The 143,682-nt window shown below is 42.2% G+C and overlaps 3 protein-coding genes across 19 annotated transcripts; 1 reads left to right on the forward strand and 2 right to left on the reverse strand.

Annotated features, from left to right (window-relative positions):
• Nucleotides 1–6,172: 6,172 nt before the first annotated feature.
• On the reverse strand, nucleotides 6,173–47,221 carry TGFBRAP1 (transforming growth factor beta receptor associated protein 1). 8 transcript variants are annotated; one of them, XR_008575387.1, is made up of 13 exons: nucleotides 45,336–45,442; nucleotides 43,407–44,108; nucleotides 33,582–33,776; nucleotides 32,452–32,606; nucleotides 26,706–26,788; nucleotides 19,757–20,098; nucleotides 18,471–18,528; nucleotides 16,965–17,108; nucleotides 15,765–15,911; nucleotides 14,318–14,477; nucleotides 12,284–12,717; nucleotides 11,121–11,393; nucleotides 6,173–8,799 (listed from the first exon to the last, which is right to left on the reverse strand). XR_008575387.1 is itself a non-coding variant. In XM_054812588.1 (13 exons), the coding sequence occupies exons 1-13, from the start codon at nucleotides 45,346–45,348 to the stop codon at nucleotides 8,785–8,787; spliced, it is 2,490 nt and encodes an 829-aa protein (XP_054668563.1). In that variant the 5' UTR covers nucleotides 45,349–45,442; the 3' UTR covers nucleotides 6,173–8,784. The 8 variants fall into 8 exon arrangements, 7 of the variants coding, with proteins under 7 accessions (XP_054668563.1, XP_054668556.1, XP_054668558.1 ...); XM_054812588.1 differs by having other exon boundaries at nucleotides 11,352–11,393; XM_054812581.1 differs by lacking the exon at nucleotides 6,173–8,799 and adding an exon at nucleotides 46,921–47,120 and having other exon boundaries at nucleotides 10,346–11,393; nucleotides 45,336–45,436.
• A 1,113-nt stretch (nucleotides 47,222–48,334) lies between these two features.
• C1H2orf49 (chromosome 1 C2orf49 homolog) lies at nucleotides 48,335–57,824 on the forward strand. 4 transcript variants are annotated; one of them, XM_054812598.1, is made up of 5 exons: nucleotides 48,922–49,584; nucleotides 50,142–50,401; nucleotides 50,723–50,889; nucleotides 52,979–53,351; nucleotides 56,281–57,824. In XM_054812598.1, exons 2-5 carry the CDS (start codon nucleotides 50,303–50,305, stop codon nucleotides 56,335–56,337), a joined length of 696 nt encoding a protein of 231 aa, XP_054668573.1. In that variant the 5' UTR covers nucleotides 48,922–49,584; nucleotides 50,142–50,302; the 3' UTR covers nucleotides 56,338–57,824. The 4 variants fall into 4 exon arrangements, with proteins under 4 accessions (XP_054668571.1, XP_054668573.1, XP_054668575.1 ...); XM_054812596.1 differs by lacking the exons at nucleotides 48,922–49,584; nucleotides 50,142–50,401 and adding an exon at nucleotides 48,335–48,869; XM_054812600.1 differs by lacking the exon at nucleotides 50,142–50,401.
• A 1,617-nt stretch (nucleotides 57,825–59,441) lies between these two features.
• On the reverse strand, nucleotides 59,442–102,097 carry FHL2 (four and a half LIM domains 2). Of its 7 annotated transcripts, XM_054812592.1 has the most exons (8): nucleotides 94,406–94,507; nucleotides 93,459–93,672; nucleotides 92,057–92,158; nucleotides 74,401–74,580; nucleotides 66,996–67,170; nucleotides 63,717–63,886; nucleotides 61,881–62,067; nucleotides 59,442–60,316 (listed from the first exon to the last, which is right to left on the reverse strand). In XM_054812592.1, the coding sequence occupies exons 4-8, from the start codon at nucleotides 74,554–74,556 to the stop codon at nucleotides 60,165–60,167; spliced, it is 840 nt and encodes a 279-aa protein (XP_054668567.1). In that variant the 5' UTR covers nucleotides 74,557–74,580; nucleotides 92,057–92,158; nucleotides 93,459–93,672; nucleotides 94,406–94,507; the 3' UTR covers nucleotides 59,442–60,164. The 7 variants fall into 7 exon arrangements, with proteins under 7 accessions (XP_054668567.1, XP_054668569.1, XP_054668568.1 ...); XM_054812594.1 differs by lacking the exons at nucleotides 92,057–92,158; nucleotides 93,459–93,672; nucleotides 94,406–94,507 and adding an exon at nucleotides 101,942–102,097 and having other exon boundaries at nucleotides 59,442–59,855; nucleotides 60,254–60,316; nucleotides 74,401–74,575; XM_054812593.1 differs by lacking the exons at nucleotides 92,057–92,158; nucleotides 93,459–93,672; nucleotides 94,406–94,507 and adding an exon at nucleotides 101,942–102,083 and having other exon boundaries at nucleotides 59,442–59,855; nucleotides 60,254–60,316.
• Nucleotides 102,098–143,682: the final 41,585 nt, after the last annotated feature.

Consider the following 143,682-nt stretch of genomic DNA (forward strand, 5'->3'; position numbering starts at 1 on the left):
GGGCGCACACAACACTTAGGTGCCATGTTATACTAGAACTAAAGTATCTAGACAAGACATGATGACATGATGAAAAAACACAGGTAAAGCTTAGTTTTTTCCTCCACCTCCCTCAGTCTACCTCTGCCACAGATGGAGGTCAGCCTGAATGGGCCAAGAAACACACCGCCCACAAAACTGTTGCCCGAAACGGGCATGAATTTCACCCTCAAAATATTAGGCTAAAAAAAATAATTTTTCTTTATTAAGAAAATGCTATAAAATGAAGAGAACCACCCAAACAGGCTGGGTAGCTTTAGCGTTTTGATGTTATGTTGGTGGCATGACAGAAATGAGAAAGTTCAGATGTAGTTTGTCACCTCTGTTACCAAATGTTACTGGGTACTCTGTCACCCCGCTGCCAGGGGCTCAGGCTAGATCCAGAGGGTCTTGGCCAGAAGAAATGAGGAGGAGCCCAGCTCCCTGCGCATCTGCCAAATATCATCGTGCTCTGGTGGGGAGGAGTCATTGGTTTTGGCGTTTGGAGCTGAAGAACTAAAATGAAGTTGAAGGTATCTCACAAACTATCCCTGTAAAAATAGTTCAGCAATTAAGCACTGTCAGTCCTCACCCCGTTCCTCTCAGCCCAAATCTCGCTACTAGGGAGTAAAATGAAGCCAAACTTACGGCAGGGTCAACTCCATTTCCTTCAGCTCAGAAGAGAAGGAAGTCTTCAGGATTCCTGTGTTCAAGATTCACAATTTTCGATTCAGGAGATCTTGTCTGAGACTTTTATTTCACGTGAAATCAGCACTTACTATTTATTGTATGACGCAAGCCCACATGCAGCAGGGCTGTCCCCTTGGCTTCCTCAGACTTCTGCAGACACAGCTGGACAGAATTTGGCAGAACTGCTTACAAATGCTTTCAGACTCTTTTCGGTATTAAAACAGTAAGTTGACTTAATGGCCATTGTTTCCCTAGCGAAATCATTAAAGTCGACATTTCACCATAGATACTTCATTAAAATGGTGTATGAAAACATTTCAACACAAAAAGATACTGCTGCCAAGTTAAGAGACCTTGAATTCTTGTGTTAGGGCACAGCTTTGCTCTTTATTTCATGCAGTGCTGTTTAATAAAGTCAGGGACCTCTGTTCATTTTTACTTTATTTTTACTATCTAGCACTTTACTAAAGCTTAATATCAAACTGCACAAGATTTTGATACAAGTCTGGAGGGGAAAGTTGTCAAACCCAAAGCAAGCTCTGTATTTTGCTCTTTTCACTTGTTCTCAGCTGTGCAAGTTTTTAACAAATTAACCCTCTCCCAACAGCAAAGGGGATTCTGAAAAAAATAACAAAATCATGCATCTTTTGTTAGTTCTGCACTCTCCCTCACAGAGTCCCTTCAAAGCCTGTGCGCACCCCAAGGCTTCACAAGAAGACACCGATGTATTTATTGAAGAGCTGGACAGGTGAGAATTTTTTTTTTCTTTTTGAAAGGCACAGCAAAAAGAAAGGAAAACTCTTATAATACCAAGTAAAAAAGGCAGACATGTGAGAGGGAAAACAACTAGTTCACAACAGACCATGCTGGGAAAATGATGATGGGAACTTGTGTTGGGTTTGCGTGGCAGGGTTTTGGTAGTGGGGGGGCTACAGGGGTGGCTTCTGTGAGAAGCTGCTAGAAGCTTCCCCTGTGTCTGACAGAGCCAATGCCAGCCGGCTCTAAGACGGGCCCGCCGCTGGCCAAGGCCGAGCCCATCAGCGCCTCTGTGATAACATATTTAAGAAGAAGAAAAACACTTAGGGAGAGAGAGCTTTTGCAGCCGGAGAGAGGAGTGAGAAGATGTAAGAAACTCTGCAGACACCAAGGTCAGTGCAGATGGAGGGGGAGGAGGAGCTCCAGGCGCCGGAGCAGAGATCCCCCTGCAGCCCGTGGTGAAGACCATGGTGAAGCAGGCTGTCCCTCTGCAGCCCATGGAGGAAGGATGAGGGGGTGTAGAGATTCCACCTGCAGCCCGTGGAGGACCCCACGCTGGAGCAGGTGGAGGCACCTGAAGGAGGCTGTGGCCCGTGGGAAGCCCACGCTGGAGCAAGTTCCAGGCCGGACCGGTGGACCCGTGAAGAGGGGAGCCCACGCCAGGGCAGGTTTGCTGGCAGGACTTGTGACCCCGTGGGGGACCCCACGCTGGAGCAGTCTGCTCCTGAAGGTCTGCACCCCATGAGAGGGACTCCATGCTGGAGCAGGGGAACAATGAGAGGAGTCCTCCCCCTGAGGATGAAGAAGCGGCAGAAACACCGTGTGATGAACTGACCATAACCCCCACTCCCCGTCCCCCTGTGCCGCTGAGGGGGGAAGGTTGAAGCCGGGAGTGAAGTTGAGCCCGGGAAGATGGGAGGGGTGGGGGGAAGTGTTTTAAGATTTGGTTTTATTTTCTCATTCCTCTCCTCTGTTTTGCCTAGTAATAAATTAGATGAATTCCCTCTCTAAGTTCGGTCTGTTTTGCTTGTGACAATAATTAGTGAGAGATCTCTCCCTGTCCTTATCTCGACCTACAAGCATTTCGTTATACCTTTTCTCCCCTGTCTAGTGAATGAGGGGAGTGAGAGAGCGGCTCTGGTGGGCACCTGGCCCCCAGCCAGGGTCAACCCACCACAGAACTACTGTTTTTGGCCTTTCCTCGTTCCCTACTCCGGTGCTGCTCCCCCAAAGGCTGTGGGCCATCACAGAGGATGCAGCTGCCCAGCCCCGCTGCATCCCCTGGGCAGGGGGAGCCGCCCCAGGCAGGGCACAGCCCGCACTGCCCCAAAAGCCACACAGCTCTTTGGCCAGGGAAGATGCCTGGAGAACAAGGTGCAGCCAAGCAAGGGAAGCAAGCGAGCAAGCTGGCCAGGAACCGACGGGAGCCTGCGGGCTCGGTGGAGGCTGGCAGCCCCTGAGAGCAGCAGCAGAGGGGTTTATCCCCAAAGGAACAAGAAGGGGCTGAGTGGAGGGGGCTTTGCAATTTAGGAAGCCACCGGAGTCTGTTCTGAAGCCTAACACAAAGTTAAAACCTGACCTGGGAAGACGCAAGGTGGGAGGCCGGGGGAAAAAATTGCTCACGAACCTTTAAAGCTTCCTCCCTACCCAACTCATGAGCTTTTTCCATTTTCAAAAGTTCATTGCTCTAGCTCGTGATTTCCTGAAGCCCGGCTTGACATTCAGAGCTCTCTTGGTGCTTTTGGGAGTATCATGTTGAACAAAGGCCCTGGCGGATCTTTCTGGCTGCCTTCAAATCCTGTCATGGCATTTCTTCAGTCAAGTGACTTGTATCAGGCTGGTGGGAAAACCAACAGCGTAGGGTATCGAGGTATCAATAATTAATTGCAGTATAACAAGAGACTTCCTTCCTCCTCTGGGACTGAGATTCCTTTAGTTTGTAGCTTTTAGTTTTGACCATCACATTTCTATGGCCATTTAGCGTTACAGAATGAGCAACCGCTGTCAGAAATATTTCTACCCCTGCCATGATGACTGGAGTATCTAGGGGGGATGTACTGAGTGGCTGATCTCCAGAAGAAGAGTTTTCAGGAAGGTTTTGAAGGAGGAACACTAAACTTTCTGCTTGACAAACGAGTGTGTCACGACAGGCCAGGGGTGCTTTGAAAAAAGCTATGACAAGTTAAAACCTAAAGATGGATCATACAAGTACAGAAATGAAAACTGTCTTTCCACTTCGCAAATATAAATCCCCAATGCATAACTTTTTTTTTTTTTTTTTTTAAAAAAGCAGATACAAATCCATCCTGTGGTCCTCTCTCCCCATCTTCAGCTGCTTGAAGTTCAAGTAGAAACCCCCATACTTCTGTCAAACTCTGGCAGCTTTCTGGCATGAGACTGCAGAGTAACCTTACACATTACAGAGACTAAGAGGATTGAATCATCTCTGCATGCAGTCTGTGACTTGTAAGCAGACATAAAGAACTTGCATTTTACTTGAATATACTGCTCCAGGTCAGAGAAGCACCAAGCAGACACTCTTGAAGCTATCATCAGTAGCTTGTTATTTTCTAGAAATTCCCTGTTTATTCAGTCCTTCTGTAATATCTGAAGAAAAACCAAACCAACCCCCAAACAATTCCTCTAAGACAGATGCATCTTTTAGTCATTTACTCACCACAGTGTCTTGCGGATGCTTAAGCAGTACTTTCCTCTGGCAAAGAGCTGATCAGAAGACACTTGGACCCTTCCCAGTCTGTTTTCAAGCTTGTCAGCACTGGTCTAAACCAACACAACCAACCTGACACCAACTGACCCTGCTTCAAGTTGGGCTTGGACATCATGGTCTCCAGAAAACCCAGCCAGCCCAAATTTTTGTAGGATTTTCACACACATTGGGATGGTCAGGTCCCACTCCAATGCAGGTACCATGCTGATGAGGCAGTATCTTCAGGGGGCAATTATAGGCAGCAGTAATGTTGTCCATGACTGCTATTGCATTTTTAGGCACTGTTTTATCAGCCTCATTACCTACTGAAAACCTGCTGTGTGTTCAGCCATCAGCTTTTCTGTTGGCAACCCTGGCCTCTTTGACCCTATGCTGTCCTGCAGCTTTGGTTGCTGCAGTGAACCGGACCTTTGGGGCTCGTTTCTGCCAAAACTCAGCTATGCTCTATTGATTATTTGTCTTGGAAGGAGTTGCCATCTGGATGATTAGCATGGACCATTTTCTAACCGCTGTCTAGAGGCAAAACTAGCTAACTCCCGCTGTGCCAAAGCCACAACTGCTTTTTTTTGGTGATGCTTTCTGCATTGCCTTTCCTCCACTGACTGGATGGATGGTTGGGGAAATGCAAATGAGGGCTCTCCAGGGTGTATTTCCTGCTGGCTGAGCTAACGAAGCAATGCACATTGCAGTAACATTTTTTATTCCTTTTAGCATCATGCTGCACTCCAACCTTTGCATCCCAATCACCCTCCTGCAGGAGCGTCCTGAGCAGCCACCAATGCTCCCACAGCCTTTGCTTCAGCCAAAGGAACAATCTTGACCTGATTGGGCTGTACAAACCTTGCCAGGTGAACACAGACCTGAACTTCAAAACAACAGCCCTTCACTACAGCTCCCACTTGTTGGATTTTTACTCTGTCGGCTCACCAGCCATAGTGAGTCCATAGATGCCTGCCTAACGCCTACAGTGCCTGGCTGAGGGCTTACCCTGTCCTCTACTGCCTGAGCACCGAGACGCTTCAAGACGTCTGAGCTGAGCTGAGGCATAAGACATCCAAGATTCTCCCCCAAGTGTCTGAATGAGGACAAAACCCACAACCTATGCTTCTGATGAGAGCCGCCCAACTGTCTAAGCAGTGGTTTCAGAGAAGTAGCTGAAAATCAGGGAAGAGCTAGTCAAAGTGCACAAATTTTGCCTCTCCATCTTACTTTCTGACCACCCCGTGAGTTTTTAATGCACAAATGAAACTGGAGAAGGAGCACGTTCCCATTTGTTATTTGGCTTTGAGACATCAAATAAAACCACAACAGTGCAATACCGTCAAACCCATGCTTGCAACTCAAACCAAGTTGACTAAATGGCACGTAGCTACTGCTCAACAGTCTTTATGATATTATTTCTTTATATAAACTTACTTTCGGCTAAAAAGTGCAGCAATAAAGAGACAGGTGAAAATATTACAAGTTGCCCAGGAGAGGCTGTGGCAGTCACATCCCTGGAAGTGTTCAAGGCCAGGTTGGATGAGGCTTTGGACGACCTGGTCTAGCAGAGGGTGTCCCTGCCCATGGCAGGGGGGTTGGAAAGAGATGATCTGTAAGGTCCCTTCCAACACAAACCATTCTGTCCACACACATGTCACTGTCCAGACTCCCCGTGTAACCACCTGCTTTAATCATGGAAGGAATTGCTTTGGCTGCACAGAAGCAGATCAAGATCTTCCAAATCTGTAATGGCAGTAGCTACTTTCACCTTAATCTGTAAAAACCCAGATCCAATCAAGGAAGAGGTAAAAACAAAGCAAAACTTCCTCCCAAAAGAAAAATTCACTAGTTTAAGAACATCTGTTTAACTCCATTAACACCCTGCACTTGCTTAATTCAGCTTTTTCATCTGACCACCTGTCAGTCACCCAGATGAATCCTCTATTTACCACTGAAGAACAGGAATGAATGACAGAAACTTAATTAAAAGGTTTTTTTATTAAAAATCAACATATTTGTACATCTGTACATTACACATACTGCTGTGTATGTTCACCAACATAACCATTAAGTCAGAAAGCATTAACAGTACAGATTTCCATCTGACCAAATTTACCGCAGGGGAACTTCAGTTTTGTAATCGGACATTACAGAATGTCATTAACTTCTTGTCTTCTCTTCCCTTTAAAAGTAGCAGCGCATTTAATTATCAGTGTTCACGAGGCATAAGCCCCGAAGTGTTGTACAGCAAGAGAAAAATTAATTAGTAAGTATAGGCAATAGAAGAGTTCACAATGAAAATGTATTAGTTGGTGCCTATTATAAACAGCAGAACGTTAATAAAACACTTACAGCTATGCTGAATAGAGACTGCAGCAAATTGGGAAGAACAATGAAAGCAAAAAGTTACTTCTTGATACAACTGTGTAAAACAAAATATTTTTTAATGCCATTCAGGACAGGAGTCCTGCAAAGAACAGACATTGTTATAAAGATTCAGCAGAGTCAGGATAATGCTTGTTTGTTCAAACATGTAAAAAGGGTCTTGGAAAACATGGACACTCCATCCCTACCATGACCTTCCCACAGCTGACATTATGTCCTGGTTTTGGCAGGGATAGAGTTAATTTTCTTTCTGGTAGCTGTGTTTAGGATTTAGGATGAGAATGTTTGTAACACACTGATGTTTTTAGTTATTGCCGTAGTTGTGTCTACACCAAGTCAAGGACTTTTCGGCCTTTCACACCCTGCCAGCTGCACAAGGAGCTGGGAGAGCACAGCCAGGACAGCTGGCCCAGGCTGGCCACAGGGATGTTCCCTGCCATATGATGTCATGCTCCAGATAGAACTGGGGAAGCTGCTGGGAAGTGGGATCGCTGCTCGGAAACAAACTGGGCATTGGTTTGGTTTCCCTTCTGCATGTGGTGAGGAATTGCATTTTTGCATCACTTGTTTTATATATATTATTATTCTCTTCCTTTGCTATCCTATTAAATTGTCTTTATCTCAACCCACAACTTTTTTTACCGATTCTCCTCCCCATCCCATTGCGGGACGGGGAGCAGGGGTGAGTGAGCAGCTGCACGGTGCTTGGTTATGGGCTGGGGTTAAACCACAACACAATATTAGGCTTTCATGTGGTCAATGTAATAAAGTGACATTTTATTGAACAAAGACAGATGTGCTCAGGAGCCCAGTCAAAACTCTCAAGATTTACACCTATGTCAATTAAGTGCTAGAAGAGTGACATTAAATCAGGTAACAAAGGTTGGAAAGTTTTTGGAGATGGGGAGTGAGGGGAACAGAGAGAGAAGTTCTCATTGTAACCCGGACTCCTGTGCGTGCCTGAGCCACCACAGTATGAAGTCAGTTCATAGGTACCTGTGGTGCAACAAAAGCCAATTGCTTATTTTCTCCAGACTTTGAGACCAGCATTCTTGTAATATTATCAATGTGATAACATCCCTTTAAAGCATAGAAATGAACACCTAATGGAAATTCTCTCTCATAAATACACAGCCGTCCATCTTATTTCAAGCAGAGTAACAGAGTCTGGGCAATCTTTTCTCATTAGTATTTTTCATCTCTGACTTAGGAGAAAAACTGCACATGATGATGTATACACATAATTTTTATGTGAGGAAGTATGGAGATATAAAGAAGTAGAAAAGGGTTTAATGAGTGCTTTTTGTATGTATCAGTGACTGTAACAGAGGATGGCTTAAGAAGAGTCAGAGCTGCAATATTTCTGTAATTAGAAGCTACATGTTAAGCAAATGTGCCTCAATATCTGCAAAAGCATCTGTGTGAGAGACTAATCTCACTTGTTATGTGCTGAATCACAGACACACTGTCACATTTAAAAAAACCCAAAAAGCTGCACTACTGTTTTTGTTTCCACACATACAAAGTTGGAGGAGACTCACTGGAAAAAACAAACAAACAAACGAACCAACAACCAGTCAGAGAGATGAATTACAAACACAAATAACTGAAGAAATATTCTGACAGAACCTCCTCTCTCCAAGGGCAGGTCTAAGACACCACATTCCCTAACTGGGGAGAAAAAGATTGCATCAAGCTTAAACTCCCAGAGCCCATTTAATTTCCAAACTAAAAGGATGATCAAAGAAATATTCCCCTTCCCTGCCTCTCCTCCTTCATGTATCCAGTGAGCAATTAATAACCAGATTACCACTCATTCCCTCCTTGCTGCCACAGCCATACCAGAAGAACTCACCACAGTAGCAATGCTGTCCCAGGACTTCAGGTGCAGAAAACAAGAACCAGCAGACTGACAGTGCCAAAATAAAAGAAGGAACAAAGTCAGGTTCTCCGATGTGAAGTTCTTACCCAAGGGGAGTTGTAGTTGTCCTACCTAAGGGAATTTCATAAATTTCCTGCTGATAAAATACAGAATATCACGCACCACTGTGATGTAGGCTGTCATCTCCTCTGGTCGAGTATTATCCCCACTGCTCAAGTGCTGCACAGAGACTGGAAGAGCATCCTCCAACCTGCCACCTCCTTGCTGAGCTCTTGCTCTACCTCAGCCTCACATTGGTTGTTTTTGCTTTGTCTTTTTGTTACCGTGGGATTTCCATATTAATTCATCCAAATGAGTTCTAGTATAAAATTTAACAAAGAAACAGGTAATAATGTACGAATCAAATGCAAGTATTTTTTCCAGTCCACATTTCTGGGGGGCTAAAAAAAATTAGATCCCCCACTTCAATACTAATCACCCTTTCGGTCACCTATGATTGCAAATATGCTGCCTTGCATGACTCTGATTTCTGTATTTGTTCTGTACGTACAATTATTGTTACTGCTGCATTTTAGCCAAAGTACAAATCTGAAAAAATATCAAATATTAATGAAGAACTGTTTACTCTTTTACAGCCATATCTTTTCATGCAGTAACAATTCAGAACTTTCTTGTGGTCTGGAATGATATGATCTCTATTCCATTGCAACACTAGTTGACAAGATTAAGTTCATCACTACCTAGTAGCTAGAATTAGTCTTAATCATGGAGAGTGGTATTTGTTTTAGTACCTCCTTATTAAATAGGAACAAAGAACACTGAGGATGCTTGCAGCAAAAGAAAGTATTTCTTATGAATCACATGCTACCGTCTGCAAAAGGCTTATCGGATCTTTGTAAAATCACTTCCTCTCTATCAGCAAGTATACTGAGGACAGGGGACTACAAATCTGTCTACCGCATCATTGCCAGTTGCATACACAGTGTTTGAAAACCATGAATACAAGATACAGAAAAATTTGCTCATATCAGTGCAACACAGAAGAATCACTCGTGTCAGAATTAAGTCAGAAATGCTCACATTTGTCTTTTTTGCAGGTGCCGTTCACTAAAAATGGCTTACATGTCTTAGCAGAAAGCACTACAAAATTACTTGATTTTATTTTTTTAAAACCCAAGACAACAGCTATACTTTTCTAATTTCAAACTCAGGAAAGAGAAAGATCCAAAGGTCTTTTGCTTCAAAAACAAAGAAATTGGTGTTTTGTTTTGTTTTTTCTCCCCTTGGTTGCCCCTTCTGGGAGGCAGTGCTACACTTACAACGCTGTTTCTTTAGCCAACCTTTCTGTCTTGGGAGACCTCTGCTGAGATTGCACCTAGAAGATACCATGCAGATACTCCATTTTGCTGAAAGTCTCCACTCTGATTTGGAACGCTGGAACAGTAAGCAGCCGTACTAATACAACTGCATGCTGGTCAGTACGCTTGGTATTTATTAGAGCTTTACAGAATTAAAAGAAATGCTTAACTTTTAAAGTCCTAATTTTTGAACCTCTCTTGTGGGAAGCTGCTTCTTTTAAACTGGTTACTTTAAAATAGTTAAATAGCAATGCGAATACTTATCAGGGCAGTTAAGTAAGGGGGTTTTGTTGTTATTTGAAAAATCATGGTTTACAGAATGTTTTGTAGAATATAACAAATCCAGTACCCCTGTAGTGCACCTTTGTAGATTTCTTCCCAATTACACCTTCTTTCCATGATTTTGATTGCACAAAGTCACCCACAAGTACTCAAACCTATTCTTGTGGAGTTCCAATCTGCCTAAGTTATGTTATAGCAAACATTTAGCACATAACCTGTACACTTGTGTCAGCTACATATTTATCCTCCAAAGAAACTCTAGAATGATATAATATCAATTTATTCAACTGTATGTACAATATATTTGCATATTAATAAATAAATCAATATTAAAGTTAAGGTCTCTTCCCCCATATAAAATGGACTACAGTTTGACCAGACAATCTGACACTTTTTTTTTCTTCCAATCACAGCTGTGTGGCTGAGGCTATCAGTTTCCACTCAGTTTACTACAGTAACTGTAGGAGTAGAAATCTAACAGACCAGTGCTTATATTTAAATTCTGTACAGCGGGGGGGGGGGGGGGGGGGGCAGGGCAGGGAGGGGAAGTACTAAAAAGTGCATCAAAAGCCAACAATTTGTAGAGCAAAAACCAAGTTCATAATGTGATCCTGGGGAAGAGAATCCAGCCCAAAAGAGGACATGCTGCAGCAAACATTATAACCAATGCACATTTTTGTCCTGATAATAAGCTGCGTGATGCCAGTCTTGTCACGTAATGTTCCAAGAATTCCAACTCCAATAGATACCATCTTCACCTCTACAAATTTATCAACACCACATTCAGTGCAAAATGACGTTTCTTAAAGTAACTGTTTGCCTTGTCTCCCTAACATTCATCCTTACTGTGAAGAAAAGGCTCATTTTCTTGAACTGTTTACTGCAATATACAGAAGAGCCTATATTTGCACCTCTCCATTTCTAGTAGTGAATTTTCTATCTACATTCATTAGAAATCAAAAAGATAAGTGGACATATTTCATATTTACTGGAAGTCTTCCCATTAACCCAAAGACTAGCTGTTCATCTTGATTTATACCTAAAGTAGCTGCACTTTGTTCTTTTTTCCAGCCCACTTTCAATGGGGTATAAGTCATGGGAACCTGTGGGACCGGAACATATTTCAAGTCTGATTGCTGGAGCTGGAAGAGTGATGAGTCACGTTTGAATTCAGATGTCTGTTTGCAGCACAGTGTGTGTGGACAATACCCCCATTTGGGTATCTGACAAATACCGGCTCGGAGAAAGGATTTTGGCACAACTGACAGACCTTTTTGTCCGAAAGAAGAATTGGGGTTCCTTTTTGTTTAACCTAAAGAGAAGGAAAAAATCCAAACGTCAATCTAGCAAGAAAGGAAGGGAAATTGAGACATACAATTTCAACTGTGTCAAATGAACAAACCTGGTCAATGACAGAGGTAGTAGGAAAAAACAGCTTGGAAAAAACCCCAAAAAACACTTAACTTGAATTCAATTTCCACATTCATACTCACGCTTCCTCGTAAGTACTGCTTTTTTATTATTTTTTAAATTTTTCTTTGTTTAATAAAGAAAAGCACTCACACATTTAATGCAACTGAAACCCCAATGTAAGGTCACAGGACAACTCCGCAGCACACTGAGCACTGATGCATTCTTATTCCAGACAGATTTTGCTGGATATACTGTCATTAGAACTAAACAGATTTAAGAATCTGCAGGAAGCTTTAAGCAACACAGCTCTAGTTAGGAAGAGAAGAAAGCTTCACAAGTGAATTTACCACTAACGAGCTTCAATTAATACTAAGTGCTGGGTAAACTTTTTTGCAAATTCTGACAGGTCTTAATCCTAGTGAAAAAAAAAACATTAATTCACATTTGTTAATGTTTCTGCAAGAACTTTGTTAATCTGCAAATCCCAGATTCACTTTCATTCAGCCCAGAAGTTCACCAAAGTTCTTCCTATTTCAAGGCCCCCATGTTCCCTTTTGTTTTACAGGGAAAGCATAAAATTAAGTTTGCATCTAGCAGTCATGGCAAAAAACCTAATAAATGCAGCAGGTAAAATTGCCAAGGACAGGAAGACATCTTTGTCCTAATTCTTCGAACTTCTTTTGATCTATCTATATATATATCTATCTATATATCTATCTCAAAGAACTTAATTGTAAACCTTCAAAAAACCTTATATTTAAAAAAGTACCCAACAAAACACACACCCACCTTCTCGTATTTGTAGATTAAGTTTTCAGCTTGTGCTAACCCAAGCGCAGCCTGAGTCATTCTTCTTGTATGAACGCTTTGCCTCACTGCTCCAGCCAGGAATGGGGAGAGGAGCTGCACTGACCAGCTGTCAGGCACCAGCTGCAAAACTAGAGCCGCATCAAATTCAGCAGCATGGCTATTCAGGAGATCCACAGCAGCCATGACTAGCGCACAATCCGAAGTGCCTGGATTTAGGTACACTGACAGCAGCATATGGAAAAGCCTTCGTCTGTACTGCACATCTCTGTTCTCAGAGTTCCATATACAGTATTCTTCAGCAGCATGGAAGTCCTTTAACTTGTGGACAAGGATATGCAAAGCCTTCTCGTGTTCTTCTAGTTTTCCATATAAAATTGCACTTTCCATATGAAGGTCTGTGCCTTGGATTTTGTCTGTTAAATGAGAAATGAGGTAATATTTGCTCAGTGGAGAAGATGACTACTCCTTCTCCCAGAGTCAATACAAACAAGCTCAAAGAACTCAACTCCTGCTATTTCTGCAGAGGTCCTGGCAGCTATGAAGAGGACAGATGCTTGTAAGTACAAGAAAACCTAGATGTCTGGAAACACATAACAAAAGAGCACCACAAAACACAGGAAGAAGCAATTACTAAATAACAGATGATAAAAGCAGTGTCACTGACATCTTTTAAACGCTAGCGTGTCAGCCTTGCACATTTCTGCGCACATTGCTACCACGCATGATAAACTGTAAGATGAAGCCACAATATTTTTAACCTCTGCTTCTACCAGTATTATAGAAAATTAGAGAATAGTTTAAAGTCCATAGAAGACAATAAAGATCAAATAGTACTTCCCATTAAGAAAAGGACACTACAAATCCTTAATCCAGTCTGACAGTTTAAAGCGTTAGCAACAGGTAGGGGCATTTTAAGACATAGCAGGAAATCCTCCACTTACTGTAAAGGTGATAAAGATTTGGCATAGGCCTCTCTCAAAGGTATGGAAATACAATGTTCTCCTCCCCAAAATGTTTTGGTTATCAAGGAGGGACACACTAGCATGCATTGATCTCACCTTCATGTAAGATAAGGATTGTCATGTAAGAAATCCTGTGTTTTGGAGCACACTGATTTCAAGAGAATAATCCATCTTGAAACTCCTGCCCTTGAAAATTTGGTTAAAAATTAAAAGATGAAAAAGAGCAAGAGTTTCAACGACTGTGTTATACTTGCACATTATCTGTTGTGTAATGTTTTGCTGACTGGAAAGGCAAAGGGACATTAAACATTGGTAAGTTATTTTGGTTGCTACTCAGCTCTTTTTATTTCCACACCCATTGGATTTTTCCACTGAATTTCAGAAAAAAACATTTCATATGTTCCAGTACAATAACAAGTCATTTCCCTTTCATCCACTGGAAGGTACGTTAAAAAAAAATAGCCATTATAAGCATTGGCCAAGGAAAAAAATTAGCTCAGCTCTTTCTTGCCTTATACCAACAGTAAGGCAGATGTTGCGCTTTTCACTCAAAAAGATGCTCATATTTTTGTTTAGCATGAGCCCCAGCTTTCAGGGTGAGAGCAGGTTATGGACAACAAACACATCCTTGGTATTCAGATTCCTCAAAGCTTCACTTCAGTTCTCTGAGAAACAGACTGCTTAACAAATAAAATTGTAAACATTCGTGAAAGATTGTCACAAGTTACAGGCTCATTAAAAAGAAACTGACTATAAGGAAATAATTGTATGAAGATATTTTTTGTAGCTAGTTATGCTATTCTGTCTTCGGTGCAGTGGCAAACATACCATTGTACCTCACAAGCTATGGTAGGTCAAAGACAATGTAAAAAGTGTATCTGTTAGCGTTAACTTGTGTCTGTTAGAAATACAGATGCTAAGCCTATCAACCAAATACACCTAGAAACCTCAAATCTTTTTGTTTTCTATCCTATAAGAACTTCCCCTCCCCACCTCCCATTTCCTGCTGGAACCGACATATAGCATTTATAATAGAAAACATGCATCTTACCCAAAATAAAGTGAATTCTATAAAGATCAGATTTCTGAAGAAGACTGCGTAGTTTAAACAGCAGTTCAGTTGTTTCTGTAGAATTATCTGTGGTCATGGATTTTAGCTGAAGTACTGCCTCCAAGTACAAGACAGCTAGATGGGTATGGTACTTTTCTTTCTACAGATGAAAAGAACAATGTTAGCTCAGTTTACAAAACACAATCCCTTCTCCCCACCAATAACAGTGATGAATATTTACATAATCACATTGAAATGTGTTTTAATTCAAACTAATTAGAAAGTTTTTTTATTCATGTAGATAGACAACTTACTCAGAGCAGCTTCACAAGATACACTATACCTGAGATTCTTTTGTTAATACAGGTATTTCCAAAATGTAGATATGAAACATCTTATTCTTATACCCCTCTTCACCTTAAATAAACAAGATCTATAAATAGCTTTTCTCGTGCAAAAATTACTTCCTTTTGAAAGTCCACCTAATGAAAATCAATGCAGTGCAGTAAAGCAGACCTCTCTGAGTACAAAGTATGATCCTCACTGTGTCTTCTCCTTTTGTTTCCCTTGTAAAATGAGTAATTTTGATCTAATGCATTTTTCTTCCCATTCAGGGATGATCTTTGACCTTTACTATTTCTGCAATAAAATCTGAGAAAGCTATCAGAGGCTGACAGGCACTCTGAAGGCACAATGCTTTTTGTGTTATTACCCAATATTAATCAAAAAAAGTTGATGATTTGACTCTTTGAAACATTCTCACTAAAGCAATTACAATAATCTAGTACCTTCTAGTAACTTCTCCTGTGCTTAAAATGTCTCCTATCCAAGTACCATAATGTTTGGCTGCTTCTGTATTGTGCTTGAAAACCCACGGATAGAATATACTGTCATTTATGACTTGTGAACACATCTTTCTGGGCACTCAACATCTAGAGTGGTTTGGAATTCTAGTGAGAGGTGCATGATTTAATTCTGTCATTAATTGCTTAAATCTCTCCAGAAGGACAGAATAAAACATACTTACTTGTAAAACACTGAATTAGCAACTTTAGTATATTGCTGCTGCAGTGCAATAGGATTAGCAGTTGCTCGACCATTCTTCTGTGCTCTTACCAGACAGAGGTTTGAGCCTCATCGGTGAAACAGAAAACTATATAACAATCAGATGTTAAAAAAAACCCCAAGAAACCACAAAAAACCACCAACTCTGAGGGAAGGCAAGCAACAGTCTTGCCATCATGAGAGTTGAAAAGTTAAAAATAATGCAGATATCTACTCCTCATCTTCCACTTTAATCTTAAAACCACTCCCTTCCCTGCTCTGAGTACATTTGAAAGCCTTCAAATTATGCTTATTTCTTCTAGACTTTAGCTTTTTTTGGAGTTGTTCATGATAGTCTGTATTCTCAATCCTATGCCTATTTTAGTAGCTTTGTAGGACTCACCTCTATTTTTCTGTCCAATACTAGATGTTCTAGATATTTAACACGTGCTTTAGGATATTTGTTAAGGCAACTGATGATATCATCTTGATTAATGTTGTTTTTCTCCTGTTCTTCGAAAGGCCTTTTAGTGAAAATCTGTACGCCAACCTAGGAAGAGTCAGTTGCATTTAGGAATTCAGTGGTAACCATTTTATTACCTTTTTATTTTAAATACTTATTTAATAGCATTATCAGATTAGTACATTACTCAGGAAGATAAACAACACACAAAACCCTGCACAACACCACCAAGATTACACTGCTCAGTGCTTAATGTGATCTCACTCACTCCCACCTCCACTACCTCAATCTGTAGTCTATACATTGTCCAGCCTATAAACCTTGTGTGGGGCACAGCCTCCACCAGCCACAAAAAGCACTAAACAGATCTGCATAACAGCAGAGCAGGACACTTCAGCCCTTTGCAGCAAGAAAGCTAAGTTAGAGACCAGAATGTTTACAGCCTTATTGCTGGGTATATCATCATCACATTTAAGAGATTTCTATAATGACCAAAACAAAAGCTTAGAAATCTATCACTGCATGCAATAAATAAGCTTTAAATTAATAGAAATTAGGCAGTAACAAGTTCCAACAGCACAGACTGTCTGATACAGCATAAAGCATCCCATTTAACAGCACACCACACTAATGGATGTTGTAAAATTATTTTTTTAATTTTGGTGGATTAAGTTAATTCTTGTAGCAATGAGGTTTTGTCTTGAATGAAGGTTATTTATTCCACATCCTAGTGTATCTAGGTCCCATATGTCACCTGTCCCTGGAATGCTTTTAAAAAAGAAACAGCAGCGACAGTTAACCTGTTAGGTGATTTTTTTTTTTTTTTTTAAGATCTGAAAATTATCTTGCTTAATATGAAGAAAACCAGAAGACACGCTCTACCTTTCATTGTATAGAATGACCTAAACTTTATTTTCAGAAGAAAAAGAAGGAATTTTCACTAGCACTTGTTAACAGAGGAACTTAGAAGAACTGAGAAACCTGGAAGTTTTCTTCTGCAGAAAGAAGGCATTAAAACATTTTGCAAAAATGGTCCAAATTAACTATCAAGATGGAACAACGTTAATGAACACCCAAACACCACTGCAGGGAAATACTTCATATTTGTGAAGTTCTGGGAAAAGTACACCAATCACAAACCTCTTCATTTTTTTGTAAAACCCATTCAGAGTATTTCCACACTAGATCTTGGTCTGAGCAGAATGTAAGGAAGTCTACTATATATTCATAGAGATCTGAACGTGTAGAATCTTGAATGTCTCCATCAACTATTTTCACCCATAACTGCAACAAAAACACACAAAGATTAAAGTGCTTCAAACATATACTAGCCCTTCTAACTTAAACAACTTAAAATTTTATGTGAGCTACTACAACACCTTGTATTAGCCACTGGGGCTTGAGGAATTAGAAAGAGCTCCTAGGAACACCAAGTGCAAGGGGCCTCACTGGTCACTAAATTCCTGCCTCCTCTCCATCACAGGCTTTTCTTGCCCCTGCCATATTCAACTAATTCAGACTCTGTATCCTGTAGGTTCTCACATTCTGAGAGCGACTGGCCAAATACTTCAGGAGGAAATGCACTAAGCACAAAGAAAACTTTTGATAAAAGTTCATGTCTTCAATGCCTGGTATAATTTTCATGTGTTCTGTGTGTGCAAGGTTAAAAGTAAATGATATAAACAATTTAGAAGACAATCTGATTTTCTGCTCTTCTTTCATTTTGACTGAAGAACTTTAAGTACTGTGGGAGATTTTTTTAATATAAATTATAATTGGAATGAAAAGGTGCCATATCTAGCAGACCATTTTAGCAATAAACCTTGTTCCTTGAAACAAAGAAAAATATCTTGCACATGACAAAGATACATACTGTTTTTGTTGTCCTTAATGGTCTTCTGCTCAGGAAATTACTATTTACGTAACTGACTTGAATGCATTCAACAGTGTTACTGTGATTAACATACTCAAAAAGCCACACAGTATGGCAAACTACTTAAGGTATTGGACATGGTCTGAGACATACGTGCTATTTATTGATCAAGAACATACTAATTTTTTAGATGAAGTTTTGCAGACAGGAATAATAAAGTTATTTAGATTCCAGTCTACAGACCACTGTTGGTCTTAGTGGCATCAGCAGGGGTCCCCCCAAAGGGATTACTAACCCAGCAGAAACCCACAGATCTTGCAGACTGAGTTCACTGTCGATCATCAAATAAGGAAATAAATTCCTAGGGGCTGTCAGTGTCTGTCATGAGATTATAATACTGCTTTGCTGTGTGTATACAGACTAATCAGCACAGGATATGTCCCTGAAGTCCCTCAAACATCTTGTTAAGTGATCTCTTGATTATTTTAGCACTTCTGTCCATCTTCTAAGAGTACAAACATATGTTCTGGTGCACACAGTTTTGCTTAAAAACAGCATACAAGCATCTAAATAGCTGTCACCATCAGTAAGGTCTTCAAGTTTTTCACATCTAGCATATTAATTTATTCAAGGAAGTCTTGGCATAAGTTTCTCTCATATATATACACATCACTACTTTGCAAACAGATAAATTAGCACCTCAGATTTTTATCTCTGAGGTAAACTGGCATATTGGCATGGTTTACAGATGACACCAAAAGCTTTGTTCTAACCTGAAGTGCTGTAGCATCCTGACCATTGTAGTGATACAGGAGACCAAGGGCAAAATACCTGTATAGAAAGATAAAATACTATTAAAGTTGCTAGATCTTTCCTACCAATTTTGTTATGGTTTGATTAGCACAGAATAACAAATAATTGCTTACAGTGGGCTTTTTAGGTCACATGTACACGGCCATGTCTACACTTGAACAAGTGTCTGTAGGCCCTTTTTCAGAGTCAAACAAGAAAAGTTCTGTCCTAGAAATGTGTCTCTCCTGTCTCTAAGGCAATTTCTAGTTACTAGCTCCAAGTAAAACAAAGTACATGTCAAATCAGAGATAATTCCTATGCTGTTCTTTGAATTTTATATACAGACTCAACACACAGCTCCAAATAATAAATATTCCTCCAATAGTTAATCAGGTATCATTAAATCAAATTTTTATGATGCTTTTACTCAAAACTATCAGAAACATATATTTTTTTTTCTTTACTGCAGCATGAAAGCAAGTCAGGCAAGGAAAAGCTCTGTGCAGTGTCATTATGGAATTTTTTTTGGTATAATGTAATAAAAATAAAGCTGAAGTTCTGTAATGTTTGTTCTCATGGAACAATATTCTACCATTTACATTTGCAAAAGTTTGCCATGCAAACCGTACTTACCAAGAGGATTTAACACAACACACAAAATAAATCAAACTACCCTAAATCTAACCACAATTAAAGACTCTTCATCACTACTGTAGTTGCTACTACTGCACCACACAGTTTAAAGATTAAAGAAATTAAATCTAAGACAGAGACACTACCTACAACTGGAGTTTGTATTTTACACATTTACTATCTAGTGTTTCCTGCTTAATGACTAACAGCCAATTCTCCATCTGCTGGTATTTCCAATTTGAAGTCAATTGCAGTCATCTTAAGCAACATCCTTTTTATTCTGTCCATGTACCACTACTGCATCCATTCAACTCTCACATTGTCACAAGGGCAAACAAATCACCCTGGGTTTTTTTCCAAATCTGTACCAATCCCTTATTTTTGTGTTGGACACAGAAACTTTCAGGGAGAACTCTGTATTTACCAGCATAAGAGAGGACGCATTTCCTTTACCTCAGACTGTTAATATCTTTTCACCAACATTTTAAAATGCTGACAAGTCAGGCCAGGTTGGTTTTTTGACCTGAACGCACAGAAACTACGAGGATCTGAACATGTTGCTCTAGAAGCCAGTAACATTTAAGACAATTTTCCCTTTGGTCTCAAAGATGCAATACTCAAAAAATCCACTCACTTTTTGTGTTTCTCCAGCCAGGCAGCACTATCTGTTAAAAGACAAAAGTTCTCTGAAACTAGCAGATCCAGAAGGCTTTCATGATTTGACTCTGCATATAGCTTGAGTAAAGCTGTGTCAATATCTTCCTTGTAGCCATTCGCAACCTCAGTGCTGCGGACTTCATTCAAGTAACTCATAAGGAATCGTTTGCATTTTGTCATCTTCTCCTGGTCTCCTTGGGTCAGTTGGTTTAGGTCCGCGTACTCATGCAGAGGGGGATGAGATCGTATAAATGAAGAGGAAGTAGGCAACAGGAAGGGGTAGAGAGAGATCAGCTCCCGGACATCAAGCTGGCCGCTTCTGCAATTACAGTGTCAAACTAGATGAAGCAAAAAGAAAGAAAAAGTATACATAGGCACAAAAAAAATAACATACTGGGAATGTGTGCACACATACGCTTACAGTCAGGACACTAACAGGTTGTCTGTTTCTGAGAGTTATTGCCTTCTATGCTGGAGAAAATATATTCAGAACAAATTTGGCATTTTTTTTGCAATTTCTATCCGAACTTGATTATTGTTGTTCTTCCTCCTCTAGACAGCAAAAGCTCTGAGAATTCAGAGACTGGCCAGTCTTTTGCTTTTGACATCCCACAGCTGTTCTGTGGCACATACAAAAATCAGCTGAATAGCCTTAGTGCAGTTCCTAGGACTGTCCTAGACTTCATCTATACATTACAGGAGCTAGTCTTACGATGGAGACCAAAAAACCCAATTTAAAAAAAAAAAAAAAAAGGAATGAACTCTTTCAGGCAAGCCACAAAGACTATGCAAGTGTAATTCTGTAGAAAACAGAAACTTCCTGTAGAAAACTCGAGCTTTCAGAACACGTGTTTGGATGAAGAAAACATCTTCCCCAACCCTGAAATGCATCAGATTCCTCCTTCAGCTCATTTCTTAAGGAGGTTCTGAAAATGAACCATGGATACTGATTATGCATCCATCTCACCAATTAGTAGTAATCTATTCTATAGGCATGTGTCTTGTATGTATATCGATGTCAGATGCTATGGGGTGGCTTTTTCACTTGGCCTGTGAAGGGAGTCTGTACTTTATCCAGGAGCAGGTTGTAACTTAGATATCCCCCACAAAACATTTTTATTTCAGCCTAGATTGAAGAAATTCCTCAAGCATTTGGAGAGTGCATATTGTGACAGAAAAATAAAATGAGAAGATTTTTCACACATGGCAAATAACTCCCTGATTTTCACAGGTAGAACGACTCCTCCTCCCAGGCCTTGCATTAGAAGAACAGCAAGAAATCAGCATTTATGTTTTATTTCAGTGTCAAATTCATTATTCAGAATTCATCTTTAAAGATAAGAATTCCTGAAATGCAGGAGATACTGTTGCTGAAAAAAAATCAAAAGTAATTGACAGTTCTCTAAAACAAATCCTGTTTAGTTACTCTTTTGTGGCAAATAAAACTTTTTTTAAATAGTCCTGATCTATCTGGTGATCGGCAACCTCAAAAAGGACTTTCCCTTCACAAACTTGATTGGAAAGAATTCCAAAAAGAAACAAGTTATAACCACAGAAGTAGATAGCACAGCAGATTTCTGCAGGCAATAAAGTACAAAACATCCTCACAAGCAGGCTCATCCCTTCCCTACTGTTGTAAAGTAACTAAAGCAGTGGGGCATGCCCTGAGCTGTTCATTCCTTGCCAGAGACACACTTCCAAAACCGTCCAGGAAATATGAACTAGTAAGAGGCATTGCCATGGCAACACCTATTTAGAACTTTAAAAAAATTTGTTTAAGACAGTAAATACTGTCCTAGTGTAGATTTTGTAGCCAAAGAAGAATGAAATTCTGGGAGATATCAGCAACAGCAAATTTAAAAGCAGCACGTATCCTGTTCCAGAACCTAGTGACTGCAAAGCATGGGAACAGCAACATGAACAATAGAGGACCCCAACAGAGAGAAATCTGAACGTGGAAGCCTTCCCATAAGGAGAGGTTTGAATAACAAGTTTCTCTGATTTGTGTTTTTTAGGCAGTAGGAGCTCTGTGTACGTCTACACTAGAAAGGCCAGCCTCTAACCAAGAGTGAAGTGTTCATCTCTACTTTGCAGATTTCTGCAAGTGAAATTTCCTTTTAATCCCTCTTTTCAGACTTGATATTTGGTTTTGAAATTCTTAGATCTACGTGATGATGTAACTCACAACTAGATGAGGACTTCTTTTTAAGAGGCAGAATAACCAAGAAGTAGCAAGTTCTGTCAGTGGAGTGACCTGATGGTTCAAAGAGCATTTGGTCTTTCAGTATGAACTTATTACAGTGACCTGACTGCAGCTTTGGCTAGTCCAACTACTCGTGTAAGTTTAAGACTTGAGGTCCACCAGATAAAATATATTACATGAGATGTATTACACTAGAAAATTAACCCTATTTAAAGAAAGAAGAGATCCCCTCCACCTCCCGCCAAGGTTCTTCACTGATTTTATAACAGAAGCTAACCCATAACTTGAATAACATCAACAGTCTACTCAAAATTAGTGCAGAAGCAAGAAGTCTTGATAAATCCGCAGAAATTCAAGTATAAGCGTTGGTTCCCTTGCTGGCTACACTGTCAAGTATTCGGAGATGGCCTAAGCTGAGATGGAGACTATAACTGTGGAGGCGGATGAAGAAGTTAAAAATGCTCTATTTAACATGCCACTTTTAATAAGTTTTAAAACATGTTCCAACTTCTACAGTAGCTTCTGCATCTGTTCATCTTACCATCCAACTTTTCCTAGATAAGAAAGTAGTCAGCTACTTCACCTCTGAACTTCACGGATTCTGGTCTTAATGACCATCTCTTTCCAAAAGAAGAATCAAAACCAGTTTCCAACACAGGCTAGCCCAAACCCTGGGCTGTGAGTCACCAGCGGTTCTCTTAGCAGGTCTGACTTAAGCTCACGTTGTACAGTTTTGCTCTCCCCACAGCAATGGTAATTGGCAATTAAGTAGCCTCCTCAAAAGCACAGAATCCTCCAGAACAAACTTCTTCAGAAAAATATCAAATACTAAACAATGTCCCCACCTGCATGAACAGTTAACATTCATCTCAAGGTTTACAGCTCCTGGGACCTGTGGAGGCCTTTTGGCTTTGGCTCTTTCTACCACATTTGGAGGAAATAGTTTAGGAGCAGCTATAAAGGACCTCATCTTCCTTGAAAAACAGATTTGAGTCTTCAGCTTCTAGCACCTCAGGTTTAGCAAAACATAGCTAGCAACTTATTACAAAGTAGAAAACAAGCTCTTAAGACAAGTCAAACTGTCAATGTTAAGAGGCAACTTCCCTTTGAGTAATACTGCATTAGATCATTTCAGGCTTCATATATACAAACATGCAGAATCTACAAGTTTTCAGGAAACTTAGGTCTAAATTCAGACCCTTAAATTTACAGATATCAGAGATGTCAAAGAAATCTACATGATATAGCTGTTTTGCCTAGATCCCACTAGCTGTAATAGAATCTTATATTCTTGCATCGCACTTAAGATGCAAATCTCACATTGTGTCCTACTACTTATGTCTCCAGGTATAAATATCAGCAATTTTTTAACCTTTCCAGTGTAGGAGAGATTTTAGCTATAAGTCTTGCTATAGCCTTTCCCAGGTGAGACAACACTGTGAAGAGAGTCAACATTCTATTTTGTTAAAAAGAGCAATAAAGTTTAGACAAGTTCCAGTGCCTGGCATGTCAGATTGTAAGCAACGTCCAATCAGTGAAAGGACATAACCAAACACACTGGAGAGAAATGGTTTCACTGTGACAGCTACCAACATCTCAGCAAGACATTTAGAACCCAGGAAACAGCCTGCTAAACATTGCTGTTTGGTCTAGCTGCGTGTGAGCCTCCAATGATAGCAATATGAAATAGCAATAACATATAAATCACATAACAGTCACAAATCTGTTATTGCTTATAACAGAATTTGTCAGACCAAAGAAACCCCACTGTGACAGCTCACTCAGTTTAAGGTTAACTGATTCAGCTAAAAAAAGTTCTCCTCCCTTTGTTGAGCTATTTGAGTTTCAGTAAAGCTACCACTTCCTCTTTGTCAACCTTCTTCAGTATTCACAAGTATCAGCAAAACCAAAAGGAACTCAACAGGAAAGTATTCCACTTAAAAGATTCAGTATTTAAGAACTATGAAATTAAGCATAACTGTATCTTGACAAGGTTATCCAAGAAGGATTATTGATGCAAGAAGAGACCTTTAGTCCAACATAGTAATTTCCCCCTGCTAGCCTGTAACTGAAAGGTATTTTCTGAGGAACTTCATAGTTGGTCAGAGGTAGGTCCACATCACACCAAGTTCTTGGAGGTACTGTTGCCACTGTTTTACTGCTAAATCTATCTTTTCTCAGATAGGTACCAAGTTTTCCTTTGTCATTTTAAGACTGAAGTTATTTCTGACTAACACTAGCTTGAAACACTTGCAGAGCAATACATGGAGATGGGCGGAAGTGGTTGCACAGACTGCCATTATCTTTCCAATTTTTCTTCCAAGCATCAGTAAGTCTAAACGAACAAGATTGAGTGTATATCAGGGCATAACCAGATAATACTCAAACTGAGTGTGTTCACCAGGGCTGAAAAATCAGGGAACCTGGATTTCATAAGAAGTTTTTCAGTCACCAAAATACTCTGAATAGCTTGTCCTGGTTTTGGCCGAGAGTGTTAATTTTCTTTCTAGTAGCTCATTAGTGCTGTGTTTTGAATTTAGGATGAGAATAACGTTGATAACACACTGAAGTTTTTAGTTGCTGCCAAGCAGTCAAGGACTTCTCAGCTTCTCATAGTGGCCTTCCAATGAGAAGGTTGGGGGGCGGGGGGAGAGGGGCAGCCAAGAATCTGGGAGGGGACACAGCCAGGACAGCTGACCCAAACTGGCCAAAGGGATATTCCATACCATGTGGCATCATGCTCAGTATGTAATGGGGGATGGGCCAGGAGGCAGTTCAGTTCGAGAACTAGCTGAGTATCAGCTTCAGCTGGTGAGCAGTTGTGCTGTGCATCACTTGGTTTGTATATTCTTTTATCATTACTATTATTGTCTTCCTTTCCTGTCCTATTAAACTGTCCTTACCTCAAACCACAAGTTTTACCTTTTTTTCTCTTTTTGATTCTCTCCCCCATCGCACTGGGGTGGGAAGCGAACGGCTATGTGGTTGTTTTAGCTGCCTGCTGGGTTAAACCATGACACATATATGGCTGGCCAGAAGAAAAGCACAGAAAACTTATCTTTGCTTTCTCACCCCCAGCAGACTTCAGCAATTCACGAACAATTCTGTTTTGGAGTTGCAGCTTTTAGAGGAAGGGAACACCCTGGGATGCCAACTCAGCTCCAAAATTCATGCCTGGACCACACATTTTCTTGTGAAGCGTGTTTCTTTCTATAGAGGAGCTCCCACAATCCCGTTCGTTAAAGCTCATTTGTTAGATAGACTGCTAGGTGGATGGAGGCTACATAAGTGATCTCAGCTCCTTCCACAAGGTGCTAGAGTTCCCTGCAGGATACATTTCCCCTTTTCAGTGGGTTTTTAAAAGATACTCAGGCTACTACCAGCAAGACAGGGCCCCCAGAGTAGACCACACAGAGAATTACTGCCAGGCAGGATGGAATAAAGTGAAAGAAAAAGTTGCGGTTGAAGTGTCTGCCATAGTCAAGACAGCTGCAGAGCTATACAGTTCTGGCCACCTAACCACATCTAGACAATGGAGACATTTTATAGCCAGTACAACCTCAACAAGCTATTTTACCAAAGCTGGCCACACTGAAAAAAACCTGAAAAAAATCCACTGGAAAGCCACACGGAAAGGCTTTGTGGGAATTTTGTAAAGGATTCCTAAATATGTATAGCTTGTACTTCTACTTCAGCTACACAGCAGTGATTCAGTCTAGTGTTTGGAAGATTACCAGGAGGAGAAAGACTGCAAGTTGCTCACTAATGCCAACAATGACAAGGTAATATAGGAGGTGGTTGCAGGCAAAACAAATTGTCATGAAATGCTATTCAGGCCTTTCCTGTCATTCCCTAATTTTTACTCGGTGTACACTGCCCATTCAAGCCCAGTGTCTCCTGTTATCCTGGTGAGCAGGAGGCAAAATGGCGAAGTTCCTCAGTAGTAACATTCCCCAATGCTTTACTTTTCTTGATACATTTCCATAAACCCAAGGACAATTTTTTTCCTATACTGTATGCACCTACAACATACAGCAAATTGTCTAACCTTAATCCTATTCCACAGACTCTAAACTGATTTAAAGTGAATTTCAGCAGATAACAAGGATAGTTATTTTATGTGGTCAGCATGGATCACACTAGCTCTGGACAGCACCTCATCACAGAATGAGGCAAGGCTAGCAGAAATAAAATTATCATGTAAAATAAAGATAATGAGCAGCATTTTTTTTTTTTAATGAAAGTGGAGTACCAAGGTCAATTTCTAAACAAATGACTGCTGAAACAGCTAAATTGCTAAGGTTAGTACAGACTTCAAGAACAAATAATCTGTCTTCTGGAAAAGGCCTTGCAGAACAAGTGTTAAAACAAATTCAGTATCAGCATCCTCAAAAAAAAAAGTGCAATTGTGTTAATAATATTAAAATTGGTACTTCTTGTTACTTGACCTTCATGGGCATAAAGTAAAAAAAATCTCCACATATACAACACTCAGATTACAAGATTACAGCCTTAATGTTACTGTATGTTAGCACACCAAAAAAATCAGTTGCATTAACTCTTCAGTTATAAAGTTGTTAGTGTTTTTACCCTCGACAAAACCATTTTATCACAGTGAACTCATATCTGCATCAAAAAACATTCAAGCAACTACGTTTTTAAAACCAAGAACACTAACTTCTCATTTAAAGAAGATAAATTAATAAATTTGTCACACAATTACCTGAAGAGTTCTTTTGCTTCAAGGAACTGAAGCTGTGCAAACTGTATAAAACCTGCTTGCTGCAGGATTCGTTTGTACATTACCTATGAAAGACAAGGGGGGAAAAAAGGTTTATTATATTTATAAAGAGTTATTTACATAGTGCTAGTCACTACTGCAATAACTACCTGCCAAAACCACCAAACACGTGATCTTCAACCAGACATGTCAAGTTACATGCAAAATAAAGCCTTGATCCTCTACATTTTAAATTCTATGTACCTGAATATACTGAATCTGCTGCCCAGACTCAGTTTCTTACACAAAAGTGTGTGAACACAACACTAGTCAGGAGTACTTACTAAAAGCAAAGTCAACAAATAGCAAGTTTAAGTTTTCTTATTCAAATAATGACTTATCTGACATCAGTCTGACTTGCCTCAAGTTTTTGCTCATGTACTTGCAAAGGAAAGGGTCAACGGTCACCTTTGAAGTTCCCAGTAATTCAGATTTAAACTCAAGGGTCCCACTTGACCACATGCAGCCAACTTTCTCCCCGTCTCACCTCACTTCTCGAGCAACCTTGCTGCTGATTCTTATAGTCTGATCCCCATATGATGACCACATTTCTGACCTTCTGCCAGTTTTTTTGTTGTTGTTGAATAAAGATACTTCCAAGGCAGTTCAATTTATCCAATATGCAGTACATTATGCAATGCACATAAAAATATAGTTAAGAAGAGAGGCACAAGTAAACCATATGAAAAACCTATGTGTTATGAAGTTTTAATCTTAAGATCATGCCTAGACAGAAGAAAGTTTACAAGAAGTTCACCAGAAGAACATAAAACTACTTTAAATGCTAGGTATTTAATCTGAATGGTCAATTAATTACCACCAGACTAAATGACACTCTTGGGCCCAGAATATTTCCAACAGCAAAAGAGAATTACTAAAAGCAAGGAACCTAAACTGTGCTCTGCAAAGCATCCACCATTTGTGACAACACTGGTATTTTGCAAATACATCTAGCTACATCCGCATGCTCTCCGTTTTTCCCTTCAACTTTCTCATGAATATACAGCTTTCTAACGTTTAACAGTGTACATGAATGCTGCTGTTAATAATAGACTCCCATTTTCAATGAAAATACTCAGAGAAACTCCAAGACATTCAGCATGCATTCCAGGCAGGAATTGCTAGAGAGTGTCAGGCCTCAAGTAGGATAGACTGATATTCTAATGGGTGATTTTTCACCCTGATTAAAGATTGTGGATTTACCAAGAGAAAAGCTTGGCTTAAGTCCATTTAGTCTGTGCATGCTTCACTAATGGATTATCTTAAGGAAATACTTAATCTTGATCATTAGCAAGCCATTAAAACCTATTTATTTGTAACATTGTGAGACTTTTCTTGCCTCTCCAGTGTGGGGGAGAGAAGGGGAACCAGAGGGAAATGCTATCTGGCACACCTTTCCAGACAAAAGTAACAATATAAAAGACCAATACTTCATGACATCTTTACATTAGTTAATGTTACTATGCTTTACATCCACGTGTACTAATTCAAAATAGTTAGCTAAAGCTAAAAGGGAATTTAATTGCAGTAATAAAGTAAAACTACCTCAGGTGATTAATTCACAAAACATCCAAAGTATTTTGGATTTACAATTGTGTTATTACACCAATAAATGGTAATCTGTGAACTGATGAATACCCATCTGGTCATATTCTTAAGGATGTTGGTAAAGGATTTCAATCTGCAACTATCTGCATCTTGTGGCACCAGAAAAACTTCAAAATCTAGCCTCAGACTTTCCAGGAAGGGTTGAAGTACAAACATTCCTCACCCTGCTAAAGAAATTAGTATCAAAAGTAGAGGTGTTTTTTTGAAGTCTGGTTTCAATCTGTGCAATGGAGCGACCACTAACATTTACGTATTTAGTGAATTAGAATATTGATATTAAGTTTGAATTGATCCAAGACACTGAAAATACTGCTTTAATTGTACAGCTTAGTCTGTACTGCAATCTTTTCAACTAGAAGTCGAAAAGAACTTGTTGATGGTGTATGTACAGGCCCAAGGAATCAGTTTTAAATTTGAACTGATTAAGTGGTATTCATTTTCATTTAAATGTTGACATATCTTCACTTGTCCCTTAAAGCCATGCAACAAAGAAAGATGTAGAATGTCTACAGACAGACACTTTCCCAGCTTTTTGAAGATGCAGTGATAGGATAGGGAGTACTCAGGTTGACTTTTAGTGAACAAGATAAACAGTAGACATTAAGATGTCCTGTGGTAAAGATTATGGAAACATTGGAAAATATAATACTCTCTCTTTCTCACAGGGTTTTAAAAATGGGCTAGACCTATATCCCAACCATATAGAGTTAACTTTTGTTTATGACAGAAAACACATCTTGAGTTCTTCCAGACCCATTTGCCACAATAGGCTTCTTTTAAAAACGTACTAAGTTACACCCAGTCAAAATTCAACACATTGTTTATTCCCAGATCATTTTTGAAGAACCACCATAGGACCTGAAGTGTTTTAGGCAAACGCTATATTGTTGACTGAATTCACATTAAAAAAACTAGCTACAAAAACATGAAATGAGATTTGTATTAATTCATATCTGAAAGAGTGCTAGAAAACAGAAAGATGACTGCTGAAGCTGTGATAGCTATAGTAAAGCCTTCTCTCAACTGCTAGAAAAATGCTTTCTAAAATGGTCAGAATTACCAACTAGATTGCCAAAAAGATTTTTTCTAGAAAGTCACTGTGGTTTTTGGTCAAGTTTGAGTGCAGTTAATATGTTTTTTTGAAACTAAAAAGAAATGAGAATTAAAAAAAAAAAAAAGAAAAAAGAGAGATACCTATGCAAGATGTATGTCAATCTAACCAAGGTCTTCACTACCATCAACCATGATTTCTGCAAACTTCAGCTGTCCTGAAAAATTAATAAGTAGTATTCAGTCATTTCATGGTAGCATGGTAGAAAGGCCTTTGTATTCTTCTACCAAAAAATTATATCCAGCAAAGCCATCTCTTTGCAACACTTTTGCTTAGTGGTTTTTATCTAGCAGTAATTCTCGATGCCCAATGACAAAGGAATTTTCATCTAATATGGCAGAGAAAAATTTGCAGTCTGCAGGGACCACGGGTTAAATAACAGGTTAGAGCTACTGATGCAAATAACTAAGTATTGGCTGTACAAAGAATTCTGAGAGTACAGTACTTTACTGTTTCAATCCCACTATCATTCCACATGTATTTATGCTGATATAATACTGCTGATATAAAGAAAGAGAGCATGAACCTGTGCGTGCATGCAATGACACTGCAGTATTGAACCGTAGGAGAAAAAAATGTATGTCGTCAAGAACTGTCTTACAATGGTGTGACTGAGTTCAAGTCACACATAAAGTGGTAACAGCCATTGCAAACTGCAGAAATTAAAGTAGTATGTGGAAAAGGGGGCACTATACTACATGTAGCAGACAATTACTATCACTCTTCTGTATGGATAAATTATAGTGACTGGATCAAGTGTCTTCATGCCAAACCTATGCATTCCTTCCCCTGCTTGTATAAAATGGCAAAATAAGGCCTTGAAAGTGTCAGCTACTCAGGAATCAGTAAAGCTTGCAAAACAGACATCTGAAGATATCTATTAGAAGATACCTATTATCTATCTAATATCTGTTATCTGAAGATCTCTCTTAGACAGGAGTTAGAAAGAAGCGACAATGTGATCAGTTAAAGTACGCCAAAGAAATGCTGCAAAAGACACATGGTAAGGCATGTAAATTAGTTGAACTTCATTTGATTTATATTATGTGAGACTACTGTAAAAGAAAGTCCGATGTGCTTGTAACAAACCTGTAATGACAGCGTTAAGTATCAGAGGCGCAAAAGAAAGCAAGCTCAACACGTTACATTTCCAACTACAGATAAGGTCTGAAAAATTGGATTAACATCTCAACAACTAGGCCAAGTTGAGTCATTTTAATATGAGTCAGTAGGAGACTCCATCAGTTTAAGCTGGTTAATATCAGTTTGCAAATACAGCCCAGAACTAGAACAGGCTATTTTGCTTGAAAGTCATGTTTTCTGTTTTTCAGCTGTAGCATTGACTGGAAGTAACTGAACATCCTTAAAAGCACATTAAGTTAGAAAAAACTTACATCATTCTTGGAAACAGTAATTTCGGGAAGACAGAAATTCTGTGCACATAAGGTAAGTATGAACAGAAAGTAACTTATCCTAAAGACAGAAAAATCCTAAATGCAAGAAAATTTAGGAGGAGTAAGATTCTTAATCATGTATTTTAGAAAATTAATTGCAGTTCATCCTGTGGCAAACCACAGAAAGACATCTCCCACACTAAATCTACATAAACTGGAAAGATAATTGGAGAATTAGAGGTCATCATACATAGAAGATGTTGATTAGATCACGCATCCTGTCGTCACAGCAGGATTTTGGTTTGCTTCTTTAAACAGATTGCAAAGGAAAAGATGGAAGTGCAGATGCAAAGCAAAATGTGTTGGAAACTGAACTCTGTATATGCCTAAATACTTTTCATGTTCAAGTACTTCCAGATAGTTGTACCTTAGCAAAAGAATGGAAACACTTCTCTGGCCAAGCTTTTTTACTTCCAGCAGCCTCCCAGCTGTTCATTCAATGGAGGAGGTAAGGATCAAAATGAAAGCTGATACCAGTTTCATTTCATTTAATGACTGTTTTTCAAGTGCCTTGACCAAAATTTAAATGATGAGGAATTAGAAATTTCTTGATTTTTTTTTAAATAATGAAAAAAAAATATCCTGACAGAATGAATCATTTTGGACTACTGCAATTCTGTAATTTCCACAGTCATGTTCCAAACTTTACATCTTCCTAAACAAACCGAAAGTAATGCAACAGATACTATTTTAATGGCAACAAAATGCTCCAAAGTATATTAAAAGAAACAAACCAGATTTTCTGCAGGTTACAGATCAAACTTTGCTTTTAAAAAGGAAAGAAATCAAGTCAAAGAGTCATTCACCTACTTGGTGAGTAGAGATTTCATGCTACTTTTTCCAAGTTTCAGTTTCTCAATGACAAATAGAAATAAATACAGTAGAAGATGTAATATAAACCAGAGGTAGAAGGAAATGAGTACAAATCTCTAATCAACACTCTAATCAATGAGTTACTAAGATACTTTGTCACACAAAAATCTTATATATTCAGCTACACACCAGTACAAGTACTACTTGTGTAAGTTTGGAAGCAGGACATATTTGCTTTAGATTTCCCATCACTTAACTTCAAAGTTGTACTACTGTGGAGTTTAGGATATGGTGAGAATCTCTGATAAAAAAAGTAAAACCTAAAAATTCTGATTTGAAATAAAGTATACTTTTTTGAATAGCAATAGCAAATAATAACTGAACCTAGTACTAAGGAAGCATTGCAGTGGATTTGCTATCACTAGTTTTTCAGTTTTGTTTCAATTTTTTCAAGTTAGACACTTGAAAAAAACAACTCCAAAAAACCAGCAGAACAACAGCAATCGACCCTGCTAACATCACAGCCTTTACAACCACAAGTCAATTCAGCAGCACATCTATTTCCTCAGGCGGAAACCATAAAAAGTATTAGATTTCTCTTCAATGTAGATTCCTCCCCCACCTTCTCTAGTCACTTGACCATTGGTATACACAGCCCCGCTGTGAAATTTATATTTTCATGAAAATTAAAGGAAAGACAGACCTGAAATTTCTCTTTTGGAATATTCCTTCTAGCTCCTTTTGCCAGAACAAGGGCTTCTTCCACTCTGTGGCTAGCTAGAAGATCCTGAATCTGTTTTTCCAAAGGTAGTGGCACCAAGATATACACTCCCTTATTAGTAGCAACAATCACCTTTCCTGGACAGAGTAAACAGACATATTCAGTTCACATTCTCTACAGAAAAAACACATTTCAGAAATGAACTTTTAAGATTTACTATTTAAGATACAAGAACCTAAACAGTGTTAAAGTTCTAAACCTCATCTTTATTGTTACCATATTCACTAGATAGCATAGTTTACCTGTAAATTACAGCTCAGAAAGACAGAGATAATGGTAAATTTATTTATTTACAGCAGATTTTGTTCCACACTGATTAAGTGAAACTGGCTATAATCTCTCATGATGAGCTAAGCTGTAAAGGCCACCACTGAAACTATTGTCCAGATTCCAGAGAATAAGGACTTTTAACAGCCAGATATTTCCACGGGCTTACATTAGAAAATTTTAAGCTGTACGTGAGAAGTAGCACAGTAACATACAGTTTGTAGTGCTAGAGTTTGTAGCTTTCCTGGAAAAAAATATCAGTGCAATGTATTCCACACTGAGGTGTTCTTAATTGAAGAATACATCAAAAGAATTTTTTGTATTTTTTATTTAACAATTCTTTATGAAATGTCCCCTTTTAAACCTCTTACACGGATATTTTAGAAAGGAATACAAAATAACAATTTTTAAGATGTTAGAACTTTGTCAGGATAGCCACTGGACAAATACCTGTAGCTCACAATTACTGACTCATCACATTAAATTAACATTGCTCCTTTGAAAGAAATTAAGTTACAGGAAAAAGCTCTAACCCCACAGACAATTAACTTGACAATTAGAGCACATTTAATGAGCATACAGTTTGTTAGAAACATGGAGTTTTGGATGACTAAAGTTTTCTTAACATAGTCTGCAGGAATCTATTCAGGAAAGCATTTGTAATAAAAGTTTCAACGCTTAATGTGCTTGCTAGATATTTTGTTTAAAAAGCACACTGAAGTGACTGTGACCACAGTGGTGGCTGTTTCAGAATTACTGATGCAAAAAAGTGTCCTTTTTAATACCTTCAAAATCCTGTAGAATGTGACCTTCTTTAAAAGGCAGGGTTTGCTTTTGCTGCTGGTCCAACATGCTGTGCACGGTAATGAACTCATCATCGAGAGCAACCACGTAAGGGAAGCACAAAGCTGCTCCAATCACATTCTCTGACCAGTGCACAGGGGCACGCTGTGAAATGCCATCTACAGTTGCAAACATGCCTACAAAAAGGGAAAAACAAAGCTTGAGGCTCATGCTAGTTCAAGACTGTTGTTTTCCTCATACGAAGCATGCATACAGAAATAAAAAGTCTCAGAAGAACAGATGCAGTAGCAGGTGGTATGACAGCGCATCACACTTCCCTGGACCTTACAGACCTGTTGGTTAGTTCAGTTCTTTTTTTTTTTTTCCTTTCTCCTTCACCACAGAAACAGATAACCCCAGAAGCTGAAAAGAGAGGAATACTGAAAGAAACTAGCAAGAATTATTCAAGTTCAGTAAGTTTCAGATTTTTTTTTTTAAATAAGAATTATGCCATGTAGTTTGAATTCATTTCAAAACATTAGGATTTAGTGAGACCCAGCGTTCAAACAAAACTATCTTAGTAGGAGCCACAGACCTGGGCTGCCTGACCTATCTGGCAATACAGACATGTTTGTTCCTTGTAGTGACAAACGTCTAAAGAGCATTTTAGTCAACAGACAACCATTTACTTATACTTCTTTACTTTTGCTACAGCAAAATTTTCACAGAACAAGGGTCGAGCTACTTGGGAGGAGTTGCATCCTGTGAGGCATCTGTGTATTCAATGATTTGAAAAAAAAAAATGCAGAGGCTGCAAATAAAGCATATTTTCCCAAAAGCCAAGCACAGACTAAAGACTTTTTTAATATCCCAATGATATCTCCTATGCTGTCTTCAAAATAACCATATTAAGTCTTCAGTTAATTTGTGTTTTTCTTTGCCACTATCTTTTCTCCTCCCTCCTTCTCCTAGCTTAATAGAAGTTTGACTTGCTTTTGGACCACATGCCACTGTTCTATTTATGCTACTTGGTATTCCCCAGTTCTTCCTGAGACATTAGTTGAAGAAAAACTCCAGTCAAAATTTTCAGACCTAGTTCAGTAATTCTTTGCCAGCTGAGCCATACTGAAGCATGATGTAAACTTCTGTTCTAAATCTGAATGCATACCCCTTAAACCCAGTGTTCTCATGCCATTAAAAAGACCCGCCCATGAAAATTGTTCTTTGGCAGGAACGAGCCACTTGACAGCTGGTAGAATAAGTCTGAGCTCTAAGGGACAGAGGAGATTAAAAGATCATGTTATTCAATTTATAAAATCTCTTCCAAACAGAGGATAGTGAGGTAAGGGTAGCTGGGTAGGAGGACCATCTTGGGTGGGAGGGGAGGGGAGAGAGAGAAAAAAAAAAAAAAGGAAAACAGGTTGTAGGTTTTTACAGAACTGTAGTGTAGAGATTAAGCTTCTGGATCCTTTACAGCAGCTTTGAAATGATCAGCCCTTTCCCATGACTAAGGGTGCAACATAAAATTAAAATCTTGCATCTAACTATTAGCAAACGCTATTTGCTTTTTCACTATAATGATCAGCTTTTTGATCAGAGCACCTTACAGAAAATACTTTTTTGTTTTTCATAATATATAATTCCCAATTTCCTCTATAGATCTTGATATTCTCATGGATCAGAAGTGGAATTCTATGCCAGGCAAATCGCAATAACCATTTTTAATGCCTTCCAGTTGTTACTCTGTGCTATAATCCCATTTCAAAAAAGTGGGAGAAAACTTGAGTTAAATACATACTAACCAGTAGTAAGCTCAGGACTAATTATATTTGAAACATTAATTCTTAGTATTTTCTGTTTCTCTGACATTTTCAAAAAATTTATAAAAACTTTTTTGTTTTATTAAAATGACAGAGCTCTTTTTTAGGTAATTTTAAAAAACCCTTCATGGAAGTGAAAGGGTATGCAGAGCAATGCACATTACTTTTCCAAGTCAATGTTTCTTTACATCCTCTGCCCTCAATAGCTATGGCTTCTGTGGTAGAATGTTGCATTTGCTGTCTTCATCCAACTCTCAGGATAACAATAAACATGACAACTACAGTCAGAAACCATGGCCTTTTTATAGCACAGGCATGTGTTTGATGAAACTGAGATGAAGCGAGTAATCAATTCCATATTAAAAATGCATACTCTATCCAAAGGTTACAAGAATTACCCAAAACACAGCTACACTGTTTTCAGCACCAAGAGATCTAGAAATTGACAGAATCACAGCATAATTTAAATCAGAATGGATTTCTGAAGGATATCCAGTCCAGCCCCCCACACACACTCAAAGTGGGACCAACTTAGATCAGGTTACTTTGTGCAATAGACTGTAGCTTTTGTTTCTTTGTTTTAATCCAAAAAGCTTCTTAGTAAAAATATCTGTAAAAATTGAAACAAAATTGCTTTATTAGTTACTACTTCTTTAAAAAGGAATATGAAAACCTTTGGTTCTAAAAGTTCACAGCATGAGGAACACTAGGAGTGGGTGAAAACAAGAAAGGAACAGGCTGGTTACTGTTGACTACCCCCTGCTTTATGCAGTGTCATCAGCTATGAGAAAAGGCACCGTATAACTTTGTCTGAATCATTCTGCTTGGTACCCGTGCGCTTGTTATAAGGCTCAGTTCTCCAACTCCATTTGTAGTCTACTCAATCACTATGCAACTGTTCAAACTATGCACCACTGAGAAGAGTTTATTCTGGAAAAGGAATAAACTGAAATTAGGTAATTATTTTTTTTTTCTCATCAGTCATAGAAAAGTTGAAGCAGGAAGGGACCTCTGGAGACTGTCTAGTCCAACTTCCCTGCTCAAAGTAGGGTCAACTAGAACAGGTTGCTCAAGACCTTGCCCAGTCAGGCTTTGCGTATCGTTAAGAACAGAGACTTCACATCCTCACCAAGACCTGTTTCCTGGTTTGACCATCATCACAATGAGGAATTTGTTTTCTTATGTTTACGTAGAATTTCCTGCATTTCAGTTTGTACCAACTGCCTCTTACCCTTTCTCTGGATACAATGTCACTAAGCAGTCTGACTCTGTCTTCTTTACATGCCTCCATGTTGGTAAGATCTCTGCAAGCATTTTCTTCTTCAGACTGAACAGTCACAGTGTTCTCAGTCTCTCCACATATGAGGTGCTCCAATCAATTAGCTGTCTTTCTGGTCCTTCAGTGGATTTACTCCAGTATGTCCATGCCATTCCAAGGAAGCCAGAACAGGACCCAGCACTCCAAACCTGGTCTCACTAGGACCGAGAGGAAAAACTGCCTCTCAACCTGCTGGCAGCACTTTTCCCCAATAGAATCATTTAGGTTGGAAAAAACCCCTTAAGATCATCAAGTCCAACTGTTAACCTAACAGTACCAAGTCCACCACTAAATGCAGCCCTGTAGGCTGTTGGACTTTGCCACAAGGGCACATTGTTGGCTCATGGTCACTTTGCCCACCGGAGCTCCCAGGTCCCTCTCTGCAAAGCTGCTTTCCAGCCAGTCAGCCTCCAGTCTGTACTGGTGCACAGGGCTGCCCCTCCCTAGGTGCAGAACTTGACATTTCCCTTTGTTGAACTTCATGAGGTTCCTGTCAGCTCATTTCTCCAGCCTGTCAAGGTCCCTCTGAATGGTATCAGCCACTCCTCTGACTTTTGTATCATCTGCAAACTTGCTGAAGGTGCACTCTGCCCCACCATCCAAGTTGTTAATGAAAATGTTAGTATTGACATCACTATTGGCCCCCTAGGGTACACAACTAGTGACTGGCCTCCAGCTGGACTCTGTGCTGCTCACTACAAACCTTTCAGCCAGGCTTTCAATCCACCTCACTGTTTCTCTAGTTCATTCTTCATGTCTTTGCCCACAAGGACATCTCCATCACCTTTCTGGGGATCAAGGTAAGGCTGGCCAGCCTGTATTTCCCTGGATCCTTTCTCTTGCTCACCTAACATGGGAACGAAGACATTTGTTTTCTTCCAGTCCTGAGGAACATCCCCTGATCATCATGACCTTTCAAAGATAATCAAGAGTGGCCTTGCAATGACACTGACCACCACCCTCAAGCATTCATGGGTGCATCCCCATCAGGTCCCATGCATTGTCTGTCCAGTTTATTTAAATGTCCCATAATCTGATTCCGCTCTACTGAGGGCAGGTTTTTGTTGCTCCACATTTTCCCACTGGTCCTAGGGGCTGAGGATTCCTGAAGGAAGGTCATACCAGTAATGACTGAGGTAAAGAAGGCATTAAGCACCTTGGCCTTTTCCATGTCCTTTGGCACCAGGGCCCCCACCCCATTTAGTAGTGGGCATCCATTAGCCTTCCTTTGCTGCCGATATGCTTGTAGAAGCTCTTTTTGTTGCCCTTCATGGTGCTCAGCAGAATCAATGCCAGATGGACTCTGGCCTCTCTAACCCCATCCCCACATGCTTGGACAGTCTCTCTATATTCCTTCCAGGTCACCTGGCACTGCTTTCACCTCATTTGCTTCCTTTTCATATTTGACTTTAGTCAAGAGCTACTTGTTCATTAATGTTGGCCTCCTGCTGCCTTTGCTTGTTTTCCTGCTCATTGGGATGGACCATTCTTGAACTTGGAGGAGGCACTCCTTCTCTCCAGGACCATAAACCCCTGTGATTCTTTTAAGTAGGATCCTGAACAAACCAAAGTCTGCTGTTCTCCAGGCTTGTGGTCTTTTTGCCTTGTTCCCCTCTCTCAGGATCCTGAACTTCACCATCTCACAGAACCTGCAGCAAGGCTGCTTCCCTGACATTCACATTCCTAAACAGGTTCAACAGAGCACATCCTCTCATCAGCTCCTCAGTCATCTAAGAGTCAAGAAGTTAACACCAATGCACTCCAGAAATCTCCAGCACTGCTTGTGCCCTGCTGTCCTGCCCTTCTAGCAGGTACTGGAGTGGTTCAAGTGCCCCCTGAGAACCAGGGCCTGCAAATGTAGGCTTCTTCCTGTTATCTGAAGAAGGCCTTACCTACAACATCTTCCTGATAAGGCAGTCTGTAGTAGACACTCACCACAGTGTCACCCATGTTAGCCCACCCTCTAACCCTAACCCATAAACTCTCAGCTGCATCCCCCTTTGTCCCAAGGCACAACACACCTTCCTGCTGCTCTCATGTAACGGGTAACCCCCCACCTCAGCTGTTAACACATAGCTGTGCTGATTTCCTAGAAAAAGTAAGAGACCTTTCACTGTTGTTTCATACACACTTCTTTGTGTGCATATGCCTGAAGCACGGCCTCTTCAGCCCTGTCTGGTGATTACAAAGTCTGTCATCCACATGATCCTGCATCCTGAGTTTGCCAACTCAGCCTACAATCACCAGTCCCAGTTTAAATCCTCCTCATCAGGTTGGTCAGCCTGTTGGCAAAACCACTTTTGCCTCACTTGGCCTGGTAGATCCCATCTCTTCCTTAAATAGGGATCCATAGTCATAAAAGCCAAATCCCTTGTCACCACAAGCTGTGCAACCAGTTGGTGACTTGCACGATCCACCCACTCCTCCTCAAGCTGTTCTTCCTCACCAGCAAGATCGATGAGAAAACCTCCATCTCCAATACGAGGGAGTTTCCCACTACTGTTACTCGTTAATTCCTCCGGATGCTACTGCATTGTACAGGCTCAGATGATTTCTTGGACAGAGCTTCCTGCTTTTTATCTGCTACCACAGCACTGAACACATTCTACAGATGCAGATCTGCAGACAGAAGAGGAGAGTTCTTCCTTTTACAAGTCACAAGTTTCCAGCCTTTCCCATCACAGAACAAGCAGAGATTCAGCCTGCCCTTCCCTCAGTACAGTTGGGGGTTCAGGCTCATGCCCGGGTGCTGGAGAAGATTCAATTTCCTTTTTGTCATCTCTGATGCTGTGCACTCTGCTGACCTCGTCCTGCATCTCCTTTACTTGGCAACACAAATCCTCAACCAAGCACACATCTCCTGCAGGCAAGGACAAAATTTCCTTCTGTCCTAGCCTCAGCAAAAGGCACCAGGCGCTCCCTTCAGCTCAAGGTCTGAAAAGCTGCATCGTCCTTTGGGATCTCGGCCCGAGCGGAGGCCTCTGATGTCTCGGGGTAGTTGCTCCAGCTGGTGCTAGGAAGCGTGCCCTGTACCAATATGCAAGAACTGTTTGCTTTGATTTTAAAACCTAAAGCCTCTGTATGGCAGGAAATCTGATTAGAAACTGTGTTGGGTTTGCATGGCAAGGTTTTGGTAGGGGGGGGGGGTGGAGGCGGGTCTACAGGGGTGGCTTCTGTGAGAAGCTGCTAGAAGCTTCCCGTGTCTGATAGAGCCAATGCCAGCCGGCTCCAAGACGGACCCGCCGCTAGCCAAGGCCAAGCCAATCAGCGCCTCTGTGATAACATATTTAAGAAGGAAAAAAAAAAAACCAGTTAGGGAGAGCTTTTGCAGCCAGAGAGAGAAGTGAGAAGATGTGAGAAACTCTGCAGACACCCAGGTCAGTGCAGAAGGAGGGGGAGGAGGTGCTCCAGGCACCAGAGCAGAGATCCCCTCGCAGCCTGTGGTGAAGGCCATGGTGAAGCAGGCTGTCCCCCTGCAGCCCATGGAGGAAGGATGAGGGGGTGTAGAGATTTCACCTGCAGCCCGTGGAGGACCCCACGCCGGAGCAGGTGGAGGCACCTGAAGGAGGCTGCGGCCCATGGGAAGCCCGTGCTGGAGCAAGCTCCTGGCAGGACCTGTGGAGAGAGGAGCCCACGCCAGGGCAGGTTTGCTGGCAGGACTTGTGACCCCATGGGGAACCCACGCTGGAGCAGTCTGCTCCTGAAGGTCTGCACCCTGTGGGAGACTCACATTGGAGAAGTTTGTGAAGGGCTGTCTCCTGTGAGAGGGACTCCATACTGGAGCAGGGGAATGAGACGAGTCCTCCCACTGAGGATGAAGAAGCAGCAGAGACAACATGTGATGAACTGACCATAACCCCCATTCCCCGTCCCCCCTATGCTGCTGGGCGGGGGGCGGGGGGGGAGGAGGTTGAAGCCAGGAGTGAAGTCGAGCCGGGGAAGATGGGAGGGGTGGGGGGAGGTGTTTTAAGATTTGATTTTATTTCTCATTCCTCTACTCTGTTTTGCTTAGTAATAAATTAGATGAATCTCCTCTCTAAGTTCAGTCTGTTTTGCTCGCGATGATAATTAGTGAGTGATCTCTCCCTGTCCTTATCTCGACCCATAAGCTTTTTGTTGTACTTCTTCTCCCCTGCCTAGTGAATGAGGGAAGTGACAGAGCAGCTCTGGTGGGCACCTGGCCCCCAGCCAGGGTCAACCCACCACAGAAACATGCAACAAGAGCTTCATGAAATGAAAAGCTGAATTTTGGTAACCATAGTTTCATACATAATCAGAAAGAACTGATTTTCAATTCTGAATGAACTAATTACTGGACAGAATGAAGATACATCAGAAATTAAGTTCCTCCTCCCTTTGAAAGAATGAGCTATATACTAACTGCAAGTAGAGCCAAAGTACCAAACAGCTAAGTCTACGGATCAACTATCAACAATTCTAACAATCAGTTTTAAATGCAGAGTCCAGGTAAAGAGAAAGGTTACATACCCAAGAAACTCAAAGATGTTTTACTTTATGATTACCATTTTAAGCAGTTGCTTTCTGCCATTCTAAATTTCAGTCTTAACTCAAAAACAAATTAATCTAGATAAATGTCACTTCAAACACTATAAAGCCAAATATATTAATGCAGAATATATCCACCTCAGCAAAAGAGGATGATTTTTAGCATAGGTGCTCTACCAAATGTCAAACAAGCATGTCTTAACCAATAAGACATACAAAAGCAAACCAAAATTAGAATTGAAGATTTACATCAAGCCTTTTCAAGTCCATTCACTTTACAGCAGAGGCCTACCTCAAATGCCAAGATATATAATGCTTATATATTATAAAGGTGATCAACCATCTTCACAACTTCAAAGACGCTAGTGTTAAAGACACAAAGAATTTTACCAAGGAAGAACAGCAAGATGGATACTACTAATCAAAACAACAGTGGGAAGGGAATAGAGAACACATGATTAAAAAAAACCCAAACCACAAGATGAATTAGGCAAGGAAAAACTACATAATCCATAGCAGTCTTTGTAAGGTGCCTGAGCTAGTACAAGCTGTATTATGGGGAAAAAAGGTAAGTTTATAGTACTTTTAGAGCCGCAGAAGTGCATTTGCTTAAGATATCACATATCTGATATTTTAACCCCAGAACAATCTATTTACACAAGGATGTTGGATTTTGTGAGTAAAGGCCTTATAGTATAGCCCTCTTCCAGGACACCAGATAAGAGCAAAAGTTGGACTTAATAAAATTCTGCTTTCTGACTAAATACAATTATGCTTTTGAAAGTGTATCTATTCTTAAATCAAAAAAGAAATGAACCAACTGAACAGAATCTGGTTTGACATTCCTAAAAAGATAAATAAAGATTAAAGTAAGAATGAAATCTCCTTAGAAACACATCAAAAGGGAATACTTTCAGACAGTCAATTCACATATTTTAACTTTCATAGCACTACTAAAACGGTTAATGTCCACAAATACATGTCAACATTTAAAGCAACTAATAGTTTTAATGAGAAGTGGGCAACCAAGATGACTTAGAAAAGCCTTATGTCTCAAAAAACGTCTTGGAACATCTTTAATTTGCATTAACTGGTATTCCAATGAGTCTACTTCTTTCAAGAAAAACTAGTGAGTTGAGGTACACCTCACATTCTAGCCACAAGACCAAACTTCAATATAAACAACTGATTGCACTCTTGCTTTTCTTTGGAATTTATATTAAAAACCCAAAACCCATGCAGACCCCTGAATTAAAGATCTAAATATCTGCGATCTTTGTGTCATGCTATTCCTAATGTGTCAGGGAAGGTACATAAACTGCATTTCCTAAATGGAGAGTCAGATGGAAAACAGCACGAAAGCACTCAGCCTATGGTCTGTCAGCTCTGGGATATTGCAGCTTTTCCAAAAACAGGTCCTCACAGCATATTGCTGATTTAGAGTACAGCAGCAGTAGTCCTTTCAATCATCTGTCTATTAGAAAAGAGCATTATTTCACATGCTCTAACTTTGGTTTTGCAATACTTAAGCTATAATTTTCTGTAATACAGAGCTGAAAATACTATTAAAAATTAAGCAAATGGGAACATAAAAACTGTATGGTATCTGACATCATCTACAGTTAGGACAGAGTTTACTTCTACAGGAGTTAGGATACAGTTTACTTACATTACAGTGCTAGTAAGAAATGTTAGTGGAACATACCTACTTGAGAATCTGTTACAATGGAACTTCGTATGAACTCCTCTCAATAGCAACCAAGGAAAAAATTAACTCATCTACGCTATATCTAACAATTTTGTAGCAACATGGTGCTCCTCAGACCTAGTCTGGCTAGTCACTACAGAAAGGCTGTCAGCCTCTGAAGTTTCACTTGGTATTAACCAATTTTTTTACTCTGGGCTGCAAGATACTACTACTGGTAGCTGTCTGTACAGAAATGAAGCTTTCTACACACACAACTAAAATACAAATAATCAGATTTTTGTGCATTAAAAAAGCAGGTGAGTTATAATAACACTTAGTACCAAAAATTTACCATCTACCTTTTTATCTCAACATTCCAGTATGGTCCTGTGAATAAAATTATCATTATTGTGCACAACACTTAATTAGTTAAGCTTTGCTTCCCAAATCGAGAGAAGTTAAAAAAACTGAAAAAAATTACAATCCTTAGTCTCACCTAGGCCTCCGGGGCCAGCCAACAGAAACTCTTGTCTGCCTATCCTTTTCACAATTGGCCGTTTCTCATCACTGCAATAAGGAAATAGATCCTGGGAGATGCCAGTACTATAATTCAAAATGATATACTGTGTAGTAAGTGCAAGACATAAGTAGTAACCATCTACAGCCACAGCACAGGGTTGCTCTGGAGTAAACACTTCCTTCACTATCTGGACTCTGTCTTCAAACACCATGAACATTTGAATGGTCCGCCGCTTGACTGAGATAATGCAGACTTCAACGCAGAAAGGGTCCCCACTCACAGGGTTTTCATTTAATGCGAATGTCACAGCTCCTTTGATTCTAGCACCAGTGGGGACAGGTTCCAAGTTCATCATGTTAACTAGCGTTATTGTGTTGTCGCAAAGCACAAGAAGCCTGGTGAGGGCAGAGGCTGCTTTCAACTCACTTACAGGCTTTTTCAAGCCCAGGTATTTATGCAGTTGCTTGGTGGCAACAAAAGTTATTTTTCCAGCTGTTGATATCTTTTCATCCAACAGAAAGTGATAGATAAAGCAGTCATTGGTTCCAATATAGAGGTTCTTTCCGCAACACTCAATGCATTCGATGTTGATGTAATTCTTGTCTCCCATTAACATCTCCCGCTCAACAGCAGAAACGAGCTTGAAAGCTTTAACACTCATTGTGTCTTCTGGGTGATCTGATTAAAGAGAAAAAAACCCACTATTTACCCCCACACACATAATCAAATACCAGAGGTAACAATTTAACATTCACCAATACAAAAATTTCACTGTTGCATTTTTAATAGTCTATACTGTATTTCCAACCTGATTACACAAGCCAGAATGAGTACATTAATAATCACAGAAGTGAGTTGAACTGTATGCCTCCACTTCAAGCCTAATCTGAAGCAGATTCACAACAGCACTCGTCTCTTTCTGAAGTGATGCTTTCTTCACAAGTAACCAGCATACTGCTGGCTCTCTCGGATATTTTGGCACTACAAGTAGTTCCTGCTAGTACTTAAGTGATTTATAAACCTGTCATGTACACATTTCTGTCACCTGTACATGAAAAGATACAAGCTTCCACTGTCAGATTTCTAGAGAAGCCGCAAGGCATTTAGTGCTACAAGTTAACATGTTGCTTTACACTCAATCTAGGCCTATTAGTACATAGTCTCTTAGCGATATATCATAGGCATATTCCATTTTAACACATACTTCATATTCCTTACTCTCCAGCAATCAGAAATATGTAACTTCCGAGCCACTTAAATAATAATTTATGCAAGGTATTATCCAGTTCATAATAAAAGTTGTGGGTTTGGTTTTGGTGGGATGTGGGGGTTTTTTTGGGGGGTGGGTTTGGTGTTTGTTTGTCTGTTTTAATAATACCTGCTTATTCAGTGGTATTTACATATTCTCTGTACCAGACTATATGCACCAGCAATTATAAGGCACATTCACACAGACAATTTGGAAGCATAGTCCATAAAGCATTCATTAAGCTCAAGATGGAATGTCTCTGAAATTAAGAGTTTCTGTTCATTACTATCACAACCATTCCAAAAAGACTGTCTTTAAGTGCTAAGCAGCTCTTCTAATCTTCATATTATGCAAACTATACCTACCCTTTTACAATCAAGCACTGTCAAGGGACAGATGCAATTTACAAAGCAATTAATAGTGTTTTCAAAACCATCCGTGTAATTTTACTGTACTCCAGACTTGTGTTATTTTGATAAGAAGCCAGCAGACAACTGTGCTCAACACTTCAAAGAAGAGTAGATGAGAAATTGCTGACTTTGTTTAATCACCTTTTAATTTGTCATGACTGGTCTGTAACAATCACTTAGCCAACACAGAGGAAGATGCAACACTAAACACCTTGACCAGATTTGAGAAATAACATAGACAATTACTTGTAGTCCACATGTACAATGGAGATGCAAAACATCAAATGAAATTTCTGTGGACCAGAGAGACCAACATCATCAAAATGCTCTTGCAAACAATCCTGAAACTAAACATAGTCAAAATGAATTTAGTTTCAAATTATTACATCTAAAAAAAAAAACCTTTGCTTTTGCAAGAGAACATTGAAAATCATGGCAAAAATTTCTAAAATTCAGTGAGAAAAGGTAAGGTACACAACTCACAAGTAACCACTAAATAAAATTAGATCGAACTAAGAATATAGCTAGAAGCAAACCATGCTACAAAGAGATCATAGTGAAGTTCTATGCCAAGATCTTCCTATTTTTTTTCAGAAGTTAAAAAGATTTTAGTTTGGGCTTCCATGACATTTTCAAATTGCATCCTCACCTGGGGTGTAAATTAGCGTTCTGGCCGTCCTTCAACCTTATCAAAAGAAACGTTAACTTAAAGAGGGCTACCCAAAGGTTGACTGTCAAAAAAAACCCAACCATTTTTAAGAGCCTGTGTGAAACCTGAACTGATAAACTATCGTCTGGAGAGGTCAGGCACTTTTGTACCTGAAGCTGTCAACAACTTCATGTTCCTGTAGCCCAAGCTAAAAATTTTCATGTATGCCATTAGGAAAACTACTGAATTTTGCTCTTGACCAAGAAGTATTAAAAACCTGCAAAAAACTTACTAAATGAAAGTAGATGAAAAGTAGAAGTATATAAAAAAAAATCAAAATAGGTACACAATCCCTGAGCAGAAAAAACAAAACCCAACATAGTACTACATAAGCCTGGTAGCAAAAAATTTAAAACATTCATGCTAGAAAAAAAGCTTTGAAAGAAGCTTTTAAGAACAACCAATGTCAACACACATAATCTGAGATTTTTTTTTATATGTATTTTGTTCTCATTTATAAGACCTTAGGGGCCTATGCCCACTGCAAAGAAACATAGGAGGCCACCCCAGAGTTAGCATGCTACTTTTTAGATGTTCAGAACTCCGGAAAACAAGATAATGGGGATAATCAACAGGCAAGCAAATTATCAGCCTACTAAATTTTATTTTCTTAAGTGCACTAATAACCCTGCACGCACTCATTTCCGGTAAAAAGTGGAAAGCAGCTCTCCCTCACTTTTGTTAAGTAATACCTTGCTTTGCATTTACATTTTGTTTGCTGCTGCCCTACAAATCCGCACCCTACCAACCTTACCTCTGCACTGCTCGCTCACGTACTCATACTCCAACACCCTGTGTAATTAACTGCGTGCGGGCCCTAATGAACCTTTGGATAGGATCCCACCTGCTGGCCCACCCCAGGGCCAGGCCTGCCCGCACCAGCCCCCGTGGAGGACGGGGATGCGCTTCACGCTGGCGGAACGCCCGCACCCTGCCCAGCGCGCCGGGCCGCACGGCGGAGAAGCGCCGCCGTTCGCTTTGCCCCTGTTCCCTCACACGCCCGCAGCCCGACCGGGCGGCGCAAATCAGGCCAGGCAGCCACCGGCCCCGCGGCCCCCGGGCCACCCGCCTCCACCCCGGCGGGCGACGGAGCCTCTCCTCCCGCTCACCCTCCCCCAGCACCTGCCAGCGCCAGGCGCCGCCGCCACACCGGGAGCCGGGCCCGCTGCTTGGAGGCCGTGCGGTGCGGTGCGCTGCCGGCGGCCGGGGCCGGGCCGGGCACCGCCTCAGGCCGCGCTGTCAGCGCCCAGGCCTCGCCGCGCGCCGGGGTCCACCGGCGGGCGGGGAGCGGGACGGACGCGCCGCTTCCGGCGTGGCACAGGCCCCGCCCTGCGCTAGCGTGAGCACTTCCCGGAGGGGAGGGGTGAGGAAGGGAAAGGGGCCGCCTCACCTAGAGGGGCCGGGGCCCTTCCGGTCACGTGGGGAGGGGCACCCGCAATCCCCGCGCCACCGGCCAAGGGGTGGAGCCTCAAGGAACCCCGCCCATCGGGGCGGGGCTGGGGCAGGGCGCCTACGTCAGCGGAGCCGCCACGCGCGCGTGGTGGGAGGGTTTTCGGCTCCGGTCCCCGCTGCTCCTCGGCGCGGCTTGCCTGGAGCGGGAGGCGAGGACGGGTAACCGCGCCCTTGTGCCGCTCCTGTCATGGGAGGGCGGGCGACCTGCCCCGGGCCGCGGCACTCCGGCCGGCCCAGTACGGCCGCAAACGCGCGCGCGCTGTCGGTCAGGGATTGCATCCGAACCGCGCACCTACGCAGAGGAAGATCCGCCTGCAAGCAGTCCCGACAGTGCGAGCAACGTACGCCACTCGTGGTCCGGGCAGGTCCGGAGAAATCCGTTCGTTGTTTCGAAATGCCGTAGTTACAAGTAGTGGCTACAGCCCAGGTCCAACCCTGACGTACAAAGGCAGCTCTTCCGAGACAAATCAAGACGTAACATTCGTTGTGGATGGTTTGGGAGGCGGGAAAGAGGGAAGAGCACAAGGACGCAAACTGCACGAACTGCTGGAAGACAGATTTGGGTGGCGCCATATGAAACTGTATCAGTAAATGTTACACCTTGATTGCTTTACACCTCACTGATTTTTAAATATTCAAAATTTGAATTCGTGTTCTTAAAAGCACTGCGTACATATTGCAATAATGTTACAGTCACGTATATGCAACTTGTTCCACGTGCGCATGTTTTCGTTCCTCGTGTTACGGAATTGAGAGGCACAGGCAACACGTAAAATGCATCAGGTACTTCAAATTACGTTGCAATTTTATGTTGCAACGACAACGTTGTTAATTTATTAATGTAATTGTTTGTAATTCTCTATTCTGCTTTTAAACATGCAAGCAGATTACTAACTCGAACGAGGAGGCAGTCATTTAATTTGGAATTACAGAGCGACTGTCGTCACTGCAGATGACGTGTCAATTGGCAGTTAGCACTTTCAGGGACAGAGTTTTAGCTGCTGTTCAATTCGGTGGCAAAGCATAAACGTTTTGTACTTTTGTATGCTGACTGAATTATCATAAAATGGATTTGTCTTCCCGAGTCAGCAGCATCGGTTGGGGGACGACATCACGTCATCAGCACTGCAAAGCCCCTTTCGACCCGCTTTGCCCAACCCGCTGGCGCAGCTGCCCAGAGGAGCCAAGCCGATCCGGGAGGGCGCACCCCCAGCTTTCGCTATCTCCGAGTCAGGCTGCTCACGTCACAAACCACCTCCCGCTCCAGAACGTGACGCGAAAGCGGTGTACTCTGGAAGCCCGTTCCCAGCCCCTCCGTGTCTGACTGCCCACGGCTCCTCCGGCCCGCCCGCATAGGAAGCCGCTGGCGGCGGCTTCGTGATACGCAAACACCTGACGTCACAGGGCTCCCGTCACTTCCTGCGCGAGCCCCCGCCCCGCGCTCCGTGCGGCATTGTGGGAGGCCGGAAAGGGGTCGCCGGGGGAAGAAGATGGCGGCGCAGGGAAGGGGCCGGGTGGGCGGCGGCAAGGAGGAGCGGGGGTCGGGGCGCCCGGAGCCGGAGCTACTGCTGCACCCGGAGCTGCTCTCGGAGGAGTTTCTGCGGCTCACCCTGGAGCAGGTGCGCCCGGGCGCCGCCGGGGAAAGCGAGCTGGCCCTGGAGCGGCGGCCCCTGAGGCGGGGCGGGGGGTGCTGGGCGGCGCCTGCCCCGCCCGGCGGGAAGGGAGGCCTCCCGGGCCGGCGGCCCTGCCTCTTGTCGCGGTCACCCCTCCGCGTTAGACCCGCCCTGGTTGTTTCTCCGCTTTACTCTGCGGGGAAACTCCTCTTCCCCCGTCACCTACCCGGGGAGTTTCGTCCCAGTTCTCCTGCGGTTTCCAGTCTTTGTGGTGTCCTTAACGGGTGCACAGGAAGCATTTGGGGTAAAAACAAACAAACCCCAAAGTCCGTACTGTGCAGGCTGGGTGCTTGCTTGGAGGAGGCCCGTGGTGTGAGAGATGTCTCCGTGTTTGCAAAGGGTCCGTGCTTGGACGCTGCTGCTGTAGCTGCTAAAGGATCATTTACCCACATCGGCATGTCTGTGAGACAGTGTTTGCACGCAGTAAAGTTATCTGTGGAAAGATGATCTTTGCTGTGTTAAACTTGCCATGGTCATACCTAGTGAATTAAGGAGACACATCCTACAGAAGAAGTCAAGCTAATGCTTAAGTATGTGTAATTAAAAAAAAAACACAAAACAAACCTGAGCTTGAAAGTGAGTTATAAGCGGGTTTGGATTGTATGAAGCTTCAGTGGGTGTGATTTGGAATCCTTGTTACTGCCATACCTGAAAATTTTTGGTATGTGAAACAATAGTAATCAAAGTTTTAGGGTTTTGTATGAGCTCACTGAAATTTTGTATGCTCTTGTCCATGTAGTTTATGTGGACAAAACTGTACTGGTTTTAAGCCCACATCAGGAGTCATGAAGTGTTGCCAGAAATGGTAGTGGCAGAGACTTGACCTGCTTTCAGTGACCTCTAGTTTGTAGGAAGGTAGTGGTTTTTTTTTTCTCTTTTAATATATTTGGCAGGAGATACCAAGAAGTTTTGTTTTCACAACCCTATACATGATTAGAAAGATAGCTGGTGTTCTGTAATAACTGTCAGTTAATAGAAATCTCCCTTTGCAACTTATTCTTTGGGAACTGAAGAAGAAAGTGTGGCTCTACATCTGTAAGTTTGAACTGCATTATGTTCTAGTTGCCGTTTTTTTAGAAGTGTGGAGGAGAGCTCTGGTAGTGTTATTGGATTCAGGGAAGCATGTTTAAGAGTGCATGAAAACATCAGTCATCAACAGTATGTCTATCATAACTTTTTCCTTTTTTTTTGCTACTATTTTTATTGGGAAAACTACAGGCTTTGGAATAGGGAGGGGCTGCAGGGTTGACCTGTTTGGGCAAAGATAATGAACTGCCTGGTACTGGTTGCAGCTGAATCCAGCTGTCTCTGGCACCGATGAAAACAACGCATCACACCCCAAAATTTCAAGCAGAAGGGCTCATGGTACCTGTGCTCAAATGCACTTAACAAAGAGCAGCAGCCACCACGGGCGGGAGACACAAAAGGACACACGGGAAGAGGCTCATGAGGAGATATGTGAAGAGATGCGCTTGCAGGTAGTGGAAAAATAAACCAGTATGCACTGAACCCAACATCCTGCATTACCTATTGCCTCATGAAAGGGAGGACTGAGTGTAATCCACAGGGAAAACAAGGGAAGTTGACAGTAGGAAGGCAGGAGACTGGGCTGCCATTGCCACAGGGCAGTTCATGGCCTCTCCACAGCAGTCACCCCTGCAGCCCCTTGTTTTTGAAACCTTAGTGTTTATGCCCAATACACTACCTTAAAGTGGCTTCTGAAAAAACAAATCATGCCATGAAGATGCTTGTGCTTTGAATTTGTCATAATAGCAACTTTTTTTTTCTGTTCCCCACAGAAGAATATACTGGTCGAAAATAATGTAAAGATGGACAAAGATGGTCTCACTGATCTCTATATTCAACATGCCATTCCCCTGCCTCAGCGTGACTTACCAAAAAGTAGATGGGGGCAAATGATGGAAAAGAAAAGACAGCAAAATGAGTTGAAAAGTGAGAATAAAAGGTAATTTAGCTTTTATTGGGCTAGACTTGTAGAATTTAGGACAATGCATTTAGTTTAATCTTTGCCTAATTAATGAAACTTGTACAGCTTTTGGACATTGTTACAGTTTACAGAGAATGTCGTGTCAGGTCTCCTGTGTCAGAAGTGTTAGATTCTACTGCTGTAATAATAGGAAAAAGGGAAAGATAATTTTTTTTTGTCATCCAAATGTTATTAATGATATCTAGCTTATAGTGCTTCTTTCTATAGAATCACAGAATGATGTGGGTTGGAAGAGACCTCCCAGATCATCTAGTTCCAACCCCCCTGCCACAGGCAGGGACGCCCTCCACTAGACCAGGTTGCCCAAAGCCCCATCCAACCTGGCCTTGAACACTTCCAGGGAAAAGTAGTGCTTTTATGTGAAGTAAGGTGACTGAAAAAAGGTATAGTTTTTTCTTGTTTCACATAGTTTGTAAACTAGCTTTCCAAAAAGGCTGCTGGGGAACGTGTTCCATGTCAGGAGTGTTGAATAAATTCTTGGACAAAGCCGAAGTGAGCAAAAAGTGTCATGTTTTATTTTTGAAGTGTACATCAGCTTTTTACACTTTTCAAGTGAAATTATACTCCTTAATTTAATGAATGTGTTAAATGCTGCTGTTGGTTCAGTAGTATTTAACTGAAACAACATGTTTGGCTCAACACTCCTGGTCTTGGAAGCTAATCTCATTGTGTAGAAGCTCTTCTAGAAATGGCATCTACTGTAGACATAAGCCAAAGAGTTGTGTCTGATCTCTTGATAAACAAGTCCCAAATGAATTGAAGGTCTCTTTGTCTCTATCAGTTCTGGGAATCTGATGAATATAAAAAGAGGAGGATTGTGTGACATATGTTGTTGTGAACAGAGAGTAATGTAGAAGCAAATCTGAATAAGAGCTGAAATTTATCTTGCTCTGTGAGCTCTTAAATTCTGACTCCTTTCGGTTTTTTGAAGAAAACCCTGGTCTGGACAGAAATTTTGCAAGCAATGTGTGATTTCTTAATATGTGAGATTTACCAGCAGCTACTAATCTAATGTTGTTCCAAATCAAACGAATGGAGTCTCTGCTTGTGGCTTATTTTAAAGTCTGTTGAGATATCTAACATCAGTATTGTCAAATTTATTAATTACAAATTAATATATTTCATTGTTGAAAACACTATTGTTCAACTTGTATGCCTCTGTTTAATATGAAATGATTAAACAGTGAGTGTGTGCTGAAAACTGAAGTTTCTAAATAGGAATGTTACATAACTTAATGGTGGTTTGGTTTTTTTATTTGTTAAATCTGCGCTTTCCAAACACTTTGTCATTCTTGAGCAATGCTTTTTTAAAAAAACATGTAGAATGAGCTGTGATAACTTTATGCTTTATTTTTTGGCAGTCGGGATGTTTTCTGATACTACTGTTTTGATATTAGCTTGATAATATTCCTTTTTCATAAATCAGATGCTACTAAATTGGACAGCTCTGACTACACATAGGCTTAAAGGCACAAACACAAACTATTAAAAAAAAAAAAGTCATTAAATCAGCTTGGGGTTCCTGTTCAAAGACAGCTTATTTCAAAAACATATGCTTTTTTTGCTTAATGTTTTCATTCCTTGTTTAACAGTCTTTTAGACTATCTTAACATTATGGTTTTGAATAAGAGTGGAAACAGGGAGATTTAGAAGCATCAGAATATTAGATGCTATTCTTGTAGGCAAGGTGGCACACATTTTCTCAAATATTCACTATCTCTTTAGTTACTCTGTATTAGCTGCAGTGGTATAAGCATACGGTCTTTGGTCTTACAACCGTAATTGTCTTCTAGAAAGTTCCTCGCACGACCCTCTTTGCTGAGGAACGCTGTTCCTCACGCAACCCCCTGCCCCCCTCCCCCCTTTATATTGTGGAAGCAATTTCTATTGCCTAAGTTTGAAGCAGCTAAGAGCTTAAGGTTAGTCTTTTGGGATATATTTTTACTTTAGGCAAGATTAAATTAATTTTCGCTACCCACATCTTGGATATGCTGTTTTTGGACCATCTAGCTTGTGTGTCTGAGAATTTTACAATTTGTATTTTCAGTGTTACAACGGTGGAAGGTTTAAGGAAACGGCCATTAATTGTATTTGATGGCAATTCAACAAGTACGAGCATAAAGGTGAGGAAGACAGAGAACGGAGCTGCTGATCGCCTAAAACCTCCTCCAGCTGGAAGCACCACCAACACTGTTAGAAGATTATCAGTTCCTTCAAATGCCTCAACATACATTTCAGCCTCCAGTTTATCAGAGGACGCTAAGCTGGGAATGAGGAATAATGAGGCTAAGCAGAACAATATTTCAAAGACTAACAGCAGTGTGTTGGCTAGTCTGAAGGTGTACCCTTTGTCTCCAGTCGCAGGAACTACTGTTGTGAAGTTAAAGAGAGCTGTTCCAAAAGAGGAATCTGATTTGCCGGTATGTATCTTGTTTTTCAGTTTGGGGTTTTTGTTTTTTTTTCAATTGAAACTTGCAAGAGCCAAAGGTAGACCCTTGTAAGAGTTTTCAGGATTATTTTCTTTTGGAGTAATAGTAGAGTCTTTATTTAGAAACAGGCAAAATAGTAGCCGGTTTGGGAAAGATTAGAAGGAAAGAAATTAAGTACTTTCTATTTGTCCGTGGGAAACTTCTGTATGAGAGAGGCAGCTTTGTAGAAAATGTGCATGTAATTTTAAAATTACTAAGTAGGTAATGCTTAAGGTGGTGCTGGTAGCAGTCAAATAAAACACAAAGTAATCCTACTGGTAGGTCTGAGAGAGAGAACAGTTATAGAACAACGTGAACAGCTTTAAAGGGAGGACAAGTGGTCTGTTTTCTGTAGTAGGGGAGAAGAAAATGGAATGATAGCATTTGTAACAATCACACTTGAATGGCTGAGTAGGACAAGCTTTCATTTGTCAAAGTGAAGGAAGAAATGTTGCGGGAACTGAAGTGAGATGCTGAGAGCTGTAGAATATATCCTTAGAGGAAGCACACCATCTGTTTTAGATCTCACATAGGAATTGGCAAGCTTGAGGAAGGAACTGGATGTGAAAAATCTGGAGACCTGCCTAGATTGTGGGCCTAATGAGAAGCCATAACAACAAATCATACTAGTTGAAATGAGAGGCCAAAGGTCAAGTGCTTATTTTGAGCCATGGTGATCTTAATCAGGTACCTGGGCTTCTATGAAATAATGAGAAAGTCATGCTGAGGTCTTGATCAGAAGGGTGCTATTCTCAAGTAGATGACTGATGACTGAGCTGTTAACTGTAAAGGCAAATTGTTATCCTCTTTCTGTGAGTTAGATTCAGCTGCAAACAAATTTTCTGTAAAGAACTACGCTACAGATGGGGGCAGAATGAGGCTGATGAGCTGAAGTGATGAGAGAAGAGCTAAGGCAAGATACATTAATTCAGCAAGGCATACCTTTGAAAGTGTAGGTAATGGTGCCGAATGTAGCTGCCAGTTGGGGAGAAAGATAGAACAGTGGTTATTTTTGACAAAGGTGTGATTAGTCTTTAAGGGCTTGTCAGTGAGCAAGGAGCAATGGGCCATCTCTTTAAAACATGCCACAAAGTAGGGCTAAGTCTTATATTTGTTTGTGTCCACCTTCATGATACAAATTAAGGAATTTTCACGTTTCCAGTGGAATGTGGGAATATCTGGAGTAAGTGTGGGCTTCAAAGGAAGAAATAGATGTTCTCAGTTGAACTGCAGGGGGAGCTTTAGATATGCAGTTTGCAATTACATTGATTAAAATTTTTCCGGTACACCAGACCTAACTTCTGTTTTCTCAATATTGCCTCATGAAATGCTTTCTGTTAATCTCTTTGTTAAATATCCTTTCATGAAAGAATACAGGTAATGTCCTTGGTGTGTAGATTGGTGGGTTCCATCAGAGCACCTAAACATGTGGCTTTTCTGAAAAATGACGTTAGCAACTTTTACAAGAATCATGGCTGAGACCCTGAATCAAATTTATGCTGGAGAGGTGTGTTTCCTACTACCAGTATTACTAAATTATTTTAATATTTAGAGCTCTTCCAAGTATTGGTCAGATCTGAACCTACAGAGCTTTTGAAACTTTTTTAGTATACACCTCATAGCTTCTTTATATTTAATTTAAATGTTTTGTGGACACAATGATTAATACTTTTAAGCGACACTGTATAACCACACTCAGAAACTATGACCTCTGACACTTGGTTTTCTACCTTAGCCACAGTTTATGTTGTTCAAGTTAATACTGGTAAGTTCAGTCATGCCTTGGTTAATGTCTGTCAGACACGTTTGAAGTTAGGCAAGTGTGTTGTGTGGATGTTACTTTACTGTCTGAAATGAAAGAATGTGGTATTGAACAGTAAGTGATGCAGCCAGGAAGAATCGGTATACTTGGCAGATGGCTGTAGAGTGTAAAGCCTGATATATTTTTAGTATAATAATGGTAATGACAGTTGCCTTTTCAAGCAAGTGACTGTTCTTTGACTTTCAAGAAAAACTGAAGTTCTCGTACTGAATAGCGCAGAACTATCCCTCTGATCTTTGAGTCTAATTCCCTTAAACCTCGTAGTGCTGCAATCCACAGGATTGCTGTAAATAAATTAATGCTGAAACTCTTAAGGAGAGATCTCTAGATTGTGGTCCCCAAACCAGTGTGTTGCAGAATGTTCTTGCAAACTCATATACCTGTCTTTGTATGAACTATTAAAGCTCTAATTTCTCAGATTTTGTTTTTTGTTTTAGATGGTGAAAAGTAATTATTTCACCACTTCAATCTCCTATTGTTTTACTTTGGGCTTGCTTGATTTGTTTTCTGGTTTCTTGGTGCAGGGTTTGAAAGATGAGTTCAGCTGAGGCTTTGGCAATTATTTCAGTTTTTTATACAGGTCATTACAAAGGAAGACCAACTTTTCCTTCTGTTTTTCTACGTTTTTACTATTTGACAAAAGTAAATTGGTTTCCTAGTTGTATGTTTGTTTTTTTCCCTTATACAATCCCATTTTAACAAGCCTTTTAAGAATGCAATCTGAAATAACTTTAGAAGCATGTTTTGAAACTCAAATATGTACTGGTTTCTAAGATGCATAATTGAAAGATATTTTTGCAGAACTAGTTGTAGAATTAAGAAAAACCAAAAGACATACATGATTTTCAGGTAGTTAAATTCATTGGCTTTATTTTTATCTTCTCTAGAGAAGTTCTGTGATATTTAACTTTCTCCACAAGGTGGCAATAGAAAACTGTTGTAGTAGCATATAGCTGAGTACAGCAATAGTCACTACTAGATTTGAATATGGCAGATTAACTACTAACTTCTGCTTGCACAGTATATCTAAGAATACGTATATATTTTCTTGTATTCCAGAATGACCTAAAGCCTACGGAAGCAAAGAAGAAAATCCAGCACGTTACATGGCCATGAAGTAGCTAGTGGTGCTTGAAACATAAATGTTACTTCCGTATTTTCAAACAGATAAGTCATATTTAAACAGTTTAAGTACAATTCTTTTTAAACCTTACAGGGATTCAGATTGCTGTGAAGTTTTAACAAGTTTAAAAGTTCCCTGTTGTAAAGCTGGAGTTATTATCACCAGTCACCTTAAAAGTGTCTACTCTTATACCCCAAGTAGCTCATGACTTCTTTAAAAGCTGGTAGTATTACAATATACTAAACTCCCCACTTCTAGTTTTCAAGATTATTATAGTTCATCTCCTGCATGTCACTACAATTCACACATATTAATGTATTTTTGTTTCAGTAAGATTCAGTTTTATTCCACTTCTGGTTAAATAGTTAAAATAGCAATTGAGATTCAGAGTGATCCCAAGAGCCTTCTTCACTTTAAAAAGGTAATTCATTTAGATGAGAAAACTGACCATTGTGTTGATAAGATAGTCTGAGACAAAATTTTTTCCTTTTTATTGCACAGAACAGGCAGGAGTGTAGAATTTACAGTGCAAGTTAGGTTGGTAATAAGAGATGAACTATTTTAACAGCATTACTTCAAATTGAAGTTTCTCTTATTGACGTATGAAATAAGAAATGCACAGATGGAAGTATGTTACTAGACTGATAGGAATCTTTGAGAGGAAGTAGTGAATGGATTAGTGCCATGTTCTCTTAAATACACAGGCATATTTTACACATGCATAAGTGTAAAAATGTGCTGATACAACAAATTTGCTTGCTTTCCTGGTTACAATCATGCTTATAAAATATGGGGAAAACCTGTGGAATGCAGGCCAGCGCTTTCTCAACTTACTAACAGTTGGACAGGACGACAAAGAAGTACCTTGAGAGCATTAGCGTATGTAGTTGCACTCAAAAAAAACCCCAACCTGTTTTCCCTTCCTTTGATAATTTAAGATAGATGTTGCTTTTCTGTGAAATGTGGTGTTTCACCTGGATTATTGGTAGTACCTTGTAAGGCAGAAATCCAGTTAAGTTGATGGAAACATTTTTATTAAATCTCAGTGGCTTGGGTGACACCAGTTTCATTTTAGATATGGATGGTAAATAATAATAACACTTCCAGACTTAGTATAACAAAAAGAAAGAATGAAGTTCTGAATCCACTTAGTTAAACCACTAAAAGAAGTTGTCAGTAGTGATCTGAAAGCTTGTTTACATTTTTAACATTGGTTAATATGGAAACCAAAAACTGTAGCTTAATTCATTACTGACAGAAGTTCTCCATTCACTGTTATGACATAAAAGGCACTTCTTGAATGCTGTAAAATGGTAAGAATGGATGTTTTGAAATATTGTGTGCTGTTTCCCTTTTACTAAACACTTGTGCAGTTTTTGTACTTGAGTACAGCAAACTTTAACGTAATGTACATTTTGTATGTAAAGAGTTGTCTTTTAAGTAGCCTTATCCTATTTAAATAAATTCAATTAAAAGCAAACAGAGCAGTGCTGACTTGTTTTTGTGATGTAATTAAGCTTGTTCATTTTGTAAGGTTATATTTCAATGGTCTTGAAGTGATTAGAACTTAAGAAAAAGCTCACAGGGTAAAAGGCTCAGTAGCTACTTTGGAGTCTTAGCAGCAGTTAGCATGACGTGAAGTGCTGGTCCTTGCGCTAGTGTAACAGTCTGGTAGGAGTTCTGTTTTGTGGGTGGCTTGTTGGCAGTGGTTTAGAGCATAGGCTGTACTTTGTTGTAGTTTCAGTTGCTAGGAGCACGTGTGTGTTAGTATGTGTTAAGGCGTGATACGCAGAACTACGGGAATGCATAGCGTGATGCTGCTATTGCATGGTAACAGTCTTGTTTTCAGGCCAGTATGCTTTCGAACCTTGTCACGTTTCACCTACATTTCCTTAAAGCTGGGACCATTTTATCATCTGTTGCAGCGTTTTGGGGGGCAAGGTGCAAGCCATGCTGCTCTTACAACCTTCCACTACCACCTTAGCTAATAGTAATCCTTCTTCTCAGCAAAGTATGAGAACAGAGCTGCAGTGTGCTGGGGGATTGCCAGACCCCACAGGAGAGAGTGAGGTGCTTGCTCCCCTTTGGGAGATGTGGACATAAGAGGGATTTTTATGGCTATTCTTTACTACAGCCTTCATCGTAGAATGAAGTCACCAGAGGACAGAATTTGCTCATTCAGTGAGATCTGATTAGCACAGTGTGCACTTCAAAAATGTCAGCCAGCCAAGTTCTTCAAATAGTGTACAGTAAACCAAATCTGGTCTGATGCATCTACTTACCTTGTTGAATTAATGAGAGAGGAATGACTTGTGAGCACTTTACACTTGGTACAAAAAGAGACACATTGAGGAGTGGTGGCAGGAACTAGGAGCGAACTTTCCCTACCCAGTTACACACACAGTAAGTATACTCCTAAATCTTCTTTCCACATCTGAAGATTCCTGTTGGAAGTGTGATATATTACTTTTCTCCTTTTGCTGGATACAAATTAATTCAATCTGGAAGGTGTACTAGGATCGTACATTGCGTAACATGGCTGTATTTCTTGAAGTTTGCTTTAGGAAAAGTTATCTTCCTTTGGATTGTTTTCTCTTCATTTTACTGTCCTGCCAGCACACTGTTGCTGACAGTTGCCTTTGCAGCAAACATGTAGCAGAAGTGATGCTTGAGCAAAGGGTATTACGTATTGCAATACAGAGCAAAATTAAAGCATGCCCTAGTACAGAAGTTAAACTTCTGACTTTCCCAAAGATTAAATGTCTTTTGAGTTGTCTTGACCTTCTTGCTTGCTGAGAACGATAATATTTTGGTTTTGAGCTTAGAGCCTATGAACACATTTTTATCAGCTGCGGTCAGTTCAGTATTTTCATACAGATGTTCAGTTTTGCTGATAATTTTCCCACTGATTTTACTTAGTAGAAGACTGTTGTATCAGCATGGCCCGTAGGAGGATTGTCTAAACTCCACACTTTCATAATGACTGGGTGCAAAAAGGGTTGTGTTTGTATGGCTTTTGTGTTGTGTTTCTTCAGACTGTGAAAGCATTTTATTTGTAAATATCTAATATGTAAGTACAATTAAGGCACACTCACGGTTCTGTTTAAAATGATTTTATTTTGAAAAATACAATGTGCAGTGTAATGTTGACTAACTGTAATACCGATACTGTCAATCAGAACTTGTACTTCACACAATGATCAGCTAGTCATGCAATAAAATGTACCTGTTATGAAGCACTCCCACTTCAACTGTTTTATCGTTATCTCTTTATGGCATAGCACAAATCCTTGTACGTTGAAACACCCTCTACGTTCGCAGTCTTTCTACACACTTGACAGCACACACTAGTCACATAGCTCAAGAACACTGAGGTGAGACCACAGCCTTACTGAAATTGAATGGTGTTTGCCATTGATTTCAGCGGGCTGAGGGTTTCGCCCTGAATATCCATCTATGAATGTATTGTGGGTGGCCATTGTAATCCTTGAACTATATCACTTGCTCGTAACTGGAATATTTAGTGGAAGGAAAAAAAAAAAGAAAAAAGAGTATGTTATGTCAATAACACCCAACTAGTTTTACATCTCAGGTTTTGCATTAGTTTTGGTTAGCTGTAGAAATCTTAAACACCAGTGCTGCTACTAGAGATTTTGACGTTGTTTTCCTTCCAGATTTGGAGTTTGAAGAAAAAGGTTAAGTGATGTTAATAATACAGCGAAACACAGAGTGGCAAAGCTAGTTCCAAACATCCGTGTATTTCAGACTATATATTGCAAGCATGGCTTTCCTCCCCTCTCCCCACCTCTTATTTTGAGCTTTAAATATCCTTCCCACATTCAGGGCAGAGGATGTCATCCCTTTCTGTGAGGAAGCCACGACCCACTAATGAGAGAGAGCACTTCTTACAGTTAAAGCAATCATTATGCCACTGCCGTTCTTCAAAGGAGATGTACTTGGTTCCTCCGAGTCCTGTTTGAAAACCAAAAGCATTCTGTTACAAGAAAAGAATAGCACTTCAGCCATCAAGTGATGCTATTTCAGACTTCCCTTATGGATTGCTATGGAGATCTGACATATAGTAGTGAAAAAATAAAATGCCTTTGTGACAAATCTATTTGTTGCTGTGCTATTTTTGCCACCCTTATCCTATAGCAAGCAATATTTGCATCCTCAAATAGTTCTGTTGTGTTCAGCCAAGTTAGCGCACTAGACTGTTATCACTGGTGATAACGGCAGAAATGATCTTTCAAGGGATGACATTATGATATACAGCAGAAGAAAAGGAAAGCAACTGCCCCAGACAGAAGTCTGATAGGTTTTTTTACAGAATGTTCTATGGCATCTGAGTAAGTTAATTTTGTTTTGTAAAAATGCATTTAGGTCATTAAAAAAAGAAGTCTGACAGGTTGTGTGTCATGACTTGATTCAAAGCTTTGAAGGAAGAGTGCCTCAAGAAAAGAAGCAGGTTAGCAAACTGCAAAAAAACATTGAAGAGTGTGAGGCTATGGAGGTTATCATGAGGAGTATTGAAGTAGTACAGGATAAAAGAGAAAAGGAACAAATAAATGTCTCTTAGTAGTAATTATCTCTTGCTTAACCTCAGAAATGACAAGCGGTTTGAATATGGTGCATTGGAATGACTAGGTGGAAGTCAGTGAAAATACTTAGTTGGGCATGTCTCTTACCTGATGAGAAGGGGTTCTGTTTGGTTTTGCCTTTAGTAGCAACATTTGAAAAAAAGCATATGGTAGAAAGGACTGCAATATTCAAAAGAGAAATGCCTCTTCCACATGAACAGAAAACGGTACTTGTGGGGTTACACACGGACTTTTCTAGGAGCGATGCAATCAAGCATGTGTTACTGAAGGACAGGTGCAAGGGCAGAGCAATAACGAGAGACAATGGTTCAGATAGAACTCAGATTCTCAGTCTTGGACTGTATGGATCATGCTGTTAAATGCTGATTACTTCATAGAGGAGGTTATATTTTTATGCAAAGTGTTTTGTAGTAAAGGTCTAAGCAGTCGGTCTTTTAAGTACTTTTGTACTGGAAAGCTGTATCTAAAAGCCCTGTGATTTCTCAGTTGCTGTCCCAAAAAGTCAGGGAAGAAATGCACTGTGCTACAACATGAGGTAGAAGCCAGTTAGATGCTTTCTGCTGATGGAAGGACTGTTGTTGCTGAGGTCAGTGATCCCTCTAATGAACACAAGTGGATCAACATATAGAACGTACATATCCCGCTATGTGCATAGCTCTGTTACTGTCTGTCCACCATGTTCCATGAAAATCAGGTGAAAAGGAGGAAACCAATTTAAGGACCACTTCCATTTCTTTTTGTTAGGCACTTGAAAGGCATCATAAGTATTTAATTTCACACATCTTGAATTGCGTAGTTTCTTGAGTCTCTCAAGTTATTCAGAATGAATTATTGAATTATTTGTACTATTAGAAGCAGTTCATTGAGGAAAAAAAACCAAACCACCAAACCCAAGCCAACCCAAAATTTAAAGGCACTGGCCATGAGAGACCTACCACTGATTGGGTTTGTGCATCCAGCACACTTTTTGGCGTAGAGGTTGCAGAAGCAGCTCAGGCAATATGCGAACTCATCCCTGGAGGTAAAGCGTTGTCCAGACAACTGCTTCTTGCATCCAGTACAAACGAAGCACTCCTTATGCCATGGCTGCTCCCGGTAAGTAACACCTCCTGTAGTGATAGCCTGTTTTATGGAAAGTGAGACAGAAAGTGTTTTCTTGAAGGTGGCAACTTTGTATCTTGATTTGGTAGAGAGGTAGGGCGATGAGGTTTTTGTGGGTGGGAGGAGGGAAAGAAGGCTGGAGTTAACCTTGACAAAAGCATGCAAGTGATTTATTTTAATTTCCTAATCTATACAAAAAAGCCCCATACTAAAAGTACTTTATTCTCCATATATTGTATAATCTCACTCTCCATTATCCTCTTTCTTTGTAAAGCTGCTCTTTGGATGTCACTTTTCATATTTATGTGGTAGGATTCATCTCATCTCTGTTCCGTCACCTGTCCCATTTTTCACGGGGAAGGAACTACCTTACAACTCCCCTGTTACTTTCCTTGGCAAAGACTGTTTTCTTTCAAATTTTAGCTGAAGTCTTTGCTTTCTGCTTCTCCAGACTTTGGGGTTTTCCTCTTACAACAAGTTGTGGTACAGTTACAAAAACAGTTTCCCTGATGTTAGACAAACTGAACTTTTTTGCTCCTTTGAGTGTTCCTAAGAAGGCTGTAAAATTGGTCACTTTTATTTTTTCTTCCTTTCTTCACTAAAGAGAGATTCCCTGGGAATCATGCTACCTAATAGGTGTATTCATCTGTGTCTTTGCCTCTCTCCCAAGTATTTTTGAGCCTGTTCTTAAATGTGGTTAAAATTGGACACTAGACAGAGTTTTTAAGATATGAAACTGCTAGGAGCTTCAGAAAATTGATCGATGCATAGGAGGTAGTAAAGGTAATTAGGTACACAAAGGCTGAAAGAAAAATTGAGCCTTTACCTGTTTGGTTTTGCCTGTGCAGCAGCAAAGATGCAGTCGTTCCTGGCCAGCTGGTATGTCTGACCAGACTGCAGCTTCGTTTGCCTGGAAGGGCAAACGAGCAGATAGCACGTGTGGAAGAAAGCCTGGGTAGTGCGGGCACAGGTGGTGGCTGGAAGTACGCGGAGGGTGAAGGGATTCAAAGAGGAAACAGTGGCACTGGGAAAGGGAATTTACTGTTTTGATTGTCTTTGCGTATGAACATATCCATAGGAAACTGGGATTTGTTACTTCTGTAAGTGATGAGAATTTTTTAGGAACGAATTCTAAAATTCTTATCAATGTCTGTGTATAGAATTTAGGAAAATCACAAATAAAAAGTCCTTAGCCTAGGAAGTCAGACTCTTGAGCATATTGTGTTCACTAGTCTTTATTGCTAGAACAGCATTTGCTCTGTCTAAAGCTTATCTGCCTGGCTTGAACTTACTGATCATTTTTTAAAATTCTAAGGGTTAGCTCATCTTCCTTCCAGTTGAAATGTTTGGATATGTGATATATGATGGGTTATATATTGAAATGAGATTATTCCACTGCAGAATTTTAATTTTGTTTTGTTTTGTTTTTTAAAGTGTGTTCTCTGGATGCTTTCAATACAAAGGGATCTTTAACCTTGAGTAAGAGAATTCTCAATGTAGTAAATGCTGTGCCTGGTGCAGGATGGGAGCTGAAATTATATTATTTTTAAAATCAGTTGATTTTGAATCTTTTAACACACAGAGGAAGATAAGATATGCTACCTACATGGGTGTAAAATGGGGTGGACTTCAATCCCTTAAGCTTTCAGTGGGTAAAATAAGAGCACTACCTTCTTGCACTGGACGCACTGCATGGCGAACTGCTTTTCATAGCAAGGTACGCAAAAGTTTTGATTGTCCTTAGGGATGAAACTCTTTGTCCCAATAGGCTGTTGGCAGCGGTAGCAGATAAAGCAGGTCTCGTGCCAGCTGTTGCCCTTGTATTCCATCTTCCGAGTACCTGTAATGAGACCAGAGCATCAAGTGAACTCCTCTGGGCCAAGACTGATGCAATTTGTAGCTCATTTGCCTGACAGCTGCCTGTCAATCAATAAGCAGTGCAGCTATGCGACAGAGGCTATTTCATGGTTCTGTCAGCTTTGTGTGGTATTGGGCACCATTTTAAGTTTTTGGAGAGTGAATGCTGCTTCTCCTCCTGTAAAGAAGAGAAATACTTACTGCTAATAATGAAGGCTTAGGACACCTTTTATTATTATTATTAGAGTTAATAATGAATTCTAATGAACAGGAAGATTCTGGGGAATTGGGGAGACACCAATAAAAGGTGCTGCTAGTGCTGGGTGAAGGTAAGGCCATTGACTTCATTCATTCCAAGTCCTTTTTGCTTCTTTTTTAGACCGCTACAAGCTACCTGGTTAATTCCTGCTGAACTTCTTGCCTCCCTTTCCCAATAGAGTGTAGTCACTGTCTGAGAAAAAGGATGACTTTGTATCTGCTCTGTGGCCTTGTTCCTGTCCTCAATGAAGTCCACTATAAATTTGCAGTGGTTTCCAGCTCTGCAACACTTATGCTAAATGTTTTTCTGTGTCTTGAAACTTTCACTGAGAGAGAAGCTTTCTCTCTGTCTTCAGTTGTATTTAAACCACGGTTGCTATGTGAAAGGAAGAAAAATCTTTAAACAATCCTTTACTGAAAATCAGAAAAGTGGTACGGTAGTTAGGAGCTAAACGTGCTTGTCTAGAATGAAGTTTTAGGGTACAGATACTGTACTTTGCAGATTCAGTCCACTGTATGACAGGTGGACTCTGAGCCCCTCCAGGAAATTGCAGATGCCCTATTATGTGGAGAAATTTCTTCGCACACTGTATAATTTCCTATGTACCACTTTGAGTCAGAATATTTGATACTGGCCAGATGGGAAAACAAACAAATGATGCTTCTACAGTTCTGCAGTACTTTTAAAGCCTGTAGCAACAAACATGATGTCAAGCGCTTGGCGGACTGACAAGCTGATCATATGTTGGCTAATGATGAAGAACCATGCTAACTCCTTTGATGCCAACTCTCTCCACCCCCATTACTGCAGGGTGAAGTTTTACCATTTTTTCCCCATCTCAAGTATTAATTTCTCTTTGTTTACTAGTTGCATATTTTTCTTCTTTTTCTCATTAAATTCTGCCTGGAGGCATACTTCAGGATTATTATTGGGTTTTTTTAAAGAATTGACTTGCAGGAGCGTAGTAAGTGAACTGTTAATTATCTTTCTGCCTGATGCCGATGCTTGAATATTTCTGATCCATTTTATTAATGGATACTTTTGAAGAATTATGCCCTCTCTGCATCATATCAAGAAGCAGCTAAATCAGTCCTTGAAGGAATGACATTCTGGAAAAAGGAGATGTGGATACTTTTGGGGTTTTTTTAGTAGTCTAGAATTTTATTTTCACAATTTTAGCTGTTCTCTCTTTGGGATTGTGTTGTCACTGAAACACAAGGCAACCTGTTTTGTTAGCTGCTGGGCTGAAGTCAGTAGGAGTTTAGTTTGCAGAAGGACTGAAAGATCAAGCTTGTAATTACTTTAGTATTTAATGGGCTTGTCATGATAATGCTTTATTAAATCTAAATTGTACATTTAGTGGAGCAAAGCAAAGGGCAAGTGTAGCATTAACAGGCTCCATAAAGGGTATCCAACCACTTGCTGGTTCTTTCAAAATGAATTATGCTTCAGTTGGTGATCACAGTGCTCTGGTGTAGCTCCTGTACTAACATGGTGTGCTGCGTAAGTAGAAAATACATGCTGGGTGGACTGCTTGCTGAATGTGGTGACATCATGGCTATGTTAAGCTAACAGCTAAAGACCAATTGTTGTTGTAAAGCTTCATAAAAAATTATGTCTTCTGTTTCAGATTATAAGAGAAGAAGGGATTCTCCGAGTTGCTGAATCCAGCCTCCATTACTACTAATTAATCCATATCTTGCATAACAGGCAAAAAGAGATCCATTCTGTAAATGAGCTTATTGAACATGGGGGTGAATTTGATGAACAATCTTAAAAATATATACATGTACGTGTAGTTCCAGCTCTAAAACTACCACGGGTTGGTCTCAAGCATGTCATTTGTTAGTGCTGTATCGGTAAAAACAAGCGTACATGGAGTAAATAAAAGGAGATGCTTATACTCAATCATGAATCAATAGGGCCATCTGCTTTTAAATATCTTTGTTGTTTCTAGATGTTCTATTTCATTATCAGGCTCTCATTTTTATCAAAACGTCTTAGGTGGACAAAGAAAGTTGTGTTTTTCAGCTTTTGTTTAAGATGATCATTGTGAGAACCAGCCAAGGAAAAATTTAACTGGAAAAAGTAACTAGTAATCATTATGGAGCATGTATGTGGATTCTTCAAATTGCTTTTTAATATTTTATTTCTGGACCAATATTCCTTCCGCTTTAAGCCCTCAAATCATCACAGAGTGCTATAGTGTTGTCATGAGCAAATGAGGTTTTAGCAATCTATTACTATAACCTCATGTTTCAGGCATCTATTTTCTTGGATACCTAACTCAAAAGAGAAAATAGCTCCTTCTTGTTTCTCTGTGCTCGAAAAAGACCTTTCTTTGACCAATTTTTCATTTTTATGGGAGAAGATAAATTTAGAGTAGTTACATAAAAAGCTAAGTCATTAATTAAGTAAACTGTTAAATTTGCAGGCTTCCTCTGGTATTCAGACAGTGGAAGCCAATCAAGACAGAAGACAAAGTTGGGATTGGACAGGAAAGATCAATTTTAGTTGTCCATCCATCAAAAGTCTTTTAATGAATACTTTGGTAGAAAATTATAAATCCCATTAACAAGAATGCTAAATGAAATAAATACTAATTTTCAAGAGTAATCCACTTCATGTGAATAACAGTTCTGTCATGATCCATCATGAAAATTATGTGTTCCGGTCATGGAAATGACTTACAGTGCACCATCAACTGTATTTTATAAAGTTCACCATGACTTAGCAGAGATAGTCAAGGAAAAACATTTGTCACAAGTTTTGCTGAGTTTGGGCTTGATATGTAGCCTAATCTTTTCTTAGTCCAAAAAGTGAGCATCCTAACCTGGCATAATAGTCTTCTTGCACTCATTACATTTGGAAGAGTATTCATTGGAGTAGCAATCAGTACAAAGTAGATGTTCCTCTTTTGCAGCAAAGGGTTTGTCCACCAATGGATTCTTGCACTGGAAGCAGTGGAAGCAGGTTTCGTGCCAGTGGCGGTCCTTGTAAGACAGATCCTGTAGAAATCCAAAACCACCGAGTAAGCAGAATAAATACTTTGCACAACTGGAAGCTCAGAGAATGCTAGCACGTCCAAATGTGAGCCACAGCCAGGAGCTGAGGCTAATTTGCACAGCTCAAGAAAACAAAATGTTCTGATGAAGGTGAACTTATTTTGCTATGATAACCAAGAGCAGTTCATGACAACTATCGACTCTTTTTCAGTTCAAGGTAGGCTTCATTTTTTGTCTGTGGCAGAGGAACAACTAGTTTCATTTAGGTATTTCCTTTGAGACTAAAGCCCTGGTTTTGAGTCAGATTAAAACTTGTTAACCTCATAGGTATAATAGACTTCCCCTATTTGTCCTAGCTATTGCTGTTTCCATAGCTGTGCACTCCTGGACAGAAATCCTTTTCCCAATTACTTTCTGGTATTTATTCAGTTCAACAGATTTACACCAAGGGTGGAATTGGTCTGATCGCTATTCCTTTTTTTTTTTTTAACTGTGACTAATTTTTACTGACTCTTGTGTTTTGGTTTACCTGTGTTTCAAATGTAGATCAGACTGAAAGATGAGCGATCACATTATACCTGCAGCCAGTGATCCAGAACACTCTGGACAAGGGATTAGCATGGGCACCTAAGTATTTAAAATACCTTCTGCAGTGGTATTTTTATTATTTAAAAAACCCTAGTCCTTCTAAAAATTATGACCTAAAGGTATAGATCGTGCCTTTTAAAATTTAAATTAAGGTGGCCTAATCATGTAACACTTGAACAGTGTCTTTGGACTTCAAAAAAAAGAAGGAGCTTAGATCATTACAAGAAAGGGTGTCTCCCCCAAAATATATAGGCTTTCATTTGAGGTGGGAGTGTGAGGGGCTAGTAGTGTCATGAATGGGGAGTATAAAATTGCAGCAGAAATAACTTCTCAGGTTCTTGCTCAAGATCCACTGTGGATTAATTACAAGCACTGAATTACTTTGGTCAACAGAAGGAAGAAAATGAGTTGTAGAACATCAGATTTTTTTATTGTGTAAATGGAAGCATCACAAAGTGTTCAAACATAATCTGGCCTAAACTGCTCTGTGCCAGTCAGTACAGTCACAGGTAACTCCAAATGCGCAATCTTAGCCTAGAGCAAACGAAAGATACTGTGTATTTAGGTTAACCTAAAATAACAGCACTGCAGGAGCCTTGTTCTCATAAAAAGCTAACAGGAAACACGGAAATAGTTTTGCCTAGCTCAGCTGATATGTGGTAACTTGTTAAACTATAGTAACTGCAGTCAGAGTTTGACCATGCAATAAAGAATTTTGCTTTGGACGTCTGCGCTACTCACCTAAATTTCTTAAATCACTGTGAGTAACAATGGGTACTCAATGTGTCTTTCATCTCTGAGGTTGCACTCTGCCATAGAACAGTTAAGACTCCCACTTTACAGCTTTCAGACAGTTGTTTATTCAGCTTGTATTCATTTCAGCTAACTCCTTTGGAAAATATGCAAATTTCTGACTGTAAAATTTTAATCTTTTCTAATAGCAAATTTTTTTAAAAAAACCTTATTTGGAAGTTACTTACATTTTTTTCTCCTTAAATGAAGTTAAATAGCTTAAATCTGATCTCAGAGGGGAATAATATTTTCAACAGAAAAATACAACATACAGAAAACAGAATTTTCCAAAATGTGAAATTTCCCTGCTAGAAAATAGAATGACAACAGATCTGGTTTTCTTTCTCTTGTAACAGGATGTATTCATATTTTTTTTCCCCACTTGTTGCCTTTCTCCTCTTTTTTGCAATATTCTGCAAGCTATTTTTAATCTCTAAAATTCATGTGCTGATATCTGCTTTTGTTCTGCCTTGTTTTATCAATAAAATTATACCCTGGAGAAGGTCCGTGCCTTTTAGAAGAGGAGTAATGAAGACAAGGATTAGGTGTCAATGATGAAAGGTTTGATCCTTGAGTCAGTTACGATGACAGCTCATATAGACAGTAGCTGGGTAGGTGAAAGTAGCAGATATTTCATCACGGGAAAGCGATGAAGCGCAACTGCAACCCAAAGTACCCAAGATACAGACTGACTTCAATAATCTTTAGCTACCTTGGATGATTATAACAGATATTGTCATCGAATGTAGAGGGAGTCTAAGATGTCTGGCTTTGACGTGCCTGCAGCACAATAGTAGAGCGATGAAATGGATATTGCCTTCTCTCTCTGAATCTGTCACATCTGAAGCAAGGAAGTCCAACAGTTTCTGCATCATGATTGTTCTTAGGTCAGTGTAATAAAGTCACCAGAAATCAGGGCTGGTCTGCTTCAGTGTGTTGCGTATGTAACTGGAGCCTTTGGCATGTACATAAGCTGTGGCTGTGTTGACCTGGAACAGATTCTACACCGGAGCATGTGCAAAACGGGTGTCAAGCTTGCCTCACTGTTAGGCTGGTCCTCACTTAAGCTGAAAGAGCATTAGGTTTACTCTAGGGGTGTGAGCTCTAGGTTACACTAGCTAATTGTAACCCAAATAAATGTGTTCCAGCAGAAGGTGCAAGTGATATACAGCTAATTCTTGTTTATTGCATGGATTTCCAGGAAGAACTAATAAAGAAAATTACTACTGTGGACTCAGAACTGGAGTGTATCCTTAAAATATTGACGAGCATGACTTCTCAGCCGCTTTATGCAGCCTGAGGGAAATGAGTCCCCGGTGCTACATATTTTAACTGTAGTTTTAAATGCAGCTTCCCTTGTTGCCTAAAAGAAACCTGGGGAATGACTCTTTTTGCGATCGATCTGTGCATCTATCTATGAAAACTGACAGCCCCGTGTTCTTGTTAGGTAAAGCACACGTAACTACAGAGACTGAAGAATTACCATACATTGGCATTTGAGAAGTGAAACAGTGTTTTGCTCATGGACAAGGTCTCTCCTGCACAAGCGTTTTGCAACTGAAGTGCAGAGTGCTGCAGACTAGTTCCAGATGTGCTGCTAGTGAAAAGAGAAGGGGAGGAGGGCAATGCTGGTCCTTGGGACAACCAAATGAATGGTGGATGTTGCTCAAACAGATGCCAGAGAGTGGGCCAGGTGGAGGTCCTTGGTGCACACTCACATGACTGACTGTAAGAATATGGTGCAAGCAAAACTTAATGCTGATCCTATTTCTATCCAAAACTTTAGACTCATCTCCAAACCCAAATGGGTTTGAAACTTCTGGTTTTGAAAAGCCATTAAGTGCTTTTTAAACAATTTTATTTTCACTTATTTTCATGATGTTACCCCCAAAGAAAACTTTGTCAAGATAACTTTCAGCATTGGCAAAATCACATTTTATAGCTCCTCCATAGTTCTGTGTAGTTTTGATCCAGCATGGTTTATTTGGCCTCTAGGATGGGACTGCTGGTGCCTCCGCTGTTTTTTAAACTAGAAGAGCCCCAGGACTAGAGTTACCAGGTAAGTGGGTTAAGCATAGACTCCTCGTACCTTGCAACTGCATTGTCTTCTACTCTAGCTTGATAAGTCGAAGTAAACTTAAGCCATTTTGTATTACCTTTTCTCCTGAACTGGCTTTCAACGGGGACCCAACAGGAAGAGGAAGGTTAGAGAGATTATTACCAGAAGAGTAACTCTATGTGTTTGTTCATAAGTGAAGACTACGTCAGACTTCTTTGCATGCCACAATGCTCTTTTCAGAAGGTTGAGCAGAGGAAATGGGGTATGACAACAAAATGCTGCACAGATTTTAGTCATGTACACCCTGTAGCAAAACAAATACGTTAAACTGGTACTTCCCTATCAAAAGCATGTTTAGAAAAGGTAAAAATAGGTGATATTGTGCTGAACCCAGCACCTTAGGGATATGAGAAGAGATGAAGCTGTCTGCCTCTTTTACCATTCCACTTCACAACGTGTAGTCTGATGTTCAGTAATGCACTGAAAAAGTGTTGCAACTCGGGACAAGGTTTAAACATTAAAAATGGGAAAACCAAATATTTTCTCCCTTTCCTGATTCACATTACAAGAGGCTTTTTTTTTTTTTTTAAGTTTGAGTGTAAGACTGACCCTTTTGATTAATTTTTGGTCTGCGTGCTGACACAGTAACTTTATGTCACAAAACACTTTTAATTTCATTCTCTACATTTTGCAGAGAGAGTTTTCACCCCCTCCTGCCTGCCAAGGCCAACTTCTGGACTGTATTAAACACTGGATTACTTTATGTATTTCTTATATTTGTGACCGTTTCTGCAAGGAAACTATTAAAAAAGCCAAAATCAATGAAAAGTCACACTTCAGCAGTTAAGCAAATGAGAATATAATGGATGGATTTCCACAAAGAAGCATGAAACTGTAGGTGTGGTGAGTGTTTGCCAGAAATGTGGGTGACAAGATGCCAATTTTTTTTTTTTTTAGAAAGAATAAATTTCTATTAGAACCTGTTGGCATATGGATAATGTGCAATAGCTGTGAGAGAAATGGCATAATGTTTTTCTGGTGTCTTCAGGATAGTGGTCTTATGGGCTCTCTGTGCCATAGCTAAAACACAAGGTGAAAATTTGACGTGTTTGACCCTCTCAGAGCCCAGTGCTGGAAGAGTTGGAGTGTTACCAGTGTCTGAGCAGGCTTAAGTTCAGCTCAGGTGGGATGATGCTTTGCACCAGTGCTGATACACTACAAGTAGCATCAGAGACGGAGGGCTGGCTGTTTTACTTTGGCGTAACCCTTTCTGCTGTAGGAGGGTGGCTTTTAACTGGGAGGGCTCATAGGAGGGGAATGAAGAGCATCTCAGCTGCAGCTGCGTTCTCAGTTTGGCTCTTCTCAGTGTAGAGAAACAGCAGTGGCCAGTGGCCAAGAAGGGACTTGGAAAGGAGGAATCTGAGGTGAGAGCTACGTGGAGCTTTTCAGGTTATAATGTTGATGTGAGGGTGCGTGCCCCTGCCAGATGCGGAGGCCTGGATGGGACACTTTCTGATAACACTTTTACTCCATTAAGTTTCAGTTCCAATTTTTACAGCTGTATAAAGGCTGTGTCAGAACATACAAATAAATATGGACTCCGTTGTGTACATGCAGTAAACATACTGGGTTTATTCCCAAACACAGTACATTTTTAATTCTTTGCTCAGGGGAAAATGTAAATGCAATGTGTAAAAAGATACATATATATAAATACATACATATATGTCTGTGTGTGTATATATGTGTGTATTTCTTATGTGTTTATATACTTGTGTATACATACAATTTAATGAGGAGCAGAAGCGTGATTTTTCATGACTTTGCGTCTCACGGCTGAATTACGTTCAGTCATACAGTGCACAAGCTTCTTCTGAAACTTATCTTGTGGCTGAGGCACTTGGAAGGGCGCTCTCAAATGTATTCTCTAGCATCTATTACTGTCATTGAAAAACTATTCTAGTTTTCCTCTCAATGGGAACATAAATAGGATGTCTTTTTCTACCCAACCACATATTTTTTTTACAGAAAACTTGTAGGAATTTAAGTTTGCAACCTTTACCCATCTGTCAGAATTTTGTTAAAATTGGTCAACAGGATCAAAAGCTGCAGCATAAAGCCTGGACAGGCAGAGACAGCAGTCACAGAAACAAAAAGGGACACATTTGTTTCTGGTACACTTTATAGTTCTTTAAGAAATCTTATAGTTGTGTTTTCCATATATAGTTCTGGTTCTTCACATGTATAAAATAGTCTTCTTACATTGCAGACAATTAGGGGCTTTCTTTTCTATCTGCTATTAGAGCGTGTCTTGCTTAAAAGTACAGAAGAGCAGTATATTGGATAACACCCACACTCCCTAAATCCATAAATCTGGGTTGAAAAGTTCAGCCTGATTAATTCCTGAATACTTTGTCCGAGATTTGTTGAAGCTGGTCCAACTTTCTAAATTCTTGAATATCAACACATGGAAATATCTTCTCAGGGGATTAGAAAGAGACCTTAAAACAAAAGCACATTCTGGAATGGGGCAGAAATATTTTGCTTTTTCAGGTCAGGCCAGCTGTATCTCTTCTCTAATCTGAATATTTATGAGCTGTAGGAAAGCTGGCAGTTTTATACCCTCTTACAGGTTATTGCCAGTTCCCTGTCATGATGGTGAAACATTCTCACCTCTTTAAGGCTTCTGAAAGGGGCTTTCCTGCTCATTTGCCAAAAGGGTGGGACAGATCAATTTGGAAGATATGAGACATTTATTTTTCCTAATCTGAGTAAGCATATATTTTTATATCTCTGAACTAGTGATAGAGCAGTAGTATCAGTAACAGGGACTAATTGGTGCTTCTAGAGGTATGGATCAGCAAAGTAGGAAATCAAACATCAGACCTTCTCATACCCGTCAATAATCCTGTGGCCATGCAATGCAAATCGCTGCTCTAGTGCAAACTCACCCGGTTGGTAAAACTCTTGACCAACTTTGAACAGGTCAATTTTGTGCAAGGAGGATGTACACTGGATGAAGTCTGTCTGTAGCAGTCCAACAGACACTTCACTGGATGGTTCAAATGTCATTTGTCTTCATTCAGTCGGACTAAAACTGGCATGAACTCCAGTTGTTTTGGTTAATTAAAAGAAATGCAGGTGGTGACACCTTATTTGTATCAGGTAGGTGTTTCTATGTCATACAGCAGTGCACAGCTCAAACAAGCAAGGCTTCTGCTCTCTCCTTTGCAATCTATAGTTAGACTCCATTATCATCATTCTGTATTTAAAAGGTAATTATTCTAACTGCATTCTAACTGACTTATTATCTGGGTCAGTGTTAGCCAGATTTTTGTGGTCTGTGAGTTGGCAACTTTTCTTGAGCGTGTCTTGTCTCTTGATGACAACTGAATTTTGGGCACTACAAAGCGAGCAGTGGCTTACCTCCCTCTGACCCAAAGACAGGCAAAATCAGCTTCTGCTCAGATCTTAGCTGGCCCCAAGGACAGTTGAGCTCTCCTAATGAGTTAGAGATACTTTCTAACATCAGATCATCAGATCATCCTATGCTTTACAGGAAGAGAGGGCTGCTCTTCCATTTCTATTAACATGCTTGGTAAAGAAAGGTTTACCAAGGGAAGTGGTGAAAAGCAGATACAGGAGTCCAGAAAGCATGCTCTCCCACCAAGAGAAGTCCCTAGGTAGCCCTTAAGCTGAACTCATGGATCCTTCCAGGTGATAGCACCATGTCTTAGAGCTACGTATCCAGGCTACTCTGTCAAGACTTCCGTGACAAGACAAATCTGACATACCTTGCAGTCAGCGCCAATAGGTTTTTTGCATTCCTCGCAGGTGTTGGAATAAAGGTTTTCGTAGCATTTCACACAGTACGGGCTGTCTTCCCTCAGGATGTACTTCTTACCAAACAGGGACTCTTTGCAGTAGTTGCAGTCAAAGCGTTCAGTCATGTTGCTGTCTGGAGTCCAGCTATCCTGCCACAAAGACAGAAACAGGCACTTGTTAGACTGAGCTACACCTGACCAAATCCCCCAAGAAGTGTTTATTATCAATTCCAGTTTATCTCATCGTACTTTAATTTCAATTGAACTTTCAGTCAGATAAATCAACACGATAGGAAGAAACTGGACTATAAATTTTGCAGTGCTGGGTAAAGACAGTAGCCTATCTATTTTAGCCATCCACTGACCTGTCTTTGACCAGAGCTAGGAATACGAGTAAATCCCGAGTATAAAGAATTCACATGGGAAAGAAATATAAAGTTTGACCAAAAGATCCAAAGCAAGAAGCTGTCTCCATGGGGGGCAGAGGGAGCCAAGTACGTTAAGAGGATGAGCCAGCTAATCTTCGGAAGGAGGAACATCTCCATAAGGCAAGACAAAGGTTTGCATTGCTGGCAGACTTTAGTCATGCACAGGCTATTGGGCACCTCTGTTACGTGCTTCTGCTCCTTCCTTCTGAACATTCTCGGTGAGCCAATGTATGGCAATCATTGCCCCGCAGTGGGCCACTAACCCTCCATTTCTGCTCATGCATGGGGCTATGGGTGCTGTTAACAGCAAGAGATGTGTGTGGGGTTGGTGATTGTGTATCTGATTCTTCTCTGATGCAGTTGAATGAGTTATCCAACAGCCCCCAGCGTACTGGGATGCAAGTGAGAGCTAGCTGCCCTGGTTCAGGCAAATGTCAAACAATGATTACGGAAGGGGAAAAGCAAGTAGAAGAAACTGCAAACGATGTTATCAGCTTGTCTGAATTAGGGACAACTGCTGTTTGCTCCTCAGATCTTGTTATGTCTCCAGCATTTTCTGGATGCACACACAGGCAATGATGACACAAATGCCTTTGATTACTTGCATGAATGTTCATTACCTGGGACAATTTATTTTGGGTCTCGTTGGAATAATCAGCTGCTTTCTTAACCTGAGGCTTGCAGTGTGCATTGCACCTGAAATCTGTTTGGAGGTTACAGCTGGAGCAGGGCATAGCTGCCTGCTTAGGAAGGGGAATTTCCCAGACAGAAAGCACATTCCACCTGGACTGCGTGGTCTTCACTGCCTGCCAGGCCTGATCTCCTCTTTAAGCCACATTTGATCTATAAAGCCTTAAATGCTTTGGGTACTAATGACTTAAGTGGCTACCTCTGTCTTTCACACACAAGTGACATTTACAGCAGCCGCAGTACTTTTGCCAACTTCAGCCCTCAGTTTTAAACAAAAAATTGTTACTTGCTTAGTGTTCTTGGCACAGGTTGCTCGAATCTGGAGTTTTTCCTCTCCTTCTGGTGGTGGGAGTCACCCTTAGGGCATTCCGAAATCCTGAGTTCTCCTCCAGGATTTCAGTTTTTATCATTATCTTGTATTCCCCATAGCTGGGGTTTGATTAAGGTTTTAGGGTAGTCTGAATAGGCAAAGTTTGTTTTGATAGCTAGAAAGCTTTTTAGAAATTTATTATATTTTTAATACTCTGTCAGCTGCTGAATTGTGTGGTAACTAGCACAGAATAAGGGGTAAATGGTGGCTGAGCTACTGGAAAATCTTTTGAACTCCAAGTAACTACTAATGAAGATAGAGAGACAAACTACCAAACCCCAAAATGTGCTCAGAAGAAAAATTCTGACAGCTGGTTATCTGTGCCATGGCCAACCCAAAAGGAGTAGCAGTCTAGCTGATTTGACCCTACAGGTGATGTAGGGATGAACTAACTAATTTTCCTATCCCAAAGGAGAACTAGCTTTGTCCAAATAGTCTGTGTTTAGGAAAGAAATCTGTACTTTTTGCCAGACTTTATTAGATATTTTTTCCAAATGGTAGGAGTTGGTTGCACAGTTAATTTACATTATTACTAAGTTAAAGTGTGAGCAGGAATCATTTATGAACTTGCATTTTTCACCTTTCTTCAGAATTAGTTCTTTCTAGCCCTGAATTAGAAGTCAATGTGTGATACCGAAGAGTGAAAAATTTCTCTACAGTCAAGATGTGTAAAAGCAAAATACATAGAGTGTGATTCCTTTACAGGTTTATACCATTTCTGTCCTTCATCCAAAGCTGCTAAATGTAAAATATAGAAGTAGTTTGTGACTGGAAGAACTATTCCCTTAGAAGTGGATGTTCCTGTCTCTTGGTCACAGGAGGTTTCGTCTTGAGTGCTGTATTATTTTCTAGGTGGTTTTCACAGGAGGAGAGGCAAGCATTATTTAATAGATTTATTTAATAATTTATGTAATTATTTAGTAATTTACTTACCAATTATTTAATAGTCACTGCCACTATTTTGGAAAATACCTGAGCACTTGCTTCCCTATCCTGAAAGGGATCTAGTTTTGTTAAATGTGCTCTAAGGCTGTTAGAGTGGATTGTCCCCATCTCACCCCGAGCAGGGAGAGGCAGGCCTGATTTCTGTCCCCCAGACGGGTTTAGAGGTGAGCTCTGCTCTATGAAGACACTGAAGGGTTCAAGACACAACTCCAGAGATCTGGGAAATCAAAAGACAAGAAAGGAAAGATTCCAAGATCTGTGTTTTTGGTTTAGTTTCATGAATCTTATATTGGATCTGGGACCAATTTCGGATCCAGTATCTTTTAAGGTTAGGATTTCAGGTTCATGTGGTTTCATTCAGAAAGATGGAATTCAGGGTGAAGCATCTCAAATTCCAGCTGTTTAGATCTGGGCCTTGGATTGCATCTCACAATCTACCATGTGATATTTTGATGATATTTAACAGTTTTTCTCCTTCTCTGGAGAGAATTAAATGTCAAGTAATCACGGGGCCTATCTACTGAAAAATTAGCAGGAATGTCAAACAAATTATTTCATTGTTGTCTTACAACAAATGCGAAGTCATACTGAGCAATGTTTTTGCCTGCCACTTTGTACACATGGCCCTTTACATCACCAGTCCATTGGTTCCTGTCGTATAAAAAAAAATCATGTTTAGCTTAGTGCAGGCTTTATGCACTGCTTTGTGCTTTAAGAAAAAAAACGAAAGACTTTCACAGTTGTGGATGGACACAAATTGCAATTCAACCTCCTTGCCATTGATCTATTTACCTATTTCTTCCTCTTGTGTTTGATACTTGTTGACTGTAAAGCTTTGTGGGCCAGAGGCTTAACTTTATTACACCTCTTTGTGGTACAACAAGGTCTTTAGATTTTATCGCAGCAGTCATTTTACACTTATGCCCTTTCAGATCACTAACATTATCACAAAGGAGAAATTGATTTTTCTGCCATACAGTCTCCCCCCTACAACATTAGACATAACAAGCACATCTCCAAAAGGAAAAGAGCTTTCCATTGCATGCCCAGAAGAGAAGTTACAGATTATGCCAAATGTTAGCACCACCCACACTGTGTCTTCCAGGAAGTAAGAATTGGCATAAAAATTACCAAAAACTTAGTAGGCTGACTTAAAAACTATGCTTCTTTCTTCTTGTTCTTCTTCCCCTGTTTGCTCAAACAGTCTCATTTTACTAGCTGTAATTGTTAAAGTTATCATATTACCTCCTAAAAATTAGGGCTCATAATGTCATTAAGAAATCATCTGGTGTTCTCCCATCCCATGAAACTATTGACCACTGGGAAAGGGGACTAGCTGCCCCAGACCTTGCCTAGGTTTTCAACTATGTCTGCAAGCTTAATAAGAGATGTTCTGTGCACCTCTTATTTCAACCCCTCTTAGGAGGTGTTGAACACTGGGAGGTGCAGATGCACAAGCACAAGAGAGAGAGGGAAACCAAGGAGAAACTGTCTAAAAAGTGTAGTTGTTTAGTTTATTCAGTGAGGTGAAGCTCTGATCTCTTGCTGTAACAGTGTCTGGAGATGCAGCATTAAACCCCTGTAGATGCCAAACAGGGACTTGCTATTGACCTCGGTTAGGTCACTGGGGCTGGGGCTCTACCTGTGCCACTGGAGCGGGATGTTCTGTTAGCCACCTGTGCAGGAAATAAAAGGTCTTCGGAGACACTCATCGTCCTCCAAGATGTACACACATTTCTCCCATCTGACTTTTTTCCAGAAGAACTGTGCACATGGAGAATTTTCTATCTGTTTATTTTCCTTCCTCTGAGAAAGGAAGATTTGTGTCTGGCAACTCCAGTGACATAAGCCATGCAGGACTAGAGCGTTTGGAAACAATTTATGTTAATGTTCCAAAGTCTAAAATGCAAAGATTTATGATATCCTTTGCAACTATGAACTAGCAGTTCAAACTATGCTGGTCTTTCTGGCAAGAGGTGATTATTTTCCTGTAACTTAGCAGCTATTGCCACATTCGTTATCTATCATCTCGTTGCAGCAACTGCAAGCCACTCTTCTAAGACCTAATCGTTTTTCCAAACCAGGCCTTAATGCCATGCAAGAGGAGAGAGGGGAAAGCTAATTTTATTTCTTTTTAATTTACTTTAGGAAAAGAAGAAGCAACTATTTTCCAATAGCACTGACAAGAAGAAAAAAGAAGTAACAGTCAGAGTCCACCTGAATTTCAGAAGTTAGCTGGAGTAGATGCGCACCGCAAACACCCAAAGTGTTCACCCTGTGTGTTTACATTTACTAAAAGACGTTAAGAGGCAGTAGCCCTCTTTCTTTGTCTGGGCAGATATAGCTTATGCTTTTATTCATGGAATGAGTGCCTGCAGATATCATGATGATAGAACAGAGGGAAAGCAAAGGGAACCTGAATGCTTGGAGGTCTAGCTGGCCATAGGGCAGGTATTGCTTGGATCCCTGACCCTCTAGCAGTGGGCTCCAGGCCGTGGGGGGCCAAGCCAGGTGATGCAGAACAGCCAGGTCTCCCTCCATGGGCCACAGAGGGACATTCGCTTCCTTACACTAAAGATGGCCAATGCAAAAGCTAACCAGGTGCTGAGAGGCAAGTGATGCACAGCTCATCCTGCACGAACTCCAGCCAGCCATTCTTTTCCTTCCATAGGCCCTCTATCCTTGCCAGTGGCTGCTGGGTTACTGTTGCATGAAGGTGCATTGCTTGATTAAAGAGAAGAAAAGGAAAATACTTTTGCAAGGTTATTGAGATACTGAAGCTTATTACTATGACTGTTGTTCATACCATCACATTTGCGTAGGTTCTTAAAAAGGTGAGTCATGATTACTGTAGAGAACAAGTTGTTGGGTGTCCCTGTATCCCATGATCTGGGGTTTATGCTAAGCTTGTAAATAAGACAAGGATGCATAGACAGATGTGGCTGCGCACTTTAACTTTTTAAGTTAGGAAGAAAGTAGAAGCCTTGTTCTCTTGCTGCTGCTATGGAAGAACAATCCTGTAGTAAGCTCATCAAAAGAATTTGACACCCTGTCTTCATGAAATCAAGGCCTTATAACATAATATGTCATTGCTCTCCCAGAACAGCCCTGTTAACAAGCCCAGATGGCTTTACCAGTGTCCACATCAAGGTTAGGATATTCGAAGTATCTAATTACAGAGGTGTTCGTTGCTGCTTCTGAAGGTTTTAAGCTCAGAGTAGATATTTATAGATCTCCTAGAAGCTCCCTAGCAAAAGCCAGGAAAACTTGGTTTGATATTTGAACGTAATAGTAATAATAAAAACCAACAAAACTCAAATCCAAGTAAAGAAACCTCTTTGTAATATCCCACTCAGACCTTTCTATATACACACTAAATATTAAAAGCTATTTTAAAAAAAGTTTAGTTTTAATTGACTTTTTATAGTTACCTTAAAACATTCTTTAGAATCACAGTTAGGTTTTTCCAGCAACTCAGCTTCCTTGTACATGTCTGACTTATTTTGCCTATGGTATAACATTCCGATGTCTCTTTTTAAGTACTTTAGAGTAATTTTCTGAGCAGACGGACTGCATTAGCATGTGCAGATAACCAAAGCATACCTGGTTCCTGCCTGCATTGCACAGTCAGCCTATCAGGAACTGGAAAGTCTGCTATTTAAGATTGTTTTCCTTAACATAATATTAATAATAATAATAAACAAACCCTGAAAATGTTTCTTGTGTGGTAAGGTTCCTCACGCGCCTGGCTAAAGTAATCCCACTTATAGTAATGGAGAGGGAAGACTCCAGTTGTGGTTTCTGTGTGGTTTGTTGTGTTTGGCAGTCAGTAAGGATCCTTTCCAGTTTAGAGCCACTCCAGCAGTGGTAGAGTAAGCACCAGTGGTAGTAACTACAGAAACCACAGAAGAACTGAGCACTAACACTTTGAAAGTGTACCCTGCATAATTTACACTATGATTATCTGAGGTTGATATTGAAATGACTGGAGGATGTATGGTCTTACCAACATTCCTGCATACATTTCAATTACAAAAGGAGCCTATTGAAATAACACGGAGCATGACTCTTAAGTCTACCATGGCAAGGAAGAGCACAGTTCAAGTGGAAAGGCTTGCTCTTATTTTCTATTTTAAAGCCTTTTGAAACTGCTGTATTCCTTCTTTCTCTTGCAGAATAGGCAAAGGCTTACTCAAAGAGAAAGATCAAATACTTGATATTACTTACGCATAGAAATTCATATTTCTAATATGAGCATTTAAGCAGATAAGAGAAAATGATACAAGAGAAAAATCGTATAAAATTAATAAATCGAATTGTTATATCTGGCCCTACCCTACTGAAATAATGTATAAGCTAAATGACTGCAGACATTAAACTCCAATGGAGGTTTGTTTTTCCAGAAAAGCATTACTTTCTCTTGTTGACAGGAACACTGCTAATCCCAGAGAAATTAGACCCTAAGACAAAAATATCCAGCAAATGCCACGTGCTACCACGCAGTGACATTTCCAAATTCTCCTATATTTTTGAAATCCTACATACTATTATACAGGGCACAAAACCAGCACATTGTCCCAAATATTCTATGTTTCCTTCTTTCTAGAAAGGATAGAAGCAAAACTGGGAGGACCCTATGGAGGAAGAATGCTTTGTTATTTTTCCTGGCCTCTAGCAGAACAGCTCTGGGTCTCTTTGTCTGGCTCTGTTTACAGAGGCAAGACCACAAAGCTCCTTTCTGTCTAAGATAATTGGCGCGCACGGTGATGGGTAGGATCAGTTAATGTACATCTTTCAGCTGCCGTATAAAACCACTGCAGCAGTGAGTGCCTCAGGGCTGTGAGGCATCCGTACTTCTCTGCTCAGCTGCTGTGCCGTTGGCTTTCCAAAATGTGGCAAAGGAGGCTATGTAAACCTTAGAGGTGGCTGTTCAGCTGGGCACATCTTAGCAAAATACATTGATTACACCTGGGTGAAACCAGTTTGGTTCAATTTGTTTGCTGAGGTTTGGGGCTGGAGACGGACACAGAGAGCAAAGAGATCAGCTGTTAACATTGAGCCAAAGTATCTGCGGTGCATGAGAGAATTACGAGGATGCACAGAAAGACACAGGGAGCCTGGGGACTTGGTCACAGGCAATCTTTTTGTGGGCGAGATCTCGTGTAACTGAAGAAGGAAGATGTTGGGTTCACCATGGAGAGATGCACAGCATAGTATGGAGGAGGAGGAATTCATCAGAGGAAGGGTCTTGGTCTCTGAAGATACTTTTGCTCTAAATCTCAAGAGCGCTTCAGAGCAATGACAGAACAGGGGTAGGGAAATGCTTACAGATATTTTACAGTTGTATGCAACTCGCTACTTCTATTATTCAAGATGAAATAAAGAGTGGTGGGTTTTGAGCCCTTGTGCCTGTGCTTTGCTTGCCAAGGGTCTAGAACTACCCCTCTCCACCAAAAGTGCAACCTTAGGGCTTGCTCTGCTGTGGTTGATAGATTTGCAACTTTAGAGTTGGAAATTTTCTGTGAAAGGGAGAGACAGAATCATAGAATCATAGAATGGTTTGTGTTGGAAGGGACCTCAAAGATCATCCAGTTCCATCTAGTTCCAACCCCCTGCCATGGGCAGGGACACCCTCCACTAGACCAGGTTGCCCAAAGCCCCATCCAACCTGGCCTTGAACACTTCCAGGGATGGGAATGGGATGAATGTTGTTATATCAGTGTCATGCTCACCTACTTTCCACTTACAGTGTATTGCTATATGTACAGTAGCCACTTAGCATCCTAGTTAATGTTATCCAATTTAATATAGAAGGGTATGTGAAAAGGAATAAAATGAGGACTTTTTCACCTGGCATGAGTGTTATGGTGTTCAGCCTTCAAAGAAGGCTCTACTGGTTTTTAATCAAACTCTCTCTATGTATATAGCTAATTAGTATTGTTGAAATGTTAATGCTTCAGTGGCTGTCAATGTCTCCAAGATTTATTTCCATGAAACCTGTCATTACCCTGCCATTTCACACCCTCACTTGGGGTAAATCTGCATCACAAATAACTGTGCATATGTAAATGAAACATTAAAATTACACAATAAGAATTAATCAGTCTAAAAATGCAAATTATGAGATCCCTGATCTCTGAAGCAGTACCCAAGTGAGGGAAGCTGACTGCCTACAACACTACATCATCTAGAGTTTCTCTGAAGATGCTCAGGACTGATTTATCCATCAGAGAAACATGAATGAGCCTCAGACCTGCTTGTAACTCATCTGTGGGGACCTTGAAACAGTGGCAGCGTGCTGGCCAGCAGCAACGGGCATTACTTCAGTTTTCAGCCTGATTTTCATGGAGAAGAAGCCACCTCTTCTGGCTGATGGTGTTAAAGTATATCTGACCCTCACTTAATTCCGAATGTCCCGACTCCTGTGGGGCAAGGCAAGGAGGTGAGTCCTACAGCAGGTAGGACTTGGCTCTTGGGCTAAGGGCTCAATGCCCTGGAGAATTGAGCCAGGAGCCATTATTGTGAATATAGGTCTTTACAGCCCTCCTCATCCCTTTCTTTTGGGATGAAAGCTTGAATTTGCAGTGCAATGCAACAGAAACTCTTGACAGCCCTTGCAATTGCAGGAGCTGTACTTTGTCACCAACTTTTGGGAGTTTTATGGCTCTTGATGTCCTGGAGGACTGTGTTGCCTGCGATTGAAGGAGTTGTCTGACTTTTTTTTAAAGCAAAGTGTGCCAGCTGGGACTGCTGATGTCTGTATGGAGAGGAAAGATATGATTTCAGGGAAAGGGCTTCCCTAGACTTCTTTAAGAGACTCTATAATTGTAGGTAGAAAACAGGGCTGTGTCTGTACCTGAGTACTTTAGCTGGGAACCACCATTACATGCTCTTCATGGCACGAGCTTTGCATATATCTGACACGGTATAGCCGCCGCTATGTGGTAACGGTGATCTCACAAAAATTGCTAATATGTTGCTATAAAACCCAACAACCTGGAAGAGACTACTTGATGCTTGCATGTGTGGCACTGCTGATTCTCATGGAACCACAATCAGCAGAATGATGGGAACCAAAAATAAGTATATTCTACCCCAGCACTTCTGCCATCTTGGGATCTTCTAAGCTTTCTCAAAAGACCTCAAGAACTGGTCCATTTCCCAGCCTCAGGCCTACTAGTCAGATGGAGATGTCAGGTGGGAACCCCAGGTAACTTTCAGAAATATGATTTCTCAGCAATAGCAGTTTATGTTCTTTCAGCTGCCCTGCTCACCTCAACCATGTGTTGGCTTGGAAGCCAAAGATCATTATCTATGTTATGGCTAGGGTAAAAGATAGTTTTATTGGTGCTCTAGTCTGATTTTGGATAGTAGCGTCACTATAGGAGTGTTAAGAACTGAGTTTTCAATAAATATAACACCTCATATCCTTTTTTTAAAATTTTCTCCAAATGTGGTTGAGAATATACACAGGCTCTATTGACAGACCAGCCTTTAGAGTGCATCCTTTCCCAGGTCCCTGTACAGGGGCAGAAAACAAACAGAAATCTTTATAAAATTAAAAAATAAAAAGACTATTTTTCTGCCTTCCAAATGCCCAAAGCAATCATTTTCAAAGTTTACCATCTGGCTGATAAAAGGCACAGAAGGTTTTAGCCAGAAACCAGGGAGTCCCATAAATATATGAACTGATAAAAATAGGGTTCATAACAGAAACCAAATGGCAACCTTAGTTATAGCATTCCTTCACATTCGGACGCATGTGAGTATCAAATAACACACCCCTTCTGTTGGTCCCTTCTAGGACAAATCCTATTTAAGACTGCGTACAACTATGTATAGCCAACAATAAATGTTATAGCTACTGACTGTGGCAATCTCACTGTCAATCAGCAATCAGCAATCTTAGTTCATACGCCTCTAGATAGGAGTCAGGGGAGTAACAATAACAGACTGACCGACTGCTGCGGGTATATAGATTTTATAAGGTTTGCTTTCTAGTGACTATGCGTGTGTCTCTGTACACAGCAAAGCTGAAATACGCAGGTATCTGGTGAACTACATAAAAGCCATGTCCCTTTAGGGAAGTAGAAAGTTTAGAACAGCCATTAATGCAGACAATGAAAGTTAGTATTTCGTTTATTATGTACACAGAGAAATCCATGTTAGACAGCATACATTACAGACCTGGGTTATTGTGGCTGCACACACATGCACGCAGAGAGAAGCACGAAAAGAAGGAAATCAGAGCTATTAATTGGGATTTGCATTCAAATTTATTCTCTCCACGTAACAAGAAGAAATACGATGCTGATAGCTCCCCATTTTTCCTGTACACAATCTGTCCATAGTGTTTGCCTGCGAAGAGGAAAAGCTACCTTTGTTTCATGTGCATCTGCTCTTGCTTGAGTGCAAAAATGCTCCTTTGTTGAGCTCGGCAGCAGGAGTGTGCACAGAGGTGTAAGGAATCTAAGACCCCAGCTCTACCTTTTATCACCTCCCCAGTGGATTACACACGCAGCACAATGCACTCATTAAAAATAATTACACATGAAATGACCCAGCGCCTCATCAGCTCGCTGATGTGTCACTTTATGGACGGACATGCAGCAGTAATTGCTCTGATAAGAAATTTGTCTTTTCTCCTCTTCACACCCCTCGCTGCGTGCTCAGGAGAAAGGGAGACCGCCAATCTCTCTCCTCGCATCTTTACCCAACATCACACTGGGGCATTAAACAACCCTCTCCTCCTCTCTGCACCCTTTGTTTAAAGCGACACCTTCAAAGATATATTCGTGGGTAGTAGGGAGGGAGGGGAAGAAAAGGGATATTTACTTACAGAGCAGTAGCGGGCAGTTAATGTCACCTCCTGGACCAGGGACAGGGGGTCACATCCATTAACAAACGTGTAAAGAGCTCACCGGCCTGCTCGCAGAGGAGAGCTGTACAGCTAGCGGGGGCTTTCTACTGCCTGCGAAGAGTGGCTCTTCCCATGTCAGCTCTGCAGGCAGTGTTGTGTGGAAAGAGGCTGCTGCTTTCCCCAGCCTAGTGAAACCCCTCTCTATCATTTTACCATATAAGGAGACAAAAGCATCGGAGACACTCATTCTTTTAGGCGCTCTGCAGCTGGCATTCGACACTTTCTCTATTCCAAGGGTGTCGATACTTCCCCCTCCCAAACATCTTGTCTTTCTTGGCCCCCTTCCTAAAACAAGCCTCCCCCCCGCCCTCCAGCCTTTGTTTCTCTAAACGCCTGATGCTTATTAATAATGTAGCTTTGCCGAAGCTGAGGGATCGCGCTTTACGGAAGGAAAGGTTTTACAGCAACTCGAACCCAAATGTTTGTAAGGCTCTTTGCCTGGCTGAGAGAATAAAGTATTTGGTTAAAATTGGTATGAGGCTTTATTCACTTTGGCTGTTTTGCCTGCTGTGACTTAGTGCCTTGCCCAGAGAAGAGTGAAACAAGCTGTCTCTCTTCTCCTTCGTGGAGAGGTGCACGTTTTTATGAGGAGCAAGTGTGCAGGCGTTTCTTTACGAGCGTTCCGAGCCCATTCTTGTTTCTCTCCACCCTTCTTTCTTTCCAAGTTCCCCCATAGTGAGGAGGAAAAAGAAGAAAAGCAGAGGAAATTAATGAATCAAAAAAAAAAAAAAACCCAACCCCTTGTGTAAGAGAAAGCCAAAGGAACAGATTGTCTCAGCACACGCTCAGGACCCAGCGGAGAGCCCTGCCAGTGGGCACATGTTAAGGAGAGAGGGGGGACCATTAATCCTCCTATAACCAGGAACTAATTTTTCTGCTATAAAATCCAATTTCATCTATCAACCGTTCTAGCAGAAACACATTCTGTTAATCAAAACAGTGAGGGTCCTGGGAAACCTCCCGGAGGGAAGAATTTGGATCAGAAGCACACGGGAGGTGTTTGCTGTCTGCCATTTGAGGGGTACGGTGGGGAGGCAATTCAGGGTAATACTTCAGTAATGACTGGCGCTTGCCAAAGGGAGGTGCTTTAATTTGAATGCTTTCAACCTTAAGAGAAACCAGTAGGATAAAAATGTAAAGCCCATTAGCCTGAGACAGTATTGCTGTTGTTTTGCATCCAGATGACGCAAGGTAGTCCAATGTCCTTTTCCGTCGGACGCTGGGTCCCAGCACGTGTCTGGGTGGCTGTGCAGGTGTGCATATGGGTTAGCTAAGGGTTTCTCCTGCAAAAAACCTCATGCCAGAGCCCTGACCTGTACTCACGGTTCTTCTGTGCACCCAAATGGTAGTCATATTCGGAATGGTGATGAAATGTATTAGTCGGTCTCAGCACTACTCCAAATCTACAAAAGCATAAAATGGTGGGGAAGGGCCATTCCTAGTTCTTCTATCAGAAGCAAAACGTCCTTTACAGATGTAAGTTATTTTGATGACCAGCAATGCCCATGGGTTGGTCTGTCTGTTGCTGCAGCACTTGCAGTTGCATTTTCAGAAGACAGGCATTGTGCCTTGGAGGACCGACCATGGATGTATGAGATTAAGGAGTATGATTCTATGACAATTAAAGCTTATTTAAATCAAAGCTGCTGCACTCCTCAGCTACATGTCCCTGGCTGCTCCCTTGCATTTGCGCTGGCACTGGAAGATGAGTTAAACCAGACAGTGAGCAATTTTCAGTGAGCCCTTGAGCTACCATGGAGCTGCACCTATGTCTTGGGAGAGTTGCTGGATGCGTTTCCAGCCCCATCACTGGCTCGCTGGATGCCCTTGGACAAGACATTGCATCTTTCTGTAAATATAGAGCTCAGGACAGCCAAACTCTTGTGTGAGTTGTTAGCAAATTTACAAAGGACTAGCTAATGAATAATAATAATAATAATAATAATAATAATAATTCTTTCATTTCTTTCTTTTAGATTAAACTATTGCACAGTGACAACAATAATCATTAATTTCCACCTTAGTTATAGTTCTTACCTCAGCTGTGATTTAGAAATGTATGTAAAGAAGAAAAATGGGCCCTGAAGGTGATGATATTTGGGCTATATGAGTCAGTTTACTTCCAAACCTTTCTAAAACAAAATAAATATTATGGACATATTACTTGATTTTTTTTCAAGTTCCATGGTATTTTCATTTCCCTATCTGTCCATTGACAGTCACTGCAGCAACTCTGCCAGAGATATTTTTATGTGACCTGCTGGAATACAAGTGTTTTCCACAATTATAAGGTAAAATATATACCGGCTCTGGCTGAAATGGTTTAGTTTAACTGTTGCAGGTCATGGGTTGACTTTAGGAAGATTAGATCATTTTTGTTTGATTTAATCTAACATCTCTGACTCCTTGAAGGCAGAAGAGCCTCTGCCAATTTAAAACCCGATGATCTGTGGGTCACTATGGGACTTGATGCTCAACAGCCACATCAAGAGTGCGTGGAGCTGCGAAAGGGATGAGGGAGAGTTACCAGGCAGCTCCTTTCCCTCACCCCATGCGGTGGTGTATGCACCCCATCACACACTACTAGGGAAGGCAGGGGGAACCTCTGGTTTCTTACCTTCCTTCAGTCGGTCCACCCTTGCTCACTTCACCTTTTTATCTGACAAGTAAATATTCATCAGTGATTGGTAAAATCCCACACACCCTCTTTCCCACCAGCATCAAATCCACTGGGAGGGGGTGGGTGGAAGAACACCAAATTTCCTTAATTGTCAGGCAGACACGGAGGAAAGGGCAGGGTTTTGTCACTGGCAAATTTAATGTTTAAGTGACCCACTTTCTTTTTTTCTTTTTCACTTCATTAGTTCCCTGATTAACCCAGCACAGATCACCCATCTTCAGGGTTTCAGAGGAGACAATGCAATGAAAACAGGAGGCAATGTTTCTAACAGGTTGCCTACATTTGAGGTTGAAAATGCAAGTATCATTCAGTGCCATCCTGTGATTTAGAAACATACTCTATGACTTATATATTCCTCACATATGTAGCATTGACGTAGCATATATTGCTTGTTCTTCAGTGACCTCTGTGCTTTAACAGGTTTAATTCTATGTGGAGAAGGCCATACCTCACATATGGGAAACAAGATGGAAAAAGTATAATTTTCATAGTAGGACGTCTCAATGATTTTACTAAGCCTTCAGAAATCTCACTTCAGCTACTGGGCTGATGCTAGAATACCTACCATTTCAGCACCTATCTCCTTTTCTGGCTGAAAAGAAAGAACAAAGAAAAATAGTGGAAAGAGACAGCTGGAAGTAGAATATTTCTATTTCCCTCCAGTTTGAGCCACAGAGAAATTTAATGTCTCTGAGATGGCAGGGGAGGTGGAAAGCTACAATTTAGGTTTGAAAATGGCTGAGCTACTGACTGATTCCTTCCACCTCTATTTTATCCTGTCAACTCTTAATTTATCAGAACTCAACAAATCCCTTTCTAATGCTGTGTAACACAAGCTTCCACTGAATATGAAAGGGTGTATTTAGGAGAACTGCTATTTTTGGCACTTCTGCTTAGGAAGTGGTACAGGCTCATGCAGACTTTGCATTTTAGTTCATTAAACCTAAAATATCAGCTCGGTAATATTAAATCTTCCTGAAATTTTATTCTCATAAGATGTTCTCAGATACATAGTTTTCCCTAAACATATGAGCAATATGCAAAGGGTAAACAGATTTTTTAGTGTGTATTTTCTCTCCCCATTCAGTCTTCCAGTCACAAGGCTTTTTGCAATATTCTGATCTTCCTTTCTTCCCTTAGGTGACTAAATCCTCAACTAGAAATACTCAGCAAATAAGAAATATCAGAGTTTCAGAGATTCTGATCAAGGAATTACGGATACCTTTGAACAATCCATGAAAACCACCACAGCCAAGGCACTTAACATGAAGTGAAAGTTTGTCTGCTTTTGTCTGATGCAAGACTTCTTTTATTTTCCGGAGGGTGTTTAGCCTAAATCAATGTGAAAAGCTTAGTGTTTTAAAAACTCCAATCTAATCTGGAAAAGAAATGTTTCTGTGTTTGCTTTCTTAATGTGTTTGAATAGTTTTCACACAGAGTCTTAAACAATTTTCTTCAGTGAGTTTAGAGAAAGGTGCCATGGCTCAGTAGCACCGCAGAACTTCTGATTTTGTATAGGAAAAGTTATCTTCAGAAGGATAATATATTTCTATGTGATAAGATAGATGATACTGACTCATATTCAAGGGTGTTTCTGTGATAGCATGATCTGGGATGGAGCTGAAAGCAGTTTAGACCATGATGGTCAGTTTGGACAAAGATTTCGTTCAGTTTTTAAAGGTAGTCAGGACCTCCTTTTCTATCCAGTTAATCCCAGTTTCATTCAGAGAAGTTTGTGTCCTGAAAAAGATGTCTCAAAGTGAATGTGGCAATGAGATGCTGGCCAACATGTGGTCTGCCACTGTCTATGTAACTGCTCCTGCGCCCCTTTCTCCATGGACAGCTGAGATGTAGAGAGTCTGCAATGGGTGACCCAGGCAGAAAGACAGCTATGTCCCTGCTGCTGCTGCTTTCTTCTGTCATCTCAGCTGGTCAGACACACAGCTCTTGGCATTGATGAGCGGTGAAGCATGAATTGAAAGGATCACAGGGGAGAAGAGCAGTAGTGGTGCTTGAGGAAGCAGCAGACAGCACATCAGAGGAAGTTTGAAGGAGCAAGCCAGCGTTTTAAGGAACTGGTATCTGCTAAGGAAAATCCCTCTTGGTGACAATTGAGTTTTCAACAGCTTGGAAAGTTGAGGTACTGTGTTACAGGACTGACAGGTCCTTCACTGGACAAGCAGTGTTGTCAGAAGAGCCATCCCAGGTCTTCATGGATTAAAAGAAGCCATAAAAGCCATTGCAGGATAAAGGCAGCCCATCAAACAATTCCCCAAGTGGCAGGGGTCTGTGCCATGTGGGCCAGTCACCCTGGAGAGCCCTCACCAGGCTGCTAACCAAGTGAAGAAGAAATCATGATGAGTTGTAATGAAGCGAGAGGAAAACAACAATTTTTGCTGAATATAGTCTTCTCCTTCCCTGCTTTCCCTACTATTCTTTCTCCTTTTTTCCACTCACTGGGGAACAGATACTCTACTTTTAAGAAAACCAGAGTGAAACATTTTGATCTTTACCATCCTCATACCTCTTTGGACCCTAGGCATTCCCTAAACCCCTCAGCTCCGTAGTTTGTGAATCTGTAACCAGTGATAGAGAGCTTGCTGGCACGCCTTTGGAAGTGCTTTGGGATCCAGAGGCTACCTTTGACAAGAGGTGAGTGGTCTTTAGAAATGACGACTCTAAACGATGATAGTGCAGAGACCTATGCGGAGGAGCTGTTGCTTCTTTCCTTTCCTTTCCTCTGGATTCAGCTTCATTGCCATGTGGGGCCCGGAGTATGACAGATGGGAAGAGGCTTTTGGGTTTCCTACCCCTGCGGGTGGAACCTGGGATGTCAAATTACTACAGAGTTTGCAGTAATTGCTGGTCTTCTGAACTGGCAAACACTACCCCTTAATTTAGGATTTATTCATTTCAGTATAATCATGATTTATGGTTCCCTGTTTCAGACACATGAAACAAGCACATTATGATTGTTCCAAAAAACCTGATCGCTCTGTGTTTCTGATAGCACAAGAGACATGCAATTCTCTACAAAATAGCTCACATACTAGTGTTCCCTGCAGTGTTCCCAGTGTTCTCTACTGTTTTTAGGCAAAGTCCCCTTTCCAGAATTCTCCCCCTCCCACTGCCCCACTGCTCATGGCTTCTTCTCCAAAACCTTACTTCTTTGTGAATAATTTCCTTCTGCTCCCCTCAATGCTTTTTCTGCCTGCATCCCTGACAACTTTTATGACCCTCTAGAAAGAGCCAACAGCAACGTTTGTAACTGCCATTTCCCCTTATCAGCCAGCCAGAGGCCCCGGGAGCTTCTGAGCAAAGAGAGGTTTGTAAAAATGAGCAGTTGGCAGATGCCTCAAGAACTTATCTAATTCATTCCCAAAGCAGGAGTGACAAGATCTAACTCATTCCTGGCAGATCTTTGTCTAGCCTGCCCTTAAGGATTAACGTTAGGACTCCAGAACCTCCAAAGTCAAATGAGCATAAGTTTTGTCAGTCTAACACAGATGGCAGAAAGAAAGAAAAAGACATTCAGACTAGAATTTTCAGTCTAACATGAGTGCTTGCAAATGATGACTAGTGTCAGGCAGAACCTGTAATTTGTAGGTATTCAGATCACGCCATGGCAATATGAGAATTGCTGAGCAGAAGAGTTCCTCCAACTTGTTGTCCTGTTCTTGGGGTCCAAGAAGTGACTTGGGAAGAAAATGAGAATAGTCTTTAATGATATATCCTCATAATACTCTCCCAACCTCCAACAAATTTTGACTCAGGTAATTCTCAACCTGGAGGCAGTATCCATACTGAATATCACTTCCATGAACTTGCACAGTTCTTTTCTGATCCCCTGAAAGGAAATTCACAGTTTCCTGTAACAGGTAGCTCTACTCTATGTTGTTGAAGAACCATCTCCTTGTGTTCATTTTGGACATATTACCCACTAGCTTCACCTGATGCCTCTTAGGTCTTACATCTGGAGAGATAATGAGCAACTGGTCTTTATTCACACTTTACAGGCTGCTCATGTCTTTACCAATCTTTATCATATCTCCCCTCAGCCATCTCTCTCCTAGGCTGGAGAGTCCTACCCTACCTAGTCACTCTGTATGAAAGCTACTCCCTGTGTTTTATCATCCTTCCCCAAACTTTTTTCAATATGAGAATTTACTTTTTCAGATGAAGGGGCCAGAACTTTAACATTCAATTTGCCTTTTTGGCTGTTTTTGAGCACTGAGCAGGTTTTTTTGGTAAACTATATAACCCCCAAATTTCACACCCAGGTGGTCAGCTCAGAACCATTACTTTATAGCTAAAGTTACATTTTTCCCCAATGCGCACTGCTTTATGCTTATCTACATTCAGTTTAAGATGCTGTTCCAATGCCCACTCATCTTGTTGCCTAAGATCCTTCTGTTTCTCAGTCTTACTAGAATTTCCGCTATTAATCTCCTATTAATCTCCCTTCACTGCAAGAACTGCCTGTTTATCTTTCAACCGATTTTATGCAAGCCATGCAAAGATCTTCCTTCTTATCCTGTGGCTGTTTATGTGTTTTTAAGAGTGTTTGGTGGGGGCCCTTGTCGAATACATGGAAAAGTACAAGTAAGCCAAACAAAGATCTCTCCTATCTGCGTGCTTCTTGTCATCTTACAGGAACCCAGTAGATTTGTAGAGCATAATTTCCCTTTACAAAGCTGTATTGAATTTCTCCCAATGTATCTTATTTATCTATCTTCTCTACGCTGCATAGTGACTTCTACTAAATTTATCAAACTTACCAGGCTCTAATTCCCCCAGTTTCTCTTGGAGCCATTTAAAAAGGCTGGCACCATATTAGCTACTTTCAGGTGCTCAGTTCTAAGCCTGTTTTAAATAAGAGGCCATGCACTATTATTATTTCAGCTAATTCATCCTTGAGTCCCTTTAGATCTCTTGGGTGAACACCATCTGGTTCTAACATTTTCTTCCTATTCATTTTGTTTATTTGCTCCATACCTCTTCTACAGACACTTCAGCTTGAAATAGATCCTCTGCCGATCCCCATAAGGAAGTGTTCTGGTGCGGGAAGCTCTCCAAGTTCCTCACAGTGAACACAGGAGCAAAAAAAATTCATTTAGTTTTTTTCTGTTGCAGCCATCTCTTCCCTGAGGACTCTTTTTGTACCCTGGTTATCTATTGGCCCTGTCATTCCCCAAACCGTTCAACTTGCCTAGTATTCAAAAGAAGCATACAGTTGCAAATCAATTCCCAGATTACTTCAGACTCCTAATATTTTGATGTAAGTAAGTAGAAACAGCCACCCTCTCCAATCTGAATATGATTGGGGACATCCTGTTTTGCAGAAAGATCCTTCTATATGGGAACAGTTATTTTTCTGCTCAACCACTGTATATACTACACATAAACTGAGAGGGTCTGAGACGTGGGCTCAGACATGTATTATGATTGAAAATATGAGCTTAGATTGTGCACTTTGAAGTAGAGTCCTTGCTGTTGATCCTCTTAGGCCTGTGCTTACTTTGAACTGTATAAGTGCTCAGGCCCTTTAAATAATAGGATTAAAGCAATCATTTAGTTGCTGATGTGAATTTCATGTCTAACACTTCACATAGAGCTGAAAAAATATACCATCCATTGTCAGCCTGGTAGACATATGGATTGTGTTTGTCCCTGCCAAGTTTATATTCACATGGCTGTCTAGTGGAGTTGCTGTCTTAATGTGAATGAAATTCAAATGTTGGGAGTAAAATGAAATAAATGTTTATAACAATGGCTTGTCTTGAAGATAATGTGTCTCATGCTGGAAGATAAGTAATTTTTTGAATCATTAGAGGAGCCAGCAATCAAATTATGAAGCAGCGCTAGTCCTTTCATTTATCCCTAATGGCTAACCATAAAGTCTAGCAAGCCCTTGCTGGGTTGCTACAATACTAACGCTTTACACGACTGAGCACTGGCTGGCTGGCTGCTCCCTGAAGAGCACTCGGTCCACAGCGATGCTGGCTCTTCCTTATATCCAGAAGGATTTTCAGGAATCCAGACCCTTCATCTGCAAGGAAGAATTCTTAATACTTGGACATCCAGAAAAAAAAAAACCAATGTGCGGAAGGGCCTGGCTTGTCTGGCAGCAGACACAGCACTGACAGGCAGCAGAAACTTCACTCTCAGGAGAGGGCAGAGGAAGACCTGGGAGGAAGGCAGGCTGCTCTGCTTGGGTGCCCACAGCTCTTTTATAGCCATGCCCACTCAGCTTCTCCTGCCGGCTTTCTATGTGAACATGCCTTGGACCCAGAGCTGTTTGCTATTGCCTTTACTAAGCTGCATATCCACCCTACGTTTGCATTTGTGAGCGCAGGGGGAAAGGCAGAAAGGAGGCACGGCTGTAGGTACTTGGGCAGGTATCCAGGCTGAGCGTCTGGTCACAAATCCTCTCCCAGCAGTCTGCACAACCACCTGGTAACCCAACCCTAACCCGTTCTGGGCACGACGAGCTGGACGTACCCATGCCCTTCACGTGCTAGGTCTCAGCTAAAACTCAGCCACTCTCATTCAACAAATGAGGAAACCATTACCAAAAGCAGCCAGCTGGGAGGAGTGGCAGACTCCAGCAGGAAGCAATGATAACAGGGGGAGCAATGGCTAGGACAAAGGGAAGACCATGCATGGACCCAAATGATCCCCAGCACACAAGCTGAGTGCTCCTGTTCATGGTGGTGGGAGAGGGTGGCCCAGCCTTGTTTTGCTTGGTAAGACAGTATAACTGTATGGACATCAGCTGTGCCAATGCTATTTGGCCTGAGGGCCAATATTTTGTTATAAATCAAAATGTTTTGAACTGAGACAAAGCTATCTAACAGAGAAACATGACAGTAAATCAGATCTACCTATTTTCCACAAGGATGTCCTTAGAAAACCTGTTCCTGAGATTTCTACAGTTTGCTTGATGTGGTCTATTCCTCTATCTCATCCACCATTTGTTCTTCAGGGTCAGGCAAAAGCCTTTTGGGCGCACTCTAGTCCCTCTTTCTTAAATCCTTTGCTGCTTGCAGTTCCATGGTCCCCTGGTTTTCAGACCTGACGGAGTGTGGATCTAAGATCCTTGATCCTTTTGCTGGTTGTTTTTCAAGTGTGTGCTGGGGTGCCAACATCTGCAACCACTGTCTTCTTCACTTCTATCTGCCTAAAGATCTTCTTAAGCAGAACAACATGTCTTTTTACTGTGCACATTATATACTATGTTCATGTAATTAAGTCCCTATAATTATACCCTTGGCTTAGCCACCAATATTCCACAGCAACAAATAATTGTATCCTAAAACACTAATTGCACTAATAAATCTAGATCCTCCTTAGGTTATGAATCTGCAAGTTATTGAAATGCAAGACTTAAGTAAGATGACACTCAGATAACACCATGGCTTTATTTAAGGTTGTGGTCTACAAAGACATGTGAATATCATTACCATGAAGCTCAGAAATGCTTCTGCAGCCGATCTTGGAGGCCTCAGAGTAAAACTCTTACTGAATTTGATGAGATGGAGGGTGAAACAGTTTACAAATGAATGGCCTTGGCATCAGTCCTGATAAGAGTTCCAATTTGTCTTTTACAATAAGTTATCTATAGTGATTGAATATTTTCCCATTGCTTGCCTAACTAACAAACTTACATAAGCACCTTCCATTAGTAGTGAAAGTTCTGTTATTTTTCTTATTTTAAATTGCCAGTCTACAATGAGAGACACCAGTGTCTTAACTGCCTGATTGTCATTGTTACCACAGTCATGCTAATGTTTTTTCAGAAGCAGTTCAGTAGAAATAATTAAGAATACAAGTCTAACTCATAGCATCAGATCAGGAAAGTACTAATCTCATGCAAAACCTCATCTTTCCATTCAAGATTTCTACAAAAGACTGTTAACTTTTCCAGTGCAATCTCCAATTTTACAGAGACCTTCAACTTTGCACAAAGACGTGCATTGGATTAAAACTTTTTCAGGTAATGTTGGCTGAAAAGACTATTGCCATAACAAGATTTTGAACAAGTTTGTGTCATTTTCTCCCTGCAGATGAGAATGGGTGGTCTAGAAAAACATCACTGTTCATTCCCTCCTCCTAAGTTTCTATGTTCTTTCATAACCCTCATTCCTGAAAAAACTTTTTCACACCCTTTTGGTTTGAGAGGCAAAGTCATTTCTGCAGACTATTGCTCTGTTACAGCCCCACCAAGAGAGGAAAAATTCCTAACAAAATATTTCCACTTCCTACATGGGTTCTTGCTTCCACCGGAAGCACTTCCCATTCTTCTGATGTGCTCCTTCTGTGCTCATGGTCCCACTTTGCACCTGGAAGCAGACTTTCAAGAGTTCCTATAGCACCAGGATAGCCTTGGTTCACCTCATGAATATCCAGTGAATGCCCCAAAACACATCAATATACAGGAAAACCAATACAAGAAGTAAAAATGACCAAGGTGAAAGATGAGACATAAGCACAACCCAGGTCTTTTTATAGTCTACGTTACTAAAGCACCCTGGTTCATAAAAGTAGAAAGGAGGGAAGAGTTTGGAGGTAGTAGCCAGGGACTTGTGGTAATACAGTCTGTTCCTCAGTCAAGAAAATGCTTTGTGTAATCTGGGCGAATAACCTATAGTGGCATCCATCTCACCTCATTTTAACTGACCAAATGTTGGCTGATCCAGGCAAGACATCCGTGATCTTACTATAGTGGGTGGAGAAGGAGAGGCACTCGTGAGGGGTGGTTCATTAGACACCTATTGAGGATGAAATTAACTGCCCTATATATGTGCTTTGCTTTCCCCATTGAATCTAGAGGGAATCCAGCTGCATAGTTCAGAGACCTGACCTTGGATAGCTAAAGTGGGGCAGATAGATACGTCCAGACAGAATTCACGCACGTGAATTCAGCCGCTATATTCCCTCCTGCTTAATAGAGCAGAGCTGGGCACAGCACTGTGCATGTTGGCTAGAGGATTTTTAAGGCAGATGAAAGGAAGAGAGAGGAGAGTCTCTCTCCAAGATGTATTTCTTGGAGCCCTGGGTCACTGCAGCCCTGAGCTGGGTCTCACAGCCTGCCAACCCTCACCGCACTTCAGCACTTGAGTATGCCCTCTGATCTGGCCTTTACTTCTCCTTCCTGAATTAGGAGAAAGTGCTGCTTTTCTCCCCTAAAAGGATGTTAAGAGAAGAAATACTCAACGATATGAAAGGCAGGCCATACGAATACGTAACACACAATGTGGTTAACCTGCGCTCATGCGAATTCCTGAGCTAGGGCTTATGCCCAAAAGTTGAAAACTACAGCAGAGTTTATTCTGATAGCTTTCAAGTTGAAAACTGCAACAAATGGAATTTATTCTGATAGCTTTGTCTGTTTTACTGTTCTGTACCAGGAGTGCCACGCTATACAGTGTTGGCACATCTCTCTGCTTATATTATAAGCGGTGTCCTAACCCCTTGAGTGTCCTGCTGTTTTCTGCACCCAATGCCGGAGGCTGTGGGGCGTGTTGCAGTCAATGGCCTTCATGCATGGGAAATTAGGATACTCAGCATTTAAAAAATGGGATAAGTGACAGAATAATGGGCTTCTGTGTGGCGGTATCTGTGGATTGTAGGTATTCCTGTTTTCGTATGGTAATCTCTAGGCATGCCGGGCTTTGCTTCCCTAGCTGCAGACTACCAAAAAGGAGCACTAGCCAATGTTACCTACGTTCCTCCAACAGAAAGCATGCAAATTTCTAGTAAGACTTTGGTGAAAAATCCATTAAGCTTGGCAGGGAATATGCTGATCTGAAAGCCCACTGGCTTTGTTTATGAGGTGTGTGAAACAATTTCTGCCCCCATGTCTGTGCCCATTCTACTCCCGTGACAATGCGGTTTGAAAGTGTACTTATTTTCCTGTTTTTAAGGAGAGTTTTCCTCTCATTCATTGCAATATGGAAGTTTCACAGAGGCAGCAGGAAAAAAAATATTTTACAAGAGAACCTGTACAACTAGCTTCACACAAAATGTTACTGAAAATATAAAGTGAAATTTGGGGAAAATATTTTTTCTTCTAGCTCTTTCAGTTTCACTGCTTCCTGGTGGCATGTGTTAATGGTAGCCAGTAAATCAACCTGCAGCAGAAACATTTTGAGTTTTATGAAGTTGATGGATCCCTTTAAAATATGTATGGTAGTGCTCCTTCCATGTTTGTGTCAGAGCGAGCTGAGCAAAACCAGACAGAATAGCTTTCAGGAAAACTAGGACTCTCTGTAATATGACCTATGCTTCTCAAAGCTAATCAGCGTTAGATGATGAACACTGTTGAAACAGCCTGAGATTTATCAGCATGAAACTGTACTCACTGTGGTATAAAGCCAAAGATAAAATATTGCAGCCAGTAATAATTCATCTCACTGAAAAACAACTGTGTCAGAGTGCCTGTGCTCTGGTTAGACAATACACGGCTACAAAAAAAAAAAAAAGGAAAACTGATAAGGAAAAATGTGAAAACGTGCTTTGGTGGTGCAAATCTACGCAAGTTTGGTGCTGTTAAAAATAGAAGGAAAAGGAGGAGATCTGAGTTCTGCTAAAATCAGTGGATGTTTCTGAGAAAACTCCCATTGACTTCAGTGGGGCCAGGATTTCACCCCCAAGTCAGTCTTCACATTCCCTTCCTTCTCTGCTTTTCTTCCTTGTAAAATGGCCTTTTACATTTTCTGTATTAAAGAAGTGTTTGAATGAGTCTGCCCCCTCCCAGCCTCTTGCCAGCTGCAATCAAAGGTCTGCCTTGTTCTGATGGCTTGCTGTTCGGAAGGGAAAAAGTAAAGTTATTCATCCATTAATCATATTTTCAAATGCTAGGTAAGAACAAAGTATTATTGTTGGAAAGACTGCATTTAGAATGGGTTCAATTTGGGAACAGGCTTTGGGTCTTTTTGTTTTATTTCACTTTTAAATTCAAATCCAGTGAAAAATCACTGTGTTGTTAGTATGTATGTTCTTGCATTTTTTTCAAGCTAAAGATCTTTGGCCAAAATATTTAAAAGAAAAAAAAACACCCTAATGTTTTGCTGCACATGATTGGAATGCTGCTTCTGCTTCTTGTTTTTAAGAGGGAATACTGTCAATACACCAGTGGTGATACTTCAACATTAAGTGCCCGACCAGAATGATTTTGTTATTTTTATTGTTTGAGCCTGAGGCTTGGATGATAGACAAAGAATTTGAGGACATGAGAAAATTTCTCGTATGGGAGAAGTGAGACTACTCTATAAAGAAAATATTAGTTTTGTACATGATTTCTTTATTGCACAATTTACTGCGGAGGCACATCAGTTTAGCTTAATAGCAAGATCTTGGAAAAAACAGTGGGTCCAGCTAAGACAGCTGCCAGCTCCCACTGGTGGCCTGTTAAGAGTCCATGCTGTGCTCCCTGGTGGGACAAGCTACCTTTGGGCTCCAGCCAACTTACAAAACTCATCTCACCTGTGCTGGGGAGCAGAATATCAGAGCTCTGTACAGATCTGAACAGAGCAGACCATGGTCTAGTGGTGAGACCATTACTGCTGGAGAAGAGAGAGATATGCAGAGGCACCAGCTGCGGTTAAGCCTTCCAAGGCATCCGTGCAGGGACAGTAAGCCTCGAGATAAGATATGCATGTGTGCAGACAATTTGGTATTTTACATTCCTTTTTTCTTCTGCTTAAGTTATGTGCTGTTCTTCACATAAAAGGTAGAGCAAGCTTGTTCCTAAGCACACTGTCTCGCCGCTATCTACACTGACACTCATGGGTCCCCGCCAGCTTAAGTCTGGACAGCTCAGCTAGACAAGACATCTTAACTGAGAATGTCCACCACAGGAGTGGTTGAAGGTGTGGGGGCACCCTCAGAGGCTGCGTCTGTGCTCACAAATCGAACAGGACCACTGGATGCTCCCAGGCACCGAGACTCAGTCAACCACACTGGTCAGTTGTCTAGATGTTGGCTAGGGCATGGTTTGGGAGCAAACCCTGTCCCTAGGACATGTTTTGGATGTGGTCACCTGGCTTCAGAGGCCAGGAGTGTGTAATGGCCCGGGCACGGGCCCGCGGGAGCATTGCTGGGCGTATTGCCTGTATTGCCGTGATAGAGCTGGAGAGACAGCCCTGGGACCAGACCCAACTTCTCCACGTCCACCAGCCGGATCAGCACTTGATGTAAACATCCACCTCTTAGCTAAAGCCAGTGGATCTCCAACAGCTTTGGACCAACTAAGGACCTACCCTTTTGCCTTTCAAATCCTCACTTAGGGACTGAGTCTAATCCCAAACACTTTGAAGTGGTCTGACCATTCCTACAAACCTTGGGTTTAGGTCAGGTCTAAGGGGCTCTGCTCCGCAGGGGTGCCAGGGGACCATGATCCTGTCAAAGCTTATGGAGCAATGGTTGCTCAGCATTTTGAAAAAAAAAAAAAATCCTCCTTTCATTTAATTTCCTAAATAATGGAATAGTAAACAATCTCTGGTGGAAAATAGGATAGCTTTAGTTCTCGGGCTAAAAGCAAGTTAATATTTCTTACCTCTGTGTCATACCTTGTGATCCTTGGATTAAAAATCTTTCTTTATAAGAATGTTTATATTAAAAATGCATGTGTAAATGCATCCAAACAAATGCATACACATGCACAAACAATCTTATTCTTCCAAAGAGGTCTTCTTTTATTGGCTTCATTTGAAAATTAATGCTCTCATGAGATGAGGTTAAAAGTAATTTAATGTAACAATAGCCTGATAATTGGCATTTGGCAGTTATCGCTAATGCTATTTCACAGGCTGATTCTGACGAATTCCTGCTTTGACACCCAGTTATGTTTCAGTGCTTCGCTTTCTTTTCCCTTTCCTCACAGCTGCTGTAATCCATAACAAGTAATTGTTTAAACATTAAATCAGCAAGCATCGCTTGTAATTTGCCTTTCTTTCTTTCATGGCCATTAGGAAATGGTGTGAAAGTGGGGAAAAAAAGTAAAATGTTCCTTCTGTCCTCTGTTTTTTTACTATCTATTCATTTTCCAAATATTCATCATAGAGGAGAAAATGCTGATAGAGGAAAAAAAAAAAAACTAATCAAAAGCTTTCTGCCTGAAGTCATTCAGTTTGCTATTCAAACCAGGAAAGTGTCTATAGTTAGACATGGTTGTGTTCCCTGAGAACACGAAAACATGACAGCGTATTATTAGTGCAGAAACTAAAGAGCAGCTGTTAGTTAGCACCTGGTTCCCAACAGCAGACTGCAAATACAAAGAGACACGTTCTGTATGTGCCCTGGCAGCAAGAAGGGAACAAACATCTTAAAATCCACTCTTCCCATAAAAAACAAGCACTCCCCTCAGGATGTCTACACAGAACCCTGAGAAATTGCCAGCCCCCTTTGCAAAGGGAAGGTGAAAAGGAGAAAAGGGCCAAAAGGACAGTGAAAACCAGAATAAGTCACTGTCTTACCTTGCTGCAGCTTGGAGCTGCCTCTGCTTGTGAGTCTGCGAACGGGAGAGAACGGGGACAGACTCGCTGCTTTATTGGATTGCCCAGACTATGTGTTTAGTAATTAGACAGTTAGGCATTCGTGCTTCCGATGAGCTATAAATATAATATCTCCAAAGTACCAGCCATCCGCAGGAGATAAGGACCGCAGCATCTCTGTGCTACCAGCCTTTTAAGGCATCATAGCCAGAGTGGCACGAGGCCCCGATGGAAAGGGCTGCTGCGCTCCTGAGCAGCCCCGGCCCTTCCCTCTTCTCCATTTGGGAGTGCCCGATCTTAAAATACACTCACCTGCTGTAGGGAGGTCCTGCGAGGGACCTCAAGGGGCCAGCGTTATTTCAGGGTGTGATATTTTGGCTGAGCTGTAAGCAATACTAATTTCTCAATCAGATTATCTGTCAGGGCTCCGTGATTCACAGAAACACCCTAGGAAATGCTGACTGCTCTGCGGATGTAACACCAACTCCCCTTCCTCTGTCTGTCTGTCCACCCCAGTTGTGCAGCCTTGTTGCAGGGGAGTCTGTGCCTCGTGTCGTGCCTGGTTTTACCCCTGCACTGCCTGGTGTGCGGGGAGGTAGTGCCAGTGCTACCATGTCACAGCAAAAAAGACGGTGGCTTCAGAGACTAGCCTGAGGTCACAAAATAAATCAGCGTGGGCAGCGGCTCCTTTCCCACTGCATCACAGGTGTGACACCGGGTGAAGAGGACAGTCGTACACAGAAGGAGTGAGAGATTAGAGGTGGAAAAAAGCTCTTCCAGCAGCTACTGTGGGCAGCATCTTGCTGGCTCAGGAGGAAAACCTGATGGAGCCAGGCTCAGTGCAGAGATGGGGTTACAACCTGCCTACCTCCTTGCCAGTGCTGGGTCCAGCTCTGCATTTCAATGTACTTCTGCAGAGAAAGTTGCAGCAGAGATACAGCCCTTGAAGTCGAACTATTTTAAGGTGGGTTTTTTTAAGGGGAGGAAAAGAGAAACCTCACTTTAAGACAGGGAGGCGAAGAAATAGCATCGGGTAGCCTCCATGTGTGGGCAAATGACTCTCCTTTACATGGCAGCATAATTTTCTGAAGACGTACTGCGCTGTTGAACTGAGATTGCCTGTCGTTCCTCCTCCTGACTGAAGTAGGGGTATTTGCTGAGGGATTTGATTTCTTTGCTGGATTTATTTATTACTTCCACAGTCCTGAAGAACCCCTCATTTCCTTCATCTCCCTTTTCCTTCTCTTCTCTTCAGAGCGCTGTTGGAGCAATAGTCTTTAGGAGATAGTGTCACCTCCCAGCTTGTCTCTGAGCAGTTCGTTTGGATAGCAAGCATGGTTTAAGCCGTGGAGACTGGATACGAACACAAACCGTGTGCCAGGTTTTCTGACATGACAAACTGATTTATGGTTTGACATGGAGCCCAGTCAGGTTTTATGGTTTTAACTCCAAACCAATGAGAAGTTGGCATCTGGAGGGTTCATCTTAACACAAAAAAGCTCATAACAACATGTCCTCATCCCCTGCCAAGCAGCGTGATTTGACAGCCTGAGTCAAGTCTCCTGGAACAAATTACTTTCACCAATCTCCTTTTGTCCATGCAGAAATGCCCAGCTCCCAGGTGCCGTGCACGAGGGGCATGGCCTAGAGACTCAGGTTAGGGAGATGAGAGAAATGTCCCACAGATTCCTGATGAAAATATTGTTCGTCCTAGAGTCAGCGGCCTTTTGCCACATGTTCTTTTAGCTACTCTGTAAACAGCCCTTTCTCATTTCCCAGAACAATAAACAGTTATGAAAAGCTGTATAAGCAGCAAAAATGTGGTAGTTAGGACATATGTTTGGACAGCTCTGGAAAGCTTCAACCTTTTCATGTTAGCCAATTTTTTTGTTTGCATGATTCAAAGGTCCAGGTGACGTTGTAGAAACAACCTGGATAAAAGATGGTTGTCCCCAGTCCAGGCTGTACTGGGCACCAACAATGTGTTTAATCCCCAGGTGTCAGTCCGATTACGGAGCACATTTGGATCTGATGTAAACATTGAGCAACTGAGGACCAGCTTGAGGTAAACGTGGCCTCCCAACACACTTCAATTCTACTTGAGAACGTGGATTACAGATCTGTTAACACAAACATTCCTGCTTTTTTTCTCTGAAAAAAGCAAATGTTCTGTAAGTCTGGTTGCCCCTCACTGTCCCTCTAATTAAACTGTCTCCAGTTTCATTTTGGGTATTGCTTTACTCTTTGATAAGGGTCACTGGGGAAAAGATGACTCCTTGAAAAAGGATGCTGTCAGAAGGCTAAAGCATCAGCGACAAGTCAGGCTGCTGGGCCTGATCCTGTCCTCCCCACAGCAGGCAACAGCTGAGCTGCTCCCCTGAGATGGGCAGGGAAATGCCCCCACACTCAGGGCACCAGCACTTCTGAGATACAGAAGGGTGCCAGGCTAGCGATGGAGGAGAGGTATTCCTGTGGATGTTGTCTGGGAGCAGAGACATCGCCAGGCTTCTCAGCTTTATAGCGGCATTGGAATTTAGCCCTTTAAAAAGAGGGTCAGGGGCTGAAGCGCTCTGGCCCAAAGCAGCGGTGGCACAGCGGGCCCCTTTGCCGTCTCCATGGGTCTGCAGCACTGGAGCCAGCCCTGCTGCTTCCACGACTAGGGCATGGGGAGGAAGCAAAGCAAGAATTTCAGCCAGTTCTCTACTCCAGGGCAATGGGAGGTGCGTGTGCTAGAGGAGCTGCTTTAGAATCGTAGAATCATTTAGGTTGGAAGAGACCTTTAAGATCATGGAGTCCAACTGCGCTTTTGAAATGCAAAGGAAATGCTGCAAGCTTTAAAGCACAGCCCCCTGTGGAAACCACACCAAGGTCCTGTTACCCATTTGTTACACTGAGGTTAGAAGTTTTGCCATTGATCCCTCATGCTCAGGATTCGCCCCGCCATTCTCTGCAAGTCACATAAGATGCCATAGTGTGGGCATCCGAGAAGGATGTAAATCTTCAGGATAGCTTTAACAAACAAAAGCTCACCAGCTTGCACCAGTACTGCCTTTTCTAAAGGAAGAGCTCTACTGACAGATATTCATGGGAATCTGACCTTGCCGTCCTGACATTTGTGTTCACTGTAGGTAACGCAGGGATTAAAACCACGTTATGATGTTGTTGAGCCTTTAATCTAATTTGGGGGATTTAGAGGTAGGTTTTGTACGTGTGATAGTGACTGCCAGAGACTTAGTAGCAGAGCCAGAGGGTAAGAGAGAGCCTGTGGAGATTTTGCTGGTAGTCAATATTTTGCAAACACTTTACACTCAGGCACTTGCGCTGAGGAAGATGGGAGTAGCATTTGCCACTATGAACTGGGGATTTGGCTGTGCCAGCAAGCCATCAGCCTGCCTGCTTCTTCTTGCCCTTCACAGCCACAGGTCACACCAGTACCTTCCAGATAAGTAATTTGCACGTGGAACCCCAAACCCAGCTGCCTCACACCTGGAGGAAGAGCATGTACAAGTGCTGACCCCCATGCAAACCCGCGGGCACGCAGCCTTTTGCCAGGAGGCACACAGGGCATCTGGAGCATTGCACGCCTTCAGGCCTTCCCATGCCTGTCAAAATGCTTGTGGCAGGCTGTAGTGGCCTCAGGGACGCCAACGACCTCCAGGCCCCTGGGGATGGAGGAGCACCTGGAGGACCCCAGCCCCAGCTCCCTCATGGTAGGCAGCTGTCCACCACCATGCCCAGGCTCTGGAGCACAGATGAGGTGGAGGTGCCTTCATATAAAGCAGCAAAGCGTGTGTGATTTCCAAGGGCTGTGTCTCTGCCCAGCTTCCCCTCCTACTCTGTGATTTGAGCTGAGGCTCCAAGAAGATATCATCACTGCAAAGCTACGTGTAGGCTTGAGAGCAGGCTGAAACACTTGGAGCCCTGTGACCTCTGTGTTTTCCATGGGTGCTGTCATCAGCAGTTCACCTCACCTACTTTTTGCCATCAAAAGCTGGCATCTAGTGTAAGCTGGTTATCTGCGTGCTTTGTTTGGTGGGTGGAGGTGTCTATCTCCCACTGCTGACTACAGGGGAAGAGGAGATGACTCACACCAGACAGCTAACTGATGGTGACTGAAGTGATGTGAAATGCGCCTCACTCAGCGTGAGATGCCCTTGCTGTGTGTAATGTGACACAAAAATGCCTGTGCTGGGCCAGATGTAGGTTAACCTAGCCCATTTTCTTGCCTCCAGTGATGGCCAGTAGTTCATGCTTGGGAATATATATTCCCCAGAACAATTTCCTGAATTCCCACAGATTTTCGTTTGGGGACTCTCTGAGACAGAAGCAAACGATATTTAGTGACCTTGATGGATTTTTTTTTCTTTTCTTTCCGTGAAATTCTCCAGCTGTTTCTGAACGCAAGCGCTCAGGGTATTCAGTCCCTCGGGGGCTCGCACTCCCCAGGTCTGTGGGCTGGCAGAGGCTCAGAGCACAGGCAGGAGCTCTTCCTCCAGCACAAACAGTATCACGTAAATGATGCAGATGAGCCTTAGCTTGAAAATTCAGACACCCAACTCTCCAAAAATCTCTAAATCCAAACTTTGCATGGAAAACCTAGGGAGCTTTCCCTTTTTTCCCCCTCCCCATCCCCTTCCCCACCCACACTCAGGGAGAAGAATCCAGTCCCCAGGCTGCACTGCTGCCTTTCCGCCCCTGCTTAATGGCCCTGTATCTGAGGGTTCACTTTGCAAATCCAGTGACACAGCACTGACAAATGCCCTGAGTAAAGAGAGGACTGGATGGTGCCCTCTTAGCCAGAGACACCTCTGGATATATTTTCAGAGTGCAAATAATGTTAGAAAAGCAGGAATCATTTCTTCTTCACTCCTCTATTTATCTGCCCAGCAAATGTTACAGCTCACAAAAGGCCACTACTCTTAGCAGCTGTTTCGTGGCTCCACCTCTGCCCTTTCCCATTTTGGCTGAAATACTCATCCACTCCTCTGTAGCTGCTGGTTTTGGATCATTCTAAGATTTCTTCAGTCCCAAACTAAATCTACCCTCATAATCCACCAAACTAAGCCCTGATAAAGCTGAGCAGGCTTCACTTAACAACAAACTGAGATATAACTCTTTGTGAGTTGCAGTGACAAAGTGATCCAAGTGATTGGTGAGTTCAAAGCAGATGGGAGAAGCAATCCCAGTAACACCAAATTTCGATGCCCCATTTGCACATTTACCTGCCTTGTTTGAATGAATGCCCTTACCACACTGTACCAAACTCCACCAGTGAGTATGAGTGCACGTGCAAAAGAAACTTGCAGGACTCCTTTTAAAAGAAAGGTATTTTTTTCATGAGATAACTGTATCTGACTGCAGTACAGTGCTGTGAACCCAGCAATGAGAGCCAGGAATTGCCACCAGCAAAATTAAGCAAGCAAGAACCCAGGCTGCTTTGCCTGCCCTCAAGTACGAGGGTGCTTGTATGGATAAGGAATTTCAGCCTAAGCAGTTTTATTTTGGTATGTATAGAGACTAAAGCTGACTTTTGTAATAAAGGCTGTAGTTTGCCTTAAGCATAGGTGTAATCGTCAGTCCACCCATAATAAGCAATAATAATACCAGCTCTGGCATTAATTCATTGTGTGACCTTGGACATGACACTCACATCCACGTTATCAAACCTGGCAAGTGCATGCAAGTCCCACTGAAGGACAGAGGAGCTGCAAGTGCCAAGCACTTAAAAAAATCAAATTAAGCTCCCTGGGGCTCAGGTTTCCCACTTATAGGGGAAACTATGAGAGACATCATTGCTGAGAACAAGATCTGAAAAATACATTGAGATCATAAAAACACCCCAGCCCTTAGAGGGCTAAGAATTTCCCAGACCTCCACAGCCATTAGAAGGATCCTTCTGGCAGGAGCATGCTTCCCAGAAAAAAGCCCCAAGACTACATCTTCTGCCTCAGGTTTCATGCTGGGTGAGGGCACTTTGTCTCAAGCAGAGGTGCTCCAGCACCCCAGAATCGACCTGTCTGCAGGCACTACATTGCAATCAATAGGCTGTTCTTAGGACATACTAAGTAGGACATCAGTCTTCACTTGCAAAACTAGTACGACATATTACCTTCAAAGGCACTTCCCAAAACAGCACAGAAATAGAAACTGGGATAATGCAGCTGGCAGCGGTGATAAATCTAAAATCTTCCACAAAATGTTTAAGCCTTGTGTCTTTTCTGGCCCCACTTTTTGGCGTTGCCTTGGTGTAAGCCTGGTGGCTTGGGTTAGCCTGCTGAAGGCCATCTTGTGCAATTCGAAACAAGCCCAGCAATATTAAAAAGTTATGTTTATAAAGAGCAGCTGTTAGTGTTATGGTGTGTATCCTTCCCCTGGAGACATAATCAACTACATAACTGGTAACTCAATCTTTGCTAGCGTTTTGTGGAGTTACTGATAGAATTGCAGTGCAGGGCTACTATGTACCTTTTAGGCCATTTAGCACAACGCGAAAAATTTAACGGGAGAGCCTAGATTAGCCTGGATGCAAGTGCCAAAATTAATGTCAAACCTGATACCTACTGTTTCCCCTCACCCAGATCCTGTGCATGACTACAATAATCCTTAGATTCTTGTTCTCTCTCTTTGCTGAAGCACCGATTTGCCTCTTTTCTCATCCATAACATAAAAAAAATCTTCAGCTGATTGTATTAATACTTTCTCTGTTTCAGTGATGTCTTTTGTGAGAGCTCACAGTGATTTTTCTGGTGGCTTAAAAAAGCTATGTGTATTAAAAGTGGCACTCTAATTTTATGGCCAAGTTCGACAGAGAACATGACATTTACCAGGAGGATGGTTTTTTATGGTACCTCAGTTAAACAGAGCTACTCCTATCATCATCAGAGCTGCTCAGATTTTTAAAAATACAATTCAAAGATAAATAATCAGTTCTATGGCCATGCATTAATTTGAAAGTCTTGACAGACGTGTCTAGCCATTAAGTTGTCGGAGTGTGGAAAGCAAAACTGAAGCATGCTGAACAAGGAAGCAACAGGTCTTTGCTGTGTGTGTCTCATCAGCTGAGACTAGCTAAAATTTTAGTTATATACTGATCAAAATACACAAAGAGCTCTCTGGTTTTCAGACTGTTAGGAAAAAACCCACTGTGCCTTTTTCATACTTTAAAAAGATACACTAACATACAATATAACTGGAGGATAGTGAGATTAGAGTCTTTATCATGCAAAATCTGCATTCTCTTTTTGCACATAGCCTGACTATGAATTTGCTGATCTTTTTCAAATTGCCACCTGTATGCCTCATAAACCCATCATCCAATGTAATACTAGACCACCTTAGCATTACCATCATTTTCTTCATGGGTTTTCCATGTTCCACCATCTCTTCTCCTCTTGACTGTTGTGGTTGGCACGCCACATCTGTCTCCTGCTTCCTTTCTGCCCCAGGCATCTGCAGTGTCAGTGCGTGGTCTGTCAACTTCCCTTCTCCACTCAAGCCACGAAACCTGCAAGCTAATCCTCTCAATCTCTGCCTCCTTTGCATCCTTGCCACCGCTTCTTTCCCCTCAAGGACTAGCAGGTGTTTCCTCCGAACACCTGCAGCTTTCCCTCTTCACCTCGTTCCCCATATCTCCCTGTTTAACTTTATGTCCCTACGGCACATTATTGCTCTTCGTTTTCAGTTGACAAATGTTCTCGTGTTATTCCTCATTCATCAAGCCCCGCACAAGCGTGCGCGTCTGGCACAGTTTTGGCAGGGCACGCCAAACCAAGACGAGAGCTGAAGCCATCTGTTGCAGCTGTTGTTTTACGGCTCCTCGGCGATGCTGGAGCATGCCCCTGCCTCGAGAACAGGAGTCTTGCGGAAAGCGGTTCAAACCGATAAATCACCCAGACACGCAAGGTATGCCCAGCACCAGCGATAAGGGCAGCTGCTGAGCATAGCCCAAGCATCTCTTGGAAAACACTTCTGTAAACAAATCTGCCATTTAATTTTTGGGCATAAGCATTAAACATTCTGGAGAGCGCCCTGCCAAGATGGAGACGAGAGGTTCACACCTCTCTCTGATCCGTGATTGCACTAAACTTGGCTCCTGCTCAGCAAGCAGCAGAGCTTCTTTCTGTCTTTTAGGAAGAATGTGCTCCTTTGCAAAAGTGTATCGAGAAGAAGGCGTTTTTCTGAGTGCCTGCATGAGCTGTGGGCATCGCCCATGGTTTGCAATTGAGCTTGGGCCTGAAGAGGTTCAATAATTGCCAAACCTAAAAGAGTATAAAAAGAAAGGCCTCCAGGCATTGAAGAGTCTAGAAAAAAGGGAGGACCTGCGGGCTCTCTGGCTTTGATTCTGCTTTGATCCTAATCTGTCTTTGTGTACAGGAAGGGCTCCAGAGACAACTTTGCTTTCTAGAGATCAAATTTTTAGGAAAACAAATATTGAATTGTATAGAAATACAAAATTTCATTAATAGAATATAATAGATTGGGGGAGGTTATATCTTAAGAAAAATCGTACTGCTGCAGAAGAGGTGTGAATCTCTGTTCACTCTGCAGCTGGGTACCAAAACAGCACAGAGGGTGCCTGCTCCCCTGCAAAGCTGCAGGATGTCTCCAGGATGGCTTGTGCAGAGCCGTGGGAGAGCATTGGTAGGAGATCACCTGGGCACTTAAGCAGCTCAGCTGCTTTTTTTATTCCCCTGGTTTATGGCATCCAGGCCTGACCAGAAAAGATTAAGGACCCAAAGCTAAGGTCTGTGATAGGGCCCTCTTAAAGCCCTTCCCGTGGGGCCTCCCACTGCCCCAGCAGGAGAAACCCCTCACTCCCCAGCCTCTGCTGCAGCTTCACCCCAGGGCCAGGGCCAGCGCGCCCAGGGCTGCTGCCAGCCCAGGAGGAGTTGCTTTACAGTCACAGCCATCTGCCACCAAACGTGATGTGAAGTCACTTCCCTGTCTATAAAAGAGGGTTACTCCACCTCTGTTACACATGCTGCAGGGCACTGTGGCTTGAGAGAGGAGGAGGAGGAGGAGGAGGAAGAAAGTGTGGTAGGGGAGGCCCAGGGGCTCCCAGAAACACAACTCCCAAAGTCCCCTTTCTGGCACAGTTGTGTTAAAGGACTGAATAGAGAGACCTTTCAAATGTGTGGCCAGTTGCTGCTATGATGGAAAATGATTTGCATCATCTCTCGATGTGACTGTGAATAACAGAGCATTTCTGCTCCTTTTCAAACATAGCATCATGCTAGCAGCAAAAATTGCTCGTCTTTTTCTTGGTAGCCTGGTAGATTTGAATGCCAGAATCTTATAAAGGACAACCCTCCTGCGAAACACCAGCCAGCCAGCAAAATAACAAAAGCAAAATAATCTGCAGGTCAAAATCATTCTTCACAGGGGCGAGATCAGGTTAACACCAAACAGCCCAAGATCATTCCTCCTGATGTTAATGCAACGGTGGCAGGTATGTCTACAATCCTTACAAATGAAGTAAAAAAAAAAATTCGTATGCCTGCCAACAGCGGCCAATTTTGAAACTTTGCAAGTGAGGATGGGCACTAGTGTCAAATATGACATCTAAACACAGGGACTGCTTGATGCAAAGTGTTGGCTATCATGGATCCTGGATTTGGAAGAACAGGTGGGAAATAAAACTGTGTTAATAGGATATGGAGTATGATAAATGACTTTTGATTTTAATGTTTTCCAAAAATCTCTCATCCAGTACCTTCAAAGGAAGAAAATGCCCTCATGAGGTATTGCAGGGTCATTGTTCATGCCAAGCATGTTCATGTCATTGTCATCCTGAAATAATTTGGATACCATTAATTCTTGTCTCGATGCAGCCAAGATCTAATTAACTACATGCATTAACACTGTTTGTATGTTTATATCTACTATGATTGTTAGCTTATGCATATACATGAGCTGGTGTTTTGAGTGTATAAAGAATTAATGCAAGGAGGCTTGAATCCTGCTCTGCCTTTGAGGAGAAGCTTTCCTTCAGTCAGGTAGGCACCAGGATGGTGATATTTTTTCCCTGTCTGGGCAGGAGGAGATCCCATCTATCCAGCAGGCACCGACACTTCTCGGGCCAGGTGAGGGCATGAATGGGAGAGGTGTGAGGGGGACCTGAAACATCCCAGGGGAGAAAAGAGATGTGCAAGGACATACATATCACTGAATCTAGATCCCTTCAGTGCAAGCTCTGGGCCAGGTCTTGCTTCAAGACAAGTTTCCAGCTGAAAGGTATGTAAGCATGCTGAGAGCGTTTTAACTGGATAAAACAGAAAACAGAGTTAGAATAATCTGACTGCAGCTGTAAGTTTTCTTTTATTTCTGCACAGCTGCCTCTAAATAAGGAGATCGTACTGCTGATCTTTGGATTCCTGAATAAATTCATTCCTTACTTTATCTTCAAGCCTGTCTGGTGGTAGGAGTGATTTAAGGACAACTGGCAAACCACCGTCATTCCATTTCCAAAGAAGCGACGATTCAGTAACCGGGGGTGTTGGACTGTTCTCCTAGAAAAGATACAAAACCGGAGGTAGCCAGATGTTTCTCCCCAAGTTGCATGGGACATTTTGAAACTTGATAATGAGGCTTGGAAAGGAAGTCTTCTTGGGACAGAGTCTATCTCTGGAAAGCTGGGGAAGTGCTTCAACATGGAGTCTTCAGCAAGTTCATCTGGTGAGCTTCGGGACGTAGGTGAAGCTGCTCCAGCTCCATATTCATGGGTCCAGCCTTTAACGAGGCTGGGCATGTGTTCCTGATAGCAAGCACACACACCTCCCCCCCCACCCCGCACATTGCTGGTCACACGGATCAGCACAAAGAGGAATCAGTGCCTTTATCCGCCCAGCCGGCACTCGCACAGACATGCACAGCACAGACAGCCCAATCCTCTTCCCCCTCTCTGGGGCACCAGGATTAAAGTCCTCTACTGGGATATACACACAATGTATGGGTCACTTCAGGACCTCTGTCCTCTAGTTGGCACCTAGCTCCTGGTCTCCTCCAGCTGCTGGCACTTGGACCTATGAGCCCCAGAGTTTCATCGTCCCCCTCTGGGTGCTGGTACTCTCTAATCCTGCTAGTCTGGTCTGAACCTTGGTAACACACACAAAATGGCTCAGGACAGAGAGCGCACCCTCACAGAAGCCAGTTAGAAATAGGGTTTAGTGAGAATACAGGATAGATGGTGGTGATGAAGCACAGCACTCAGTCAAGCAAGTATACACTCAACTGGGCCCTTTTATCTCTTTTTCCCCTCTATTTCCTCATGTTGATTATCCCCCTAATTCACCTTGATGCCTCCATATTTCCATCTCTGGTCCTTACCATAAGCATCCCTTACTGAGATCCACACCTTCCTATAGTCCCCTGAAAATCTCCTGTAAAAAAAATTATACAATCCTCAGATTCTTCTTCCTGTGCATACCATGCTGCATCCTGTTAGGCAGTATCTCCCTTTTCTGTGCATGGCTGTCTGACCCATTTGGCTGTCCCATCATGGGGTGTTTCACACCGGTAATGGTTTAATCCTTTTCCTTTGATGGTCATAGGAAGCTGCTGATTGAGTGGGCCCTGTTTTCACTGCTCAGGTCACGAGGCTGCCTCCATCTGTCATTGATCCTTGCTCGTCTTACTGCTTGCTGTGGTTGCCCTTTAGTCACATAACATAGAAACCTGACATTGCTCTTTGGGTGGCTAGTAAAAGTAGAGGCCAAGTAGAGCTTCCCATAGGGAGCCATGCTGTCTTGGCATGCCTGGCTGCACAGAAGATATCTAAACCACTTACAAAGGCTTCTTTAGCACAGAGGAATAGCTGGATCTTGCATGTATAAGACAAAGTTTCCACAAGTGAGCTTGATGGCTTCCTTCTTGGAGCATCCAACTTTAAATGTGTGAAAGGAGCATGATTTCTAGAGGATTCAGATACTAATGAAATTCAGCCCTCTGAAAGCTTCATCTTCACACAGAACAGAGTCTATCCCCTTCCCTGAATGGACAAGTTCCACGTTTAATCCTCAGCATCTCTGCCTCAGATACTCCTGTAACTGAAATAACACCAGTTGCCATAATTTAATTAAACTATTGGTTTGACATATCTGAGTGTTTTATTGAGACTGTGTGGAAAATGTGAGCACAGATAATTGTGTTAGCTAGGAATAATGACACAGCTTGCAGTGTAAGACTAGAAAGGCCAATGTTCAGTGTGATCCAAGCTGACAAATCCTGAGATTATGGCATTAGGCTGGTTCTGTTATGGACTGCTGAAGAACTGAGGCTGTAAATGTTTATTTTAAAATGGGCACCCAAGGGCGTGTTGCAGATCATTTGTTACTCCCTAGTGTGATTGTGTGTATTCCCTTAATATCCACTATTGATATTAGCCCAGCCAGCACTTGATACTGCTTGAGCAAAGCCATTTGTAAAAGGGAAAGCGCAAGAGCTGGACTTAACTGTTGGCAACATCTAGATCACGGAGATGCTTAGAGACTGATCGCAGCTAAGGAGACTTTGGCCCCTTTTATTAATATTCAGATGGCTTTTATCTTTACTGACATTGTTTATTGGCATATCGGTCAGGCTGAAGAGCTGTCCTGTGAGAAAGAGGAGAGCTATGAAGAAGCATCACAGCAGCTGCCCAATGCTCTCCGCCTCTGAAACAGCCACCGGGGTTATCGATCCCTTGTACCCTGGGTGAGGGGTTACACCTCTGGGCTTTGCACTTGGCATTAGCAGCAGGGAAACCTGTGATGGGGCTGTAGCAATAGCCTTCTGCTCCGTCCTCCTGACCACTTCAGCCCTACTGAGGGGTTTCCCCATCCACAGCCCCTCCTGGCAACTCCTACCTGGGTAGGTCTGATGTTTGGAGACACGCAGCTGGAGGCGGCCATTAGTGGGGAGAAAGCAGCGCTGTTATGCTCGCTTATACCTTATCAACATACTTTGAATAAAAGACCATAATGCTTGGTGGTTTTACTGACATACATTAAAAAGAGCCTCTGCCCAGAGATTGGGAAGTTATGGCAGCTAATTAGTAGAAAAGCCATTAAAGGACATTTTATCTTAAAAGTAGCAAGGTGTGAAAAATGTTTTTGTTTGTAAGGCTGATCAGTTCCAAGGCCAGATTGCAAAGCAGGGCTGCTTAAGGTAATAATTAAAAAGTAAAACTCTTGATTCTCCAACTGTTCTGAAGGTGCTATTTTTAGGGTGTGTGCTCCTGTTAAATGTATCTATGTGCTTCTAAATTAAAAGGATGTGAAAGGAAACAAATGTGAGACACTTGTTTCACATCAGCAGCCTGGCTGATAGGGCTTTCACACCAGGAGCCCGCTCTCTGGGCTCTCTCAAAAAGGGAAAAGCAAAGCTTAGTTCATCCAGAACACAAACCAGAGCATTAAGACTGACTTTGGAAGAGGCCCAGACTAAACAAGAGCATGGCTCACAATAGCCCAAATCAAACCTCTGTCTTTCCCGGAGCTTGCTCACCGGCCCCTGGGATAGCCACAAGGACTGCGATGGATTTGTAAACTCTGCTGTTGAATCTATGGGTCACCCCATTATCTGGTGCTGATGCACCGGCTGCCGGTCACCTTCTGCCCCCCAGAGCAGTGTCTGCCCAGCACGGCTCTGGGAGAGGACATCCTAGTGCGGCTCTGCGACCTCGTCCTGCCCCAGTGCCCCCCGCTTTCCCCAGCCCTTTGGGAGCCCCGGCTGCCAGCTGGGTCGTGGACCGTGTTTCTCTGCGGGAGCTCTGCTGCTCTGTTTCAGCTGCCTGCCGGGCCCTGCGGCCAAAGGCCCTGCAGGCTGTTCTCCTTAGAAATCACAACAAGAAGAAGAATGTAACGTTAAAAATAATCAAGGCGTTAGATTAAGAGCTGCTGTGGGGAAGAAAAACCCAACCAAACAACAAAAAAACCCCCAACAAAACCCAAACCCCCACAATATCCTACTTCTCTCTGCCTGAACTATTTTTCTGGATCTTTCCAGGGGAAAAAGTTTGTTTAAATTTTCCCCCTTCCAGGCTGCTGGGTAGCTTTCAGGCGTGATCCAAACTCCACTGAAGCCAATGGAAAGTTTTCAAGGTCTCTGAATCAGGCCCCGAATGCAGGGTGGTAAAAAGTGTGAGTATCCTGCCTTACACTCAGGGTGAAAACACGTATGTCCTACAAGTGTCGCACGTTAGTGCTCTGTAAGTCCTCTCTCTTTCCCTGTTTCTCCAGCACACAAGCAGGCCTCTGGAGATACGGTGGTCGAACCTCTTCTCAGAAAGGAGGACAGGTCTGGCTCCCTTCCAGCAATGAAGTTGCCATTAGCAATGGAGTTGCACATCACAGGATTGGTCCTTCTCCTGGTCCTTGACTGCACAATTTCACACAGAGCCCTGTGACTCTGTAACCGAATGACACTTTATCTGGTAACACCGTAGCTCTCTGGATAAGCACCACCTGCTTGGGGCTGGGCTGAAGAACTCTACATGATCTCTGCAAATAGTCACCAAAGCGCCCATTTGGCCCAGGCCATCTGTGTTTTAAACTGTTGATCTTTAAATGTTATTCTCTGATATGAAAACAACCCTAGATAGCAAATTTTCAGAGTCAGCCTAATAGACAAGACATTGTCTGATGCCACAGATGGATAAACTTCTACAGACTTGAGTGCCTACTGATGTCAGCCCTTGCACCGAGGCTATTAAAGAGGCCAGATAAGGATCCGGCCATCAAACCAGTCCCACATGCAGCCAGACAGAGAGGTAGAGGCTGAGATGACGAGAACTGTTTTAAACTCTCTGATTCATTCAAACTAGGGTGAGCTAGACCAGTTTGCTTCCCAGACCTTACTTTGCAAATAGCTGAGGTGGAGGCTAAAGACTTACCAGTAACTTATAAGCTCTGTTTGGTACAGTTTGAGGCAGACACAGCTCAGAACAAGGTTTGCCAAAGGCTCCCATCAGGCTCTTTCACAAAGGCACTGAATCTCATAGCAAAAAACCCACACTCCCCATTTCACTTAGCACTGCTTTCTAGTGAAAATGAACATCGCATAGCTGTAAGGGTAACCCCCACATCAAGCCACTACTTGTTACAGTAGCTTGATTTTTCCAGAAGTCGTGCCTCAGGCAAGTTTCAAAATTTAAATTTCTGATACTCTTCTCATTTCCCCAAAGCTGTTTTCTCATTAACTTTTTTTCCAAAGCTGTTACAGCTTCCTGAGCAATTCAGGGTCTCTGTGGCTTCCTCTAGCTTTCCTCCTCCTGACCGTGGAACTCGCTGAATACTGCAGAGCCACAGAAAAGCAGGGCTGAGTCCTCTGCCCCTGGGCAAGATCAGCTGCAGACATACCATTTCTGACAGAAGTCCTGACAAAATGTTAGCTTGTTCTTAAACACCCATAGCGCCTGTGCGATATTCAGCAGCCTTCCTGAAGTGTTTCAGCCTTTTTTACTCATGCTGACTCAAGCCTTTAGCTCAATTCATCTATAAAAAGTCATGAGTCCTGCTGTGGTCAGTGGAGGCCCCGGAGGGTGCTGAGCAGAGGTGGCTCAGTTAGGGGTGCCCATGACCTGGGTGAGTTAGGTTAGGCAATGCAAATACCCTGCTGTGTGCACTTCTGCTTTGTACCAGCCTGATTTGGAATAAAACTCTTCTAAGGATCTTCTCCCGAACCTCATGGCGTGGTAAAGGCAAAAGGGGTGAAGCACATCTGGCCAGCTGTGCCATAGGTGCTCAGAGAGGGTGACCAGTGGTGCCACCACATGTGGACCCATGCAAAGATAAGCAAGAAGAATTTTTTTTTTTTTTTTTCCCATGAAACCTATTTGTGAAAATTCCCCTTCTTGGTACCAGTTATTATGAAAGCTGCTGATACACACATACCACAGCACCCAAGAAAATGAAAGAGTCTGATCTAGGGCTAGTCCTCAGTCACCTTACATATTCCCTTCCCTGCTATCAAAGTCTGGGTTGCTGTGACCTGTGCATTGCGCGGCAGAAGAATCATTGTCCTTTTCTCTCTATAGCATTAACTACCCATCGCTGTGGATAGGTTAACTACACCTGCATCATTGCGGCAGAGGTGAACAAAAAATTCCTAAGCAAAGATTTTGCAACCTACTTCCTGGGGTACTATGATTTCCCAAGAAGCTGGCAGCAACGTACAGGACCACACTGAGCTAAATATCTCATAATGTCAAATAATTTTGGGTCCTAAACAAACTTCAGAATAAAAACATTTCATCAGCCTGTAGGTATACCCAGACAAGTGAGCTATCTGTGGAAATGGTGTGGATGCCTTGGGGAATGGTCTGTTTCTCCATAATGCCATGACACAAAAAGCCTCTGCCCTAAGCGGTGTCCCTGGCTTTGTTTAGGATCACTACTGTGTAGTCAAGGAAAGGCTCTTGGTTTGGATTGTCTGAGGGGGGGTGGAATTTTTTCAATTATTATTTTGCTACTTAGATTGTACATGTTTTCATAGCCTACAGAGACTTTGCAGTGGATCTTAAAAATATGCAGGGCTGTTGGTTTTTTTCCGTTTTCTTTAATATGCAGTCACTTTTAGGGATCATGCACTGTACAGCATGGTAAACGAGCAGGTAAGGCTGCGGGGCAGTGAGGCTGCTGCGGGCAGCCCATCCTGCATTGATTAATTATTGCTATTATTGTTGTTGTTATTACTATTATTATCAAAACTGCTAACAATGGTAATAAATATAGCAGCGGATTTAGGTTAGCTTCTGTCAGCATCTTCGTTTTTAGTGAAGCAAGGTCCTTGCTAAAACTGCTTCCTGCTGCAAAAGATTATTCTGACCCACTACTTCCATCACGCTCCCGACAGACACTTTCCAGATACTCTAGCTCACCAGACACTCCTTGGAAATGTCAGGTATGTCTTTTGTGAAGAGCTCCTGTTTCTAACAATATATTAATATTTCAAGCAAATACTTGGCAAGTCTTCAGATTTTGCCAGTGGGTCCTAGCATATTTGGAAAAAAGGAGATTTATGGGCAGTGCTGGTGGGTGGAGGGGTGGACATCAGGCGTGTAAAAAGCATACCTTGTGGTTTTAGTGACGCATGAATTATAATCACAGATGGTAGTGGGGTGCATTCCAGTCACTGTGACAAAGATAAAAGTCAAGGCGAAGATTTGCGATACTAATTATTTATGGGAGCCTGGTGTTCAACTATGCAACGTTGCCGTGGGTAGATTGCCTTTCAGAAAAGGTACCAAAACATTAGCTCTCCCCGCAAAATATCCACTCAGTTACTTTCGCACAGATGCATAGTGACATGGCAGAAGTACTGCTTGTCGTGCAGGTGTGACTGGAGCGCAGGGTACCTGGGGGGTGCTCCCTGTGCTCCCCAGGTAAGTCGTGTTTTACCGCAGAGCCTCCATGGAGCAGGGGCACGTGTCGCTGCCCAAGAAAGAGGGTCTCAGCCACCCTGCTCCACCCAGGGTGAAACTCCAGATGGGTGCAAGTCTTCTCCTTCCTGCCCTTTCTTTTGCCTTCTCTCTCCTCCATGTCCCTTCACTCCAGATTGCAGTCTGGCCCATTTTAACACGTCACCTACCAGGCACCTTTTAGCTTACTGTTATCAGATGGCTTCGACATTATTGCCTTGCCCTCATCTTGGCTGCTCATTCTTACCCACAAACTACCTCGTCTGCTAGGATGAAATAAGGTGGGTTTTTTTTTTTTTTAAATGTGCATTTTTAATTTTTTTTTTCAGCCAGATTGGTTGCTAGATGTGGCGCAGCAGCAGCAGAGCTGTGAGAACAGGGAGAGGGGCTGACTTTATAAGCTGGCTCCTGCGGCAGGTCTGCCACAGTGGAAAGCATTGCCCTGGTCAGCAATGTGATGGGCTGAGGGGAGCCCTTCGCCCACCCCGCTCTGCTAAGTGGGTGTAAAAGCAGTGTCATCCCTCAGGATGTCAATTATAGAGGCAGTCTCTGGCTTCAGCTTGAGGTCATACCTGAGCCGCCAGACACAAAAGTGGCTTTTTCATGGTGTAAGTTTAGTTGTGTGACGCAGTCGTTTTATTTCCTGCAACGCAACGTCAAAGGTACACATATACAGAAGGGAGGGTACCAGCTGAGGGCACGTAGATGCTACAGCTTGGATATCTACCTCTGAGTGAGCCACCTCAGGTGTCCTGTACAGCCTGTGGAGCCCAGAGCATTATTCAGCTTACCCAAAAGTATGAGGACATCCACACTTGTTTAAACATCCTCACTTGTTTAAACATCCTCACTTGTTTAAACAGTGAGCCCTGCTAAAACAAAACAAGACAAAAAAACAGCTATTAGCTGTAAAGACTAGTTCAGAAAGAGTTGCTCCAAGTCAACGTCCAGTCAGAAGTCAACCCCTGGTGTTCTTCAGAGTTAGCAAAGATTGTCTTCAGAGCCACAGATACCGTTTTCAATCTGTTTCTTTTACCCAACAGTACTTTTTACACAGCTGTAACAGCACAGCACCAAAGAAACTACTACATCGCCTCCTAAAATGAAGCTAATCCATGCACACGCTGGGCTGGGCTAACACAGCCTTGCAGAAGAAGTTTTTAAAGTGGAGCTGCTTAAAGCCTGCTAGCGGATGGCGAGTTATTTGCATGTCAGGAAACACGCCTGACGGAGACAAGCAACCATAAACACCGACCCTTTACAAGCCTGCTTTCATGCTGAAAGAAACCTGATGCTCAGCCATGTGGAGGAATAATTTCTTTCCTCTCCGTAGCAGAAAGTTCACTGAAATGGAAAGCATCTCTTACAGCTGAGTGCTCCAACTGGAATTATTAACTGTATTTTAATAGCTGGCAAAATGATGTATTCACTTTATCTGTTATCATGTAAATACTTTGTACTAAATGCACTAAACCATCTTTTGCAAGATTAGATTGAATTAGACACATACTATAAAAATTGCTCTTAATGAAAATGTTTAGGTCTGAAAGAGGATTTAAATATTATTTTCTATCGCTTTAGGGACTTTGTATAAAGGAGAATCCGGTCCTTTATGTTTAAATGGTTTAAAGCATCCAGCTTAAACTGCATTACTCAGGAATTTCCGTGTTGCCATTAATAACCTACTCTTAATTTGAAGTAGAGGAAGAATAGTGATCAAAACCTGAATTTAATGCATTTTCTAATTCAAACCTATCTCTCTTTCCTATATTAAAAGATGTAATTTATATGCTAAGTTAACAGACTCTTAAAATAAGACACTAAAAGCAGAGGTTATAAAGCATATAGTTTACCTGACCTGCCTCGAGGAGTCCTTGTATATCACAGGCTTGCCTGGGCTGAGCCTTTAAGGCTGAGTTAATCAGGATTTAACAGGAAAACACTGCCACAAGCTTACCAGACCGGCAGGCACGGCTCCCTGCAAGGATGCCCTCCTTCTCCGTCTGCGTCAGTGCTGTCCCTGCGGACGGCGGTGGCCTCCTTCCCGCAGCGAGGCTCACCCAGCCCCAGCCAGGTGCCCTGCGGCTCCCCCACGGTTTCTCCTTCTGCAAGGGTGGCTGAGCCTGATTTCTGGGGCAGGAGAAAGCCCTGCCTTTGGTGGGGGCAACTCTCGAAGCCAGGTCTGGATGGAAGTCTGGTGCATCGCCTGCAGGAGCCCCAGCGAGGTTGCTCTGGGTGCCGTCCTCTTCTTCAGCTAGTCCCCCTTGAGCTGGGGTTTGTGTCATGCAGCCACATGCAGTGGGGGTTTGGTAAAAAGCAATGTAGCTATCAGAGGGACAGACTGCATCAGGGACAGACGTTTCCCCACGGAGGACATTGCTCTCATGGGTTTTCCTTCTCCTCCACCCTCTCTCTGAGATTAAACCTGCATCTTTCCCCTGTCACAGTGGGCACGAGGTGCCAGGGGTCGGCCCAGAGGGGTGAGGGAGGTGGGAGGAAACGTCTACAGTTTGCAGGACAAGAGGTCCACTGTATTCTTGGTACCTGGATTCATCCCCAGCCCATTCCTCCCCCGCCCCGGCCGCAGCCCTTTTCCTTTCAGAGCAGAGGGAGATGGCTCTCTGCAGCGAGGTGATGGTCCCAGCAGGAGCTCTTCAGCCTGGCTGGGGGGGGCACAATCCTGCCTCCACCATGTCTCCCCCTCACCTGTGGGCATATGTCACTGCCAAAGGTGATTTAACAACCCTCAGGCCCCTGCTGGGGTTTTTTAGCCTTTTACTGGGGAATCTTGGTACCCTTCAGTACATTTTACTTTGAAATAAATTAAACCACTTCCACCTATATGCTTAGGTGATTTAAAAATGTCGTTTTACGTTATCTGAATGGTGAGTTAATACTGTACATGTTTTCATATTCTGGAAAAAAGGTCTGCATTTTTAACCAGCCATTAACCCCAGAATGACTAGCATTCCAGAGCTGTGAGGCCATTTAATAAGCACACAGCAAGGTGGCAAGCCTGGTTCTTGCAGAGGGAGCTGCCTGCACCCCTCTCCTCTGTAACCCCGTTAAGGCATGACAGCGTACAGACAGGGAACAAGTGTTATGGCTGGGGCTGTCCCTGCTAGGTCCAGGTGAAGTGACGACAAATGATCACACTGTCTGGTCAGCTAGGCAGAGAGAGAAGAGGCAGTAGCAGGATTTTCACCCACACACTTGCAAAAAGCGCAGCATTGTCCATTTGTTTGTTTGCCAGCAGAACATGGGTTGGCTTGGGGGATTTCAGCTGTGAGGCAGTCCGTATTTTGAGAATTATGTGGGCTTTCTTGCTTCAGATTTTGTATTTTTGCTTTTTTTCTTCATTTCACAGAAGTACGCTGAGAATACTGGAATACCTGGGAGAGGTTAAGAGTTGGTTTTGGATTGTTTTTCAGTCCCTTTTGATTCGGACACATGGTGTCCATATCATCAGTCCAAAACAATGATCCAAAAAAACCCCAAAGCCTCTGCTCAGGGCCTGCCTTGCATACCTCTCCTTGATCTGCTCGTTTGCTGTACACTGTATAGCTCTGCTCCTGCCTGCAGAGGCCCCTCCTTTCCCAGGGCTCAAGTCTAGGGACAGCCGCCTGCTGCTGACGGCCAGGCCCCTGCCCTTACAAATCTCTGTCCCGCAGGAGAGCTAACCCTCTGCTCAAGGTTCTCCCTTGCTGGAGAAGCTCATTTTGGTTCCACCACTGGTGCCTTCTATTAAGGGGTGGCACAAGACAGCAGAAAATCTGAACTGCATGAGCTGAGCATGGGTCATGATGGCCACAAATGTGAGGGGGAAGTGCCTGTTTCAGAAATAGGAGCCGAGCATGTCTAGTAGCCTATAAATAAACAACTTTGGGGCCCAGGCTTTCGGACATATGTATGTGTCACCGAAATGCCTGTAACAGCTCTTCAGCACTTTAAAACTGAAGTTATAGCTACAGGCACATGACAGGGAGCAAGAGTGCGAGGAGACCTGAGATGTATAGCAGGTCACCTATGGCATTTGTAAATTATGATAGAGCAACTTCACCTCCAGAGACAAATGAAAGAGCTTGCAAGAGGCTACCTGTGACCCTGGTCTGACCTGTCAGGCTACATCTGTCTTATTTTGGGCCAACAGGTACTGCCCCTTAAGCTGGAGGCTGTAACCTAGTCTAACTACACTAATCTGCCATACTCCCTACCTACCTCAGTTGCCCTGCCTTCTGCATCCAGAAACTCAGCCTTGCACACTCCCTCTGACCATGTGCCTTTGGGATCAATCACTTTCCATGACGACCAAATAAAGAAAAAGGGATGGGTTAAATTGTCATTAAAAAAAATGCAGTGAAGGTGTGACTGTGGCATTTGTCAGCTCAGTCTGTCTCATGTGGGGATAAGCAGCGTAGGTACAAGGTAGCCTGAAGATTAAATGGACCGCCAATGCATAATTTCTCCAGAGATATGCTCTAGATTAAGCTGTACTCTACATCACAGTCTCCCCTGCCTCTGTGTAAGAAGCTGGCTGGATTAAGCAAGTACAGGTATGCAGGCTCGTGTAAACATCACACCTTCCCCTTGCATGAAGCCGTACTGCTAGGGCTCGCTACCTCAAAGGCTTGTATATCTTATTTGTGCAAGCCTAGACACCCCTGTGTGGTATATCTTGACTTCCCCAAAAGGAAAGCTTTGAGAAGGTTTTCCTGAGGTAATTCATTTGCCTTTTTCCAGTCTCCTAAATCCATTCCTCTCCTCATTCACAGGTTCATTTCCCTTCACGGACCAACATTCACAGGTGGCAAACCTAGCTAATCTCTTCAGTGCAGTGCATGTTTCCATGGATAACTCTCCCTGTGGCCATGCCACTGTCAGCAAACTCCATCTTTCCTCCTGCCTGAGCCCCCAAATGCTCACCCTCGCTACTGCGACACTGAGCACAGCCAGCCCAGCTGGGCTGATGCAGCTCTGCCTGAGTCTGCGCTGAGAGAACTGAGCCATCTAAAGATTGTAATCCAATCAGTTCCCCTGCTTGGTTCAGCTTGTGGTCCCCACAGGCAAACGTAGCAGTGCAGGTAAAGTGGGAAGACGGCATTGGAAACTACTGGTGAAGGTGGGGAGGTTGGCAGAGGATCTCCTAGCTGAAGTGACCACAGAAGTAAAATCTGTGGTATCACAGAAAGCTGACAGCGCCATGGGAAGCTGCCATGAACAGAAGGTTTCAGGCTAAGTCTCTGTGTTTGCAACCATCCACTCCCAAGAGATCAGAAAGAAAAACAGTACGACGGGTTAACAGAGATGGCCAGAGAGTTTTGAGCATGATTCATGTCTGTGGGCTTTTCACTAAAAAGAGTTTCTTGTCTTATGTATCTCTAACACCACACAGAACCCACAACTTAAACCTCAGTTCAGCATTATCTGGTGTGGGAAGGTGGCCAAACGACTAAAATAAACAGGACAGCTCAACAGAAGCCTCTTGCTACATTTGGGTTGTAACATGATCCTTATTTCACCTTTTTTCTCTTGATAAGAGGGCATGCAATTTGCCTGAGAGACTCAAGTAACAAGAAGAGTTCAATCTCATGATTAAGGGGAATAAGGTATTGGGAATAATCCATGAATGGGAAGCAATACTATTTTCAGCATAGTTTGGGAGAGTGCTGTTCAGTTAAGTCAGTCGGTGGACAATCTTTCAGGTGACGCTCTGGTTTGTTCTTCAGAAGAGAATCAGGAGGTGTGTATGGAAGGAGGAAACCATACATCTCAGAAAGAATACAGGAATCTTTCCTCTAAGGTCTTTCCCTCATAATTTTAACCGAGGCACAAAACAGGAGACATCTTTTAAACGAATGCAAACCACAGGGTTACTACAGAGAGATGGTTATTCCTGGCTTAAAACGTGAACGAGCCTGGCATGTAACTGTACAGTGAGATTCTGAGCGCTCCTTTTTGCTGTGTTTTAGCACAGCACCCAGCACAACCAAGCCATTGACCTGGCCAGCTCCTGAGTGCTGCAGTAATTAAAAAAATGCTATTGCTTTTAAGAGGATTCCAGTTAGCATAATTATTTCAGCATAGTCTCATGTACCATGGAAAAGCTCCTGAAATATTTTTTTTTATGCTGAAGAATAATTGTGAGACTTATTAATAAACATGAATCCTTGCTTAAAAGTTTCCCTGTTAGCCAGTTAAAGGATGCTAACGTTCCTTATTTACACCTTCAATATCTCATGCCTTCATATGTCAGCAAATATAGAAGGTTACCATGAAACTGTGAAGTGGCTTTGTGCAGACCAGGGTCTGCCACTCAGGACCTCTGGCATCAGGGGATTGCTATCCCCTTTCACGTCCTGACCAGTTCAGTCCAGAGAAGCATACCACTCTGGGCCCAGCCTATTCTTCTGGTTACCATCGTGGTCACTGAACAGCTGGCTATCACTTATTCTCATGGTCAAGTCTTTTGAAGCCCTCCGAAGGGTCAAGAAGTCAAGACCTCTGGTCACTAAATGTGAAACAAATAAAAGGTGAGTCCAGAATGGTGAACCTCCTCCCGAAGTGCCCACAATCCCGTGCAAAAGAGCAGCGGACTAAAGTGGTCCCTTTTCACTGAGTTCATCCGGGAGACAGGCTCTGCTGTGCTATTCCCCTGTATCTTACGGTGGCTCCCTCATCATGACAGCAGGGGACTTTGGCCCCTGAAATGCCTTCCTGACTACTGCTGCTGACCTCGGGGCTGCTCCTGCACAGCCAAACTTTGCCGTCCCTCCCCAGGGGCTGAGTTTCTGAGAACGCTCTCTGCTGCCTATCAGCCCCTCTTCAGAAGTGATGAATTGCTGCTGATAGTCCTCTTCAAGCCAGCCAAACAAACCAGGAGGAGCTGTGTAAGGCTTTGACATTGATTAAGGTGCGCAATGGCTATCCACCATTATATGTCTGTGATTAGCTATTAATTAAGCTAAGTAAAAGATAAAGATTGGCTTTAGGAGCCATTCCCAGACATTAGGAATTTGCTCTTATTGTATATCCATACCCTAGCATTTGCAGAAAGCAAGTTAAGTAGCTGTTAATTTCTCTGGCTAAATGTGTCAAACAGTATTTGCTCTTAATTTTAGAGAATGTCATCTTGTTTCTGGCATGGCTGAAATTTTATGCCATGTTCAATTTTTAGCAACCTGCCTACTGTCAGTCTACACCAATGATGGCAACTAAAGCTGCCTAGGAGTCATCTGGGAGTCTGAAAAGGATTTCCAGGAAATCCTTTGGTAGGATGATACAGTGCATTATTTGAGTTGGTGCTGGCCGATCTTCTTGGCTCTGAAGCCAAATGCATATTTTGGCTGGCATGGGGCTTCCCTCACAGCTGCTGCTCCTCACCCCTCCTTCAGTGCCTGTGATGGCTCCCTGAGGTCCTTAGCCTGCGGGAACCCATTGGGAACAGGCTGGACTCATGCATGTGATGAGCCCCTTCCAACCTGGCTGCTTGTTACTCTGACCCTCACCCACTGTCTCCACTCCCCAAGTGCAGAGGTGTCCATGGCAGCGGAGAATGAGCCAGGACATGTGGGTGGCAGTGGTAACACTGCGCGGACTTGCTTACAAGCCTGGGTCTCAGAGCTTTGCTAATGTTACAGTGCTTCCGCCCATCCATCACAGGAGTCGGAGGGTGCCTGAGTCATTTTTACAGGTGAGCCATCACCACATGATCCATCTGCTTGTGTCCAGCCATGGACATGTATCCCTAGTCAGTCCCTAGCAGAGGGCCTGGCTTTCTCTGGCTTTCTGCTGCTGTGTCAGTGGGCTCCCTTCTGGTACCGCTGACAATTACTCTAATGTCTAAAAGTCAAGCATCTCTTTTCGGGCCATGCTGTTCCTCTTCACCGAGACATCAACATTGAAGGCAGGGAGGAGAGGGATCTTGGCCCCCGAAGCAGGGACATCTGTTGTCTGCCATTCAGACAGCAGTCTCAGCAAGTGTTAGTTGAGTTTAGTGCGTATGTCTGAGATGATAGGCATTCTTGGAAAACTCCAAATCTGCAAAATTTGCAGAAAACATTCTATGGAAAGAAAATAGCTGCTGATTCAAAATGACAGTATGCCTTCATATAAGAGCTGCATTTCTCAGGAGCCAACAGAGAATAATGCCATTGCCTTAAACCTGAGTAAAACCACAATAAGATCTACCTTTAAGTGCCTATCATCACAAAACACATCCTAGTGATGCCTCAAAGCAAAGGCAAAGTGTGCCTTCCTTATTCTCTACTTTCATGTCCTTTCTGTACTAATTACTGAGTGTTCCTGGAAGTCTGAAAAGAAAAATATTAAAGAATATTTTTATTCTTTAGACAAACTACTTTTCTCTATTCCCATGCCTTATCTAAGCATGTACAAACAGTCATTTGCTTAATATATTTAGCCAAAATAATATTTAAGAAAAGAGAATGTTTTTAACATCGAACCTAATGGACGTCTTAATTTCTATTATCATGGTAGGTTCAAGATACTAGATTTTGCAAGATATTAGGTTTTGAAACCTCCATGCTCTGAAGATCCTTGAGTCCGGGATATGAAACAAGTGGAGTTATAGCTTTCACCTCACAGGGATTTACCATAAATAATGTTCATAGTCAAGTTTTCTCGGACTGTGCCTTCTCACCTCAAAGGCAGAGAGGTCTTTTCTATCTTCAGTCACCATGAAAGAAATTCAATCTGCAACCTAAACTAGCATTATGTCTTTGTGGATCTCCTGTCTAAGACTTAGCAGATGAAACAGTGCTCACTCAAGTCTAGCAAAGACTCAGCAGTAGCCACAAACCATTTTGTAGTGCAGGTTCTGCATTAGAAGTGGAAGAGTGAACTTTCAGCTTTGGGGGTACATCACTGCTAAGGCTCACGCATCTCCTCTGCCACTTTGCTAATAGTGGCCTGGAAAGCAATAATACAGCTGGAAGGATTTTGAAAATCAAAACTAGCTTTTGCTGGTTTTCTCAATAAATACACAAGGCTTTGATTTAATGTATCTGTGCCTGTCTCAAAGTATGGTATCTAACCACCACTCGTCTTCCTAGCTTTGCATAGACACTCCCTCTTAAACAATTCCTTTTTAGAGTGTCTTGCTTTGAGCCAGGCACTTTGTTTGCCATCCGCCTGAGCAGATGGAAATATGCGTGCCTCTAACAAACGTGACCTTGTTAGGCTGCTCGTCCTTCATGTCTGAGTGAGAGAGAGATGTAAAACGTTACACCCACTACCTTCCAGAGGGCGAAGAGACTTCAACGGCGTGCGTCTGCCTTGCTGCGAGGTGTCTCCTGGTAACGCTGCCTTGATATGATCAACATTGCAGCTACTGCTTTTCAGCATCTCGGTGTTGTTATAAAGCGTATGCTCTCCTGCTCACACGCGCGCGCCAACGCTTGCTCTCTCTTCACCTCCTGGAAATCGCACCTGGGGGCTAAACGTGGTGCGCCGGGAAGCGGCTGTGGCTATCAGTAGCTGTCCTTTTGGCAGTTGTTAAAAAGAGAACTTGAGAGATAAGCTCAAAAATAGAAAGGTAATGTGTGAATGGAAAAAGAGGATAAACGGAGGTTTGTAAATTGTTTTGATCCGTGTCTTGATCCTAAAAGAAAGTTCTAAAAAATGACTGCAATCTACTTCGCCCACACCATGTTTTGCTGCAGCGTAAGTGGGATTTGTCTCACTTTATACAAGATACAAGTAAGTTGCAAGTCTAAAGTCTGTGGGCATGACCAAAGAAGTGAAACATTGACCTCCAGAGGGAAATTCATCTGACCTCCCTTAGATGCTTAATTGTCCTCTGGAGCAGCCTATTCATTCCTAGAAAAAGAGACTCTATTAGTCTCAGCCCTCGAGGGCTCCAGGCAGTTGCCCACAGGGAGCTGTCTATTGCCACTGGACATACCCTGGGGTCTCTGAGACATCTGCATGGGGCAGGAGAGAGGACACAGGAGCTGGAGGTGACCAGTTCTGTTGTGGCTGCCTGGGGTTCCCCAGGGCATCACACAGAGCACAAGCCCCCTCTGTGTGGGCAGCTGAATGAACTCCCTAACTTGCAGGTCCTTGTATCAGGGCTGGTGAATCTTCCCACAAATACTCACACTCAGCTCATTGCCTTAATAAGAATAAAAAGTGTTCCTGTTATAACTCCATGAACTTCAGACGGCCAAGCCCCACCCTTGCTCCTCTGCCAAAATGAGCTATAGGGCCGAATGCGAGGGCCAGGGACTCTTTCCAGCGTGAATCACAGCTGAGGACAACATTTCAGTGCCTTGCAAGTTCCCTTCCCACCTTAAGCATCTCTTTAGTGGAAGAGTGTTGCAGAGTGGCAGGGGATCCAAGGGAAGGGCTGCAGAGACGTGAGGCTGAGGAGTGTCAGCAGTGAGCAAGGAAGGGGGTGCAATTCCCTTCGGTCCATCCTAAGCCTTCTCTCCCCTCCTCCACATCTCTGTATAACTTCCAAACCCTCTTCGTCTACTGCTGGCATCTCTTTCCAAGTTCTGTAGCTGCTGCATAGGAGGGAAGGAAGAATATGCAATTAGAATATACTAAGATACCATTAGGGATAAATAGGAATTTTTGTCTCTATACTCACATAAGATGCAGCTGGAACTACAGTCATTTGAAATGAAATAAATCTAGGCCCTTTCAGCATGTTTAAGACTGCTGAAGCCTGACAATGGGCAGCAGAATGACTTGGTTTTAATCCTCCACCCTTCGTCATCGGTGGCAGGATCCCACCGATGCAGTGGGATAAGGACTGAGCTACCAAAAACTTCACGCCTGTTTTCCAGACCGGGCAGCGTGGGTGACTGATAGCAGCTCTTAAGAAGCATTAGCTCACTGAGCAGTTGTTAGCAATAGACAAGCAAGACTTAAAAGACAGACAGCCTAAAAATCAGAAACAAGTTATCACTCGGGACAACTTAAAAGCGGCTACCGATACCCTGTATCTCTCCTTTGTTCGAGGTGGTGAGGAGGCTGCCAGCTAAAAGCGTGTTCTCTCCTTTTAGGGTCTAAGTCCCTGCTGTTGGCAAATTGTTTTCGTGTTTGGTAAACTAGCCAACTTGTGACCTATTAGTTGCTGACAAGTGAAGAGGGTACTCTTCTATCCTTGGGACAATAATCAAAAAATAATAGGCCAGATTCTCAAATCTGATCTGGCACTTCTGTGGCGTTCAGGAGGTGAAAAGGAGCTGGCAAACATCCAGCTGCAAATGGCCAGCCAAAAATGCCTCTCCTGGTCACCCCACCTCACAGGGAGAGCAAAAATTGAGAAGAAGCAGGTGGAGATCTGCCCCACGTAAAGCTAAGCCTAACCCAGGTCACTGCGCCAGTGTAAGTGAGGTGTCCTAACCTGCAGCCTGGGTACAGACTGCTCAGATAACCCAGCTGGAGAGGTACCACCTGGGTACCTAGGTACTGTCCTGGTAGCCCTCATTTTGTGGATCAACTTAGAGCAGGCTGTAGGTTAATCAAATTGCTGTAATTACAGCTTTCTGTCAAGCAGCATTTCTTGGGGCAATCCATGGAGGTATAGCGCTGTGCTTGAGGAGGGGAGAAGAGAGGTTATCAGCACCTTCTGAGTTACATTTCAGCAGGAGTGGAAAAGAAAGGGAAAAGCTGTTTGGAGCTCCTTGACTCTTTTCCCATTGCTCTTGACTTACAAGAAAGTTGTAAACTGCTGCTTTTCCTTCCTTCCTTCCCACTTGGAAATGCCTCTCCTGAAAGGGGCATGAGATTTCCATCCTCCTCCTTAGCTGCTCTCCCCATAGGTGAGGGAGGAAAGGCAGCCCCAGAGCAGGAGGTGTCTCCAGGCTTCGCTGGATCTCCAGAGAGGAAAGAAACATCTTTCCTGGCAAGGAAAATGTTGGCAGCATTAATCATTGCCAATGCCAAGTGTTGAGAAAAAGACAAACAATGAGGCAGATTTCAACAAACTAGAGATTAAAAACAGTGCCTCTGGCTTGTGTTAATGGCCTCCTGATACTTGAGCTTGTGGTGTAAGGAAAGGTTGGATATGTGTGGGAAGGGAAGGATTAGATGTTACCTTTACAGGCTTGGTTTATTTATCACAAGGCTTGAAGGTGTTGTTTTAAATCTGAGATTATTACTCAGTCCTGTGTCTTCAGGATCTGGAGGTCGAAGTAAAAGATCAAATACTATTTAACCATTGAAGAAAATGATAAATGGGCATCACCATCAAAACACAACACATCCTGGCCTTCTTCTCTTAAAGACATCAGAGTTTCTAATGAAAATACCATACAATAATCCTCTACCACAACTAAGACCTGGGAGAAGCGTGCAGTCTTGCAGCAGTAAATGTTTCAGTTTTAGATTGTGTGGCTGTGTAGACTCTTGCTTCCTTTGGCCAGCTACTGGGAATCATAAACCATCCCTATAGGATTGATTAGGTTAGTCGAAAATTTTCCTTCAAAATTATTTTTGGTGAAAACCAATGTAACATTTTTTTCCTCAATTAAGTATTTGCTTTCTGAAATGAATGTTTAATTTATTGAGAAAACAATGCAAATTAATTAAAACCTTGACCCTAGGACCTTATGAAAGCTGTGGTTCGGTGGTTGTCCTCCCTCAGCTTGATTCCTGCCCCGTCCCACCACTTCCCCGGTGAATGCGGCTCCTCAGCAGCCGAGTCGCGTGGCCTGCTACAGGCGCTGCTTGCCCAGCGAGCCTGCTGTGTCTGGAAAGGACAGGGACGTGGGAGAGCTAATAAACAGCTCAACAGTCATTGCAGAGCTATTTCTAAAATACATTTGTTCTCAGTGGTTTGTTGTTGTGTTGTTTTGTTGTGTTGTTTTTTTTTTTTAATAAAAAATGATAACCTAGAGGTTTCTATTCTTTTTTCAGAAAATCAGATTTTCCTTGCAAAATGAGGGGGAAGCATCCATTCTCTACTCAGCTGGTACAAACTATTTTTGCACCTGTGCCATTTGGCACTAGCTGCAGTTATTATTTATCTGTATTGCCATAGTGCCTAGGATCTCTGACAGAGTCCAGAAACTCATACAAACCAGAACAATATTTCTTTCGTAAAGCTGAGGTAACAGATTTTTTAGCTGACAAATAGCAAATCCTTACATTTGTTTGACAAAACCCTTAGTACCTTTCAGATCATGATGAGAATTTAAAATACAGACAAATTAAAATAGGGATGTGTTGAGGTTTCTTATCTATAAGATACTAAATCTGAAAAAATGCCAACACACTTGCAACATGCACATCAGATACAACTAGAAGCAGAGACTTTTTAGCAATTAAAACCAAGAGCAAGGTCCTACTGCTCTATACAAATACAAAGTGGAAAAAGTAGGGGTTTATGGCTTTGGTTAGATTCAGCATTATCAAATAATGCATAAACTCAAACTGAAACCATGCAAACCACACGAAGAGGGGGGGGTTGGAACTGGATGATCTTTAAGGTCCCTTCCAACCCAAACCATTCTGTGATTCTATGATTCTATGAAACCTCTCCTTTTTTGCGGGCCTTCGGTGTGGATTCTCTGATGACTAATGAGGAGACCACCTCAACCCTACATGCTTCTAGGGTGTTGTTTCTCTAGCTAGCTGCTTATTTTCATGACTCTTGCAGGAAAAAAAAATACAGCACTACCCCTCTAACAACGTATATGGAAATTATCAAGTGGTTTCAATCGTCGAGTGATACATGCACATACATACATAGAATAAGACTGGACAGAAAGACATCTGCAGCAATGTATGTAACAAGCTGCTTTCCCATAAAAGTCAGAGTTTTGCAGAGTCCAGCAGCCTGAAAACCTTACCTGTCAGGCTCCTCTATATCAAATTACTTAGGAAAAGCATTTGGAAGGCTATTTTTGCCTTCGTGTTGGCATTTCAAAACTTTCCCCAGAACCAGCTCTAGTGATTTAAAGTGCCATGTGGGAGGGGAGAAATAGTGCTGAGCAAGAGCAGGAACAGCATGGGAAGGCTGTCTGCCAGGTTTTGCCTCGTCATCCTAAAACTCAGTTTTGAGGGAGTCGTGAGTCACTTTCATGGATACAAGAGCAGAAATTTGTGCAAACCCAAGGAGAGCTATGGGTTTTTATTTCCATCTCCCTGCTGGCTGCTCAGCTCTAGCTATTCTTGCCTGCTTCTCCATCCCATCCTCGGATTTTCTCAGCACTCATCTGCTCAGTAATTTTCTGTTTTATCTCCACGACCTTGCTGGTTTTGTCGCTCAGATGCTGCAGGCAAAACAAACACACTGATGTCCAGAGGAGAAAAGGCAGGGTGGGAAGATCAGATCATACCTCTACCAAGTTCATACCTATGCCGTGCCTGACCTGCTAAATTGACTGGGGGTGTCTTCCCGCTGGGTGCCCCAGCCAGCCCCAGCCACCCCAGAGGAGAGGCTGTTATCTCTCTGAATGTGTTTGGGAGAGAGGTGAGGAGGAAAAGGAGGGGAGTCTTCAGGCAGAAAAGAAAATGAGATGGGAGATTTCCCTGTCTCTGGGATTAATGGCCTTCACTGGCAAATGTTAAGTCAAGCCCAGACAGGAATCCTATCTCTCATTCGAGTGTTGAGAGAGAGAGGAAAGAGAAAGATAATTAATTTGATATAGTTGTTTCTTTGAATAAAGAAGAGTCAATAGTTCCCAGAGCAGATGCAGATGGGTCAGGCAGCAGCGTGGGCAGTGTTGGCCAAAAACTCATCAGCCATCAACAGAACTCAAATCTCCTCCCTGATCAGACTGCGGCCAGGGCAAAAGACACACCTATCCCCAAATTCAGTTATCTTCTACCAGTGCAGAAGACACTAGCTCCCACGCTGTTTGACTTCAGAAAAAGAAGGGTTTGACCCTTACTCATTGCCCTTTCACATAATAGTGTAAAGGTCTCCTCTGGTTTTGATAGCTATTAAAAATAAATAAATTAAAAGGTCACATGGACTGTGATTTATGGTAAAACTTTGACCATTGCACAGGGCTTTGCTGTGTCATGGGAGAGAATGAGGAAATTGCTCTTGACCTTTTCTCTTTAAATTCATAAGGGAGGATATGTAGGTTTTTTTCTTCATCTACAGAAGTGCTTTAAATTAGTACATTTGGAAAAAAAAATTCTATATAAAGATGGTTTTGCTGAGCTACTGGATCATATGATTTGTTTTCTCCTGCTTTTACTGGGTTTTCTTTCAGATTACAAAGCGTAGTAACTAGAGCCTTTTTATTTCTTACAGTTCTACTGATTTATCTTTTCCCTCTTCTTGCTTCTTCCACAAAGTTTGCATAACAGTCATCTGCACCACCTCAGCTAATTATATGACAATGCCTTAAGACTTTTGATGAGGGATAAAAAGTATGATTAGTGCTTTTTGCTCAGCTATTTCTGGTGCTCGTTTTTATATCTTCACTAACAAATTAGAGGGAATACACACAAAGGTCAACATACAGTCCAGAAGTAAAGTGACCAGTGAACAATGCATTTAAGGCTTTCAAATGGTCTATATGACTGAATTTCAGTCAGCAATTTCATTTCAGAAATGGTAGCTGATTGCAGATTAAGCTAAGTGGGGGTCATAAAAATTTCTGCCATACCATGGCTGCTCATTACCCATTGTGAAATAAAAAGACTTTGATCCACCCACAACAGTACCTCAGTTTATCCACCTGGGAAAGGTACCCAGGGAATAAGGCTTCTGTGCTACTGATCTAAATTGCCAAAACTACAGCTGCTTTGGAGAAGAGTGTTACAAAGCTGCGCATAATCAGAGTCTGTCCATGTTTGCTGTTATTTAGAAAACAGCTTTCTTTTGGGGGGGGAGGAAATTATAATGACATATGACCAAAAGTCCAATCATCTCAGTAACCTGCCTCCAAAAGTGGCTGAAAAGAGATATGTAGAGATGAGTACAGAACGGGAATCCTCCCCCCAGTATACTCCCAGTGTCCAAAAATGACTATCACATTGATCTGAAGAAAGAAAGGTATGATCTGAAGTAAGAAAGGTATGGTATGTCTAAGCAACAAATTAAAAAAAAAATGTAAAAGGCTACAGTTAGCTAAGTTTAGATGTGCTGCGCTATAGGAGTAGCAGCAAGAATGACAATTTAGCAGGAAATACTGCTTTGACCTGCAACTCTGTGTACATCTGACCACAAATCATGAGAAGCAAGAAAAAACGAAGAGTCAGTTTGAGGAAGCCTGCTTGGGATTAGGCATTTATAACATTTCCATAGGCACATCTCCTCTTCCTTCCCTTCATCCTATAGCTCATTTCAACAACCAGAAGGCCATACCCAAGTGCCTGCTGGACGGTGAACACTGAGCACCATCCCCTTGTGCCTGCAGAGAGGCCACTTTCAAATCAGCAAGTACATGTCCAGGAAAAACATCTTTATTTGTATTAGTGTAATCACTGTCTTGTGGCCTCTTTTTTAATCATAGAATCAATCATAGAATGGTTTGGGTTGGAAGGGACCTTTAATGGTCATCTAGTTGCAGCACACCTGCCATGGGCAGGGACACCCTCCACTAGACCAGGTTGCCCAAAGCCCCATCCAACCTGGCCTTGACCGCTTCCAGGGAGGGGGCATCCACAACCTCTCTGGGCAACCTGCTGCAGTGCCTCACCACTCTCATGGAGAAGAAGTTTTTCCTTGTATCTAATCTAAATTGACCCTCCTTCAGCTTAAACCCATTACCCCTTGTCCTGTCACTACGCTCCCTGATAAACAGTCCCTCTCCCGCTTTCCTGTAGGCCCCTTCAGGTACTGGAAGGCCGCAATTAGATCTCCCCAGAGCCTTCTCTTCTCCAGGCTGAACAACCCCAACTCTCTCAGCCTGTCCTCATAGGAGAGGTGCTCCAGCCCTCTGATCAGCTTCGTGGCCCTCCTCTGGGCTCTCTCCAACAGCTCCATGTGTCTCCTGTGCTGGGGCCCCCAGAGCTGGATGCAGTACTCCAGGTGGGGTCTCACAAGAGCAGAGTAGAGGGGCAGGATCACCTCCCTTGACCTGCTGGTCACACCTCTTTTGATGCAGCCCAGGACACGGTTGGCTTTGTGGGCTGCAAGCATGCATTGCCAGCTCATGTTGACCTTCTCATCCACCAACACCCCCAAGTCCTTCTCCTCAGGGCTGCTCTCAATCCATTCTCTGCCCAGCCTACAGTTGTGCTTGGGATTGCAAGCTTGTTGCTGAATTTTTCAGCAGCTGTAAACATCCAGATGTCTCTTGTCTCAACTGAGAGAGCTTTCTGAACAGTTTTCCTAGCCTGCGCTTCTGCGGTTCATAACTCTGATGTGAACTATCATTTCATGAGGTAGAAAGTCACTTCATGCAATCAGCGTGCCAACATTTTGTGGATCATTAGGCAGCTCAGCACAGAAGGATTCTTTTGAGGAACATAGGGCAAATGGAGGGTACAGTGATGGAGATTTTTACTCTGGCATATCCTAAATCCTGAATGCTTGAATAATTTATGCTTATACACAGATTCCTTGGTGAGACGACAAAACAAAATCTGATAATGTGTCTTTTAAGCAAGTCTCAACAAAATCATAGCTCTTGCTTGCCAAATAACGAGGCTGCTGTTTTTCCTTCTTTTTTGAAGGCATTGTACGAATTTGCGTAGTCTTGGGTTATTGCCCTGGTGAGTGGCCTACAATTTGAGTGACTGAACATACTTTCTTTGTTTTGACTTTGAACAGGGTTGGTTCTAAATAAATTATGAATAACAAGAAAAGCGCAGCAAACAAATACGGAAGCATCCATGTGACCAGCCCAGACAAGACTAGCCTTTTGTATCCAGGCAAATCATGTGGTGGGAATTGTATCTGCTCACATTGCAAATGACAGTTAAAAATCCTGGTGATGACTGCAAACTTCACGTGCTTAACATGCTGATGGTTTGTGTACTTCCTTACGCTTTTCATGGTGGGCCTTCTCAGGCAGCAGAGAAACCCCCGCCTGCAGCAGGAAGGTCATACAAGTTCAGCAAGGAAGGTGAGTCCTTCAGCATGGGTGAGCCATTGGAGCCACCTACACAGAAGAGCAGGGGACCCGTGGAGGGTAATGGGGCATTCAGGCCACCACAGGCATATTCCCTTACTGGAGGGGTGAGATGAAGATGGAGACCAAAGGCTAAGGACAAACTTTTTCTGGGAAAGAATCAGCAACAGGGTCTCTGGCAGTTGTGTGAGCACAGGATTGCCCATGCCATGATACAGACTCACTTTTCCGCCTTGGTATATCTGGATAATTTGTGGCTTGCCATCATTTTAAGGACTGTCAGTTGGACTGGCTTGGTCTGACTTCCCCCTCGTCAGTCAGCTGGAGAGGGGCTGCCCAGAAAGGTGCTCCTCATACCATCCACTATGGCATGTGTACCCACAAAATATGGTATGCAGGCTGTGCATGTCCTCCAGGAAAGGACAGAGACAGAGATGGCTCCATGTATGTCATGGCCACCTTGAAGGAGAGTTTCTGGGCTTCCCTCCTCCAGTTTCGTACCAAGCCTGGCAGCTGCAGACTGAGCAGCTCCAGCAGTCCCCAGGCTGCAGATGCTTCTGGAACTGATGGCTGGTATGAACAAATACTTAGAGGATTAAAAAAACAACTCTGGTATAAAACCGAATATTTCATTATTAACTACGGTCAAGGCCTACAAACTTCAAATTAATAAGAGCTTTATCTCTGTTTTCTGCTTTAGAACTGGTCCAATCAGGGTTCAGTCCTTTTCTGGTTTAAACTGAATCCTATGCTGTAAATCCTAAAATGCAGGTGATTTGCTGATGTGCAGGAATGAAGGGATGGGCTAGAAATATAGATTCACTGAGGGGAATACAAAAAAAAGGGAAACATAAGGTGAGATGACCATTTAAATGACAAAAAAAGTAAGCAATAGTTTGATTCACATAAGGTAGGCAAGGAAAATACATGAAATATAATTTTTATCTTTGCTGTATCTCCTTGAAAACTGTGAAAGTATCTGTAGCTGGCTGAAGATCCTGTGGGAAAACATCTACAGTTCAGCAGCGTTATCTTCTCAGTCTGTTCCTATGGCTGCTGTGTACTGCTGTTGTGACAACAGATCAATTACAGCTATTCCAGTTTCCAATTGAATTTGGATTAATGGGTCATTTTAAGGTCTTCTCTAAATCAACTGCATGCTCCACATAAATTATATGTGAGTCAGGGTATTTTGGAAGTAAAGAAAATGTTTTCTAAAGCCCATACATTGCTATAGATTTATTTTAGCCTCATTGTGCCTTTCTCCTTTTTCCAATGGAAAATGGAGAATAACGTAGTGCAGGATACTGTACAAACTTTCTCTGTTTAAGTGTATGGTGTTAATATTTCATTCTGGTTCTACATTACAATGTATAAACTTGAAGCTCAGTGAAGTAAATGGGGTAGCTGGAATTCACAAACATAGCTGCAAATCCTATTAGCAGTTAAACACAGCAGGTCTGAAATGCTCCCTAGTGTGCATGAAATCTACTATGCAATTAAAAATAGTCACTTTGGGTTGAATGGCATTTGCAACTTAGAGGTGAAAACACTTAGAGAAATTATTCTATTTAAGCAAATCTACCTCTTCCAGAAAGACCCTACTAAGTCACTTGAAATTTAGGATTTGACAGAGGAGAAAGAAAAACAGCCAGGAGTGGTTCAAAACAGCGAAGATATCTTGGTCAAGTGCAAGAGTTGGGTTGTGACAACAGACGGGGCTGTTACGTGGCAACTGGAGAGAGGCAGGAGCATGTTTAGCTTCCAGCAGCACTAAAGTAAACAGGTAAGAGCACGAGGCTGGATGGGGATGTGTATCTGTTTCGCACTGGAAAGTGCTATCTGGGATATCTGAACACACTCCCAGTGCACGCTCTTCCAGCCAGCACCTGCCTCACACATCCGTGCCCAGGTCTAATTCAGTCGTATAAGCAACCACCATGTCAGAAGAAATCCAGCCTGTTTTTAAAATTAACTATCAGTCCCAGAGGCTCAGCAGTAGACACTGCAGTGACATTTAATGGACTTGAGTACATGGCTGTGACCTGCACTGTCTGCGTAGGACCGTATCCTCTATTCCATCCTAATGCGTGAAGGTAACTCAGTAACGCGCAGACTTTAAAATCTGACCACCGCTCTCATCTGCTTCAGAACAAAGGCCATAGTGCTGTATCTTCGTGGGGTGAGGGAAAAAATGTTTCCCCAGAAAGATTTGCCCTTACTCAGAGACACCTAATGATGGCAAATGCAGCATTTTCCTTTGTAACTTGTTCCAGCAGCTAACAGCCTCACAGCTGAAAACGTCCGTCACTGTTTCTGGTTTGAATGCACTTGGATTTAACATCCAGATATTAAGACTCTTTTTTTCCCCCCTCACACAGGAAATTACACACAGAAACTCAATCTCCCTTCAGTCTGTTTTTGAAGAATTAACAGATTCTTCCTGTCTCCAAGTGCACAGCAGTTTTTCCAGCCTTCGATTCCTTTTGGCGGCTCTTCGCTGCAGTCTCTGTACCCTTTCAAGTCCCTGTGAAAACGGGGACACCAGAATTACATGCTAGTATCTATGTTGACAACAGAGCTAAATTTACCTCACTGTTCCTCTGATTATAGACCCAGGATCTCAGCACCTGGCGCTGCCCCGGGCCACCGTGCTGGTCCTTGTACGCCGTCACCTCTCAAAGCTGCCGCATGGAGCTGATATTTCTGAGGATATGGCTCTCCACCCTGCAGAGATGGCCGGCTCTTTTCCAGCTGTGGTGGCGGTATCAAAGCACGTTTTGGCTGTGACACCACACCTGATGCAGGGTACAGCCAGAAGCACTCCTGGATGCCCTAGGCTGCAGGCAGACGTTGAAGCCCAGCTTTCCCAAGTGATCAAGGTCATTCTGGATCGCCGTCCTTTCCTCACCACTGTGCCTTTCTTCATCATCTATACCTGTTACTGGAAATAATTTTATATATGCTTCTCAATTTAAAATGATGAGCAGAGTTCAACTCTAATACAGATCCCTGTGGAACATGACTAGAAACAACCATTTATGAGTACCCATGGACAAACAATTTTGGTATCTGTCATACAGACAGCTTAGGGTGTTCACTGTGTTGTACTGATAGCACTAGCCCATGTGTCATGCAGGATTTCTTTAAGGAGAATATAAGAATACTTGTGCCATCAAGCTCCTTTATCACACAAACTTGCAATCTCATCAAAGAAAGGAAATCAGATTTTCTTTATAAACAGATCGATTTTCCATAAGGCCATGCGGATCAGCATTAATGAAATGCTCTGCCTTTGCTCCTTCTCTCATTTTCAAGGCCTTTCTATTTGCTAATGTCTAGTATCAGGCTCAATAGCTGCAGCTGGTCTGCTGGTGACACCGAATCAGTGTGTTCTCACACTTCTGGGATTTGCATGGTGATCCAAGACCTCTACAAAATTAGTATCAGAACAAGCCATCTTGCTTTTTTCCTACCACTAATACAAATTCCCACTGCATTATCATCTTAAATAGTTTGCCATCTCCCTCTAACAATTGGCTGATATCACATCAAGTATTTTGCTCCTGGTGGAATTAAAATTCTTCTAACAGTCTGTGACCTGGTAGAAGACAGGCTGTACTGCTCCTGAGCAAAGAGGCAGCTAGCACAGCACCAGCAGTGCACAAAAGCAAATGCTGAGGAGAGCTGATAAGGACAGGTGTCGTGGTTTAACCTGGCCAGCAGCTAAAACAACCCCACAGCCATTCACTTACTGTCCCCCTCCCAGTGGGGTGGGGGAGAGAATTGAAAAAGAAAAAAAAAAAAAAAAAAGTAAAACTCATGAGTTGAGACAAAGACCGTTTAATAGGACAGAAAAGGATGATGATGGTGATGATAATAATACACAAAACAAGTGATGCACAGCACAATTTCTCACCACCCAAAGCTGATGCTCAGCTAGTTCCTGAGCTACCCCGCCTCCCAGCCCACCCCCCAGTTATATACTGAACATGACACCATATGGTATGGAATATCCCTGTGGCCAGTTTGGGTCAACTGTCCTGGCTTTTTGGGCAAGCCGTCCCAGATTTTGGGTGCTCCCCCTACCTTCTCGTTGGCAGGGCAGCATGAGAAGCAGAAAAGTCCTTGACTGCTTGGCAATGACTAAAACGTCAGTGTGTTATCAACGTTATTCTCGTCCTAAATCCAAAACACAGCACTATACCAGCTGCTAGGAAGAAAATTAACTCCATCCCTGCCAAAACCAGGACAACAGGTAAATAGGCCCCAGATGCTCTTCCAGCAGCCAACCAGTGTACTCGCATTTTCTTTTGTTTGGCTACACAGTATATTTTCTGATTTGTATTAACTGCCTTTACATTCCCTACATTCACTTTTATAGGCGTATACACTCTCACACACATATGGTCTCATTTTCACTATTAACAAGACTATACTTTAGCCAAAGCTCTCTCCATTGCAGAAGAGGCACTTTTTAGCCAGGGCTGACAAAACCTTTGGATATACCACTTCCGTACCTGTTGATGCACCTTCCCCATACTTACGTAGCTAAGGCAATGCAAACCCCAGGCTAGCACAACAGATTAGCTGTCTTCCATTGCTGGCTTGCTCAGGGGACACATTCGCACAATCCTCCTTTTTTCCTCCCCATTGAATGGCTGTGAGTCCTTAAAACAATTTTTCAGCAGCACCGGGGAATATATTGATAAGGTAGATCTGTTAATGTCTTGACTGTCCAGAGGTCTCTGTAAAAGGAAAAAGATGGGTAGTAGATGATAGGAATTCTACTTACTTTATGCACTGCAATAATCTAATTAAAAGCATAGATTATTATATACTTGTAGGCCAAACAGGCATACCGTAGAGAGCAAGGGAGAGTGTCTAAGATGGGCTTGCCATTCAGTGAGCGCACTGTATGAGAGCATGTGTCATTCATTTAATTTAATGTATGATTAACAACTCCTTAACATGATTAGCACTTCTCTAATTGTGATTGACGTGATAAATAGTTCAGCAGCCTTTCTACAAGTGCAGATTCATTGATTGCTAAAATGGAAAAGCAAATACATTTGATCGTCAGTGGCCCAGCATTTTGGAAAGTTCCAGAGGCTCTTCCAGCAATGTCCCAGTAAATCTCTAATTACATTTGACATGCATGGCTTTAACTATATCCCTGGTTTTTTCAAAGCTGGCATTCAGCTCTGAGATGTTCTCCAACAGGTGGCCTTTAGCTGGATGGTTACCAAGTGACACTGGTGACAGCAATATTCCGCCCCTGTACATGAAATACAAGGGATGTGACAGAGTCAGGAGACACCATAAAGTAGGAGGGAAAAGCGTCCAGTTAAACCGTGGCCAGTTCTCTTTTTTTCCTGGTTTCCTTTTTTAAAGATGAGCTTTTCTGACCTTTGCTCTTCTCTTATGAAGCCTGGGTTTGCTCACCCATTTGCTCACCTCAGCTCTTTTCCAAGGGCATTTGGAAGGCAAATACCGTGTTCATTTCTGCCCTCCCCAAAAGACTCTAGGTGCTACAAGAAAAATGTTTGATATAGAGTGTCTTTTCTCTTTTAAAAAAATAAACCTTTTGGTGCCCTTCAAAATTATAACTTCCTTTTTGCTTTTGGACCGCTTGCTGGAGACAGCGTAGTCGTGTGACTTCATATTATTGTATAAAACCTTGATTTTTTGGTTTTGCTAAGTTAAATCAAGACTTTATGGGAGAAGCAGCTTACTTCCTACACCTCTGCTGGGTTGCTTACATCCATCCCTCAGGAGAGTTTGACAGAAATTGCCTTGGCTTCTCCGGCAGCGCTGCGAGCAGAAGAGCCGGCAGTGTTTTACGAGCCAAAGGAAAGAGGCGCAGTCCTTCCCCAGGGAAGCAAGAGGCAGCGGCCAGCTCTCTCGGGAAGCACAGCCCTGCCAATGAATTAACCTGGGGACTCTGGGGAAGTCCTGCTTCCTCCCTGCGGCGGAAAGCTTCTTTGGGAATGAGACCCACGCCCTGGGTCTCTTGGGGTGGCTGCTCTCCATTTTGGTACCCCGAGCAAGCCTGGGAAGGAGCTAGCAAATAGTCTGGGTTCAGTCTATTTCCTTTCCTCTCGGGGAGGTTAAATTCAGGCTTAAACCATAGCCAGGCTTGCCAGTGCCGAGTAAGCACGCACCAAGGAAGTGGGGCTGAGGGGACAGCAAGTCACCCATGCCGGGGTTTCGGTTCCATGTCACGCAACACGCTGGAGGTGCAGAGTGCCCAGCCCACCTTCAGGCTGGGGATATTTCTTCCTCATCTAAAGGTTTTGAAATTAAATCTTCATACTCAG

This window comes from Grus americana, chromosome 1 (genome assembly GCF_028858705.1).
Source record: "Grus americana isolate bGruAme1 chromosome 1, bGruAme1.mat, whole genome shotgun sequence".
NCBI classification, from domain to species: domain Eukaryota; kingdom Metazoa; phylum Chordata; class Aves; order Gruiformes; family Gruidae; genus Grus; species Grus americana.

Excerpts from the sequence above, each read along its gene's own strand:
- C1H2orf49 (XM_054812596.1), top strand. The coding sequence starts at position 48,741 with ATGGCGGCGCAGGGAAGGGGCCGGGTGGGCGGCGGCAAGGAGGAGCGG. Across the intron at positions 50,890-52,978 it reads TTGAAAAGTGAGAATAAAAG|TGTTACAACGGTGGAAGGTT; the intron begins GTAATTTAGCTT and ends TTGTATTTTCAG. Across the intron at positions 53,352-56,280 it reads AAGAGGAATCTGATTTGCCG|AATGACCTAAAGCCTACGGA; the intron begins GTATGTATCTTG and ends CTTGTATTCCAG.
- FHL2 (XM_054812590.1), bottom strand. The coding sequence starts at position 74,556 with ATGACTGAACGCTTTGACTGCAACTACTGCAAAGAGTCCCTGTTTGGT. Across the intron at positions 67,171-74,400 it reads CTATTGGCGCTGACTGCAAG|GATCTGTCTTACAAGGACCG; the intron begins GTATGTCAGATT and ends GGATTTCTACAG. Across the intron at positions 60,317-61,880 it reads ATGCACAAACCCAATCAGTG|GACTCGGAGGAACCAAGTAC; the intron begins GTAGGTCTCTCA and ends GTTTTCAAACAG.
- TGFBRAP1 (XM_054812581.1), bottom strand. Across the intron at positions 32,607-33,581 it reads CATTCTACAGGATTTTGAAG|GAAAGGTGATTGTTGCTACT; the intron begins GTATTAAAAAGG and ends TACTCTGTCCAG. Across the intron at positions 12,718-14,317 it reads TAGAATTCACTTTATTTTGG|ACAAAATCCAAGGCACAGAC; the intron begins GTAAGATGCATG and ends CTCATTTAACAG.